This window comes from Artibeus jamaicensis, unplaced genomic scaffold (genome assembly GCF_021234435.1).
Source record: "Artibeus jamaicensis isolate MK-2021 breed Jamaican fruit bat unplaced genomic scaffold, CSHL_Jam_final contig_233, whole genome shotgun sequence".
NCBI classification, from domain to species: domain Eukaryota; kingdom Metazoa; phylum Chordata; class Mammalia; order Chiroptera; family Phyllostomidae; genus Artibeus; species Artibeus jamaicensis.
This window is the reverse complement of record NW_026521486.1, coordinates 27,152,445-27,296,623: the sequence shown is the minus strand read 5'-3', so window position 1 is coordinate 27,296,623 and position 144,179 is coordinate 27,152,445. Positions and strand designations below refer to the sequence as shown.

The following is a 144,179-nucleotide window of genomic DNA, read 5'->3' as shown; positions in this document are numbered from 1 at the left end:
CTTTGTTCTCTGCCCATCTGAACCGTCTCCATGTGACTACTCTGGGAAATTCTTGGTTGTAATACCTCTGTTTAGCTAGTCTCCAGTTGTTTATCAAGGTCAATGGCTCTGTAATTTAGTTGTAATTCTGGTTTGGTCCTTGGAGAAGGTGATGTAATTTCCATCTACTCCACCATCTTTGTCCAACGCCCTACTCTTTCAAAACTATTGCAGGGAGAGTCGCTTCTCCAGAGTAAAGAAATGGATTGCCCAAAAGATGGTAAAGAGATAATGGAGACAGAGTAACCTGTGTTCAGCACAGTGAAGGCAAACGCATAGGACTCTGAACAGTGATCTGTTCAGAGCCAGGGAAGTCAAAGTCCTGAACGGATCACTGAATCTCCACACCCATTCCCACTCACGAGTTGGCGAACAGCAGGGAGGAACTTAGCATCCACCTTCTCTGAATGCAGAGGATCACTGACCAGTTGGAAAACATTTCCTTCACCATCCACAGCACACATATTGATGCTGATGTGTGTAATCTAATCTTATGTGTTGACGGTAGCCCATGGAAGTGTTTCAAATGGTGAAGTACAGGAAAAGGCTTTGCATGTAAAGGGGCAACTTAAGACCCTGCACACATGGTGGGGGGGGACATCAAAAAGCTCCCCACCATGTGAAAGCCGACGTGAAGCTTCTACTCATGACCTGACATTACCTCGAAGGATTTAACTTGGCTCTCTGAACTTCATCATGGGCGCTCATGGATACAGGACTCAGCAGGAAGAGCAGGACTCAGCACGGAGGTGACGCACAGAGAGAGATGAAAGCAAAGTCATTCCGAGATCATAGGCACCGCACGAGGTTCGCATTCTCCAGAGCCTGTTGGAGGAAGCAGAGCCTTATAAAGCTACTGATGTTAAGGTCTGAGAACAATTAAAATTTTACATACTGAGAATCTTTCATGGATGGCGATGAAGTTTCTGGTACATGAAAATGGTATTGCAACACAGACCAGATGAAGACCATTGGGAATCTGGAGGAGATTCAGTATCAGTTAGAAAGCAAAGAAAAGGCAAATGCAGATTGGTAAATAACTAACAGAGATCTTTTCTCTGCTGCATAATATATTTATTAATTTCTGATATCAGGGTTGAACAATTTGTTTCATAATATATGTCATTTATTTCAAAACCTCTCTCTCTCTCTCTCTCTCTATCTATCTATCTATATATATGCAATTAAATAGGTGTGCAGAAAACAATGTTGAGCAATAATGCTCAACATTGTTTTCTGCACACCTATTTAATTACATATGCATTTTTAAATACTGACTCTGTAAAACCTTGTAGTAATTAAGCACTTTGGAGTAATCTAAGCTCAAGGCAGTAGAAGAAGTGAAATATATAAATGATTCCATTATGAACCAGCTGTGATACATACAATGGCGGAAATAAGAATTCCATTATAATCCCAGTTTTTTTAAGACAGAAACTTTCCTAACTCCCCAAAGACAGATATATGTTCCGTAATATGAATGAATGTGATATGAGAATATATAAAAGGAAAGACAAAATTTCATAAAACATCAGGGAGGAACCTTATGATTTCCAAAATGTCAAGATTTAAGCATTTAGATGCTATTGATAATGGCATCATTGAAATGGATTTCATGTCTCACCCTTGACTTATAAAAGTGTTATTATCCTTCTTTAACACTAGGTGGCACTACAAATACAGGCATCGGCATTGACATCCTTTAGATTTGTGCCTATCTACTTAGCACAGGATTCACTTTTGGCCTGAGTCAGCCTGAGCTGGAGGAAGAAAAATACTGGAGTAATATGGAAGAGGATTTTGTGTGAGAACAGAAATTCTATCTAATATCTGGGGTTTGCTCAATATTTCATTGATTAAACTTAGCATTATATTTTCTGAAGACTTTGTTTGCCATATAGATCTTATTTTGCTTTTAATATGTAGTAATTTGGGGGAGGTGTGCTTTCAGCTCAAATTCTTCTTCAAACATGTAACATAATTAAATATTTAATCAGATTGCCTTGGACATGCTAAACCACAATGACAATTTTAATGCAGCTGGATTATCTCAAATGTTTAATTGCTTAAGTATACAGATTTTATTTGAAATACCCAAACAAGACCTAACAGCATTTATTAACTTATAAAATGAAATAAATCAAACTTACAAATACAGTAGTTCAATTTTTATAAGTATTTCAAACAGTTTGAGACCCAGACCACACACAGAGCTCCCTACTGACTCCCTATTGACCAGACTACACCTGTGATGCTGCTGAGGCCTCTTCTGCATGATCACACTTTTGACTGTCACAAAAACACAAACTTTCTAAACCTCGTCTTTTCCTCTGAAATTAACTGGCTATTTAAATTTATGTAATTGCACCCCAGTGTCTCCCCACCACCCAGGTAATCAATCCCCTAAATTCCAAGGGGAATTTAAATCCTCGGGTTTATAATTCCTTTTCTGTAATTATACCCTCATATCACCCACAAGGTCAGGGTATGCTGATGGGATTCAGAACCTCTTTCTTGGGCTGAGGTTGCATCTCTTTTCTCTCTCATAATTTATGTGTCTCAGTGACCCCTCCTTTATCATCATTTCATTGACACCAACCTGGAACTTCCTCTTTGTCCCAAAGCAAGGGAAGTAACTTTGTCTGAAATCCAGTTCCCGACATGAGACACTGGAGTCACGATATGTAGGTTGGAGCCTTTGATCAAAATTGTGTCAGACATTATCTTAGCATTTGGTTGTGGAATATGATGACAGCCACATGAATTCCTCTGACTTCCAACTCACTTCTGCTATTATTTTCATGTTGTCTGTTGACCCGCCATGACCAGAAGAATCAGATGCTGTCAGAGATCACAATCAGCCAATGGCTCAGTTCGCACAGAAGACATTTTGCAGTTCCCACATCAACTTGCCTGAGGTCAAATAACTGGCCAAGGGCAGAATTGAGACTATAACCCAGGGATCATTCTCTCTCTCTGCAGCCCTGGTGATGTGAGTTCATGACAGCAACAACCTTGACGTACACAGTTGTAGAACATAGGGACTTATTTTGTAAAAATATAAAAGAAAGAGAAGGTCCCTTTGTATCAGGAAAGCAAAGTTTTCCAAGGAGCCCCATGTAACCGACTTCCCCTCTGTCTCTCTCCACTCTCCTGCCACCACCGTTAGACAGAATGCTACCAGGGAGAAGAGGGTTGTGGGTAAGTGCTGGTCTAGACGACCCACTGCAGGTGGGTTAGCAAAAATCTTTGCGGCTTAGAAAAAGAGTGAGTGGGCAAGGGATAAAAATTCAATAACAAATCCCAAAAAGTATAAACCCATTATATCCTCCAGATTCCAGAGCCAGAAAATACTTCAGGAGCAGCCACGCTCCGGAGCACTGCGCCAAGTTGGCAAAAAAGCTAAATCCACAACGTGGGACAGTCTGTGTCCGTCTGCGTCACAGGGTCCGTTGTGAAGTAGGCACACTTTGTCCTGAAGACACTTTGTCCTGAAGACCCTTCAGGATTGAGATCAACCACTGACATTTTCATTCTCAGTAAGCTCCATGTAGTAAATTTCTACTTCAAGTTTTGGGAGAAATCTGTAGTTTTTGTTGACCACCGGATGCGATAGTTGTGTTTCATTCATGTCCACCTTTGTATGAAAGCAATACACACGTGTGAAAGTGTCAGTGCTCTCACGTGTTTGCAGTGCTGACCAGACACGGCTCGCTCCCTACCTGCTTTCTTCCTTCTCCTTAAACTGAACCTCATTGACACTGAGGTCATGAGGTCATTACCCTCTCAGACTCAATTTGGGGTGGGCAAGTGACTCGTTTTTGACTAAAGACTGAACCATTGAATGAAACCCCTCAAATGAAAAAAAAGATTTTTTAATTGTGAAATGTAATTGAGTAAGATAAAAACACATAATTTGTACACCCAGTTAATAAATAATTATGAAGCAAGCACCTGGGTAACCCTCCCTGACAGATTTTTAAAATTTTGTTTAGAATCTATGTTCTTTTATGTAGCTTTAATTTATATCTTTCCATCATTGCAAGATGTTTTGTTGTATAAATATATCCCGATTTATTTGCCTACTTTGTCAATGTCTACTTGTTTCTTATTTTCTTATAAATTTCATTTGCCTATTGGTTTACTTATTTATTTTTAGAGAGGGGAGGGAGGGAGAGAAATACCAATTTATGGGTGCCTCTCGTGTGCCCCCTACTGGAGACATGGTCTGCAACCCAGGCATGTGCCCTAAACTGGGAATTGAACCAGTGACCCTTTGGTTCACAGGCCCTCACTCAGTCCACTGAGCCACACCAGCCAGGACTCTCATTTTGTTTTTTATTACATATTCCTATGTTTATATCTTGCTGCATAGAAATCATGTGTACTGATTAACTCCTCTGTTATATACCCAAGAGTGGAATTATTGGATTACTCTTTAATGTGCAATTGCTGGATCCTTAATTAAATGGGACCAACTTCCGTACTGTTTTAAAGTGGTTGTCAGAAGCATTGACGATGGTTCCTATTGCTCTGATCCTCACCATTAATTGGTGGTAGGTATTGTGCTATTGCTGATCTAGCTGGTGTGTAGAAATAGATTGTTATTATTTTACTTTTCTTAAGTACTTGTTTGATCACAGTTTCCTAGGTTTACTGGCCACATATTAGTTTACTAGGGCTGTCGTAACACAGTTCCACCCACTGGACAATTTAAAGAGAAATCGACCGTCTCACTGTGCTGGAGACTGGGAGTCAGTTCAAGGATCAGTGAGGGAGGCGAGGGAGGGTTCCTGTGGGGGACAATCTGTCCCAAGACTCTCTTCTCTATGGTGGTTCCCTGGCAAATCTTTGTCTGATTTCTTGCTACTTTAAGAGGAAGTTTAAAACCAAAATTAAGAAGTTATCCATGGAGCTCCAAAGAGCAAAATAATTTACATGAAAATGGCACTGAAGATTCCTAGAAACAGCGTTTGCATTATTTAAACATTATGATATTAATACATTTACTGAAGAATGCAAGGATCTCTTCCTGTGCCAGGAATGAAAGGGTTTTCTATCAGTTTCAGAGCCTTAGATTTTTTGCCTCATCAGAGAGAAGATTCCAGAAAGGTGGTGGATGATTTGTGCCTAATTCCCAAAGCAACCAGTCACCTGCTGAATGACTGCACCATGAAGCAGGAGAGTTTGCTCCAATTTTTCCTCTTTAATCTTCCACATGAGCTGCTAGCAGAGAGCCATGGAAAAGAACTCACAAACATGTATTAATTTTCCCTTTGTCTGAGTCCTCCAGTTACTTCCAACTGATATGCTAGCTGAGTTCAGCTTAATGAATAAGTATAGGCACCAATAATCAAAATTGACTTCCCAGTCGGTGTAGAATCATCTCTGATAGGAGTCACTTTTCTTAAAATGTACTTTCTCCCCTAAAATGGGGAATGATTAGGCCTATTTTTTCTATTTTATTGAATATATTGGGGTGACATTGGTTAATAAAATTATGTAGGTTTCAGGTACATAATTCTATAATTCATCATCTGTATATTGTACTGTGTGTTCACCATCTCAAGTTATCTCCTTCCAAGGGCTAATTTTATATGCAGGCTTAGTAATAACAAAATTTATTTATCTGTTCATTCATTTAAAAATTCATTCTCTGCCTACTTTCTGCCAGGCCTTGTTCTCAGTGCTTTGGATACTATTTCTTAATATAGAGGTGACTCACTTCAGCTATTTCGAGTACCTACTCAAATTTCACTCTCCCAGTGAGACATTCCCTAAATCTTCATACATTGCAGGCTACCTTGTTTCTGATTCCCTGCTCCTCATTTTATTTTTTAAATGTCACCTATTGCTTAATACATTTGGTTATTACTTTTTTGAAATAGAGTGTTTGTTCCTCGAAGAGATACATGCTTGTATGTTTTGGTATTGCTGTATCCCAAAAGTGTGTGTGTGGGTGTGTGTAATAGATCCTATAAAATGCTGCAGTTTACTGTAAGGGTCTTAGATTTACCCTACTGAGAAGAGCCACTGGAGAGGTTTGACAAAGCAGTGATGTGATCTGAGGTATGTTTTAAGGGCATTGCTATGACCACCATACTGAGAATAACATGTGCAGAGTCAAAGGCTAGAAGACTAGGAAAGTACTTTAAGGAGAGAGATGATGGTGGTTTACACCAGAGTGATGACGATCAACCTGGTCATCAGTAGACAGGTTCTGAAGGAAGTACCAACAGGATTGGCTGTGGGGTGTGGGACAGAAGAGCTGGCAATGGGGCCTAAGGTAGAGGAGTCAAGGATGACTAGAATTTTTGTAGTGCAAGTGGAAATATGGAGTTGCTGTTAACTGAGATAGGAAAAGGTTCTAGAACTCAAGCCCTTGGTTGCTCTAAGGATAAAAATGGGGGAGAAGAAGATCCTCCAGAGAAAATATGCCCAGTGGTTTAGGGAGAGAAACAAGAATGTATGTTCTGCAAGCCAAATGAAGAAAGTGTTTCAAGGAAGATGGCGTAGTCTGAATGGTGTCATTTGCTTCTGGTAGGCTACGTAGGCTGAGAACTGGCCATTGATTTAGCGATGGTTGTTGGAGGTTGTTGAGAGAGGATTTAGAAGAGGAAATAGATTCCAAGAGAAAAAAGAATGCCTTGGGAAGCCTTGAGAAAAAAATGAAGCAGAAATATTTTATGTGTAGAGCATTTAAAATCTTCAAAGTAATTTCTCACTTCTTTTTTTTTCCTTTGAAACTCTGCATAAGATTTTCCACTTCATAATTAAAAAATTAACCCTCAGGAAGGTGAAGTATCTCACATATTATTATGCAGCCTGCAGGAGACAAGAGCTGGGGACAAAGTCCAGCTTAGATTCCCAGTCCAGACTGTCACAGAATGTACACTGCAGATTCTATCCTCAGTGAAAATAAATTCTGCCTCCCTGATAGATCTGCTTGGGGCCGTCTTCAGCTGGGTTCATTGTGCAGCTCAGTCCACTATCAGATGTTCTGCAGACTGATGAAGTAATTTGTTTGTTCAGCTCCAGGAAACTTGTGGGTGTTCAATATATATTAATTCATTGATTGAGTCTCAGAGGAGAGTGATACATCCCAGCATGGTTTCTTTATTGAAGAAGATAATCACAAATTCACACATAATCATTATAATCACATATTTACTCCTCAAACTAAGATCCTTTTGATTTTATCAGTGACAACTAGGGACCTCATTTCCGCTGATGCTTGTGGTATAGAATCATCCAAAGGGCTATTATTGCCATAACTAGCATACAAATTAATTTAATGTTTATGGCAGGCAGAGGAAGTTATTCAAACACATAATATTCTTCCTTGGCCCCATGCAATTTATTTTTACAGGAAACTAGTTAAGTCCAAATGAATGGCCACAAGATATGGAAGGGATGTGTGCCAGAGATATGTGCAAACACGCATTTATGTTCTTATGCTGCAGATGAGGCACTTCTGAGAGTTTACCAGACCAAGTGCAGTTGCTGACCAGGTTTTTGTGCTGCTCTACTCCAGCACAGATGGAGGAAGCAATAAACCCCTGGAACAATGGGGTCAGTAACACGGGAACAATGTTTAAAAATGTTAAATGATAATGCTATAGAAAAAATGAATGGAATTATCCCCCAATCTCACACACACACACACACACACACACACACACACACACACACACACACAACTAAATAAGGAGAATAAAGAATTAGAGAGAAATACGTGCTAAGGGCCTGCTATGGACCTATATGTTCACAGGTGCTAAGATGTGAGGTTGATCTCACAACATCACATGGAGTTTTGTAGTCTACCCAGAGAACCAAGACAGAAATATTTCAATGGAATTGCACTAGGAATGGTATCAGTGAGCTGAAATCAAAGAGCTCTCCTCAGCTTGTAAATAGTTGGAGAGCTAGACAAGCGGGTATTAGAAACCTGGCACACAAGTTCAGGAAGAATCCCTGACCACGAGTGATGTTCATGACAATTCAAAGGGAGACACATTTGTTTGAAAAGGCTCCTCTCTCCACCCTGGGGAGACACTGGGCTCTTTCTTCTCATCTTTGCTTTCTTCTTGAGAAGAAACTTCTTCTTTCCTCCATATTTGGAAGCACATAATAATATCTTTAACAAGCCTAGGCTTTTATAAAGCACAAGATTGATTGTCCTTACACACTTTCCACTATCTACTAGTTCAGTTACAAACTCCCGGTGTGGAGGCCAGGGAAGATCAAATGCCACAAGGTAGAGAGAGAAAGAACATTGTGAGTCCATTATATTAGGTGTTCTAGAAATGCTTGGTGAGCTTTGGAGATGAAAGGGATATCCCATAAGCCAGTTCTGGGCTCTCTGTAGCACTAATATTTGACTCGAAGGTTGTTGATTTTGTTAATCCCCTCACAATAACCTTTATTATATCTTTTTAAAGTGTTTTTTCTTCTCCCTGTTCTCCTCTCTTCCTCCTCCTTTTGTCTTCTCCTTTTTAGAGGTTGCGGGGCATAGGGAAAATAAAAGGAAGGAGTCCAAGAAGATCAAGTGTGAGCATAGGGGAGGGAATGGGACGTCACAGGGAGTTTCTGTGTCCAGTAACTTGCCACTGAAATCCTCGGATGCTGCAGCTACAGCAATGGGGTTAGAAAACTTGCTCGTGTTTCTTCTTTCAGCAATGCTTTTTCAGGTGATAAATGATACGGGGGGAAAAGGGAAGTGGAGAAAATTAAAAAACATAAAATCAGAGGATGAAGAGAGAAAGAATGTCTCAACCTTTTAAAATCCTTTGAAAAAAAATTATTGTGACTCTCTCTCCGTAGCCTTCCTCTTCCCACTCCCATTCCTCTCCCTTTTCCTCCTGCTACACACATGCACACACACACAGTCTCTCAATCCCGTGTCCTCCCTTATGCACGGCTGTCTCTGTCTTCCCTGATTTCCCGAATCTTTCAACTGTATTAAGTATTTACAGTTTTATTGTAATATATCTCTGAACAGTAACCTGAATAACAGAATACAAAGTAAGTTCTGAACTTAAAGAATTTCAAATATATTCTCTATTTTCTATGCTTTAATTTTAACCAAACCTTTAATTAAGTGGATGAGAAATCCAAATATAAGAACCCAAATGTTTCTGGGTCTTGTCTTATTATTTTGTAGCCAGATAAATTAGCATACTTTCTCCACACGGATGAGAAAACTCTAAACACATTAACCCAAAGCCAATTCTGTTTAGGGAAAGGCAACCCTTCAGTTCATCCTTACTTAACAAAGCATTTTCTTGTTGGTACGTATTGACCACTACTATCAAACTGAGATAAACCAGGCTGATTTTAATTTACTTCTCCTTATTTTTTAATTGGAAGGAGAGTTTCCAACAGATTGCACTTAGAAAAATGTGCTACACCATTATATAAACATTTTATTCCTTGTTTCTTTTAGTGCTTGCTTTTTCTAATGCAAGCTGATTCACTAATTTTTCAGAACAATTTTTTAAAGAAAGAAGTCTTATATAATCTGTAAAGTGCTCGGTGTAAAAAAGTGAAAATGCAATTTCATTGTAAACTGTAAAGAAATTTAGGCGCAAACAATAGTGCATGAAAGTTTTATTGAGGATCACATATTATAGTCTAGGAACTGTAATATGTGTTCATTGAAGTTTAAATTGCATTCCAAGCAGCACGGTTGAAGAAAGTAATGGTGGCTGGCAATATGGTGACGAGTAAATTGGCCAGGTGGGAGGGGAGAGGAGTAGGTGTTGCTCAGCAAAGAGAACATCAGTGGAAGGGAAAACGAACTATCAGCTAAGAGAATCAAAGTTGTAGAGTTGAGTATTTATGTACTTATGTCATCATCTACCACTTTATATAATAAGTTTCAGGCAGTTTACAGAGAATATCTAATATATACTTATATAGAATTCTTGAACTGTTTCTGTAAGAAGACAAATTTCTTTCTCTTTCTTCCTCTATTCCTCTCCTATTTCCTCCCCTGCTGCTCCCATCCTCACTTCTCTCCCTCCCGTCTCTTTCCCTCACCACCACAGACCTCTACTTTGGGAGGAAAAATAATAGATTACTGGAAAAATGAAATATAAAGAAAACACCAAAGCAAACCTCTTCCTTTTTAAGCAAGGTAAGTTCACTGATTACTTGTCAAATTGCTCTCAATTCTAAACACCTACAATCAGTGTCTGTACTTTTCCTGTCATGGCCCATGCTCTAGTAGCACTGCACTATTCAAACCCTTATTAAACAAGCAGAACAAAGCAAGCAAAACACAATGAGTGCACCACCCACAAAGCTGCATATAGACTAGGAAGCCCTCCTGTTGAGTTTGTGCTTGTATTTGGTCCTGGGCTCCGTTTACATTTATTTAGATTCCTGCACATGAAACGTAGTAGGGTCACTATTTTCTGGTTTCTAAGGGATAGAACCATAACTAAACTGGCTTCAGTTGGAAAGGTATTAATTTACATAAATCCTAGGAAGACTGATAGTAGAACTGAATCCAGAGATTCTTGGAACCTGGTGATGCGGGCATCACACAACCTCCATATTCCTGTCTTCATCCTGCCTATGCTCGCATCAGGATGTATTAGGGGTGAGGAGCAGGTGCAAGAAGAGCCTGGCAATTCAGAGGCAGTTAAATGAGGGCTTTGCCGGTGTTTGGCCCTGTGCTATGAAATAAGGGTATAATAAATCAGAGGAAAGGGCGTATGAGAGGCTCCACACCCCCTGTCATTTCCAGTTTCTGAGACGTGAGGACTTTGGACCTCACAGCCCCCTGTAGAAGTCCTAGAGGTTTGGAGAAAGGATGACATTATAGGCCAGGAGTTGGGTGCGGAACAAGAGTTGTGTGTGTCACACCCGTACAGTGTGGGACTACTGCAGCAGGGTGTCGGCGGGCAGACGTGGCTGAATGTGACAAGGGACTGCCGGTGTCCAGGAGAGGGCTACCACCTGTCCCCCGCAGGTCGAGAACAATGAGCTAGGACATCAATTACCAAGCAAACAAGGACGTGGCTGTGGCCCTGCAGAGGCAGTCATAGAGGGAAGCACTCTGTCACCCTTGTCTTTTCCTTAGTGCAGATCCAGAGAGGAAAGAGTCGAGAAAAGCAGGAGGCCCTCTATTCAGAGCCACCTGAACCTCAAGGGCCGTGTGGGATCATGGAGTGGGGAGGACAGCCTAACTGGGTAAGAGTATTCAAATGAACAGGACTGAGTCTGAGAAACTGAATGAGATGACGTGGTTACTCACAGACTGAAAACTTTGGGAATCGGGCCGAGATATTGCCCAACAAGATGCTACCTGACGGGAAACAGCAGCTCTGCAACTTCTCAGCAACTGGGAGAAGCAAAACCTGCTTTATGTTTAGACCACAGGAGTTGAGACACCTTAATAAAATGGTTACATAACTAATGACCGTGGCTGCTATGTTGAAAGATTGAGAAAGGGCCCCCAAAGATGTGGAGAGGCCCAGCAGGGCCATGTTATTGTGTGTTCTGGGTGAAATCTGATTATATCCTGGACAAGAGTTGTAACAATAGTTGTGGGCACATGAGAATGAATGTGCCGGGTATTTTGCAGACAGAATCAGCAAGACTTGCTAACGTATTAGATGGGCATGATGGCAGTAGGGGGTATCCTTTTTGGTTGTCTGGTGTGAGGGGCACAAGGGTGGGAAAGCCCTGTAAAGAGGTGGGTGTAATAGCCATTAGTAGTAGAAACATACAAACAGCCGTTAGGCATCTGCAGTTCCTGAGACTGGGTAATAAATAAATGTCAGGGAACGGCTGGGTTAAAATTCCTAGCCAAATAAGGTAACTGACCAAGGCCCGCCAGATGACACCCCCAGCTCCCACCCACCAATTAGAGACTTTCGCCGTTTTTTTAACTTAGCAACCTGGCTAATAGCTAACTGCCACATCTGCTTCTGTAACCCCGCATTCGCTTGCTCTGCCCTATAAGAACCCCGTAGTCTGTGAGCCACGCGCGACTTCCATCTGTAGCTTTAAAAGCTGATGTGACTCCGATCACATCTGGGGAAGTTCGCCCCTGCGCAGGTAAAGCTTGGCCACCAAATTTATAATTAGACTATTATTTTGTAATCAATAAAATTAGAGATCTTTGAAACCTATCTTCGTCTCCGAGAGCGTGCATTGACTCATCTGTTGCCTACAACAGTGGGGACTCCCGGAGGGAGAGTCTGATCGGTGCTGAGGTGCCACAGTCAGGTTCCAGGCCTGCTGCGAGAGACGCCCTCCAGCATCTGAATACAGGTGTCGAGTGTTCACTTACACACTGAATTCTGGAGCTCGGGCATCTTCACCTCTGAGTGTATCATGAATCTGCAACCATTATTTGGAAGGCTCTGTACCCACTTGGATAAAAGTAGAAAGCAGCTTTATACTTTCTTCAGCCTGCGTTTATTAACTCCCTTCTGTTGAATTGTTCTTTCCCTCCACCTTGGTATGGGAAAATACTAAGTTTTTTCAGGCCAATATCAGGCAACATAAAAATCCATTATAGTTTTCAAACTATTAAAATTCTAGATACTCATCCAATTTAATATCTCTGCTCTCCCCCATCTGTCCCACATTTGGACTCTGAGCCTCATAGTGGGGCTGCCCTCAACTCTTCCAGTAGTTTATAGATTGCTCTGGGTCTCTGAAGGATTCCAAGGGTCTCAGGGAGCAGAGGAGACATAACTGGTATTATTGAAATGAGGTTTCAGTGCTCTCTGGGTGGGACAAAACTGAACAGCGAGTATACTCTGAGTCAGTTCCTACAGAGGTCAGCCCACGCATGGCAGAAAGTCTTCCTGAGAAGGACTTGTTTCAAGACAGCCTGTGAGTCCCCATTTGACACCTAGAAAGCGTACATCTTTAGTCCAATGTACATTTCCTAGGAGTCAAATGTGGATTTCATGAACTATCTTCTCTCACATTCATCTTGCCGTGACATCTAAGGAGCCTTCTCCTGTTATTGCAGACTTCTTGGAGCCTGTGTTCTTTCCTTCATGTTAGTTCTAAATGTAGCCAGTTTCCTGATCTACAAAACAACTTGCAACTCACCCTACCACACCCTGTTTTTCCCACCATCTCTAGAGTTCTTCATGTGCCTTTCAAGGGGGTTTTATACTAGTCCTTGTTTGTTTCAAAGGCCCTCTAGCTAAACACTAAATGGTTGTCACAGATCCTCACTCAAATGGTTTACAATGACAGGGCAATGTCCCAGACTCTAATGGGTGAGTGGAGAACAGGGGAGAAATCTATTACACCCTGACAATTTCCTTCAAAGAAACCCGTAATTTTGGCTACTGCAAACTCCCATAGACCTGCTTCCTTCCTGTATTGTGTCTGAAGGCAGGTGATGGGCTAATGCCTGGCATTACAGTCCCCCAGCGTGACTGCCCAGGTAGTTCAGCCTTTGTGGAGCTCCTTGCAACATATTGTGTTGTTCTCAGCCTCTGGAGCCTGGCAACTTCACAGTGCTCATAGTGTTGTGTAGATGTAGGCATTATCTGCACTGACAAAGCCTGTGAACCGTAGGACTGCCTGAGAACATTTCAGAAGAGAGAGAGAAAAAAGAGAGGCCCGACTCCAAGCAGTGCCAATATTCCGAGATGAGGTAGAGGAGGAATCTGCTGAGTGTCGCAGGGACTGAAGAGAGAGATGAGACAAAAATGGCATCTCATCCTTTTGAAGAGCAAAAGGCAGAGTTACCATCTAGGTCCTTCTCTGCCTGAGATGAAGTTTGCTTCTGCAAACTTTTATGTTGCTTCTCAACAGACACAAACACATTAGGCAATGTTAGGATGTACTGTCATTTATAGTAAGATTAAAAGCCTGGGTAAACCCAAATATCATGAAACAACCTTTTAAATAGAAGTAAGCTGCTTTCAGAACTAAAAGTTATAAGTTGCTTTGTTACTTTGATCAGTAACAAAGTCTAACCAATGGAAAGCACCAACACATTTTAATTTTAAAGTTTTGTAGGGCAAGAAGAATTTAAATAGAAAAGCAAAAATGAAATGGAAATAAAAACAGACAAACAAAAAAATCAACCAACCAAACAAAAAACCATTAGGAAAGCAGCCAGTATTCATTTTCACTCTCATATCTAAACACTGAACATACATAATGGCTGACTCTTTTATTTGGTTTTAAGAAGTTGACATTTGAGTTGAGACATCCATTTCTAGGCAGAAGTGGAATAAGCATATTGTATACATTTTTTACTGTTCAAGTGCATTTAAAAGGAATGATCTTTAAGATGTTTGTCTGGCATGAGTGAATACAAATGAGTGAAAGAACATATGTAATATGTACTGTTGATGTAAGAATATCCAAACTTGTAGAAGCTTTTTAAAAGTATATTTTATTGATTATGCTCTTACAGTTATCCCAATTTTTCCCCTTTGCACCCCTCCACCCAGTAGCCCCCAGCAATTTCCCCGTTTAGTCCATATAAGTTCTTAACCTCCCCTTGTTTATTTTGTACCTACCATTTATGCTTCTTAATCCCTGTACCTTTTGCCCTTCTCTCCCCTTCCCCACTGTTACCCTCCACCTGATGTCCATTTCAGTGATTCTGTTCTTGTTCTAGTTGTTTGCTTAGTTTTTGTTTTTGTTTTTTTAGATTCAGTTGTGGATAGTTGTGAGTTTGTTGCCATTTCACTGTTCATATTTTTTATCTTCTTTTTCTTAAGTAAGTTCCATTACATATATTTAGGGCTTGGTGATGATGAACTCCTTTAGCTTTGCCTTGTCTAGGAAGCACTTTATCTGCCCTTCCATTCTAAATGATAGCTTTGCTGGATAGAGTAATTTTGGTTGTAGGTCCCTGCTTTTCATCACTTTGAATACTTCTTGCAAGTCCCTTCTTACCTGCAAAGTTTCTTTTGAGAAATCAACTGATAGTCTTATGGAAACTCCTTTGTAGGTAACTCCCTCCTTTTCTCTTGCTGCTTTTAAGATTCTCTTTTTATCTTTAAACTTTGGCATATTAATTATGATGTGTCTTGGTGTTGTCCTCTTTCGGTCCAAGTTGTTTGGGATTCTCTGTGCTTCCTGGACTTGTGTATCTATTTCCTTTGTCAAATTAGGGAAGTTTTCTTTCATTATTTTTTCAAGTAAGTTTTTCAATTACTTGCTCTTCCTGTTCTCTTTCTGGCATCCTTATGATTTAGATGTTGGCAGGTTTGAAGATGTCCCCAAATCTTCTTATTCTCTCCTCGTTTTTTTTATTCTTATTTCTTCATTCTGTACTGATTGGCTGTCTATTTCTTCCTTCCCTCCACTGGTCGTTCCCTGTGAGTTTTTCTTTTCTTCATTTCTTCCCTCATGCATTTGCCCTGGCTGCCTGTCTCCACCCTCCTGTACGACTGCATGAATATTTCTTCTCTAAATCCTTGGTCATCAGTCTTCAATACAGTTCAGTTTTCTCACAGTTCTGGTTGTTTTTTGTTTTGAGGTTAGTTATGATCCTTCGTAGGGTTGTTCAAGGAGGTGAAGCATGTATACCTGTACCCCCATCTGGGCCGGGAACTTTTTGTAAGAGTTTATTTGAACCAAAGATAGGATAAACCTGGAAGCAAGATCACAACAGAAGGAGAAAAATGCTTCCCAGAATAACAGTTTGCAGTTTCTTTCATGCATTGGGAATTAAGGAAGGAACATAAGGAAGATTACATGAGGGTGGGAGAGAGCAAGCTAGGAATCGGCTATAGGATAGTTAAGATTATGTTCTTTCTCGAGGGTGGTTACTGCTTCCAAGGAGTGTGAAAAGGAGAAATTTCAAAGGTGTGTTAACCTAGATGCACAGAAACAATGAACAAAGTTTCTTTAAGGCAAAGATAAACCTTTTACTAAAGAAGTTATATCCCTAGGGCATGACTACCCTACCTGACCTGCCCAGGTGTGAGCTGATCACCCTGTGAGGTTACTTTCAGTTAGATTTATCACAGCATCCCCCTTTTTGTCCATGGTACCATACCCTAAACAACACGGAAAATTTGAAAATGTGTCAAAAGACCAATTAATATTTCTCCATCTGCATTCCAAACAGGGCATCACATTCTAGTTAAGAAATGTGCTATAACTTATCCTAATACACTCTTTGCTCTGAAAAGCTTTTAATTATAAATTTTGTTTTTACTTTGTAGTTCAAATTATTTTAACTTTTGATGGGGACAACAATTGTGTATATAATTTTAAAGAGAGATTTAGGGGTTAGGATTAGATTTGTTTAGTTGAAGACTCTCCCTAAAAAAAAATAAGACTCAAAAGTAAGGCAGAGGGACTTGAACAATATGTTATGTATCACTTGAACAAACATTATTGTCTGTGAAGCAGTTTTGAACTAAAATAAAGTTTTCAGCATTTTCTAAACTCTAGTAAACAATTTTAAACATTGGAATCTAGAAATTTCAACTAATGCATCAACTCTCTTTCTCAGCAGTGAAAGTAATAAGAGCTTCACCAAGTAGAAAAGGGGCTTTTTGACACAGAGAAATGCCTTCTTGATCATATAAAGTAGTAATTATTTCCACTCAAGACTATTTTTAAGTTGTTTGCACCTGCTTTCATGTTTGTGAAAATCAGTTCTGGCCATAGTAAAGCTGGACCTAACTAGATAGCTGGTATAAAAATCATTAACGAGTTGCTCTGATAAACATAAACAGAAAAAAGCAATTCCTGTTTTCTTTGAAATTCTTAATTGTAGGAATTCACATTTGCGACATCACTATCCTTTGTTCTCAAGTTACTCATTTGCCAGTCATTCATCTCAGTTTACTTCGGCAGATTTCCTGCATGTGCCCTGCACTGCAGCCAGTCACCCAGAAAGCCTGGCGAGACTTCGAGTCTCGAGAGGGTGGATCTGGGCACAAGCTGTACGTCTGAGAGGTTTTGGTTGGTGCTTAGTCCACCTGGAGAGTTCAATTGCCAGGAAACAGGAAAGCGGATGCATGCCAAAGAGTTGTTTATTGGCAATGGGACCAGGGTCAGTGTCCCCTCAGCTTGCCAGGAGTCACTGCAGCTCAAGTCAAAGGGGGTCAGGAATGGCCTACTTGCAGGCTACACAACAGCCAAGAGTGTGGGCAGGAGGTCAGCACTGAGGAGCTCTCTCTGACTTGGAGAAAGACCACCAATTCTCAATAGGTTACTCTCATCACCTTTTGTAGCTTTACTTAAATTAAAAAATTTTAATAGGTGCAAAATAAAATACATTAAAGGTGTAAATGGGTAGATGATGAGAGGTAAGTACCTCTCAAAGCCTTCAGTTCCCTTCCCCAGAAGAAACAGTGGTACCAGCAGATTATATATCCCCCTTCCAGAGAGAGTCTATGCATGCATGAGTATGTGCGTGCATAAAGATATTAAAATGTACAAATTTTATTGTATTGGTTTGTTCTTTTTCTTCTATTCAATGCTTGGAGTTTATTTCTCATTGGTATATAATAAGGTTATTTATTCCCTTTAAGGACTTCTGCTGTCTTTTAATTTTGTTACTTGGGGCTGCAGCTTAACTTGATTTTATCTAACCCATTTCACTTAAATAATCTTTGCCTTATATTTAAATTAAATCAAATGCATTAAGCATGGACCAGGTGCTGCTGTTTCTAGTTGTGTGACATTGAGGAAGTTATCCAATTTCTCTACACTGCAGTTTTCTCATCTGTATAATGGGGACACTACCTGGTTTACACGTATATGGCCAGTGTGGCTGGCTGGCTCTCAAATGTGTGTTCTGTCTTTCAAAGTACAGAGGTAGTTTTGGGAAGAGGCTATCCAGCTAGAGACTACATTTCCAAGCTCCTTTTATTTCTAGTTTTACCATGGAACAAAATTTTGCCAATGGAAGATGAAAAGAAATAATAATACACGTCAATTCAAGGCCAAGGCATTAAAATTGTAACTATATATACTATACATATCGTTGGAGTAAAGATTAAATTCAGTAAGATAACATGAAGAAAACATTAAGTTATGGTAGTGCTAAGTGGCATCTATGTTTAATATTGAAACCCACATGTGGCTTTCCATATAATAACCTATAGTTTTTCCCGTACCAGCTTTAATTATGACTCAATACTCGGTCATATGCTCCACAGTCAAAGGCATTTCATAGAAGCATTAACAGGCAATGCAGATTTTAACTGATAAAATAAAGGAGTGAATTTATATTGCACACCTACCTCATAGCAAAGAACTTAATAATAATCTCCATTAGACTTTTTTCTCCAGGAGTGATTCTTCCACCAATAGCTATACCAGCCAACAGTCTTGCTTTCTAGATTTTTTTTTCTGTAAGTTTGTATATTATTCACTAGTGTCTCCAAAAATTCAGTTTCTACCTCATTTAGGGAACTGCTCAGGGTACCTAGACCCATTCTCCTAAAGAAGTTTATCAGCAATCCATTGTCACTCAATTTGCCTTTTGAGAACATCTCAGAACTTTTCTAATTATATTATTAAAATATTCACCCAACAAAAGCAAGTCTTTACCTAGAAAGATTTTCTGCTAAAAAGAAAAAAGATCCATTTCTCCTCCTCTCTATTCCATTGAAATTATCAAGAAGTTTCTCATTTGACTAGTTGCAGTCAGGAGATTGAAAAGAATGAAAATGCTCTCCCCTTTTAGGCTAGAACAGACAGCCCCAACACGGCTCTCAAGGGAAGCTGCGTTACCCCATTAAGGCAGCATCTGTCAGTCAGTCCCCTTCTGCACCACGAGTATCCTTTTGAGATTCACTGTAGCCTGTGTGAATGACCATTTCTTGGCTGCCGATCACCCTCTTCTACTGAATGTAGTTTATGGACTCTGACCCTGCATATGTAGAATTTGGTCCCAACAACATGCTCCTTCCTCCTTTCCTGCCTTGGACAACTCTGATGTGCATTTTTGCTCAGGTGTACCTCTTGGCCTCTGTATTGGGTTTCAGCCTCAGAGTCTACCCATTGCCCTGAACTTCTGGATATCCATTTCAATCCCTGTCCCCTGAACATCACCAGCATTCTTGTGTAGTTGAGGAGTTGGTTCTTTCACAAGTCACCACCTTCCTAATGTTCAATGTATCTGGGTCTCTCAGTATACTGTAGGGCACAAGAGCTGGGTGGAAAGACACACACTATATCTGTGACTAACCAGGGTGAGTGCCTGGCTGCTGTACCAGGAGAATGGGAGTGTTGTGCAGAGAGTGGTAGGGATGAATAAGCTGGTATTCTAGAAATTAGCAAGGGCCGAATTCCTTTTTTTTTTCTTGCTTGATCTGTCAGAAGATACGATTTCAAATGAGGACTACTGTTTTTCTCTTGTAGCTAGATTTGCAGTGGGCAGCTGTCTTGGCCTGTCCTGGTCTGCTTTGGGCCCTTAGCTCACAAGTTACTGCCCTAAAGATCGTATCTGGGACTTCACTAGAGATGTTTTGTTGCCAGAGTTGAGTAGGTCACCTGTAGGGCGCAGGCTTCTTCCAGAAGAACTTTCATGTCCATTTGGCCAGGGGCAAAGATTATTTTTGTGTTCAATTTGGCCAGCAAGTCTTGTTCCAGGGGCAGGTAGGGAATTTGGACACATACAGAAAGCTGCATTTCAGGTAAGTTTTTTCCCATTTTACAGTCCAAAGTTTGGAGGAATGGTTTTTGTTGGAGTTTCCCTGAAACACACATTATTAACATGTTTTGTCAGTCTGGTACTTGACACAGAGTAAGTGGCTGCTGTGTTGATTAAGAAGTCAATCAATCTGTTTCCTACTGCTAACATGACCTGGAGATCCACGTGCATGATGTTGAAGGGGCCATTTAATTGAAATGGAGCCCCCAGGTACCTTCATTCTTGATTGCGCTCTGTAATCTGGGGCATTTGTAGTGTATTCTGGCTAGATCTTGAGTATCCCAGATCCTGACTTAGGAGTAGGAGGTTCATTTTACAATGCCTTTGGTTGCAATAGGCATGTTGGTTGGGGCCTACTTTGGGTTATCCTTTGAAGATGGACCATTTAGGTGGGGAGGTGTGGTGCTCTACCTTGTCTGCTGTCTTTTCATGTCCTCCTGGCTTCCGAGTGATAGCCAGCATTTGGGTGTGTGGTTTTATTTATTTTCTCTTTTCCTTCTTGGAAGTCTGGTTATTGAAGACTGTGAAAGCAATCTCTATTAGTTGTGATGTGGACATCCTATAAGCCCCTTCAACCATTTGGAGTTCCCTCCGGACATCTGAAGCACTCTGAGTTATAAAGGTCATGTTACTGACCTTTGAGTTTTTGGAAGTGTCGGGATCTAGGTCAGTGCACTGATAGTAGCCTTCGCAAATCCGTGCCAAGAATTCGGATGCATTTTCCTTGGCTCCTTGTTGTAGCATTTGAACTTTCTAGAAATTCTTTTGTTTAGGTACTCCCTTCCTTATCCCAGCAAGGATACACTCGATAACGTTTAAGTTTCAGTAAATCCTAGTCATTAACATTCCAACTGGGGTCAGTTGTGGGGATGAGCACTGAATCTTCAGCTTTTGGGGGGTTTTGAGGGTTCTCATTGTGTAGGTCATTAGCCTCTTTTCTAGCTCTTTCTAAAATGATTCTCCACTCTTTGGCAAGAGAAAGAGTATTCAGCATTTGCTGAGACTCTATCCAAGCTGAGTTATGGGAGGTGAAGATAGAGACGAAGAGACTTTCTATCCTGAAAGGATCCTCTCTATATGCCCATACGATGCTCCTCCAGGTCAGGAGGTCTGAAGTGGAAAAAGGAGTGTACATCCACACCATTCCTGTTGGCTAGCCATTTGCACCCAGCCCTCACACTGGCACCTGTCTTAAAGGGCACTGCCTGTCTGGGTTGGAGCAGTTCCCTGACCTAATTGGGTGCTCCTTCAGGTATGAGAAGGGGAGGCCGGTCCTATACCAATAGTCTTGGGGTCCCCTCCTAGAGGGTCTGGCACCCGCACTGCACTGAATCTACTTATCCCTGTGTGGGGTGGGGCGTGGGCACCAGGAGCATGGGAACCTTTGCTAAATTTCATTGCATCATCCTCTTCAGCTAAGGGGATTTCTGGCTAAATAGCCTCAGTCAGTGTTCCCACCTTTTGTACCAGAATTTTACATAGTCTTTGAACAGGTCTCTTTTGATGTAGTAAATGGACACCTGGACGCAGGGGACCTCATTCTATTTTTCTTCTCTTCTACAAAATAACTCTGTCTGTGAGATGGAAGTGTAGTTTAGAGATCCATCCTCCGGCCACTGTCTCCCTGAATCTAAGGCACACTGTGGCCATGCCACTCTGCATAGGAAAATCATTCCTTTTCTTTTCATGGGTTTATAGGTAAATGTTCCCCGAGTCTATAAAATACAGCCCAAAGGACCACATTGGGCTATGAAGGTGCAATTACTCATGTATTAAGGCCTAAACCAACCAAATTCATTACTTATTTTAGCAGCTGGAGCAGTTAAATAAGTCCTAGGATTAGACAGTTTTTAATAAAGACAATATCAAAAAAATAATAGCAAACAGTTACAAGACTTAACAATTCAGCAACTGTTAAATCTTTCTGAAGTTTGGCAAACAACAAGTCAGACAAAGCAGTGGGAGGGGTGGGTGACCGAAATTTTCCCTTATGCCTCAGACCCTGAGCATTATGCCTTCATGGGGGAGAACACAAGGTCGTCTCGGGACGGTTGAGATGAGACAAACAGCTGCCTTGAGTTAGGCGGGTTGAGCTTCTGCTGCCCACTCCTTCAAGGCATGCTAAAATGCAGTCAGAATCAGCCCCCTTCCCACAGAATGAGACGCAGGCTCAACAAATAACAAACAGAGTTTTAAACAAACTAGCAAACAAGTTTTCTCTCTGAGTGTCCCCTAGTCATAATATAACAGCGGAAAATTGTGATGGTGGCAAATTGTAACCAATCCCACAGAGTTAGTTGACTCTGACTAATATGTAACCTGTCAATGAACAGTATGTTTGTATAAGAATCCTAGGAACTAACTTCAAAAGATACAGACACCACTTTTTAAGCACCCCAGCCGTGGAAGATTTGCTGACCTTGGACTGTGGAGTGAGGATGATCTAAAGTCAGGATGACGTGAATCCAGGGTGACTAACCCAGGATGATGCACACCAGACCATCACTTGCCTTTATCAGAATGGACTGTGCTCCTCTGCACGCAGAGAACTTTTCAGCCCCCTTCCTCGACCTTTTTGTTCTGTTCCCCTCTCCCTCCTGGTAAAAACCTCTGCCTGCACTGAGATGTGGAGATGGGATTTGAGGCACGAGTCCCCCACCTATCAGGCTGTCAGCACCTGAAAATAAACCACTTTCCTTTACATCAGCACCTGCCTCTCCATGTTGGCTTTCGTAGTGGCAGGCAGCTGGACCTGCATCTGGTTATGAGACCAAACAAACTAGCAAGGTTACTAAGGAATCATCTACCTCTTATTTCCTGCTGAGTTTCCTCAAGTTCAGAGAGACTAGCAATATAAACTTAAAGCTTAGTAAGATTTTGCAGCAGTGGTCACCCTTTTCATCCCCACCAAGTTTCCCCCCAGTCCAGAAATGGTTCATTTCCAGGGGGCTATCACCATGAAACCTTACCAGAAGATCTCTTCAATCTTCCAAACCAGAAGATTCCAAATCCAGACCTTTTCCGAAACCCCTCACTTCCCATGCTGCAAACAAAAAAGCTATAGGTTGGAGCACAACCAGTCATAGACTGCTAATCAGCCTCTGCTTCTAGGTGGCAGGCGCAGTCCAGGGATCACTAATCCACAGGCAAAGGGTCCTGTGTTGGGTGTCAAGTTGTTACCAAGCTAAAGGGCTTCATTTGCCTCCACACATCAAATCCCAATCACACGGGAAAAGTAGTTCACAACAAAGAAAGTAAAGGCCTGTTTAAGGAAATGGTGCCAAATCCAGAAACACAGGCGAGTGGTGTGCTAAGACCTGGCTCCCTGAGGCCTTTTTGGAGATGGGTTGGTTACTTAGGGGAAAAAAAATCATCATTACTCATGGTGACTAAGGGAGGTTGGATTAGATTTCTCTTTGGCTTTGCAAGGCTGTGGTCTTGCTCCGCTTCTCTGGGTCTGGAGCTGAAACGCTATTGAAGCCCAGATGTTACCTTTAGTTTGACCCAAAACTCTGTTGCTGTGGTCAACAGACCCGAGGCTTTGTTCTTAAGACTGTATGATGTTGACCAGAATCTGATGTCCTAAGGGCTTCATGGTTAAGGGAATTGTAAGGAGAGAGGGAGGCAGGTGAGTCATGATACTGTTAGACTGGAAGAGGCCAGTTTGAATCAAGAGGAAAGAAAGGAGAAAAGAGCATGTTGAAGAAAGTTTCTGCACAGTTACTAGCATTTTATAACAATCAAAACATGCTCAGTAACTGTCTGTCCCCAATATGCTGTAAAATCCAGGCGAATGACCTGTGTCTGAATTACTCCCTGAAGTACCCTCAGAATCTAGCACAATACTGTGGGTATATTAGGGTCTCAATAAAGTTTGTTAAGTAAATAAATGATAAAGATAGCCTACAACTAAAAGATTAAATAGTCAAATACATATTTTATAAACCAAAATCCATTTTTCATATTTAAGAAAATATGATTAGGTGGTATTCAACTAAACAAAATTCGACTGAGGAAACTAGAAGATCTCATTGGCTTTATGAAGCAATTCAGGAACCCAGCAGCATCCCATCTGGAAACCAGGGAAAATCTCCAATGGGTGGTATAAAATGGAAGGTTTTTAGGAGCTGAAGGGTGTGGCGGGGGAGTTGTTAGCCAAAGAAAATAAAGGATTATTTTTAGGTCAGGTCATCTTTCGGGGGGAAGAGAATGCCAGGTGGGCTTTTGCTGTTGTTGTTTTGTTTTTTGTTTTTTCATGCAGATGTGCCTCACCAGTACTGATCAGGTTCTAAACTGATAGGTTTAAAAGTCCATTCCTGGGTCCCATGGTGTAATGCTTAGCACTCTGGACTTTGAAAGTCCACTCCTGGGAAAGGCTAAATCTGCAGTTTAAAGATGCATTAATTATTCAGTTTGGGTTTAGTAACTGACTTAGGTAAACTGACTTCATTTTGGCCTGTTGTTTCTTTCCTCTCTCTTTTTTAACATTATTAACTTTGCATGTTTAGACAAGATACTCTTTGGGCCTCTGCTTCTTCACCTCGTAATGAAGCTGATCGTAGAGTGGAAGAAATTACGGCATCATTAAAGTGTTGTCTGACGGTTAGAGATTATTGCTTTTACTCATAGTGACAAATTGAAGTTGATAATTTGGTTGTTAGTCTGAGGTTATCAATCACCTGGAAGCTTATTGCATTACAATAAAAGTAACATATCTCAGTAACAACTTTATAAGAACTCATTTCCTGGCTTTCTCGCTCTGATATGCTAGGCACATAAGGCAAATCACTTATTTTTATTCCTTACCTTTATAATGAGAGTAATGCATAGCTTCCTCCCAGTTAGGTTGTATATATTAATTCAAGCATGTGTATCAGTTCATTAGTCCTAAGATTGTTCTTCTCTGTGGAGCAAAAAAGTGTCCATGGTTAAAAGAAATAGAAAATTATTTTTAATTTCATTTTATCTGTAGTTTGTATTTGAAGTCTGCTGTTTTATATCAAAACATAGAAACAACTGTTAAAAAACTTTATGAAGTTTATCTAATGCAGAAATGAAAACTCAAAATTAATTGTTTTCTATTCTTGCTGTTAATGAATTCTTGTTATTGAAGTCACAAAAAGATACAACCTGAAGTAAAGCCACATAAGTGTATTGCCACACATATTAATAGTAAAATTTTGTCATGGTTTTTATCCATATAGGCTAAGCCTGAGGATACTTCCATAACTTAGTAAGTAACTTAATAAGGTCACTTCACTGTAAAGTGATGGTGTAGACTAGTAAAGGGCAGTGTCTTCAGAAAGCACCCAAACCCCAAACTCTTATTATTCCAGCAAAATTGCTAGAGAATTTTCCACCTTGAATAGCCTTCCACACCACAGCTGTGAAGGGCATGGTGGGAAACCGCCCTCCTCACCACTGTGAAAGCTTCATGGACAAGAAGCACCTTAATCTCCTTAGACTAAAGGTCATTTCCTACAGAATGTTTCAAGGTCATGGATGATGATGAAAGTCAAATTTCAAAAGTGCTTCTTCAAAGTTTGGGTTAAAAAAATTCAACTGAGTAAATTTTAAAGATATTATTTGCTTTATCCAGTGACTCATGATTAAGACAGCACTGCATTTAGCGAATAGAAAGGAGCTCCAAGGAGCTGTACAAAGTAGAAGACTTTAACAGGCAGAAGGGAGCAGGATGAGGGAGTTGTACCAGCAGACTGGTTGTGTCAAAGTCACCTTCCTTCCGGGGGTGTCCAACCCACGGCCCGCGGAACGCATGCAGCACAGGATGGCCATGAATGCAGCCCAACACAAAATTGTAAATTTACTTTAAACGTTATGACATTTTTTTACGATTATGTGTTGTGATGTATTTAATGTGTGGCCCAAGACAACTCTTCTTCCAATGTGGCCCAGAGATGCCAAAAGGTTGGACCCCCCTGCTGGGAGAGCAGGGGTCTGTCAGGCAGGTTACCTCACTGGTGCTGACCGGGTAAGTTCAGATGGGCTGGTTTATGACTTCATTCCTTGGGGAGGCTGAAACTGCCACTGAGTTAGGTGCTAAGTCTTGGTTCGGTGGTGTCGGTCCTGTTGTTCCTTTTTCGACCCTAGAGATCAGGCACATAGTGATGGGTGGACCGCAGGAAACCAGCCAGGCCGAGGGTCCGACCAGGCCGTCCCTGACTCCAGTGCGGGGAGAGGGTGGGCTCTCTAAACACTCTGTCTGCAGGATACACAACTCTAATACGATGTTATAGATTTAATAATTATTTAATGTGTGTGGGCATTTTCTTAAATAAGTCAATCTACGTCAGTACTGTCTCTGCCTAATAAAAGGCATATTTTGTGACAAATATGCCACAAAAAGGGAACAATGTTAAAATTGGTATCTCAACCTTCATGTCGTAGAGTGACCTTAACAAGGCTCCTAGGTGGGCAAGCAGCACTGAGGTGTCCCATGGGAAACTTGGGAATAAGGGAAATAAATTAATCATCTGCAAGCTAAACTAGTAATATCCGCAATAACAAATATTGGACAATAACCAATACATTGTCCATAACTGGATGTTGATAGGAGTTTGCAAAGTATCTTAGCTCCCAGCTGGGTATAGAATTTTATTGTAACAAAATCAAGCTGCCTGATCAAATTTATTGCATCCTCTCCAGGGAAAGAGAATAGAAGAGAGTAAAGGAGAGGAGAAAGAAGCTGGGTTCTCTGACCTGGGTACACGGTGTGTGTTACAGAGAAACCCCTCTCATTGCATATGTACAACTTGTTCACACTTCTCAATTTAATAAGAAAAGTAATATAAAAACATAACTAAAAATGAAAAGTTTTCCATGGTCTATTCCTGCTGAAATATCTCTGCCAATTTTACATTATTTAGAATCCTGGTGAATGCTATTTTGCTCTCCAGATGTACAAGAAAGAGAGTAACCTGAACGGGAAACTCAAACTTTCTGGTCACAAGAAATTGATGCATGCCATTAACATTTAAGAGCCTGATGTGTGCACTTCAACATCTTCTGGATGTGAGTAATGTGAGTGAACTGGGCACAGTCAATTCTGAGAAGTGAAGCCTGAGAATCAGACCAGGGTTCACTACATAGTCTGAAGATAATGCTACCCTTTGAGGGCTTTTCCTAAGCTGGTAACTAGAGTTCTTTCGATAACACCCCAACCTCATTGCCCTCTGGTCGTTTTTGTTTTTTTTTTAGCTTCACAAACACGTGAGCGGTATTCAGCTTCTGCTACATGCACCGGGTACCTGCCACAAATGATCCGAGGCATGGAGAATTCACCAAACTGAACTAAAACTGCAGCTTTACTCTCTCTCTAGAGTAAACCCAAATGGGGAAATACTCCAACTTCTCTATGGTCTATAAGAGCTAGATGACAAAAAATGGCTTCCAGTTTACATTCAAAATCTGCACGTGGAATTTCAGATCATGTAAAGCCAGCTCTTACGAGCCCTGCCTACAGCCACTGCTCTGACAGCCTACGACCAGCTCCCCAAGGTCAGATACACGGATCTCACCATTTGAGATGTCTCAGTTCTTGCCCTGTTTCTAGTCTATTGAAACTTAGCACACAGTGTGCCTGAAGCACCGCTGTCTCATAACTGAGGTGCTGGTTTTGAGGCCAGGAAGTCAGGTCGGACTTGCTCATTCCTTATGGTGTTTCCTTTCAAAAGTCTGATGATACTTACTTGCTTTCGCAGCTTATGGCCTCTATGAGGTCATCCCAATTCATCAGTCAGGTTCAATACCTTTCATCTTCAAACGGACTGAGGTCTAGTTCGTAATGCCATGTTCCCCTGAAGGCTCCATTTACTTCTGTTTTGAATACATGGATGCAAAGAGGGCTGTAGGGAGATAACCTTTATATTCCTTAGGACAGTAACTAAACCTCGGGCCCTTGACAAGAAAAAACAAAACAAAACATAACACACTCCTTCCTTTTTATTCTTTTCCCAAAACAATGGCTTGGTTTCTCATAATCCAAAGGGCCTCCCAAGTCATTCTTCCTAGAACAGAAGGAATCTGCCCACTGATGTTTCAAGAAACAGAAAACGATTAGCCACTTTAAATGTCAGCTCTGGCTTCTCTAACCCCTCTGAAAATAATTAAATTTTGATCACCACCCAGAAATCCATATCATACCTTATCTAATGCTATCCTCACAAGAATTTTATAAAACAAGCATTTTCATCCTCATCTTACAGACATTGCAGCCCACGGCCCAGGCACACAGCTAGTGAGTGGCCAGGTCTGGAGATTTCAGCTAATGCTGCTCTTCGTCGTATCCATGATGCCATTATCCCAGTTAACAACGGGCAGGAATTAATTTACCCAAATGCCGTGTCCCTGAGCCAGGAGCTAAGAAATTGAGACACCCGGCAGGTACATTTGATGGAGGTATAAGTAAGGAAAGGAAGACAAATGGAGATGAGCCATGGAAGCTTTCTGTTCCGAAAACACAGACTTCAGATATACTGTAGCTGAGATCACGGGGGCCTTGGGCATCTGGGAGAAGGTATAAAAGAGGATGGGACTCCTGAAATGAACAACTGTCCAAAGGATGGACTCAGCTCTAGCAGCTGTTGCTTTAGGTTGTGCCTGGGTCCTGGATTCTTGCCTCTGTGTTTTAACTTTAAGAAAACCTGCATGTCTGTCCCTCTCTCTTTTGAAATCAACCCCTCCCCACCCCAGGCCTCAATACCTGCATATTTTCACATTGTCTTATAACCCCAATCCTTACAAAGTTTCTCTGTTCGGAAGGGAAAGCAGTTGATATTAGGCAACTGTTTCCCCAGGCTTTGTACAATGCTGCGAGAAGAAATGCCTGCTACAATGTAAGGGCTTCTCTTCAGGTACTCATCCCCCCTCGCTCCCACCAGCCAGGATCAGCCGCTTCAAAGCCTCTGAATAGCCAGTCGGTCCTCTCTTGCTGTGCACTCATCAGACTATATGTTCCCCAAACAACACGGGCAGTTTTTTTTTTTTAACAAATTAAAAAAACAGTTTACTTAGGAGGTCTGCTTCCTTGATTTTTAGATCTTAACCTGGTGGGTTTTACCTCAGCTACATTTTCTGAGGAGGTTCTTTCAGTGGAGACTTTGTGACAAAATTAGGTCATCTGAGAGTGATGTTTATGTTGTGAACTCAGGAATGACGACACACATTTACATATATCGCACAAGACCTTTTAACATAACTTTGCAATTTATTCCTGTTGGAGGACGAGTAAAGGTCTCTGTGGCGGTGTGGTTAGGAGAAGAAGCTCTTTGCTCCCTGGTTCCAGATTTATTACATAATCCAGATTCTTCTGCTGGTATTAGGTTATTCTCGGGCCATCCTTGGCTGTGGCAACTGCTTCTTTGTATCAGAATTAAAGAATTCTCAGTTCTTGTATTAGTTAAAAGATCGCTTTACTTACAAACTTAAAAGGTAGTAAAAGGTAAAGGAAATGGCCTTCTTCCAAGGTATTTGGTAAACACCTAGGAATAGCTTTTTAGGTATTTGTTTTCCCACCTCTGACACTGTGAACAACGTGCATGTTAAAAAGTAAATTGTAAATTTTGGTGCTTGCTTTTCAATAAGCTCCAGCAGTATTATCGCCTGCTAGTACCATCTAGCTAAAGGGAAAAAAAGGCACAAAGGCAAACTACCTGTGAAATGTAGAAAGGGGTACTGTCAGCAAAGCAGCTAAAGGTGAGGCCCTGGAACTGAGCTCTTTTTATAAAAGCGAGCCCTTTGTGCCGAGGGCCCTGGGGTAGCACACTGTGCCGGAGCAGCGGGCGGATGCAGCAGGTGGATGCAGCGGGCGGACGCAGCAGGGCTCTTCTCGGGTCCCAGCGTCTGACATGAATGACAGCTGCTTTCAGTGCACTTTCCTGCCTTCCCATCAGCACCCCTCATGAGCAAGCTGGCTCAATTATTATTCGCAACCACCAGAGAAGAGTGTACAAGTCATGTTGGCAGCGTTAAAACGGGACATAAAACTCTGCAGAATCCAAAATGTCTATTCATTTTTGCATTCACGCTGCTGCTGGAGATGGACCCATTTTTCTCAACAAGCTTTTCCCAACTATCTCCAGGGTGTATGTATTCACTTTAAATTATTTTTAAAGGACAATATATTTTTTATTTTGACCATGTTCTATATTTGTCATGCTCTTTCTGTCTTCTCATTTTTTTCCTCTCTGCAATTCATTTTGGACATTTTGTAAAGGCCTATCTTTGAATTTCCTATCCTGTCTGCTGATCTTCCCATCTTCTGTTGACCCCAGCAAATGTTCTTCATTTCAGGTAATACATTGTATAACTCTAATTTTTTAAAAAAATCATTTTCATGGGTTCTATTTATTTGTCTAAATACTCAAAAAGATGAAAATATATAAATACTTTATAGTTTTATCTACTTTTGTCTATAATTTATTCTACTGGCTTGAGCACCACAATCCTAGCAATGAAGTCCTCAACTACTTTCTCCAATGTCTAGAGTGTCCATTGGTTTACTTCGATTAACTTTTATTTTATTATGAATCCAATAGAAAGCCTCTCTGGACCACTGGGTGCGGGCTGAGGGTGGGGAACACATGGGGCAGATGACACCAACAGTAGAACAGCCGGGGCCACCACAAAGCAACACCAAGTTCCACCAGCAAGCCTTGCTGCCCAGGAAACCAAGCACATGCTTGCCCACCCCGGGGCAAGATGACTGCAGGAAAAAGCCGTTACACTGAGAAATGCAGCGCTAGCAAGATAATTGGACAACAGCAGAAAAGCCCTCCTGCCCCGCTGCAGCACCAGACTGGGGTGGGAGCAGGGGAGGCAGGCACTCCCCTGTAGAAGCTGGAATGGTGGCAGGGGAGGTGCTGGACCAAAAAGGCCTGCCACTCTAGCCAGGGGAAAGAAGGGATTGGGTGGGAGGTGGACCCACCCAAGGCACACAGAAGTTTAGGAAGATTAATTGGTCATTCTGAGAAAACACCTGGTCTGGGCCACATTCGAAACTAATACAAACCCAGGGGAACAAAGAAATCTCTCTCTCATCGTTCGCAGCTCAGGACCTGCACTCAGACGGCACTCTGGCCTGTCCTCTCCGTGGACCGCGGGACTGCTAAGGTCACGTGACCTGTGCCTTGAGGATGCAGTCTCTACGTCTCTTGCCAACCCGGCGGAGCATTTGTCAGCACACGTCTGTGTTCTCTGGCCCGGGAATATGGGACCTTGTGGCCTTAGAATCCACATGGCCAGTGGTAGCACAGGCTCCGCATGCAGCTTCCAGGAGGGAGCCCGAAGTTGGACAGCGGCTGGGAATGAGCGAAGCCACCTGGATGACCACTCTGTAGCCACATTGGGCTCCAAAGGAGGGCACTTCCAAATGGGGCTGGAGTCCTGGGCACTGCTTTTTGTTTTGGTCTTGCCGAGAATGGCTGCATTTTGTCTGGGTCTTGGGCAGCTTTGAGACGGAGAGTCCCCCACCTTCTCCCAGTTTGTTCCGAATTTAAATAAAACCTTTTTACTTTTCTCACCAGTCTCTGCCTCTAGAGTTTGCCTTTTTCTGGCAGTGAGGAGCCAATGCCCACTTTTGTTCAGTAACAACTGTTACAGGTAATTTCGTTTCATGCTTCTTGCCTACCTAGTGACTTTTATTGTATGTGTTATATGTTGAATCTTTGTGTCCTTCCAAAATTCAGACGTAGAAGACCTAACCCCTAATGTGATTACATAAGGAGATAAAAACACTACAGAAGTAGTTAAGGGTAGATGAGGTTATGAGGGATGGGCCCTGCTGTGATAGGATTAGTGTCTTCAGCAGCAGAGACACAGGAAAGTTTGCTGTATCTCTCCAAATGCACAGATATGAGGGCACCCGAGCACCCAGCAGAGTGGCAGCCCCCTGCCAGCCAAGAGAGGAAGCCTCAGAATGAAACCTACTTTGCCAGAATTTCATCTTGGAATTCCAAGACTGTGAGAAATAGATTTCTATCATTTAAGTTACCCAGTCTTGTACCACAGCTCAGCTCAACTAATGCTTGACACTACAGATGATAGGTACAGAAGCTGATGCAGTTCGGAATGAGCCGCACCAAGATGAGCCTCGGTGTATGCAGACTACTTTGAGCTTAAAGCAATTTTAGCTTCAGGCTCAGGAGAAATGCCCACCCCTTCCTTTAACTTTTGGAAGAACTTGAATCAGAGGCTTTGCCCATAATAAGTGATTATCAGAGACCACCTATCTTCTTTTGACCTATCTACAAGGCAGGCCAAGCTTATGTCTGGTAAACGTCTGTTCTTCTTACCATCCTGCAATCACCTTTTGAAACCCCCAAAGGTGCATTACCCCATCCCCAGTGTAGGATGTCTTGTATGCCTCAGTTTCCCTTTCTATTCTCAAACCTCTCATGCCTGTGGAGTCTCTGACTCTCTCATGTATGCAGGGTTCCCAAACATACATATGTGTTACATTTGGTTAATTTCTCTTCCTCATCTGTCTCATATCTATTTAATTATTAGATTAGCCAGAAGGACTTTGAGGGTAGAGAAAAATTTGTTCCTCCCCCACAAGGCTCTGAATTATATATTTTTTCAGGATAGTTGAGTTTTGTGTTGGCAGGCAGTTAAATTACCTGTGGATTAACTCGTTCCTGTATTTAAGATTCAAGTTACTCCTAGATTGAAGTGGTTATTCCTCAAGCATGGCCCTCACTTCCAGAACGTTCAGGCTGTTCACAAAGTTCTGTCAAGTCTGGCTAGGCTCCCCTCCAGGGCCTTCCCAGGTCTCAGACCTCTGAAATCGGCCCCTAGCAGTCACACCCTAGGCATCTGCTCTTTGACTAGGCTTCCCAGAGACTCACCAGGCAATGTGCAGCCCAGGAAATGGCCAAGGTGCCAGGGGCACTCTTAAGCAAACGTCTGGGGTTCTCTGTCTGTGGCTATTCGCTGTGGCACTTTAACCATTGGAACTCAGCTGTACTAGCAGCCCTGGACTGTAACTCTTCCTGTTGTCTGGGCTCCACTTTCACGGACAAGAGGTCCTTCAAATGCTCCCAACAAGAAAACGTGGTGAATGTGGGACAACACACAAGTGCACCCTCTCTGTCAAGGGCGGCAAGCCTGCTCTGGGTGTTTCCTTGTGCTTCCAAATAGCTATTTTGTATATTTTGGGTAGCTTTTATCATTGTGTCCTGTCGGAGGAAGTCCAATCATGGCCCCTATCAGATTTGTTTTCACCTAACACTGAACTCACTAAACAATAACATTGTTTAATGTTACTTGAAAACATTACTAAATGAAAAAATGAATGGAATAATCAACCCATGGTTATTTCAGGACAGGGTGATTTGGGGGGTGCCTTTCGACTTCTTTGTATTTTTTCTACTACTTGAATTATTTACAATGAGCATGATTAGCACCTATAAACACACACACACACACACACACACACACACTCTCTAGCTTTTAATGTTTTGAGGTTATACTGAGTCTTCAGCTACTAGTTTTGTATTCAAAGTTTAGGTGTAAGCCTGAAGCCTGTCTAAGAGACTAAAGGATGACAAGACCTCTCCCCAGGGAAGTTCCTGCCCAGCAAACACGTTTGTGAAGCCATAAGTGCAGTCTTCTCTGTCCTTACCAATCCACGAAGCAGGCAGGATTAAGGGAGACCGGCTCCTCGTTGCTGCTTCTGAGACCAAGGAAACAGTCCCATTGAGTATAGGGTACCTACTGAAGCTACAGCACTGGGGTTCCGGCTCAGAAACAGCTATTCATCTCTCTTGACATTGTACATCCCAGGAACTGTGGGTTGTGCTTGCAAATAAGTGCTTCCCTAGTAGAGAGAGGAGTGCTGGCCTGTATGGGCTAAGAAGGAAAATAGAGAGAAACAGGTTCCGTAGACAACAAAGCACTGCTACAAAAGAGGACTGGCTTGAGCGCCAATAATTCCAACTAGATGAACATGGCAAGGTGGGACCTTCAACTTAAGTCTCTGTAAATAGGAGGTGTATATACCTATTTATCTAGCTACATCTATTTACTCATGGATATTTTGTATTAAATCCTCCCATGATTGCATGGTTGGCTAAGGAAAGAAGGTAACATGTGAAACCTAAACGTCTTAATCCCACAGAATTCTATGTAATTGGATTTCTATAACATTCTACATAACCAACCTGGGCAAGGCTTTCAATACACTTGGCTTCAAAGACTTCCTGCATGCTGAGACATGAAATTTCTTTTCTAGATCTTTTCCTGAACTTTAGACCCACATGGGAAATGTCTTACTGGTTATTCTATCCTAAATTCAGCTTGCAAAGAAAAATCAAATATCCCCCATCACAACTTGTTATTTCTTTTCATTCATTTAACAACCGTGTTGTGAATGCCCACTATATGTCAGGCATGATGGTAAGGGCTAGAAGTAGAGATACATATGATCTATCCCTACATTCAGGAAGTTCGGTTTAGTGAAGACTGAGAAATAAAAGTGAGTATAATGTAAACACGATGATGGAGAAGAGGGTGCTGCTTAACAGAGATCAGGTCATCTGATCCACAGGTATGTTGGGGAGCACAGCATAGCTTAATGATCAGAAAAATCATACAGGGTAAAATCTGAGCTTTTTCAAAGAATTAACAGGACAACTTCTGCCCGGGGAGGCGGGGGGGGGGGTAACAATTCCACCATCTGACACACACCTAACTGCTCTACTCAGCCTGGCCCACACGAGGGGCTGCAGTGAGTCTCCAGGTCAGAACTGGCCCTGGAAATTGCCCCCACCCCCATCCCATTACACGTTTGCCATCAAGGACACAATTCAGATGGTTCATTTAGCCCTCACCCCTGTCTGCTTTATAAGGCAGTGGTTTCCTGGAGGCCTCCTGATATCGTGGTAAGAATGCCCAGATTCTGAAGTTTAACCTGGGAATGCCCAAGTTTAACCTGTCTAAAACTCACTTCCTCATCTGAGAAAGACTGATAATTATGAACCTAGTGCTTACCTCAGGGGAGGGTACAAATAGCAAATGAGATGACGGGTGCCGGCAGGCCCAGAACAACACAAAAATTAACTGTCTTTGTTAGGTTTTGAGCGTGATGGAGTATGACTTCGATTAAAATACAAATGCTGATTTTGAAAGGAGGACGTGAAGCTTTTGGAACTTTCTCAAATATGTAACAATACGTTTTAATTGAATTCAGTACTTATGTCCTTCCTAGCAGACCAGAGTTTCCAATCCGGCCTGGACTTCGTTCCAAGGAGATACTGGCCTTGGACAAGTTATTGATCCTCTTTCAGCATCCTCTTGGGTTTCACGGGGATAATTAAACGGACCTCAAAGGGATGTTGTGAACATCATTTAAAGTCAGGAACAGAAAACACCAGGTAGCGATGCTTTCTCACGCAACATTTTAACTAAAGAAAGAGGTCTTTGTGCAAGAACCTAGAGGCCGGGAACTGAGCAGGGGAATGAGGGAAATCTGACTCCGGTGCAGCCAGGAGAAGGCGGATAGTAGTAGTCCACGCTCTCCAGGGCGGGAGGCGGCACCGCGGCGGGAACGGCCCCCGGCCCCGGTAGGGGGCGCCGAAGCGCCGCACTGCAGCATCCAGGCGCTCGGCGCCGCGGCCCCGCAGAGCAGGGCTCGCGCGTCCTGCCGCAGTCGGGGCGAGCGCCAGCCCGGAGACTCACGCCGGTCCGGCCGCACTTGCTGCTGCTGCTGCCGCTCGCCACGGGGATCAGTCCAGCAACTCAGAAACGCAGCCTGCACCCTGGGCCACGCAGCGTGGGAGGGCTTCACGGTCTCCGGGGACCGATTCCGAACTTGCAAGGGGCCGCCGTTCTCCCGGGCCTGGAGATTGTGAACAGGTGAGTGTCACGCACGTGCCCAGGTGGCTCTTTCGGGGCAACTTCCTGCAGCCCTTCCGTGTCCCTGATCGCTGGGCTTCTGGGTGGGTCCTCCTGGTTACTGGGTCCCCTCGGGAAGGCTCTGGGGCTCGCCGAGAGGGAGATGTGAGCCCTGGCGCCCAGAGTTTGACAGCGCCCTCGGAGCTGGGACAGAGACTACCCTGTTGACTTGGGCTGCCTTTGATCTGCCAAGTAACCTGCAGTCGCCCGTGGGCTTATTTGTTTATCATTCCTGATACCTGTTGCTTTCAGAGCAGCGCCATAGCCAGAGGTCTTGGACAATTGTTCTCACCGTTGTGGGTGCTGCGTCGTAAGATGAGGGAAAATTCCCAGTGATGAGATCAGGAAAACTTGGTTCCAAAGCGGGAGAAGACACAGCCCCAACAGTGTCTCATTCCCACGACCAGACTAGATTCTTTGCTTCCATGAACAGTTGTACTTTATTTTGATGATAAATACAGAAGTTAGAAAAACTATTACCTTATAAAGATGCTTGCTTCCCCCCCCCCCCACGGGAAGTGGAAAGCATGGGCCTTGACAAGTAGTCTTGGGAATGATTTATTATGAATGAAACCTTTCTTTAAATATATTTTTAAATGAGGTCATTAGTGGCCTAAATGGCATGGGTCTAACAGATTGTAAGCTGCCCGAGGCAGCTACTCTGTTTGTATATGCTTAGCGTAAGTGTAGAATGAATCAATCAATGCATTAATAAAAACAGGATTTGGAGGCTAGCTTCCTTTTTTCTTCTTTCTAAGCTTTCTTTTAGGTCTTTTATTTTAGAGAAAAAAATCACCATTTATCTCTCAAATATCTAGGTGTGATTTTACTTTAGAAGTGATAGGAACTCAGAAGTTTTTGCCCTAATAAAGCACTGTCTACATAGAAAGTGAATGGCAGCTTCTACACTCAGCCAGAATATTTCCACGCAACATTAAAACAAATGTTTTGTTAGATCCAAGTTATGGAAGGTCTTGGTTTATTCATTATTTTCAACATCATAAACTTGGCAACAGGTCACTTGTTACAATAATTTACACATTTATCTTTGGTTTTTATCTTTGTCGAAAGTAACTTTTCACATTTTCATGTGAGAAATAGGATACTGAAGGATACAGGTTAACTTGTGTCTTCTGTTAAGTCATTTTTCTAAACATCACATAAGACTGACAATAACCAGCTGTATCTTTATTCAATTATAAATGAAAAAATTAATCCAAACAGTTTTTCTTTCTTATGTGTAATTCCTATTCCTCTGAGGCCATTTGGGAGTTACTGAAATATTTGACTTACCAAATGTTTTTAAAACATTTGATGACTATTTTCATGAAACATCAATCAGATGGGTCATTACATTGATTTTATGTGCATGGGAATTAACAGTTTTGCATTGTTGTTTATATAAGCTCCACACACTTGCATGGTCTATACTTCAAGAAAATGCTTGACATTCTCATATAGAATTTATATAGTTAATGTATCTTTATATGTTATGCTTCTGTGAAACTTCTGTAATAAAGCATGAAGCATAGAGACTTCTTCTTAATGGGTGTATATAAAATTAAAATAATGAAATCCTTTTATCTTTAGCCAAAATATGGAACTGGACAAATTGCAGATGTTAAAGCGTCTGGGTTTTGTACTATTAATGATTACTAGGAAGTTTTTTCATTACTGGGGATGAAGTAAACAATTGCTAATGTTAATGTTGACCTTTTCATCTTTCAGAGGAGGCTCTGACACTTTGGAAATTAGCAGACTCAAAATTTGTTAGGTGCAGGTTGATGGCTCAGAGTCATAATGAAGAAAATAATTATGTGCTAACGTCTTTGTAGAAATACCTTTTCAGAAGGATTCTTACTCTTATCTTTCACTGGAGGAGCTGTTTTTGGAAGTCCGTAGATGACCAAAGCTGGCAGGAACACTTAGATAACAAATTCGTGTTTCAAAATTCTCTTTACAGACTGGAAAAATGGATGAACTGAAGACTGATGTGATTATGTTTAGCAAGGATAAAAGTGAAATCTTGTATCTAGTTTAGAACATTGATGGCAGACGTTCAGAATGGGCAAGTCCGCAGCTCATGTGGGGGATGTGAGCCTTCATATATGGGTGGTTGTGTGGCAGCAGAACCACAGTGCCCAGATACTCAACTACAAAAATCTCAGCGAACTTGTGCTGGGTCACTTTGTCAGGTCACATATCACATGGTGACTGCAATGGATGCCACATGTTTAGAATGATTAAAATGGCAAGTGCCAGAGGAGAGAGCTACATAAGGTGAAAAGGGAATGTGAGGGCCCAAAAATACACAACACCACCACCATACATCCCATCACGAGCAAGAGAAGATGCCAGCCCTCATTTCCCTAGAAAGTAGAGGCTAGGATTATAGCAAAGGGTCCTCGTAGCTGCTAGGCTACTTGAAATGTTCTGAGCAAAAGAAGAAAAAGCCGACAGTGCTCCCTCTTCCCCTCCGTACCTGAAAGTGTAAATTAGACAATGGATGGTCATGGGATGATCGATCATAAGGAAGGGTGCCTGCGATGTCCAGAGGGTGCTTTGGTTGACCCCAAGGCTCTTTTCAACTTTACATGGTACTAAGACCTCAGGCGTCATTCCTAACACATCCACCTACATAAAACGTGCTCACATTGTATGTAATGTAGCTTCCCAAGGGTTAGAACAGTACCATAAACCAATATACTTGACATTGTTGTAGAAAAGGAATCCGAAGTCAGGGCATGGCATTTTCTCTTGCGTACCAGGACATTGTGCCTAGAAAAATATAAAAATATGATCTAAATATTGTATATCAATTCCTGGAACACGTGTATCTGTCATATGACTTGATCATGTGATCTAGTATGAACCAAGATAAACTTTAAACCTTGAAATGCAAGTTCAACTATGTTACATTGGGTTGACTGATATGAATGTATATGATTTGGCCCAAAGGGAAATAAAGAGTCCCAAATGTGACTCCTTCACCACATGTTTGCATCTTGGATGTTTACAGACACATGGTAAATGCATGTAGTTACATACTTTGAATTACTGACAAAAACCAATGCCTTCATAAAAATATTCTTTGAGGAAGTACTTTAGAAAATGCAATGGTGAGTGAAAATGCATGTGTTTTAAAACCAAAACAGATAGAAGTTCAAGTCCTGGGTCTGTCATTTGATAGTTGAGTGCCAGGAGTTTACAGTCAATTACTACAGCCCTCTCACAGTATTGTGGCAAAGGTCAAAATGTTGATAAAGTTCAATGGTGGCTGGCAGAGAGGCCATGCTTAATAAATATTAATTCCTTTCTACAGTCACTTAGGAACTGCTAAATCTCTTTCTTTTAAGGGTTGCAGATTTACAATGACATGGTGAACCCAAAGGCCGGAACCAAAACGATTTTCTCAGCTCTTTAGTGTAAACGACAGTGAGTTGAGTTGTCTACCAACATCCAGAATGGCTAAAAGTGCAGAGGTCAAACTGGCAATATTTGGAAGAGCAGGCGTGGGCAAGTCAGGTAAGTTCTGTTGTGTTTGTTTGAGTGTGCATGTGTGTATGTCTTTGTTACTGCCTCCCGGGACTGGGTGGGGGGGTGGCATTTCTCATATTCTCAGGTGTCGTTCTTTTAGACGAAGTCTCTTTTTCTTTATCTAGAACTTTTATTTTGCATAGTCAGGTTTTATGTATTCTTTTGCATATTCATGAAAAAGTAGCTTCATTAATAATACACAAGGCAATGGACATATCACATGTCTTGGTATTCTGAGGAAGGATATGAAACAAACCTCTAGAGAAATCAGATTGTGGAAATTAAAACTGTATTTGCTCTTTTTTCTCTATATGCAATCCTGAGGGGCCTCAGCAACCAGTGCAACACCAAGCATGTGTTGGGTGCTTCATAAGTACTTGCTGAGTAAATACGTCGTTACAAGAAATAGAATTGCATGGTTGTCCATCACCTCTGAAACTGGGGAGGGCTGGGGAAAACTGAGAGTGGCCATGCAGACAGCTAGTGCCAGTGCTTCCGGGGTGGGTTTAATGACCAAATTCTGGCTCACATCAGTAATTCTCACAGAGTCATAAAGCCATCTCAGGAGACAGGGGCTTGCAGACCTTTGAAATTAAGGGTAAAATGGCAAAAGTGAGGAAGTATCTAATCTAATTCAAAAAATATATCTCGGATTTTATCATTCAAAAATGCTAAAGTAGGTGTCGCTCAAATGTCAGGGCAGCCTGACTTTTCAGATAATGTTGCCTTGACCTCATACTGGAGAAAAGACCCATAAATGACCTTGCACATGGAGCTTTTGGTTCTTAGGAGGAGAGGACTCTTAGCGGCTGTTTGGGAGAAGTGTCTGTGTAGAGGCAACCCTGTTTGCATCATCCAGTATAACAGGTAATCCACATAATCTTAAGCAAACACCCATGAGCAGCTTTTAATTCTGTGACCAGCCTTTCTTTTCTAACCTGCTCTCTGATTTAATTTCAGTGGTAAATCTTCCCTAGTCTATTGTCTTTCTTTTTTTGCTTTTACCCCTTCTTGCTGTCGCCCTTTTCTTCCACTTGGTGCTTGCTCTTGCCTCTGGCAGAAGCCAAGCAAAGAAAATAGATAGTTGGCAAGACTGGAAAACTGCCGTCCCCCACGAGATTATAGTTTAAATCCTCCCCATTAATCGCAGTGTTTCCTGATGGCGTGAGAACCTCATTTCTGTCGCTGGTGAAAGGATCTGGGGAATGAGGAAACTGTCCCAGTGAGCGGAGGACAAAGGCGAGGGCGCGAGTGGGAAGGCCTGTGCCCCAGTCGTGGCTCAGCTGAGTCCTTTGTCAGTGAAGGGTCCAGGGATGAGGCTGACTGTTTATTCTTCACTCATTCAAAATTTATCATGGGCGATAAAGCAAGGGGGTCTATTAACCTTATATTATTTATCGAAATGAATTTCACAGAATTTGAAAAGTTCAAAGTAAAGTATCTGTTGTGAAAACCACTTAGCTGTATGCACATGCATCTCAGAGTAAGCTGCGCACCTCCTGTCAAGGCCGATCCATCAGCCTCCGCCTAGACCCCAGCTTTCTTCCTCTGCCCCACATTGTTTGTTCTCATTCTCTGCCGGTCGTTTTTCCTTAATCATTTCTGTGTCCACGTCTCTATCTTTTTCCTTTCTCTAATCTTATTGAAGGTAGGCTCTGCCCTTACTGTCTACTTAGTTTTTTTAACTCCCATTCATTGATGGCAAGCTTCCGTTGCGACCATGCTGCAGGAACTGCTTTTGCTAAGTTGTCCACTGATCAACCACCAACAAACCTGATGAACATTGTTCAGTGCTGGTCTTCTGTGGCTTCTTATCATCATCCAACACAGTCGCTTCTTCTCTCTAAAACTCCTTTCTTCCCAGGCTCCCAGGACATCACACTTCTTGACCTCCCTGCTCCCTCTGCATTGCCCCTGACCAGCTGCCTTCACGGGCTGCTCTTCATGGGTCAGCCTGCCAAGCACAGGGGCTCCCAGGGCTCTACGTACCGTCCCCTTGTGTCCTCCTTCCATACACTCTTCCACTGCTGACGCCAACACCTGCACACAGACTACAGATTCTGATGACCTTGAAAACTGCAGAAGGGGAACTTGCTCACTAAAATCCTATGGTTCTGTAAGAATGAATCTTCTGTAGACTCTGTACATTCTAGCACTTGCATTTATTTTCATTTAGGTAAAAATGACAATGACAGACTACCTGCCTTTAAACAGTTGTCCTTTGTTCATCATTCATACACAGTGCTTTCCTATTTCCACCTCACACTGTTTTTTGAGACCTTGAGACCACACCTTACATTTAGAATTACTACTGGTTTGACTTAAGCATGGGAGACAATTCTGAAACCTTTACCCATAATTGAGTCAAAAAAACCCCACAGAGTACTGGGGTTCATATCTATTTGCCTGGAAACCAGGCTGTAGCAAAGTGGAATCCATGTATATTCTATAAGTCTTTATAAATTTGGATACATGTCTTAGTCGTTGTACCACATGTTCACCTTCCCTGTCATACAGACTGTATCAGTCACATTAGTAACTTGTGTTTTTCTGAGTCTACAAGAATGCAACTGCCGCTCCTCCTCCCTCACGAAAGGGACATGATCTCTGCATAGGCTCAATCTGTCTGTTTCTCTCCAGACAGCCTTCGCAGGAAGTATTCCTGGGGGTGGGGGCAGTTTGAGGTCCTGGAACGATCGAAGCTGAGCTCTGATCTGACTTGGGTCTGTGCATGAATTGCTTCAGAGCCTCAGGTCGTTCCTGTCCCATGCACTTCCCCCACGCTCAATACCAAACTGAATTTGAGTTATGTAAGGCCACATTGTCCATTTGCTAACAGAGAGTAGCACAGCCTAGAAAACACGCACTGTTGGATTTGACTCCCAAATCTGCACTTTATTAACTGTGGAGCTTGGCAAGTTTGTCAAGTGACTCAACTTTTCAATTTCCTCAACTATAAAAAGGATATAATAGTGCCTATCTCAAAGGATTGTCGTTAGGATTGAATAAGTTATTACATGCAAGTTTATTACAACAGCACCCGACATGTAGTAAGTACTCAAGAATTAGGTATAATTTTTTGAGTTATGATCATTTTAATTTGTAAGTTACTTAGTGAAACATACAATTAAAGATATATTTACATTCAAGTGGTTTTCATATGTCAGAAAACTTGTAAGACAAAAATTCTGTATTGCTGCTCAGCACCCTGCCCCCCACCCCGCTCAGACACACATTCCCTCTCTCTCTTTTTCTCTTAAATTGAGAGTCTGGTTAATGTCAATTATAGCGTGATAACTGATGATCATGACAATACTTCTTATGGCTTATACCTTGGAAATCTTGGAAAAATAGCCAGAGATATGTTAATGTCATCAGTAAATTACCACCCTTAAATTTGAAAGTACTTCTGGTATGTTGTGGATAGCTTCTTAAGCCCAGGTAATATATAGGCCATTTGTGTCTAAAACAGAATTTAACGTTAACCAGAACTTTTTGGTTGGCAGGTTGTTACTGTAGTAGAAGTATCACTATAGGCAAAATTTAATAATGTCTCAGTTGCTCAGAAACACTGATGAAACACGTGAAGCATGTGTGTGTCCATATGGCGGTATCACACACATGTGGCTACAGTTCCATAGTCTTTTGTGTTGGGGAACTCTTCTTCCTTCTGTCTAATTTTACCTTGCCGTTCTCTCTTCTGGTTGTTGGCCCAGGAAGCCTGCTCGTTGGCTCAGGGAGCTTGAGCCTGGCTCAGTATGGCGTGTGCTGAGGGTCTGCTGCAAAGCCTGGAGCCATGGCTTCCCAGTCCACGTCATCTTCTCTTGTCCCAGTAAGGCACACATCTGCTTTCACTGGCTAAGGGCAAAGCCCTAATGACGTGACATGTAAGACAAAGATTTCCTTACTTGGGTGTGTCAGGCTGTACTTTCACAGGCTCCAAGTAACTAAAGTGGTAAGACCTACCATACAACCTAGAATGTGCATTATACTTATTTAAGTGCTTTTTGGATTCATAGTATTCAAATTTGTAGTAAGTGTGGAAGAGGCTGAGAGAAAAACAACTAAAATTTTAAATTTAGTTTTATAGTTAACATTCTCATTTTATTTTTTTTAATTAACTAGTTTATTTATTTTTGGAGAGAGGGGAATGGAGAAAGAAAGAGGGAGAAACATCAGTATGTGGTTGCCTCTCACACACCCTCCACTGAGGATCCAGCCTGGAGCCTAGGCATGTGCCCTGACTGGGAATCAAACTGGTGACCTTTTGGTTCACGGGCCGGCACTCAATCCACTGAGCCACACCAGCCAGGGCAGCATTCTCATTTTAGAATTGAAATATGTGCCCTAGCTAAATATATTTCTTGAAAGGGCTAGTCTCGAAGTTAATTGAGTAATGTTATCCTCTAATTCAAAAGCACTCATCCGAGAAGACTTAAGTTCATAGATTCAGATAGCTAAGCTGGAAATTGGGTGCCGAACACAAATGAGCTTGTGAAATTCTTTTTCCTTGACACAAAAAGAGGTGATTTATTTTTTCCTCCTTTTCCTTGTTCTTGCTTGCTTTTCCTCTCTCTCTGAAATCTAAAATACTTTGAAAGCTATTTTCTCTTATTTTCAAGGGGAAGAGGAACAATTTTGATTTTAAACATGACTTCCAAGTGCTGCTTTAACATGTATATATATATGTACTCTTTTGGCTGGAGTATGTTTATGAGATCTTATATATTCTCCTGTACATTAAATATAAACAATATCAATACCATCTTGGATAGATCCATTTCCTTATGCTAGGGACCTAACCTGTTTTAGGATTATAGCTATTTTTAGGATTATAGCTATTTTCAGTAGCTATAAACCATTTTGCTCCCTTCATTCTGACTTAGTGGTGTAGAATGATGGTTCTTGAATGTGGTTTTCAAAGTACTTCTAAAAGAAGAAGAGGAAAAATCTAGCGTGTTGGGGGTATGTAAGCATCTCATTAAAATCGTGTAATTATTTTGCAAGCCTTATTAATGATATAAAATGTATACAAAACTTAATATTAACCATAAAAATATCTATGTTTGTATGTAAAAGTGATTTCCCCCCCAAACCAGTGGCCAAAATGTACACTTCAGGGAGTATAGCAAGCAGGTTGATCTGTGGCTTCGGTAAGACCAGTTTGAGGCTCACAGTTCAGGAAATCGCCTCTGGCTGGCTCCTCACATAAGTGGGAGCACCAGCAACAGTTTTGTGCTTTTCCTGCTGATGGTCGGTCCCAAATGGCTCATCACTCATCAAGTTCTTGGTCATTCTTGTTCTAAGCTTGCATAAGTAATCCTCATGCTAAATTTTATTTAAAATTCTGTCTAGATGAAATGAGGGACAGATTATTTTTCAAGTGGGTGCAGAACTTCCACAGCTTCTAGAGGCGTGTGTGTGTGTGTGTGAGAGAGAGAGAGGGACAGAGAGAGAGAGAGAGAGAAAGCTTTCCTAGATGGTTGTGGAAACTGAAGCGTTAGCAGAAATGAGGTCCATCAGTTCCTGGTGTAGTTGGTGGTGAGAGGAATAATTGTTTCTTCAAAGGACTGGGCCAAAGGGAGGAAGGTGGCACTCAGACAAGATTGGATGGGGCCAGAAAAGCAGCCATGCCGTCGTCACAAAATATAGTGACACAGTTGGTTATCTGAGGTGTTCAAGTGTTTACAGCTTTCTTCACGTGCAAAGGCAGAAAAGCAAAAAGAGACAAACAGCCTGGGTGAGTTGGTTTTCATGTGTTTCTTCCACCCCCAAGAAGAATAAAAGCATTTTCAAATTATAGGTGTATCCTTTGGATGTGCGAAATTTAGACTTCTGTGTAAGTCATAAGTCACACTGACCTCTTCCACGTGCCCAGGAAGTAGAGCAAATGGGAAGAATGGTGCTTATGCAGGCCTAGAAAAAAGTAAACAAAAGGGAGAAAATGAAAGGAAAATGAACATCATCGGAGTCAGTTGTTTATTGGTGGGTTGTTGTACATTTTGTAGGTTGGCAATGAACAATTCTTAGGCTGTTCTGTTAAGAAAAGTATAATTATGGAGGAAACAATCCTGGAGAACAAAACAAAACAAAATCAAGAACCATTTTTCAACACTAAAAGGACGTAGCTCTGTCTCCACTTTTCTTCTGTTGGAACAATTATTACCATTCATTGTCCTTTATTTGTAACCGATGACTAATTTATTCATTGAAACATTTTCCTGTAGTTAATTATCAGTCCTCATTCGGTTCCATTTTGATCTTGACTTGTTTTCTTGGCAACCGACAAGGACTAATTTTGAGGGAAGGGAGTGAAGAGAACTGTAAATCATCCTTGTAATTCCCCTTTTTATTCCTGGTATTTTTCCAATTTATGGGTTTGGGGAAATGAGCCAAATTTTCAAGGTGGTACTGGCCTGGAAGCCAACATTCCAGCGCAAACGCACCTCTGTTGCTACAGCTGCCTTTGAAAATTGATGTGGTTTCAGAAAAACAGCCATAATTTCTTCCATTTCATTAAGAAGGAAAGTAGTTGCATTACAAAGGAAAGGTAGCCTGAAATGTGTATATTTGAAGTATAAATATGTGTACAACATGACAGAAACATATCTGCGTGTGTATGTGTGTGTGTGAGAAGAGACATCTTTACCTAAATCACTCAGCTTCTGGAATCCTTGTTTATGCCTCTGTGAACACTTGCAACTTTGCCACTAAATGTTTTCATTTTGTATCACTCCATTCTTCTCCACATCCCTTCAGACACCTTGTGTTACCAAATGAGATGATCATTAGAACTTTGTAATATGAACTTTATAAAACTGATGAGTTTTGTTTTTATTTAAAAATTTTCCAGTAATCAATAAATGAACCAAGGCGTGGCAAAGCTTCTTGGGAGTACTGGGTATGTCGCCCGTCAGGACTGCCAAGGCTCTCAGCAACCTGTTTAACTAAGAGCGTTCCCCTGCAGTGCAATATTCCATTTCTTACGGCTTTGAACCAGGTGTAAGGAAACTGATGAATCATGTTCTTCAGAATAACTGCCTCATTATCAAAAAAAGAATGCGTTGCGTATGTCCTGTCAATATTATGTGACCATTTTTTTAAAGAAGTACCCACTGTTCTGACTGGGAAAATTAGGGTTAAAACTTTAGCTTCATCTCAATCATGTCTCTTTCCATTCATCTATCAACTGATACATGCATTTGCTTATTCATTTGTTTATTTACACTGATGCAGGTAGGATAGGCTTTGAGGGGACTTTGAAAAATTACAAGCGTGATACAAATTCCATCTTCATACTCTGATGTCCTTGTTATTGAAATTCATACTGTTCTCCTGCTATGTTTCTTAACATTTCTGTCTAGAAAAGCAGTGTGGGGGGTTCTCTCGCCGTTTATCGCTGGAGGCCAGAGGAACATGCTCTGTCCTTCCGCTGAGAACAGAACATTACAGATTGTCCAGGGGTTGTAGTTTTTGTGCTTTGTAATTTGACCTTTCAAGTATGTAAAATGAATAGGTATTGAGTCGGAGTCAGTAGATAAGAGTTTAAAGTAGGAGAAGGGAGTATGGGATGTTATAGAATTGTTTGATAAGCAAATGTTAACTATCCTTATTAAAAAATTAAAGCTTTAAACTGTAAATATTTTGACAGAAAGATTTCTCAAATAACATGTAAGTCTTTATCTGTGTATTTCCCTATAATCTTAAAAATATACGTTTATTTATTTACTTATTCAGCCATTCAACAAGTGTCTGCCAAGCACCAACTTTGTGTTCTCAAATATGTTGCAATAGTACAAATTTCATGTACATCCCCAAAAGGCAGAGCAGTAGCTATTTCTGTTCATCATTATAAACCCAGTAACTGACACAGACCAGATCCTCAGTAAAATAAATAAATTGAGTTAGACTATGCAGTCTATCCATGCTTTATGATTTTATTAACATATATAGACTCCCTATTATAACCAAAATGGTCTTCTTGCCTTCATTTGAATATCTCCAGTGACTGGAACTCACCATGACTGGGGGTAGACCCTTCGACCCTTAGACAACTCTCTCAGTCACAGTCCTCTAGAGAAACACAACCAATAGGACATACTCTATTTATCTATCTATGTATCTATCATCTATCTATCTATCTAATTATCTATCCATCGTCTATCTGTCAGGGCTGACTAGACTGAACTGCAGAGAAGCTGGCAGGCTGGAAACTCAGGCAGCAGTTCATGTTACAATCTTAAGGCAAAATTGCTTTTACTCCGAGAAACCTCAGGTTTTTCACTAAAGGCCTTCCAGTAATTGGATGAGTCCTGCCCACGTTATTAAGACTAATCTCCTTTACTGAATGTCAACTGATTATAGGTGTTACCACATCTACAAAATACCTGCACACTAACCCCTGCATTAATGTTTGATTAACTAACTGGGTATGAGAGCCCAGCCAGACTGGCATGGAAAACAGTCACAACTCTTCCTGTTTGTTACTTTACCTCCTTTGGAATCGTTCATTAGTTTCTACTTACTGACTTTAGTTTAACGCCTTAGAGTTAACATGGAGCACTTTTCACTTCTCTTCCTTATGACGGCCCTTAGTATATTTGGAGATAGCGAGCACACCTCAACCCATGCTTGTGTTTTCTCTCCCACAGTCGGGTGTGATCACGGTCACCTAAGTTGTCCGACAGAGGTCATGGTTTCTAGTCACAGCCCCATCCTCACCGCCCCCCACCCCCTGCCCTGCACTCCGTGAAGTGTGGAGTCTCGACACCAATGCAGACATTTCAGATGTGGGGTGCCCAGGCCAGCCAGGGCACAACTGTGGTTTTGCTTTTCGATCCTTGGCTGCTGCTGAGACATCCTGGTCACTGTTGCTTACAGAGTGACAGTGGAGGCGGTGTTGGTGCTGGGAGTTTACTGCAGATGAGTCTTCACAAAAAAAGAAAAAAAAGGTTGTTGCTGAGTCATGTCTTTTCAAACCTATACCTGAGTATGTGTATTTTAATCCAGGGGTAGAAGTGTATTTGCACCCTTGTAACCACTGTTTTGTTTGATTTAATATATCCTCTGGCTTGTCAGGGGACTTTTGGATCCAACATAGGTATCATCCTTCCCCACTTTTTGCCATGCAGAAATATGTTGGTTTTGCAACATTATAGGCCCTTGATGCTTTTAGTGAAACAGAATTTTCCACTTTGCTATTATTTAGCGCATTGAAATGATGAAGAATCCCAGTGAGGTTTTGGGATAATAGAGCTAGTAAAGAAAAACAAAGGTCTTTGGCTCTTGATGTGGGAGCATTAACATCATATCGTATTACTTCTATATTCATTAAGTAAGTCCTGTTTAGATTTCCCATAAAAAGGATGATCTGGGAGGAAACCTTACCATTATAATCCCTTGTTTAATATTTATTTAACATTTGCCATTTGTCTCACATTCTTGTCTTAGGACTCAAGGTACATTGCTATGTAAAGTACATAAGAGTGATTACATTTGGTTGGTTTAAATATCTGTTCCATACATAAATTCATCTCCCAGAGATTTGTTCCGGGATGCAGATGTACACTGTTGAACTAGAATGGCCGTCTGTCTGTGATTTGGGACTGCTGGTGTACCAGAGCTGAGTGCAGAAAAAGGGCTTTTTCTCCACTGGGTTCTTTTGGTAGATATCGAACTTTAGCCTGCCTCAGAAGCACACAGAAAGCTTATTAAAGTATATGCTTGAAGACCTCACTCCCAGAGGTTTTGATTCAGTAGGCCTGCAGCAGGGCCAGAAAACGTGTATTTCTAACAAGTTCCCAGATGACGTTCTTGCTGTTAGCCTGGGGACCCCATTTTGGGGACCATCGTTCAGTTTTCTAAATCCTCAGTCTCCACTTGAAATAGGTGTTTTCAGCTTTGAGCATGCACATAGCTTTGTGTGAGCTGCGTGTAATGAACATGGAGTGCCAGGCGCTGCCATGGATACCGGTGTAAACAAAACAGAGAAGCACTCTGCCTCCATGAAGCTAATATTCTAATGGCAGTAGACTAAATAAACCAAAAAATACTCTCTGAGGCCGAGACAATGCTAGGCCTTTCTGTGGTCCCTAGAATTTTTCATTCACATCTTGGTATGGTAAGTTTTATTTTAAAAAAAAGTGTAAGCCTCAATGACTCGACAGGCTGAGCTTTGGTTTTAAGGTGACACTTTGAGCTGTTCGGCAGTAGTGGGGGTGGGTTGGCCTAAACTGCAGTATTAAGTGTCTGGGAGTTAAGCTCTAGTCTAAGACTATGGTACCAAACTTCCTGCTGAGAGAAGAAGCTAAGCAGATCATATGGAAATTGAACCCATAACTTTAAGTTGACTAACACCAAGCCCCACTGAGTCAAGATAAAGCTACTGTGGGAACCAAATTAAAGGAGGAGAGTTGTTTCTTCCGCAGCATTTGGAAAAAGTGATTTTAAATTGCTCTTTGACAGTGGCATTTGTAAAACTTACGCAATGACTTTGTAGAAAGAACTGCAGCATTAAGGAGAGTTCATAAATTTCCACTATTTTGGGTAGAAAGATAACATCTCTTTCTCGATGATGTACTTCCTGTTTTTTTTAAGTATTTCTTAAAAGTTCTCTTTTGTTTTATGCCATTGGGCAGCAACTTAAGAGGTGAAGCCAAAAAAAAAAAAAAAGAGTAAGAGTGAAATATTGTATTTGTCTGTCTGAAAAGTATTTGACTCTTTTTGTACCAAGAACCTCATAAATTACAACTGAACCCAACAGCGGAGCCAGCTTTGCAGCCATTTGGCAACGCATGTTGAGTTGGATGTTTTAAAGGAAGAGTCAGCCACACATGGTAGTATGAGTAATGGTTATCTGTGCCAGTGCCTGGGACTGCATTTCCATTCAAATATTTTATATCTTGAATCTGATTTCCTAGCAGTGTTCCAGAAGAGGTGAAATCAGGAGCACAGTAAATGTGCATTCAAGTTCTCAAATCCCAACATTTAACCCATTATTCCTTATGTCTCCCACTTACTAATAGGCAAATATGTGTGAACTTTCTCTTGTATTCCCAAGTCTTCCACCCTTTCTATACTCCCACCAAATGCCCAATACAAATGTCTATATTTGTGGAAGAAGCCATTGGGCATATATGACTTAGAATTAGACATCAGACAGTGATAGATTTTGTTTCAGCAGAATGCTTGATTTTTCTAAATTGGTATCTTGAAATATTTTTAGAAAATTGTCAGAGTTGCAAGAACAGTACAGAAAGTACTTTTGTGCCCTTCACCTAGCTTCCCCCAACAATAGCATCTTTGTTACATAATCATAAAACATCTTTAAGACCAGGAAATTGATTTGGACACAATGTCAGCTGTACAGCATGGATACAATTCAGGGTCGGGTCAATTTGAAAAGACAGCTGGGGAGGGTAGGGAAGGAGAACCTTTGAGTAAGCATAGAGCTCATCATGAGTTTTCAAAAGCCGAAATCTGATATACTACTTACCAGAAATATATATGTTGAGGTATGTGCAGCTTAGCATTTTCGATCATACATAAGACCACTTTCTGGTGCTTAGTTCAGGCCATAGATGCTACAGGAAGCTGTGAGAGGAAGAAAACTCAGTGGGAACCACTTGGGGAGACCTTGCAGGAGGCAGGGAAAATAAAATGCTGTATTTTAGTGGGACTATTATGGTGAGAAGTGGAGCAACTTTCCCTCTTATGTTTTTTTATTCCTCAGAATGTCCTTAGTGTTGGAATTAGAAGGGGAAAGGGACAACAGCTGCTGGAGGAGGGGGGTAGTAAGTGAGCGATGGTTAGCAAGGGCGGAGAACCCTCGGGGTCTTGTTAATTCAGCCGCAGGGAAGGCCCTGTGGAAGCTTCCCAGAGCTAGCCCCTCAGTCCTCACTTCCCTCAGTGGTTTTTGGAGTCCAGTCCGACTCACTGTTTATGAACTGTGTGCATGGTGAGCTTACTTCACTTTGGTGTGCTCCAGTTTCCTCTGCTGTAAGATGCTGGTGATACCCATCTTACAGGAGGGCTGTTGTGCACCCAAACCAAATGATATATAATAATAAAATTAGCAATTAAAGTAATTACCTGATGCTTATATCATTGAGTAGAAGCCAACCACTGTTACAGGACTTGACACCTATTAACTCATAATCATCATAACTGCTCTATAAACTTGGCCCTATCATATCCCTTCTTTACAGATGAGAAGCTTGAGGTCCAGAGCAGCAAGTGAGTAACTCGCCCAGGGTCATACAGGTGGTGGTAGGATTCTGGCAGAGCTAGGATCAAATCCAGACGGTTTGCCTCTGGTATGTCTTTTCATCCACAACACTCCCAAAAGTTCCAACTGAATAGTATGTACGATTAAAGGTGCTCAGCAGATGTTTCCTTCCCCTCTCCATCTCTTGATTCCCCCCCACCTTGTTACTTGGGAACATTCATTTAGATTAATCGGTACCTATGAAAAGTACTTTACTTCACTCGAACCATTACCAGAGAAAGTAAGGAACCAGAACAGAGGAAACTGATTAAAGTACTAAGAGATCTTAGAGCCTTATATTACATTTTAATTCAGCTCAATTTGTCATAATATTTCCATTCCAAACTCTGCCTGTGATTTCATGCTAAAACCTCTTACTTGGCGTTTGAAGCCCAGCAGTAGGTTAAGGAGATGGTAACAGAGAAGGAAAGAATTTCTAAAGAAAGATTGAAGAACTTAACATTTAATATATGAAAAAATGTGAAGTTTGTTAAACACCCTCAGTGGAAGTTTGTTAAACACCCTCAAATTATTAATGTACCCTCAGGGAGGGTACATTAATAATTTGACCTGGAAGAGTCCCAAAAGCAAAACTCAGAAGCTTTTAAAAATGTGAAAGTCCTTGCATGTCAACATGAAGGACAATATATAATCAAGTCAAACATTTTAAATAATGATACGTGTTAAAAATATTGGATTGCAGAGGTTTTCTTCATTACTTATCACAATAGGAGGGTGTTCTTTTTCCTTTATTGAAATACAAGATGTTCTTGTGAACCAGAGAATCCAGCTTCTACACAGGGCAAAATGCCAGAAGTCTTCAAACATTTTATGAGGGCAGATTGGGTAGGATGGGGTCCCATCAGATAACCAGAGATCTTTTATCTGCCATGAATAATTCATGATTAATTATTGCTGGAGACTTGTAGGTCAGTAAATATTGTGAAAGACTGTGATACGTCTTATAAATGCAAGGGACCACAAACATCACAGTTGAAAATTGCTTTTGATTCCATAATTCATTATTCAAAATTATACTATGGTAGTACGATTTTGGATGAATGATTGGCATAAGCAGACCTGATGGCAAAACGGAAGCTTTCAATATAGTTTTCCCAGCTCTCTTTTTTTAGAGTCAGTGAAAAGAAGGTTTTGTTCAGCACAAATTAAGAAATTCTTCAAATCAACCCTCATGGGAAAATGTGAGCTTTTTGTTAAAAGACACACCTCTTGTAAATGTGTTTTATTTAAGATATCATGAAACATAGGTTTTTAAATTATCTCTTAGTTATGAAATGTAGCATTGCCATAGTTAGTAAGTAAACACTTATATCTTACATGGTCACCTACAGAATATTCATTATAGTCTACCATATGGCCGTGTCTGTCTGCTCAGTTAAGTCGATGGTAAGTCCTGTGTACTTTGCGCTGAGTTCTAAAACCATCCACAGTATTACTAACTTTTATTTCTGACATGTTCTGATTCGCATGACCTAGAATTTATTATAGAGTAATTAATTTTATTATGGTGAGAGGGTTTTGTTTTATTGGGGAACAAAGGCATACAAAAATGAAGAAATTTCCAAGAAACACCAAGTTTATTTTAATCTCAGAATGCTTTTTATATGAAGATAAAGATAGAAACAAACTGAATTCTCCAAGCTCCACATTTTAAAGGTACTGGGCTAGCCATTAAGTTAAATTATGTAATTTTTAACTATCCACTATAATTTCATGAATGTGTGTGTGTATATGTGTGTGTATTGTCCAAGAGTGCTGCTCCAGAAAACCAGACCCTAAGCCAACTATGAATGGTAGTGTTTTCTATGTTTTTAACACATGAAAAAATTTAAGATACTAATCTGATAAATTACTTGTTCTCAGAAATGTATATGTTGAGGTATGTGCAGCTTAGCATTTTAGATCACACATAAGACCACTTTCTGGTGCTTAGTTCAGGCCATAGATGCTACAGGAAGCTGTGAGAGGAAGAAAACTCAGTGGGAACCACTTGGGGAGACCTTGCAGGAGGCAGGGAAAATAAAATGCTGTACTTTAGTGGGACTATTATGTTGAGAAGGGGAGCGACTTTCCCTCTTATTTTTTTTTTTATTTTTCAAAATGTCCTTTGAAAAATAGTCTCCATTTAGTCTCATGTTTAGCTTTTTATTCCAAACAGCATTTTAGAATAGGGGAATATAAGAAATACATGTGACTAGTTCTACGCTAGGAGTAAGAGTCACATTCAGATCGAGAGGACCGAAATGGTGCATAGTAGGTCTCCGGGGGCAGGCAGGAATAAAATCACACACGGTCTTTTCAGTAAAACATTCCTCCCAGCGCCCTTAGCAAAAGGAAGCCCTTGATAAAATGTGTAGACCATAGAAACGACAACAATTGAATTATTTCAAAACACTCGCATTAGAAAAAGTCTACCTTATGTTGCTCCCTGCCCTGCCACCGGAGCCTCACCCATCCCTGACTTACGTGAGGTGGAGAGTGAGGTTTGGGACGTTAGAGCCAATGAGGTTTAGATGGGACGTTGACCTTTGAGTAGACCCTGGAATGGGTTGAGAATAGTGAGGATTTATGATAACATGAGTGTGTCTGCATGTGGATCCCCTCTGGAGGCCAGAGAGAGGAACGTGATGGGCAGAATAAATTATTCCAAAGATGCTCATGCTCTAGGTCTTGGAACCTTTGAATATGTTACCTTACATGGCAAAAAACAAACAAACAAACAAACAAACAAACAAAACTTTGCAGATATGATTGAAGTTACAAACCTTGAGATGGGAGATTATCCTAGATTATCCAGAGGAGTTCAATCTAATCACATGATTCCCTAACTCTGAAGAAACCTTTCCAGGCGAGGTCAGAGACTGAGGTCAGATTTGACTAAGAAGGAATGGTTGCAGAGATACAATGTTGCTGGCTTTGAGGACAGAGGAGGAGACCGGGAGCCAGGAACTGTGAGTCTGCTCTGGAAGGTGAGGAAGCAGGGAAATAGATGCTCTTCTTGAGCCTCCAGAAAGGCCCTGCTGGCCTGTGTCAGATTTCTAACCTGTAGAGGTGTAAGGTGGTAAATTTGTGTTGTTTCAGGGCATTCAATTTGTGGCAATTTGGACTCTTATGCATAAAAATTGAGTGTGGCTCCAAGACGCTTTGATTTCATGGAGTAAGAGCCTGATGAGAATCAAAAGAATAAGGTCTCTGAGTCTGGTCATACATTTGCCTCCTTCCCATGAATTTCATCCTGGGGAAACTCTGAATCAGACTCGGGGAAGTCCAAGTGGATAGGGCTGACCAACATCCTGAAGAATCAGAGCTATGCAATTTCCAAGTCCAGTTGATCATACTGAATAATCCCTTGAGTGAGGCAGGGCCTGAATGGACTTGAATCCTGTATTCACTCTCTTAGCAGAGAAGGAGGTGCCTTTGAGAACCGAACACATAGGAGAGGCGCCTACTAACAGCAGGTCAAACCATGTGGATTTATCAGTGGGCACATCCTCACTCAGAGAGAGGTCAGGAAAATGGAGAGCAAAGAAATAGACCCAGACTTTGTGAAGTAAAGAGAACTGAGCCAGCAGATGTGGGGAGGCCAGGCTAAGTGGTGTCCTCTCAGAAAAAGCAGTTTGTGATCTTTGCCTCTTTGCTTTTTATGGGCCCTGGATAAGCTGGCCATTGCAAGGGCAGAGACTAAAGGAAGCAAAGCTGATGACACAGGATGAAAGACTCAGGTTCCTTGATAAAGGGAGCAGGTTTCTGAGGCAGACTGCACGGTGCCCCTCGGGGAGGCGGGGCTGCCTGCCCTTGCTGCTCTGCCCTGCCTGGTGTGTGCACACACTGGAGATGGGCTACCGGCCTCTGATCTGCTGCAGACCGTGCAGAGATGTATGATGCACAGGGCCCACATTCCCCAGAAAACTTAAATTAGCTTCTCACACTGTGGTGTCCAGGTCTGAGGGCCCATAAACAGCGAATAGTAAAAGTAGTTTACTCTACAGAACAAAAGGCACTTTGCAAAGTATTTTATTTGTAATAGCTCATTTAAATAGCTCACCAAAACATGACATAGTAGGTTTTATTACACTTTTTCTCTTACAGACAAGGAATTGGGGCTCAGACAGGTTTAACAATCTGGTCAAAGCATATGGGTAGTAAATGGCAGAACCAGAACTTGAACCCAGCTGTGCTGACTCCGACGATAGTAGCTGTTTTCAGTTTAAGGCTCTGCTCGTGCTATTTCAGTCACAAAGAGCTCAGTCTCAGCACTCTGGGTCCATAAATTACAGAATACAAATATCTCCCAATTGTTTCACGTTTAAATATTTGTGATTTATGAGATTCTCACTGGTCTCTAAAAGAGGCTGTATTTCATAATACCTGCTAATAGCTATGATAATTTTACAGCCCAGCCAGACTTCTTGGATTCAAACCCTGGCTGCACTAGACGTAAGTTACAGAATGCAGGCATTTTTGTGTGTGTTGATCAGTGCAGACTAGTGTTTGACACACTGTAGGTGCTCAATAAATATTTGGAGAATCAGTTGTCATTATAAGTAGTAAGTGGGATAATCCATGAACATACTTAGAACAGTGCCTGGCAACTAACAAATGTTCGATCAGTGCTAACAATTGTTACTGTACATGAGCTTAAAGCCCTGGATCTCTGAGTGAAGAGGCCTCTGGACCCTGGACATGCCAGCTGTGACACCTGGTTATTTTAGGACTGAACCCTTCTCCCTCATTCCTGGCCTTTCTTGCTTTTCTTCTCATTCTCACCTAGGACATTTGGTTTCAATGGCAGCAATTAAGAAGGATTAAATGGCATTTGTAAAATATAAATGGTACTATGAATGCTTAAGAATAGCCTTTCCGCTCCAGCATAATTATGTACAAAACACCTTCCTCTGAATGAATTACTGACAGTAATCGGGGAATCACCATCTCTGAAGGTCTCTAACAATTTCTCACCCTAGAGAGGTGGCCTGGGTTTTGTTTTCAGTTTAAACTAAATGCTCGCCAATCGTCAAAATCTTTCCCTTCATTGACGCCTTTACTTCAGTTGACTTTCAGCATATTTTCCATGCAAGGTCTGCAGTCTGGGAAGCAGGAGTCCTGACTGACCTTCATACCGCCACTTTAAACTTGAGCACAATTGCTAATATGAAGCCCGTTGCATCTGTTTGAGAAATACTTCCTCAGGGGAAAAATGATTAAGACAAGGTATCATTTTCTAGCATGTTTATACCAACCTTGTTATGAGCTGGTAATGTTCCTTGTCTCGGTCCAAGGACCCAAGTTCATCTCTTCAGTCAGAAAAGCCACACCTGGGTGGAATGAAACGGTCTTTCTTCCCGTAAAGAAGTAACAGCTCCGCATCCACACCACGTCACCCGGGTGGGCAACGTGCTCGTCCCCAGGTATCTCTGCCCCTAGGCTGCTTTCTCGTTTGATTTCTGGTGAATCCTGTTGGACAAATTGTTGACTAGAGAGGGCTCACTCATGTAAACTTGTGAAGGCATAACTAGTCCTTTCTCATATATTTTAAATGTCCTGAAAGAAGAAGGAAGTCATTGAATCGTGTTCCTCGGGTCATTCAAAGTCACACACACAATTTTGGGGACGTCCCTTTGGATGGGGCCTGTGTGCAGCTCATTGAGCATTAGGGTGGGTGGCTATGTCCCTTCCACATGCTTGTCTCTCCAGCTTGTAAAGCATCTCAAGATACATAAAACACAAAAGAAGCATCTGACTGGGTAGCTCTTCACCTTAGGTTTTCACACATCCAACTTAAACCATGATTCAGGGACAGGCACGTAGAAAGGGAAATGGAGCTGTGAGCCATCTGGGGAGGAGGATGAGCTATTAACAGTGTATTTATCATTAGTGATGCAACTTCCAGGGGTCTGTCTCCATTTGGTGCCATATGGCAGCCAACACTGTTTTCCTTTCACCTTCCTGAACTGATTTTTCTCTTGACCTCAGTTCTATTTGAGACAAATACATGCTAATGGATTTAGGTAATTAACTAAATCAACAGAAGAAATTAACAAGACAAAACAAAAAATACAGAGCAAAACAAACAGAGCCAAGCTTGCTGTGCATCAACAGGGGAAGTGAAGATTTTCCACAGTGGTTTTTATGGGACGGAAAACACAATCAATCATTGGAACAGGGTGAAGGCCACCTACATAGCGGGAAGAAATGAGTGGGCTGAGAAGACTGAAAGATGAACAATGATCTCTGTCTGTTGATTCAGCCCTTCATTTCTTAATTAAGCACCCTTGGCATTCACAGTAGTGCCACTTGCGGTTGAGGCAGGAGGTGAAGAAAGGGTCCTCTCTCCATTTCTGCCACCTGAAGCTCATCCTCAGCCCCAATGGACCTTACCCAAAGCAGTATGGAATATCTTCCATTCTGCCAAGATCTCTAGGTGGCTAATTAAAATCTTTCCATTCCAACAGTTATTTGTTCATTAGCCATGACTATAATGATATTCAGAAGAGTCATATTCAAGTCATTTTGCAAACTTTTATCTGATAACCTCTTTAACTGTCTGGGTCATATATTAAACTTCCCCACAAAGTGTATGCTGAAATGCAGTTCACGTAGATGTTTTCAAAATGAAACAACTCTCAATTTCTAATGGGTGTGAAGGGGTGAATCCTTGACATAAGCTTCCACGTGCCATCTGGAAACCCAGGAATTGGTCCTACAGGGAGGGGATATTGAGCTGCTTGTGGAAATCGTACCTCAAGAACCTAATGCTGCCACTAAGATTTTCTCAGTGGATTTTCTCAAATTCTCAGTGGTCAGTTATCCCACGGCAAGCAAAGGGTGAAAATGGACATAGCAGAGATCCTGCTGTGGTGAACAGAATTGCATTCAAGCAATAAAGCAAAAGAGAACATCGTTCTTGGCAGCTGTGCACTGGACATCATGTTAAACATTCTTGGAAGAGATGGGCTCCAGGCTTTAAACAACACCAAGACTGTGTATATAGTGCGTGAATGTGAGATAATGGAATGTTGTAAAAGAGCAAACCATGCCTAGTACAGATTTCACTCAACACCTACCTTTTTGGGGAGCTCAGCCTTTTAGAAACAGTTTAACGAATCCTATTTTCAAAAGCATAGGTGCTGATGGGGAAGAACATGTGTATTTGGGAAACTGGGAAGCTGCTGACAGTATGTGAGAGAAAGGAAAAGAGGGGATCGGGGCATCAGTTTCTAGTGACTTCTGAATGATCGTTTATCAGCATACTGAAGTGTCTTTTGCCTTTGCTCCCTAACACACGCCTGGAATGTGCTGTGGAAGGAAGTCACTGTTTGTTACTGAGAGTCCAGCCTGGATGCTGTGAACATGTGTCAGGCAAGGGTGGAGGTCCTCCAGCTGCCACTCTTTCTCACCCTTCATTGTGGGATTTTGCATAATCCCCTGGAGGTTCTGGAAACAGAGAAATCATCTTAAATCTCTGCAGAGTTCATGAGTCATTGTTTTGATTGTTCTTGTAAAGGTACTTACTTTTTTTTCTTCCTGGCAAAGTGAAATCTCAGATTCAAATCCTTGTGGGGGAGGGGTGGGAAAGTAGAAAATAAAAAGGAAACAAGCCTCCTTTTTATAGTATAATAACCTGAATCATTTGCCTGCCACTGGTATTTGGGAACACAAAAATGCATGCAGGGGAAATAATAGTGAAGTGTTCTGAGGCATAGTTCTCTCATTTGCAATGATATTTATAATTTATCATGCTTACAATATCCTGTCTATCCAAACCCAGACTCAGAGTCACAATGCCAGATGATCAGATTGTCGCTCCGCTGTAAATTCAACGCTCTTTCTGCTGTACTGTGTTGCCTCGTGTCCATCAGTATGTCATGGACACAGAGGTTTCTAAAACTGTTGTTTTAAGTTTGTCTTTCTTTGAGGGGAACAGAGGAGAGGACAGCAGTGTGGAGAGCGTGGGAATGGGTGCAGAATGAAGACTGTCACAGTGTTCAGAGAGGCAGGCATAATTCTCCAACAAAATGAACCGGCGTTCCTTGGAGAAAGGGTTGGTTTCAGGGCTGGGACAGGCAAATGAAAGATGAGCATGAAACACCTTGTGGTGCAGAAAGTGAGGAAGCTTTGACAAATGAGACAAGACAGAGGCACGTCTACCAACTGGAAGGGGCTGCCATTGGCCAGAGTGAGAACAACGTGAGCAAAATAAATAACACAAATCCAATAATTGTATTGAATATAACACAAAGGACAAAACGGATCCCCTTGAGTCATGCTGATAGAAGCAAATAGCCAAATAAAAAAATAAAAGAAGAAATGACAAGCAATCCTTATAAAACCATTTAAATTAGGAAATACAAGATGAAGGAGAGAAAGAGAACGTCAGCACCATAGTAATAATTGCTGCACACAAGTCTCGATGGGGTTAGTGGGTAAAAGTTTAGCAAAAACAAGATATTTGCATAATTTCCAAATAACTCCCCTTAAAATAAACAGTTATTAATTACAAAAGGAAGCATACTAATTTCACAGGGAAGAAGCCTGTCAGACACCACCTTAACCAAATACCAAAAGAGAACATTACTAGGAATGAGGCATATTGACATGGTGACATGAGGCACTTAGAAGGGCACCTAACCTCTGTGACATTCTTTCCAATAATGCAAAGCCTCAGTCTAGTTATTCATTAATAAACCCAAATCACAGGATATCCCACAAAGCAGCTGGACAATGCTCTTTACAAGTGTCCAGGTCAAGAAAGACCAGGAAGACTAAGGAGAGTGGGAGACATGACAACCAAAGACAACGTGGGATCCTGGATCGTCCTGGAAGAGAAAAAAAGGGAGACATTATTGGAAGAGCTAGTGAATAGTGTTGTACCAATATTAGTTTATTAGTTGTGATCATTGCACTATGGTTATATAAGATATTAACATTACATGAATGTAAGTGAAGGGTAACAGAACTTTCTGTACTATTTTTACAAGTCATTGGTCAGTCTAGAATTATCTCAAAATCAAACGTTATTGCATAGGTGATAGTTATCTCTCACTAGTTCTCAACAATGGGAAATAAATGAAGCGTAAGCCATCTGAGACAGTGGCAAAATAACTGCTCACAATAAAACTTGGAATTTATTAATTCTGTGGCTACTCAGCAGCCACTGGGTCAAATCACTGTGTTAGTCTCAGGGATTTAGCAGCTAAGCAGCCAGACAAATCCTGACAAAACAATTAGTGTCAGGAAAGGGAAGTACATGGTTCTATGGGAAAACACAGAAGCAACATTTAACTGGGTTGAGGGCATCAGAGATCACAGAGCTGGAGATGCGTATGAATTAGCCAAGTAGGGATTGGCTGGGGAGAGAGATAGGGTGTGGGGGTGGGGTGAAGCACAGAGATGTGTTTGAGGCAGGAGAAATCACATCACAAGAGTGGAGGCAACAGAAAACACAAACTTTTGAAAACCATAGTTAACTTGGCTGGAACACGATGGTCAAGGGGAGCTAGAAAGGTATGCAGAAACCACGTCATGTTAGGTTGTAACTTAATTGAAATGTGAGGGGCAGCCAATAGAGAGCTCCAATCAGGTAGTGATGTCATCACATTTCTATTTTAGAAAAATGATCCTGGCTTTCCTGTGAGGAGTAGATTAGACAGGGGGGTGGGGCAGAGGCAGAGGGGTGGGGAGATAATTAGAAGGCTAATTGCAGTAATCCCCTCCAAGGAATGAAAATGGCCTTGACTCCGTGGCCAGTGCCTTAAGTAGAAAGTTGACAGATTTAAGAGGTTTTAAGAAGGTATAGTCCACAGAAATTAATGTTTGATTGTATAAGGATGGTGAGGGAGAAGGGGGATTTACTGTTTAGAATGTTTAATTTCAAATCCAAAATCAGTGAGTCATTTCTTAGCTTACACATAGATCTGCACTGTCATGCATGGCAGTAGGCTGTGACTCAAGTAATTGTCTGGAGAGCTATGATGAGGCTGATGTGCATGAGACAGACACCGTGATGGGATCCCTAGTGAGTCACATCCCTTCCTCTGGAGTTTAGGCAGAAACTATAGATTCCTTCTAACCAATAGAAAATGGTGAGAGTGATGGGGTGTCACTTCTATGATTAAATTACATTAGATATGACTGTCTTAGCAGACTAGAGTGAGAGAGAGCCCATTACTGGCTTTAAGAAGTTAGGTGCCATGTTGGGAGAAGGTTGCCTGACAAGGAATTGTGGCTAACTGCTCGGAGCTGAGAGTGGTCACTGGCTGACAGCCAGGAAAAAAGAAAAAAGGTAGTCCTACAACCTTGAGGAGTTGAATTCCCCCAATGACCTCAAGAGGCTTCAAAGTTGATCTTTCCTAAGTCAAGCCTCTGATGACACCTTGACTACAGCCTGATAGACTCTTGAGCCAACAAACAATGAAACAATAAAGCTTATGCAGCCACAGAAAATGAATATACTTATTCCAGACGCCTTTGTTCCCCCTTCTGTATTTCCTTCCTTTAGTTTTGTCCATTATCAGAACTAAACCGGGGATTGTACTTCTTGCTTTTATCTAGTCTGTGTGTTCAGCTATTTAGCCTGGGGTGTTCCAAAAGTCAAAAACTCTCTTTGGCTCTAGTACCAGAACTGAGTAATTTACAAATTAAGGAATATCTGTCGTATCACCTTTGGAATTATGATGTGCCCATGACTTATTACCAGTAACATTTGCTTTCAGATGCTGCAGCATCCTATGGTCTTCCTCCTGTTTAAACTCTGAGGACCCACTGTAGACTCAAGCTGGCTTCCGAAGGTCTCCTGTGTTCCTTACCATAGGCCTTCTGGACCTAAGGTGCTTTCAGACAGTTCTTGGAACACCCTCTAATCTCATCCCTAAGATGGACTTTATATAGTGTCTCCTCAACTCCTTCCTGTCTTACTGTTAGTAAGAAGAATATCATCTTAAATTACTATAAGAAATGGATAGATAATTATGAACATAGCATATTTGAATATGTACAGTCTGAAAATTTATACATATTTCTTGATATTAAACTCCCTGATTGGTATCTTTGCTAAAATATGTGGTAATTAGGAGGCCATGGCTTTCTGCCCTTTTTATGAATTTTTGAGCATGTAATTTGTACCCCTTAGTGAAAGTCTTGCAAATTTCTTCCCCACAGGCCCTTTCCTAATACTCTAGCTGTAGAACTATTTATTCAGTCAGTATTTGTTTCCCACCTACAATATGCTAGCCACTGTCTGAAGCTCTGAGAATATAGCAATGAGCAAAATAGTCAAAAACAATAGAATTTGCATTCTTAATGGAAGAGATATAAAAAGAAAACGAGTATTTACAATCCACAATATGTCAGATGATGATAGCAGTAATGAAAAAAAATAAAAAAGGGAATAGAAAAAGTGTTGAGGGCTACAATTGTAGACAGAGTAGTCAGAGAAGATCTCAATGAGAAGACTGCATGTAAGCAAAGATCTGAAGAAAGTGAGGGAGGGAGTCACGTGGTTATCTGAATACAGAGCATTCCAGGCAAAAGGAACAGTGAGTGCAAAGGTCCTGGGTTAGCCAGGACACCAAGGAGGAAACCCATGGTAGCTGGAGAGAGGAGGAGTGGAGTGAAGGAAGGGAAAGAGTTCAGAGGAATTCCTGGGGGTGGTGAAACCACGTGGCTTCTTATAGGTCACTGTAAAAACTTTGACTCTTATGCAATAAGATGAAAAGCTATTGGAATATTTTAAGCAAAAGAGTGACATATGACATGTTTTAACAGTACTACCCTAATTTCTTTGCTAAGAAAGTATAGTGTGTGTTTGGAGATAAGGGATTGAAAACAAGGGTAAGAGCAGGTAGTCAAGTTAGGAGGATATTTCAGTCCAGGTTTTACAGTCCAGGTGGGACCATATAGCTATAGGGCATTTCCATCATCACAGAAAGTTCTATTTGACTTACTAGGAAAAGGGACAATGTCGGATACCTCAGCTTCCGTCCTTTGGCAACTGAAATCAAAAGATCAAGATTTCTCTCTCTTTACTCTGAGAGGTTATGGGGGAGTCTGGGGGTTCTCTTAACTCTTGCCAATGAAGAATGAAAAGCTGAAGAAGGAAGTAATAGATTCCTCCTTCTCTCAAGTAGGACATTTGCTTTTCTGAGAATTATAATTTGCCTGAAAAATTCCTTTTAAGGAATAGCAAATACAATCTTATTATTGAGCACCTATATGTACTAAATACAATTTTAATATGATATTAGTATAAGCGCACATATGTATACCCATTATGTGCTAAATACAATTTGAGTGTTATTTCATTTTTGTCTTCACACGAAGTATGTAAAATATGTCATATCTCCATTCATTGGAAAAGGTAAAGTTCAGGGAAGGTAAAGACATGGTAGGAGTTAGTTTTGGGGCAAGAGGGATCCCAAAGACCCTTCCCTTTTTGTTGATAAACTGTATACTGTCTTCATTCTGGGCATTTCTTCATGCATGATGATCAAAGAAAATGTTATTAGGCTAGAAATCTTTGTATATATGTTTGTGTAACTTCTCTAATGTATCTGTAGAGACATTAGGAACTTCTCTAAGGAACAGTGGTTACCCAAGCTTGGATCTTTGAGCAGAGTGTGCTTTCTTGTCCTTTGTCAAAGTCTATTCTATGAAAGCATGAAAGATAAACATCTCTTCACCAAGGAGGCATTAAAGCTGGCCATGTAAGAAAAAGAAAACACTGGGAGGAATATATCAACATTGCATTGGGTAGGAGTTGGGGCCAGAAGTTATGGTCTTGACTTTGCCACTAATTAGCCTTGTGACCTGGGCAAGTAGGTAATCCATCTCTCTGGATGTCTATTCCTCATCTTTAAAATAAGATTGCTGACTGTTTGAGAACCCATTCTAGCTCTGGAACGCCACAACCCAGCTTGGCATTCTTTTACTTACTCTGGTGGAAAAACATTTCCTAGGATTTTGGTGGTTTTTTTTTAAATCTGTTTGTTTATTTTCTAATAATACAGAGGAAAACAATATGTATTTGTACAAAATTATAATCAAGACTTATTTCAATATTATTCTCCTAACACAATTCAAAAAGAAAAGGTCTCAGAGTATCTGGGTTTGCTACTGCAAATAACCAAATGACTGAGCAGCAGTAAACAGGTATGGCCTTACTTCACATTTGCACTTAGGCTGAAGAGCTGACATTGCTATGGCTGGTCGCTGAACTGTGCGCAAATTAATACTAGTCCTGGGCCTCCGGACCTAAAAAACTTGCTGGCTGCCAGTCAAATCATATTTAAATATTACCTTAATGTACTAATATTGAGCATTTGGTTTTGCTAAATACTGCCTTTATTTTCAGGTATGTTGTAAGGTTTGCTCTCCAAAAAGAGTAATTGTCTTTCACTTGGATTTCATCACTGCACCTTAATCTACTTGTTGACTTGTATGCCGGTTCTACTACTTCTTCAAAGCTCCAATTTTATAAAGTCTGTTCTTCCCCCATTCCCACCTCCATAAAAATTATCTCAGTCATAATCCCCAGTTTAGCCTGGGGTACAAGAGTTTTATCCACCGTTAAGGGATTTGAAGATATGAGCTAGATAGTGTGTCTCTGTAGGAATCTTACTTGAAACCGATCTATCCCTGTGTTAATTTTTTTTAATGGGAAGAAAAATAAGAAAACAAACCAAACACCCAAGTCCTCCTCCATTTTCTGCTTAATAGTGAAATTAACAAGAGGCTTTCCCTGGGAATTATTCATTGACTGGGATCATTTTGGCTGTCCCCAGGGCCACCGAGTCTTCCAGATGCTCTGTTAATCTCTGGGAAATCCTCAGCCCTGCAACTGTCACTGTATAATTAAATGCTCTGTTATTTTCTGCACAACCCTGAACTTTGGCAGCTTATTTTCACTAGTAGCAGGGTCTGTTCTTTGTCACTTACCCCATATGGCTGTGAAGAAGTAGCCTTCAAATCTCTCCTCCCTTTTATTCTTCTTTTCCTTCTAAACCAAGCCGTTTCTTCCTTCTCCTTTCCTTTCTCCTCCTTCTTTCTCATCTCTTTGACTCAAAGCCAGATTTTCTAAATAATATATCAGAGGGATAGCAACTGTTTTTATATCCATTCTAACCTCTTCCCACTCAGAAGAAGATTTAAGATTTTAGAATTAAATGTGCATTGATTTTTTATTTTTCCCCCCATAAAGGTTAATCTTTGGCTTGACTGTACATCCAGCCAATACCCACACAACATGTATTGCTATAAAAGCTGACCAGGAAAAAAATTTTTTAATTCACTTCTTGATGTTGTTATTGTGCTAGTAATTACCACATCCTGATAATACAGGAAGATATTTTAAAATCATTGTTTTTCCCCAGGGAGTCTGACCTCAGCATTTTCCCTTAACATATCCCATTTGTGCTATTAGAAAATGATGCCTCTTGACACTAAATGAGGCATCTTCCCCTACTGGATGGACAGTAGTGTCATCCCAGATCTAGGGTAGTGAGGAGTTCTGGGAGCAGGTAGTCACCAAATCGAATTACAAACTCCCTAAGGAATTTCCCTGCCCATTTTTGCATCCCCCTGTCCATTGATTCTCAGTCTTTGGGTGCACATTGGAATTGGGGAAGCTTTGAAAATCCCACTCGCTAAGTGACATGCAAGACCAATATGAGAAGGGATTAATATGGGGAGAAAAAGCATTCGTTTAATAATTCCAAAGAAAAAAATCAGTAAGAAGTGGCTCAGGGTTCCCACTGGAGGCCAGGTTATTACACAGTTAGAAGTCTGGCACCCCCTGGATATCTCGTCTTCTTCCTTAAAGGAGGGCAGTGCAGTGGAGCCGGCAATCCTTGCGCCCTGGAGTCAAACCCAGATAACACCAGGCACTTCGGCCTGCGACCCTGGAGCCCACTTCGGGCCTTCCCGAGCCTCAGTGCTCTCATCTGTGAATGGGAATCGCTGTACCTAGCCTGTGCGTTTGCCATGAAGTTTAAACGGGAAAACACTTATAAAGTGTGCAATGGGGGCACTTCCTAAGAATCCAGTAAATCATTGAGGTGTTTAGCATGGTGAATGACTGCTCCACACCCCATTTCTGCTCCATGCTTCCTCCGCCCCCACAAACTCACAGTGTATGGTCCATTACTCACAATTCTCTTTCATGCATCCATAGTTTTGTACACATTTTTCATTCTAATCACAAGAATCCATCCCCTCTGATAGTTTACTTGTCAAAGTAATATTTATCCCTCAAGGCTTAGCTCAGTTTCTGCCTACAGCATTCTTCAACTTACCTAATACAGACTTAGTGCTCCTGTGGTGACGTTCCCTCTGCACTCTGTACCGACCTGGAAAAGGCGCAACACATGTCAGTAGTTTGAAACCCCATCTATTTTTCTCATTAGATTCTAGTTATTGAAGTCAGGAACTAACTTCCTTTGTTAGGTAGCCCAGTGCCTAGCACAACACTAAATGACAGTAGGTGTTTAATACATGTTTTACAAATGAGTTCTTATAATGTCACAGAAAGGTGGGCATTGTCCAGAATACTATGAGTCAGAAAAAAGAGGACCCTGAGAACTGGTGTTGGAGATGACATAGTCACTCCAAGTCAGAGAAAGGCTTGGAAGATGAAAAGAGGATGGTCAAATGCCTTTAGCCTGTCAAGGAAAAGCATTGTGATTGTTACTGAGGGTTCAAGTTTAATTCATTGAGCTGAACTGAATTGCAGGCATTTTTGAGGAGCTTTCATTCCCAGATTGCCTCCCTTATCCATGAATTCTCACCCTGTGGGTGCACATTGGAATTAGGTGGAAGCTTTTTAAAAATCCTAAGAGATTTCTTAGACCAGGCCTCAACATTTTTAAAGTCTAGTAATTTCAGTGAGAGGCCAAGGTTGAGAGCCATTGCCCCAGCACAGAACTGTACTTAGTTCTTTGCCCACAACAGAGGCTGAAAAGTCTGTTATCTAATTGCATAAATGAACCTTTTACTCATTACCTGACTCCCTCATCATAGCTGAGAATGAGAGCAAATAGCTGTGTTTTCCAAATACTGAATTAATCCGCCTTGCAAGTCTTTAAAAACAAACAGGAGCAACTAATTTGTATCTTTAGGGAATGAGTCTTTGTTATTACTGGGTTGTTGGTTTTTTGTATGCTCTTTTTTGTTTTGCTGTCAAACAAATATATTATCTTCTCACTAGTAAGACAAATCTGAAAATATTGTGGCAGAAAATGCTGTTTCGGGGGGCAGGGAGGGAAATAGAGTGATCGGACTTTTGTTTCTGCCAATTGACCATTCAGGCATCTTGTCATCAAAGCAAATAGATGATTCTCCTGTGTAGACGTCTGTCTGTTCAGCATGCAAGGGCCGTTAGGCATTCCCCAAAACTGTTGTCCTGGACTTAATAGTTGGCACCAGTGTAGAATCGCACAGCACATAAAATAAGGGGAAGAATCCATGAGGATCAAGGCAACCTTCACTCCTAGAAGTGAAGGAATGTTTATTGCACGTTTGAGGACAGAAGGTAAAGGAAGAGAGATGAGGGAGATTCCATTTTAAAATCTGACTTGCCTTACCATTTTGGAAGTCAAAAAATACTGATTTCCAACCAATCTTTAGAGTCTATGGACTCATGTTGAAACATGCAGTGCCAATATGCTGCAGATTGCTTCTAAAACACTTGCCTGCCATGTAGAGAACCTTTTAAAAGCTCATCTTTCATCAGCATTCCTTAAGGAGGTAGACAGGATGTTTCTTATAGATGGGCGCAGATGAATATCATTGACTGCTCATTGTTCAGTAGTGCATAACCACAGAAGAAGCAGTTTAACTATTTAATCTTCACAGATATTTCATGTAGTACCTTGTATGCTTAAGACCCATTTATTATTATGATAGATGATCTTCATGTTAGCTTTCTATCGCGTCACACTTTACCACCCATTTAGCGACTTAATACGACAGTTACTTATTATGTCTCCATTTCCATGGGCCAGGAGTCCAGCATCATCTTAGGTTCTTCACTGAGGGTCTCAACCAAAGTATTGGGTGAGTGTGTTCTGCTTTAGAGGCTTGACTAAGGAAAAGTCTGCTTCCAAGGTCATTTGGAATTTTGGCAGAATTCGCTCATTTGCAGCTGTATGCCTGAGGTCTGCATTTTCTTGACCACTGTCAGCCAGGGACCCCTCTCGACTCTAGAGGTCTGTTCTATTCTAAAGGTCTATTCTAGAACAGACCTTTAGAATTTATTCTTTAGAATAAATAGACCTCTATTCTAACCAACAGCTCCTTCCCACGTGGCCTTCTCACGGTGTGGCAGCTCACTTCTTCAAAGCTGGCAAGGGCACCTTTCTCATCCCATAATTTTGGAAGCAATATCTCATCACGGTTTCCATATTCTGTTGGTTAGAATAACAGATCTATGGGTGTGAGCGATCCCCTCACCTTTGCCGTAGTCTTCGGTTAGAAGCTGGTCACAGGTTCCACAGTGAAGAAGTGGTGTGAGAAGAGGGAATACACGCAGTTGTATGTTCACTACAACAACTAGGGTGTTGTGTTCACTACAATATTCTAAGCAGGCATTTTACTTAGATTGTTAATTTAATAGAACCAATTCAATAAAAGAGGCATAGTGTGGAATAAAAGGGAAAGCAATGGGATTAGTGTGCTCTGCAATTGTGTCATTCCGTGGTCTTAGACCAGCTTGTTACTTAAACTCTGAGACTCAGTTTTAATTTCAGTAAAATGGGAGCAACTACCATCTACCATATAGAGCTGTAAATATAAAATTGCACATGTATTTGAGTGTTCCTATAAATTGTTCAATAAATCTTAGTTTCCATTAAAAAGAGTAATCAACAGAGATTATTTTAGTAAGTTTGTGTCCTTTAAACCCAAGATCAAGTCACCAAGATTAAATCCTTCTTCATTTAACTCAGTTTCTGGAATTTTTGCAACTTATTTAGAAACAGTACTTTATAACTTATTTTTTCTAGCAAGTATGCATTTCTATATGCAGGGTCAACTCTGGTTGAATCCTTAATTACCATAGACCTTTCCCATCCTAATGAAAAAGACAGAAGATGCTCATTTTTAAGTATAAATAGATAGCCCTGGCTGGAGTGGCTCAGTGGATTGAGTTCAGGCCTGAGGACCAAAGGGTCGATGGTTCAGTTCCCATCAGGGCACATGCCTGGGATGCAGGCCAAGTGCCCCAGTGTGGGCCATGTGAAAGGCAACCACGCACTGATGTTTCTCTCCCTCTGTTTCTCCCTGCCTTCTCCTCTCTCTAAAAATAAATAAATAAAACCTTAAAATATGAATAGAGAGAATGAATATCTCAAAATATCAAGCTGCAGGTCGAAGAATTTCATTCCAGCCTGTACTGTTTAGGAATATAGACCACATCTCAGGAGCAAAGAAACTGAGTATTTTGTCTTCTATATTCTAGTTGTTGAAACAGTGTTTGGGTTCCACCAAAGTACATTCTGGCAGTTAGAGCAATCATCATAAGATCTACCTGTTTGGGGGGGATGAATATTATGTAAAGGTGGCTCTCAGAAAAAGGTAGACATGGAGGGGTTGGCAAAAATAGGTTTACAGTGTGAATAGGCGAAATACAAGGCTTATTCTTGCACTATATATATATTTATTCATTACTCTATTATTTATTTTTTTATTATTAACCTACTTTTGCCCACTCCTGTGCACCCTTCCCTGAGACCTTGTCTGCTTAGGAGTGAAGTAAATGTTGGGGAAATCGCAGGGAAGTCTCTTTATCTCTGGCAAAGTACTAGAGCTGATTTTCTGTCACTTGCCATCAGGGTGCATATTAAGTTAAGGGAAATGAAATTACTGGCAAAACAGAATGCCTTTCTTTATGCCTGCTCCCACTCCTCCTTGTGATATTTCAAATCATGCCATCTGAGTGGGACTTTGTAAGGGCCTCAGTTCATACTCTGAAAGGACTCCTGAGGCTTGGCCCTCTTAAGAAGCAAAAAGTACAAGAAAATCACATATTTGCTACAGAGGTGACTTGGTGATGTGCATTTTTCACAGTTCACCTCTGAATGCATGTTTGACATGCCCTGTGTCATTACAGTTTTCTGTTGTTGCATGCTATTAAATTCACCAGTCCTAACACACTCTGTTCCCAGCTTTACTGCTTGTGATTGTGATTGTGATTGGGATCTCAGTGCATTCCTGATAAATTAGGCCCGTATGATCACGTAGCATGCATGGGGAAGAAGGTGTGCTAGATTCAAAAATTTCAGACATTCTTGGTTTCTTGTTCTTCTCCAGAAAACATTTTTCATAGGTCATATTTCTTTCTTTTTTAAGAAGCAAGCCATAAGTTTAGAAAAGCAAATGACCTACTTTTGAGGATAAACAAGACGTTCTTCCCTGCAGAACAAGTCCTGTGTACAAAGAAACATCTTTCCTTTTTGCTTGGACTAGGCCCATTTGGAGTAGCTACCTGTCACTACTCTACTAATATTTTGTTCGTATTATTAAAACTATAAAATATAGACAGTTTTTTAAAATGAGATTAAAATGAATGGAGACTGAAGTTTACGTTTGCATACAGCACCCCTTTGGAGATGACTGATGGTGGATGAGGCGACATCCTAAGGCATGAAGTAGTCCCCCAATTCTTCCCTTCCGCATTTTGTCCTTACCATTGCATTCCAACTCAGAGTGTCATCAGGTTTGGCACGTCTGTCTGTTGTTGGCAGAAACTGGACAGTAACATCGGTGTAGAGTGGGTTTCCATAAATTCACATTGCACATTTGACTTTTAGGAAAGCTACTTTCAAGTATCTCCTATCAGAGATACTGTTTGTTTACAGGCTCCTCATTATAGTCTCCACAGAAGATGAAGAGACACATAGTCCTGATAAACTTGGGATAAAATTGGGCATTGTTCCCAGGTGGATTCATGGCAGGCCACCCCTGAAATGTGTGCGTTTGGTGTTAATCACAATGAGTCTTTGCCTCCGAACTACTCATGGGCTTGTGCAGGAGCTGTGCTTTTTATGAATTTTGGATAAACTATAATGAAATAGTTTTTATTTCTATTATTTAAAGAGAATAAAATATTCTGATAGCTTTCTACTTCTTGGACATCCTAGAGTGTCAGATGGTAAAATAAACATGCAGTAGGCATGAAACTTTATATAACATTAGGAAGATATTCTTCTGCAGTTAGAAACTATATATGTGAACTAGAAGTTTGGATCAAATACCACATTTTACGCTTTCACTGGTTTTCTTTCACTGACAGTTGAGATAGATGGCTATATTGCCCCCCAAAAAGAGACCTTTCTTCATCAGTATATATTTCAGGAAGAAGACATACATTTGAGTGTCCCAAGATTGGTGTAGAATGAGTATGCCATTACACATTTACATTTATTAACAAAATTATTTTTATTTGGCATTTATTTTTTATTGTAACATTCTGAACTGGATGATCACTCAATTTTAATATTCTTGTGCTTTCTTTTTTATTGTTTTAATTTATTTTTTAGAGAGGAAGGGAGAAAGGGAGATAAGCGTCAATGTGGGAGTGAAACATAGTTTGGTTGCCTCTCTCACACCCCCAGCTGAGGATCTGGTTCACTATCCAAGCATGTGCCCTGATTGGAATCGAACTGGTGACTTGCACTTTCAGGCTACACTAGCCAGGGCTACTATAGTACTTTCTTGATCACAATTATATGTTCTCCTGCCTGTCTCAGAGGAATAAACCAAACCGAGGATATAAAAGACATGTACTTGGAAAATCATGAGACACTGAAGAAATAAAATATACAAATAAGTGGAAGCACATACTATGTTTACAGATAGGAAAAATTAGCATCATTAAAATGTCCATACTATCCAAAGTAATCTATAGATTCAAAGCAATTTCTATCTAGGCTCCAGTGATGTGTTTCACAGAACTACAACTAATATTTCAAAAATTTATATGGAACCAAAAAAGGCCACACATAGGAACAGCGATCCAGAGAAAGAAGAACGAAGTTGGAAGAATCACTCTACCTAATATCAAACTATACTATTAGGCCACAGTAATCAAAACAGCCTGGTATTGGTATTAAGAACACACATATGGGACAGAATAGAGAATGCAGAAATAAACTGACACCTTCATAATCAATTAATATTTGACAGAGGAAGCAAACACAAGAGGCTAAAGATAGTTTATTCGATAAATGGTTTGGGAAAATTGGACAGATATGTGCAGAAAAATGAAACTAGACCACCTTCTTACACCACACCTAATAATAAATTCAAAATGGATCAAAGATTTAAATGTTAGACTGAAAACCATAAAAATTACAGAAGAAGACATAGGCAGCAAAATCTCAGACATTGCTCATAGCATTGTTTTATCAGATATATCTCCCCAGGCAAGGGAAACAAAAAATAAATGGGACTTCATCAAACTAAAAAGTTTTTGAAAAGCAAAGGAAATAATCAACAAAATCAAAAGACAACCCACAGAATGGGAGAATATATTTGCTGATACCTCTGATAAAGGGTTAATATCCAAAATTTATAAAGAACTTGCAAAAAAACCCTCAACACCAAAAAAACCCCCAAACAACCCATTGAAAATATGGACAGAAAACCTGAATAGACACTTTTTCAAAGAATACTTATAGGTGGCCAATAGACAGATGAAAAGATGCTTGACATCACAAATTATCAGAGAGATGCAAACTAAAACTGCAGTGAGATATCACCTCACACCTATCAGGATGGCTACCATCAATAAATCAACAAACAAGTGCTGACAAGGATGTAGAGAAAGGAGAACACTTTTGTACTATTGCTGGGAATGCAGTATGGAGATAGATCAAAAAATTAAAAGTGATCAACCTTTTAATCAGTGATCCCACTTCTGAGAATGTATCTTAAGGAACCCAAAACACTAATTTGAAAGAGTATAAGCACCCCTATGTCTAATGCAGCCTTATTTACAATCGCCAAGATATGGAAGCAGCCCAAGTGTCCATCAGTAGAGTGGATAAAACAACTTTGGGACATTTACCTAAAGGAATACTACTCAGCCATAAAAAAGAAGAAAATTTTACCCTTTGCAACATTATGGATATACCTGGAGAACATTATGCTAAGTCATTATGCTAAGAAATGTCAGTCAGAGAAAGAAAAATACCATATAACTTCACTTGCATCTAGAATTTAATGAACAAACTACACTAACAAGGAAAAGGGGGGCAGACTCAGGACAGGATGACAGCTGGGTGGGGCTGGGGATGGAGAAATTGAGCAAAAAGGAAAAGGACTCACGGACTTGGACAACAGTGTGGTGACTGCTGAGGGCAGGGGGCTATACGGGAACTAAATGTTGATGGGAAAAAAAAACCAAAAAAAAAGAGCAAGGACATTTTCTAAACTATTAAAGATGATAGATGATTAGTTATTATTACATTATTATTATTACATATAAAGTTATTACTTTTACATTTATTACAATTTAGGCCTTCCATCCCATCCCACTTTTTTGTAATGTTTGGACAGGAGTTTCTTGTTAATACCTTCTCTGTGAGATAATGTCTGTACAGTGTTTCGAGGTCATCAGGAAGTGAAAGATCATTTTGTTGAGGCAGACTGTGAAGATGAGCTGTTTGTATCGCTTGCAGTCGATGTCATGCTGAGGTCAACACGTATATGTAGAAAGCACATTTTGCAATTTAAAAATTGGCTCATCTTTCCTAGGATTATATATGTTTATATATATTTAAATGTATATATATATTTAATGGCTTTAGATGAGGAGAGAAGAAAGAAGACATGAACCAATGATGCGCTCTTTCATCTATGAGTCAATATTTGATTATTTTTAACCTCTGAGACTTAATAGCCAACAGTTGTCTTTTGGTCCTGTTATGTTTAAGACTTGGAAGGAATTACCCCACGTGGATGGATAATTCTTTTAGCAAGAAGCTAAGCCTGTCAAGCTTAACCTGTCAGTTGCTTTCTTCTTCTGAGATAAAATTGTTTCATGACCTGTCATTAATTCTTCAGAGTATAAAAGAGACAATGGCTGAATTTCCAGATGGCTCCTGCCAGTGGTCACAATGACATTCCTCCAGAGATTACTCTGTGAATAGCAAAGCCATCTGGCCACACCTTTTTTGCAATGACCTCACAGTATTTTCCCCCTCCCTGTGTGTGTGACATCATTCACTTCTTTTTCTCCATTTCCCACTCCCTCCCATTGATGCAAACTTCCAGCGAGGGCCACCTCAGCAGGCTTTAGTTGTTTTCTTTCTTCCTATGTGGATACAATGGAGAATAGGTTCACCCAGACCTAATAATAAAATCTAACATTTACTGAGCTCTTCTGGTGTTCTAGGAACTGTTCTAAACATTTTATGTACACTGATTCATTTCTTAAGAACCCTATGAAATAACTAACATTACTCCTGCTTATAGTTGAGGAAATTGAGGAGAAGGGATTAAGTTAGTGACACAGGCAGGATTTGAAATTCAGCAATCCTGGCTGCCATCACCCTACCCTGTCTCTGACCATAGCTCCCTGCTCTGTCTCTCGTCTGCCCAGCCCCACTCTTAGTGATCTTGATGAATGGGGTATCTATGAACACAAACAAGGAAACAAACCCCATGCCAGCCTTTGAATTGAATGTGGAATTTCATAAAAGTGTGTTCCAGCTAAATATTTCACATATTGTTTGGATTAGGATTTTTCAGGATGAAGAAGACTTGCTTGCTGGCTTTTGGGTTTCTGGATGAAATCCACATGACTCAGTCACTGTGGGGACAAACTCAGGGCCTCCACTGTCCTGGGAGGGTTAAGGGCTTTATCTGAACTGCTTCAAAGTCCAAATGAAGACTGCTATTAAAGTCTTCTAAGTGAAACCAGAGTCTCATATGCAAAAGGTGAACCAAATCCAGATTTTTAAGCTATTGATGTTCATATGCAGTTTCTTCCTGGCTAAAAGATGTTTCCCAAGGAAAAAAAAAGTTAGTGGAAAACCTGAATGTCTGGATACAATAAAATTGTCACTATTAATCATTTGTACATGTAAGAAGAATTGAGGCTGAGAACATATGAAATATCTTTATATCTCAGGGTCTGCCTAACATCCAGAAGCAACCTGGGTGTGTGGTCTTATTCCCCAGTTTGGATAAGGAATCCTGGAAAATTCTGCTCTCTGTGCACTGAGCTGGAAGCCCCTCCTCTCTCTCCTTACCACATCAGAAGGGGACAATAAATCCATGGAGCAGAATCCATGGAGCACTTTTATCCCTTGAGTGAGGCTCACCAACCCACCTCAGAGATTTCTTTATCAGTCATGCCCTGTATAGATGGGGATCAGAATAATCTAGCTTCTTGCAGCCAGAATGTGCTTCTTGCACATCATCCCTATTGACTCCAACCAGTGTGACTTCAGTCGCAAAGCCTGCACCTCCAGTTGCAGGGTGCTGAGGGTGATGAATGTGATTTTTCCTTAAGGGCCTGGGGTTTTGCATTTGAACATTCTTGGCCACAATCTTCAGAGCTACTGCGTGCAGGAAGCTTGGCCGTCGGGACTGTGCAGAGAGGCAGGCCTCCTCAGGCCAGAGCCGCTGCCAGCAGCTCAGGCATAAGGGCTGCAGCTCTCTCACCTCTTACTCCACAAGGACACGTCTGAGAAAGGCTTGTTGGTGATTGAATGGCCCAGGGCAGGGACTCCCCCGACCCACAGTGGATGTGCCTCATGGGTTTGTTTCACACTGGAAGTAGGACAACACATTTAATTTATTTTATACTTCAAACCTTGCTCCTTTTCTATCCTTTTGCAATAAAATTCCAAGCTCTCAATTGCTGGTGGAATAAATTTATTTGAAAGGACAGTATTACACTGTATTTCTTGACTTTCCAGTTTAGGGGGAAAAAAAGGTAAATTCCTAGCTAAGAAATAATGTAGTCCATTTTTTTTTTTAATTTCGATTTCCCCCATTGGAAACCTCCCAAAATAAATTCTTGTATGTGAATTTCATCTCTCTTCTTCCTCATTCTTCTCAAAAGTGCTAAACTCAACCCGCCTGCTTTTCATTACAACTCTGGCCTGGCCACTGACCCCGATGATGTGTGTGCAAGCTTGAGAAGTGTCGTTCCATGCACTCATGCAAGGTCCAGACGCTATCCTCTGAAGCTCCCGCTGCGCAGTGAGATAGGCCGCTGTAAAGCATGACCATAACCGGAGCTGCCCACGCTGTATCCCTCAGGGTCTCGTTTTGCTTTCTCTGTTGATTGGTAATTATTCTCTTTGACAAGCAGTGAATCACTCTGTTGTGGCTTTCTGGGATGGCGATTGGAATACGAAAACCCGTAGGCATTTTCTCACACATCTCTTAATGTCTTGATATTTTTGGATGTTACATAGCAGCCAGCAAATGTTTCCTAACAATTTTTTTTGGAGAAAGATGCAACCTAAATAGGGAAGATAATACATTCAGGGGAATAAGTGAGATACTTCAAAAAAAAAACTTTGGTGGAAATTCGGAAAATATATACAATTAACTACAGCACCATGGGGCAGGAGATGGCGTTCAAGCAGGTACAGAGCTCCCGTCCTGGACCCAGAACAGGGACGGATGGCAGAGATATTAATGCAGTTCTGCAGCTCAGTTTACACAGATGAAAGCAGTGCAGTGATCTAGGTTTCAGACTGTCCTCAAACTGCATTGGCTTTTGAGACACTGTTGTTCCAAACTACCCTGAGGTTGCAAAAAATTATGGCTGATCACGTAAGGAGAAAATCCCTGGTGTATTTAGAAGCAATAGTATATTAATTAAAGGACAACAGAGGAATTTACCTTGGTCCCAGGATAGCTAAGAAGTATAGACACCTTCACTCCTGACCCTTACACACACACACACACACACACACACACACACACACACACAGATTCCTCCTACCCACTCTTCCTCACCCCACATAAACATGTTTTCTCCTACTCCCCACTTATCTTCCATTTTTCTTTTATTTCTACATTTTCTGATGTCCAAAATTTTTTTGTTTAACTGGGACATGAGAAAATAATTGTGTTTTAGGTAACACATCAGCTATAGAAAGTAGTAAGTTATCATCTCAATACAAACTCAGCAAACAATTAAGAAACTTTTACTGTAGGCAATTACTTCATGTAACTGAGATAAAAGTTATAGCTGAGTTTTAACATGGCTATGACTCCAGGAAAGAATTAAATGCTAAGAGGGGAAACCTCTCCAGGGAAGCAGATTTTTCCACATTTCCATTGGGATTTATGAATCTCCACATAAATCAAGGAGCCTGGAAAATGTTCTGTGTCTGTGTCCCAAATGGATGTCTTGGAGGTTTATAGGAGTCAAACTTTCCTTTCAATGCAGTCATTTAATTCATATTTATGATTCGGTCCTCACAAAAGGTTTCTTTTATATTTTCTACTGATAAGGACATTGAGGTTCAAACATAGTAAGTAATTTGCATAAGGTCACATAGGAAGAGATAATCCTGGAATGCAAATGTAGGACTCCATGAATTAGAAGCATAGTCCCTTCCCAAATAAAACAGAGGTCTATAAAATTAATGAGAAAAAAACACATATGTGATCTTGGGTGCCTTCCTTGAGAGTATATTAATCATTTCTGATCCTTCAGTTTTGCAGAGGATGAAGTCCATTCAGTAATGCCAAGGTCCCAGTATTTACATTTTTACTAGACATCCAAGGAAATATAGAATAGTAAACATTGCAGGAAATGCAATGATATCGTTGTAAGTAGGGTGGGAAGAATGGTTGAAAGGAATGAGAAGAATACAGTGGCCATTTCTAGAAAGCTTAGAGCTATTCTTGAATTTATTTCATTATAGAATCATGTTCTTAATATACATAGTCAAGATGAGAGAATTGCCAAGTATTCCTCCATCATAGCCAATATCTTTCCCCTGTCCTGCTCCAGTGCAGCAATAACAATATGAAATGTGCTCCTTTAGCCATACAGGAAGGGTTTCGACATATTTGGGGAAAAAAGCCAAAAAGGAGAGATCTGGAAATTAGAGCTTTTAAATGTCTAAATGTAGGCTTGCAATTCTCTTTGTTCCATGTGCTGTATGCTTCTGGTTAATACCACAAATAGTAAAGTGTAATATCATGGTCACAAAGAGCAAAAACAATGTAATAGATGAAGCAAGTCGAAAAGAAAGAAGAATCACAGAGATCACAATTTTCGTCTCTCATTTCATCCCTCTTTTCTTCGTTCCTCATATCCTTCATAGGCTCTATCTTTTAAATAATGTCTTTGTCTTTTATCGTTACAAAGAGAAGGTTGATAACAAACGTTTTTCATTAAAGTAACAGCTTAGGTGTCTTCAATTTTAAAATACACCGTGATTATTTTTACTGCTTTTCATGTTAAAACATGGAGCCATTGAACTTAATAGAAAGAAATAATATTTTGAGGTGTTCTAATAGCAATGGTATGAATTTCAGAAGACACCTATAAATTAGCCAGCTAAATTGTGCAGGGAGAATTTTTATATGAGTTTTAAGGTTTTTAAGAAATTAAAATCTATCGTGCCAAAATATGTTCTTAAATTTATTGGAAAGAAAACACAGGCTTATGAATACCTATGTATCATTTAGATATAGAAAAAGTGGGTGAGGAAATTTTTAATAAAATCAGTGGTTTTCATACATTATGATAACACTTTAATAAAATATCAGGAAGGCTTACTGGCTGAATAAATTTGTTTACCTTTTTTATATTTTCTTTTTGAAGGTATGTGTATGTGCGAGTGGTTAATGAGAGTGAGTTATTTATTGAAAGATCAAATATTAAAAAGGTACTATAGGGTAATGCATTTTCCAAGAAGAAATCTTACATTATTCTAGTTTTTTATACATTTAAAATATATTTAAGGCACAACAAAATGAAATACTAACTAAAATTTGTGTGCTCTGGTGTTTTAGATTCTTATAATCATGAAAGATGGATGGATTTTTTCTTTTCATTCTTTTCTAAAGTATTTACAGTTGTAAAGATGTGTTTTAGCAGACTAGCCTTCTAGCCATTTTCAAATTCCAATGTTTGCAAGTACCTTCTCTCCAACAGCAAAAAAAATAACCTACTCCACACCTGCTGTACAATTTTAACTATCCAGTGTCCTACTTCAAGCTGATAAGAATCTTTGCAGGTTCACATACTCAAGCAGGTATGTACACTGGTAAACCATAGCAAATAAGCATAATACCTATTTTAAGACACCAACTATTCAGAGTGCCAATTGCAAGAAAGTCATAACCAAAATAGGGAAGACAGAAAAGAAGGAAACTGAATCTTCTATCTAATATGAGGAGCTACATGATATGAAGTGGGAAAATTGAGGTTTTGCCATGTCATAATTCATGCATTTTGAACTGAAATATGCAATCACTTAAACAAAGTAGATGAAAATAAAGGTGAAGAATCACTTGTAATATATACAAAGTTTCAATCAAATTCCATTTCCTTTTAATAATAAATAGTGGTTGGAGACATCTGGAATGGCAGAATGAGGACCTCTGTAAATTTACGCTTTCATAAAAGCAATGAAAACACTGGCAAAATCATCAAAGTCAACTCTAGACTTCTGGAATCTGAAACCTTGAAACAACCTAAAAAGCATTCACTCACAGAAAACTGATGAACCTCATTAAGAACTATAGGATTTCGGGCACTTTAACTTGATCTACTACGATCACTCTTTTCCCAGCTCTGCAGTAGCCTGGAAATCCAGCAGCCTCACAACCCGGGCGGCCGTGAAAACGGTGGCCCTGCAGGCACTGGGGCGGCAGGCAGATGGGATTGAGAGCTCCCTGTAAGGTTCTACCTTCAGAACATTGTCACTGTCTGACTTACCTCACAGCCTCTGGAAAAGCCCATTGAGGGTGTTGTTGTTATTTGTTCTGACTCAGAACACTTGATGAGAAAGAGCCCTGTCCCTGGGGTAATTTGTAAAAAGAAAAAAATCAGTAGTAATTTTTTAATATCACAGACAAACAAGAACCTGGCCAGAAACTGAGAAGGAAAATAAGGGAAATACGATGTCCATAGGATGTTTTTGAAAAGCTCAAACATATTCCTGGGGATCTAGAAGGCTGTGCTCCTGAGCAAAGCTGTATGCAGGCCCAGGAAAGACATGGGACATTGCCAGTCTCTCACCTCTGGATGACCCTGAATCTCTGTGCAGGCCAGAAACAAAGTTTAAGGGAGAACAGTAAACTCACTTATTGAGCATTGAAATTAGGCCACAACATGTACACAGAGGCTGTCAATGAAGTTTGGAAGACTTGATTTTCCAAGACATTTGAAGTTGTCTTTAGCTCATTAATCATTAACTCATTATTAGCTCATTAATTACTTAACTGAACAGAGACTTAGGCAGTTATACACAACAGAGAGTACAGACTTTACAGGGTTGGTTCAGGAAAGTTGGACCAACTTTAACTTTCCTTTAACTTTGTTAAAACAAACACACAGTGACAGCAGCAATAAGAAAATAATAGTAACAACAACATAAACTCAGGATGGGATGATCTAGTTTCCAAAGTTTTCATGTTATATTATTTAATGTGTCTAATTTTCAGCATAAATGATGAGACACACAAAAGAATAATAAAATACTATCCATACCCAGGAAAATAAGGGGTCAATGGAAACTGTCCCAGTGAGATACCAGATTTTGGACTTACTAGACCAAGACTTTAAATAAGCTTATAAAATTTGTTCAAAGAACTAAAGGAAAATATGACAAAACAATTAAAGGGAAGTATGACATAAAAGTTATCAAAGAGAGAATATCACTAGATGGGAATTGTAAGTAAAGGATCAAATAGAATTCTGGTTTTGAAGTTATAAGAACTAACATAAAAAATTCACAGGTGAACCTAATAGCAAATTTTAGCTGGCAGAAGAAACAGTCAGTAAACTTGAATACAAATAAGTTGATATAATCTAGTATGAAGAACAGGAAAAAAAAGTGAGAAATATAGAACCTTGGAGAATTTTGGGACACCATAAGAATACCCAACATTGTATAATAGGGATCTAGAGTTGAAGAGATAAATAATATTCAGAAAGATTCTTGAAAGAAATAATGGCCTCCAAACTCCTTAAAATTGATTTTAAAGAAACATTAATCTTCATATTCAGGAAGATCAAAAACTTCTACTAGGAGAAACTTAAGGAGATCTACACCTGTACACACCACAGTCAAACTTTCAAAAGACAAAGAGATAATGTTGAAAGCAGCAGGAGAAACATTACCCATATACATAATAAGTCTTACTTAAGAGTAGTAACTGACATCTCCTCAGAAACCATGGAGAATAGAAGACAATGGGAAACATATCCAAAGTGCTGAAGGAAAAACACTGTCAGCTGAGAACTCAGTATCCAGCAAACCTATGCTTCAAAAATGAGGAAGAAATTAAGACTCTTCCCTGAAAACAAATAAAAAAGAACAACTTTTACTGAGAGCTGAGATTTTCTAAAGCTTCTTTAAATTGTCTGCAGAGCTTTGTACTGACAGGTACTAAAAAAGAAACAATAATATAAAGATACAGTTCTACACCCTGGCTGGTGTAGCTCAGTGGATTGAGCTCAGGCCTGTGAACCAGAGGATCGTGGTTCGATTCCCAGTCAGGGCACATGCCTGGGTTGCAGGCCAGTTCCCAGCAGGGGACACACTAGAGGCAACCATACATTGATACTTCTCTCCCTTTCTCCTTCTCTTACCCTCTAAAGATAAATGAATAAAATCTTTTTTAAAAGATACAATTATATTTAAATATATTTTTTTCTCCTTCTTTTGGTTGTTAGAAAAGTGATTTATATTTTTAAAAACTGGTTGTTTAGGCTCATTTTATCTTTTGAGCCCTAATGCAGTTAGGAGGCAGAATGCATGGGAAAGCTATAAAATGGAAATCTCAGTTTAACCCAGGGTGCCTTAGCTCAACACTGCAGGATTTTGCTGTCTTCCTTTTGACATGGCTGCCCATTATATGTGCTAAAAAAACACGCTCATTCAGAGCAAAGATCTGTGACAATCAGTTAAACTAGACTGTGGCTTCCAAACCAACATATTGTTTCAGAGATGGGAAGCCATTGGCGTCTTCGTGTCTGTAAAATTCACTTGATAGCAATGATCTGGAAGACTACAACTCCAGAAAGTGTGTCTTTGAAAAAATTATGAACGTAATTTTTAAGTTGACAGCTGAAGTAAGTGGAAAGTACAGAAAGTTCCCAGATAATCTCCTGCCCCCATCCAAGCCTCCCTGACCACCAATATCACACACCAGAAAGATAACATTTGTCACAATCAATGAACCTGCACTGACACATCATTGTCACCCAAGTCTACAGTGTACATTAGGGTTCACTCTTCTAATTTTTATCTTAAAATAATTTAGAGCATTCATTTTATGTAAATACATTGTATCTTTATATTAAAATAATACTAAGTCTTATGAGTAATTGAATTCAGTTGTAAGTGCCATTTATATGTGTGTGTGTGTGTATTACTAACCTCCTTTAAATTTGGTGGGGTTTACAACAATTAAAAATACAAAACACTGGGTCTTGCAAAGACCTCCCCAGAATTCTTGCATTGAATATTACTCTCTCTCTCTCTCTCACTCACACACACACACACACACACGCACACACACACACACTTTTAAGTGGATAAGGTATTGCTGTGGTCCCTCCTTGTTTCATTGCTTATGTGGTATCTGGTTCTGTTAATTTTCCCACCTCCTGTCCTCTGTGGAAGTATGAGTCAACAATCATCAAAAGGGGAAGTTTAGCACGGGCCAAAGATTGCTGTCACATGGATGCCTGGCTAAGGCACATGAAAATAAAATTCTAAGCACATTTGAGATGGAGCCCTGTACAGCTAGAAGGAACACTTCAGACCTGTCATTATAGGCTGCCTCAAATAGAACCTGTCATGAGCTGAAACCATTTAAACCTCAGCACTTCAAACCTTACAGGGCTGTCTTTTGGGAGGGGAGTTGTGCTTCATTTCACTAGCAAACCAGAGGGAACTCCCATTGTCTTGTTTTAGTCCTCCGCATTGGTATTCCTTTGATTTGTAAATCAATTCAAACCTTTTCTTCCCAAGAGTTGTTAAAAAAATATTCTCATATGATAAAGAAACCTTTAGTGTATCAGCAGAACACCCTTTTTTGGCTGTCTGTCTGTCCATCTATCCATCATCCACCGATCATCCATCTACCTACCTACCTACTAACCCACCCACCCACCTGTCTGTTCATTTAAATTTGGTTTCCTAGAAGAGAAGCATATTAAAGATGGAAAAAGATTGTGTACTTTTTCAGAAGGCTGAGTTCAGCCCTTTATTATGAACTTAGAAATACAATAAGAATCTGCATCTTTGTTTTCTCATCTGTAAATTGAGGGAAAGAATATTAAGTGTGCAGGGTTTTAAAAGTTAAGAGAGGCCATGTATACGGCAGTGCCTTTACTGCTATCCTACAGTGGAGAAACGTTAGTGTTGTGGTGGTGAGTGCGTGTGGAACCGTCATCATCCCTGGTCGGTCTCCAAGTGGGAACCAGCAGCACACGTTTGAGAAACTGCCCACTGTGAGGAGGAGTGCATCCTGTGAGCACCAGTCAGGGCCAGTGGACAGTCATCACTGAGAAAACTGTGCCCCTAACATGACACCAAGAAGAAGGGGACCTTGCTGTTCTGAAGTTGTAACAGTTTCCAAAGTCTTCTCACTAATATTTCATTCTTATTTTGATCATCGAGACAGCCCTCTAAAGTAGTTCAGGCACAGATTACTGGCCCCATTTCACAACTGAAAGAGTCTGGGGAGTCTTCGGCTTCCTGGAGGTCCTAGAACCAGTGGGCGGGCTTTAAAGCTGGATGAGGCCGAGTCTTCCAACTCAAAACAGGGCACTCTCATGGCCGGGTTCCTTGGCCACTAACGAGGCAAACAGAGTGAGGAGGGAGGCTGGATGGACCACGCTGACACTTCATCTCTGGTTTGTGGTGGATGAGTGAAGCTACAGGGAAAGCAGGCACCTCATTAATATTCAACATGAACAGCACATAAGTCTCACGCAGTGTAATATTTTTAGGAAAGTAGGGAATTGCACATGTTTCTGTTACAAAGGAATGTCCTGCTGAAGTGGAGCCTTGGAATTCTGAGTGTAACAACAAAAGACTAAGAGCTTAATTGGTTAATTAGTTAAGCAATCACCAACTGGACTTGCAGGTATAATGAAGGGGAAAACTGAGGTCTAAAATATACCTTACCTTCTCATGGGGCATAATTTCTAACTATTATTCAACTTTCAAAGGATAAATTATAAATTCGTGTTGCCAGTCATTTTGCCCTGATTGGGCAAAGAACCAATTACAACTTTATTTACTTTTATAGCCAGAGGAGGGAAGAAGAATTAACAGACAAGCAAAAAAGATACCAAATGATTTTGTGCCTTTATAAAATGTTTACAAGAGAACTCTAACATGAAAAAAAGAATATTTATTTAAAAGTAATTTATAGAACTAGATTATTTTTGTATTTTATTTAATCTTCATTGTACTTTGTTACATTACTTTTAAAGTTTATACATATCATCCAACTTTTATAAGCACGTTTTTCTAAACCAGCTTCCCTCCGAACCAACTCACAAGACTGCCAGTTTCTGAGGTGTGTTCACAGAGTGATTTCAGGTATCAGCATATGTAATATCTGCTCCAGAACAGTGATGCTGAACATGTGGTCTTCAGATCACCAGCATCAGCATCGTGTTGGAGATGCAAGTCCTCAGGCCCCACCCCAACCCAGCCTAGTCAGTGGCTCTGAAGTTGGGGTTCAGCAGTCTCTGTTACAAGCCCTCAAGACGATTCTGTACTTTCAAAACCGCTGCTCTGGAAGAGTCAGGGATTGTTCTGAGAGTGACATGAGGTCCTTTCAATGCAGATCCTAAATCTTCTCCAATTTCACTGTAGAACAAACAGGGAGGGAGGGACAATCTGGAAGGTGGACTTGTTCCACAGCAGCCTGGCAGACAGTCAGTACAATCCAGGCCAGTCTAGTCTCTGCAAAATTCTGGTGTGCTTGGGTCTCCAGATGGGCTCAGCTGGAAAATTCCAGTTGGGGTACCTCTTAGGAATCTTTACATATGCCCTATACATGGTAAGAAAATTATCCTCTGCACTTGGGCACAGGGGATATCCAAGGCTTGCTTATGCATTGTTTCCGGATAAGACTTGTCTTACTTATAAGACAGTCTATCCTCATTGATGTTTGACCTTAGACAATGAGATGGACCATGAGCACTTAGGATAACAGAATCTTTCTTAGGGTCATGAGCATTCTTAGAAGCCATCTAGTCCAGCCCTTTGTCCAGCAGTGTAGCAGTTGATTACAACATGCTCAATAATTATAGCCTTAATATTAATAATAATACTTGCCAACTACTATATCTTCTCTAATTTCATAACTTCATGTGATTTTCAAGTCACATGAATATTAGGGAATGTGAGTATCACCATCATCATTATCATAATAAGGAACCTGAAGCTCGAAGAGGCTGAGTGACTTTTCCAGAATCCCAAAGTTAAATGGGAGAGCTGAGACTGAAAGTCACATTTTCCCATCTTTGCATCACGCCACCATAGGCTCCAGGAATTAAATTGAATTGGATGAATATGATGTTTTATTTCTAAAAATTCTCCTTGCAAGCCCATGATAATGAAGATTCCCTTTCCCTATTTTTCAGACTCTAAGAATCTCTGGGGTCACCAGCTTTGTTTCCTTGTTCCTCTGCTCTTGGCAGCCACATCCTGTCACCGCCTCCACCACACAGCCTTGCCCTGGCAGACAGCAGTTTTCCTGTCATGCTTTTCAGAGGTCGAGAACCATAGAAATGTATTGGGAATTCTTGCCCAGATTAGAAATGGTGGCTTCACATGAGCTGAGTCCTTCTTCACCCTGCTACAGAAATGAGTGTTTTTAATGGTCTCCAGGAGTTGATGATGCTTACACACCATGTACGCATCCTCTTCCACTTCTCTTGTAACTATGATCAGGGGAACTCAGGATCGTCATGGAGCAGACTGGTGTCCAATCACCTCCTTGCCTTTGTCTCTCTTCTATCCCTAAAGATCAAGCCAGAGGATGGAGAAGATGAGGTTTTAAGATTAGCAAATTGCAGAGTGGTCCTAGAGGTTTGGAATGAGGGGATAGGTGATCCCTGAGCAGAGTTAACTTTCAGGGAAGCCTAAAAATGTCCTGTGCTGGGAGTCTTATGGTTACGGTTATTATTTTTCAACCTTCTTGGAACCTCCCTGGTACCAACCCTAGGGCACTTTGACCCCAGTTTTTAAAAATCATTCTGCTCATGAATGCCTGCCCAGTGCATATTGGAAGGCTGTTTAGAGCCATTCTAGCCACTCACTGCCTGCTGCAAATGGAGGTAACTTGTGCACGGGAGTTCTTCCCACCACCTAGGACAACGAAATGATTTGCCCAGGGGCAGGCAGTGCATGAAAGGAGGAAAGAACACCACAGCACCCAATCTGTGAGGTCCCGTAGGGAAGGACAGACTGTATATTTTCAGGAAGTACAGTTTATTATGTTGTTTGAAAATGTTACTCTGAGCAACAGATGTTATTTTTGGAGCCCGAGCAACTTTATTTTAGTGAAAAAAGCCTTGGCAGAAGTTAAAAGATTGTTGGCTAGAAGAAGCGGTTGGTATGTGGGGTTCCGATCTAGTCTCCTTAGCTGGACCGTGACAGTTTACATGCCAAGACAGAAGTCCGTAATTTGCAGCCTCAAGTGGCTGCCGCCCTGTGATGACCAGTGCCGCCAGGGCTCAGCAGGGGGACAGGCAGAGGGAAAACCGCTAAGCATCTGACTTTGTCCTTGGAATCCATTTGGGTTTTGGTTACACTTCATGCACCCTCTCCATTTAGCTCAGAATCTGCTTAAAGGAACAATTTGGAACCTTGAAGAGAGAACTCAGTCCTCAGTGCTGAGAGGATTATTTTTAATTTGTTCCTCCATGTAAATTTTCAGAACGTCACACTGTCTTAATGAAGAGAGCACTTCACTGGAAAATTTCAGTAACACACTTTTTGGGATTCTCTCCAGGGACAAAAGGTCAAGTCTGCACAGGAAATTTGGTTTCATTTCTATTTAACTCTCATACACCTTTCACAATTTTGTGTTAATTTACATCTCTCCTGGGTTGGAAGTTACTGAGGGAAAAATAGAGAAGGAAAACTCAGTGTGATCGCTTAGTGGACCAGGAGCGATCCGAGTGCCAGGCACAAACCACTGGTTCTGCTGTTCCTGAGATTCATAGCCTGCAGATGAAGACGTGGGGCCTCATGGGAAATTCCTGTTGACTGTATCAGGGTTGTCCAGTCTGGTGAGTAGGGACACTCACTGGTGGTGATGGGGGGCATCTCATATAGGTAGGTAGCTGTTCTGAGGTGCCTGATGACTGATCCATTTTGGATCAGCACCTGACTCAGAGTTGAGGGTTCAGGTATTGCTCCTGTCCTTTGGAAGAGAGAATTAATAAGAGCTACTTGAGCTACTTAAGCTATCACATCTCACGAAAATTCAGCAGGTCCAGACTAGGCTTTTGTGGTGAGCTAGAGGTTAACTTTTTGTTGGCCCAAACACTTTGGTTGTTTAGGAAAACTCCAAAGTTTAGCAAATAGAGAATGAGTTCGGAGCTTACTTCAGTATCAATAAATCACTAAAGGGGAGGAGGGAAAAATCCTGGCTCCCTGGTAATGGAGGTGCTAACGTCAAGCTTGCTCACTTGCTTGCTTGCTCAGTCAGCACTTGCTCAGAGGTCCGCGGAGCAGGACCTGCTGGTATCCGACCTCTTGAACCGTGGTGCGTGCTGGTCAGCTAGATAACTGAGTAGTTTCTGATTGATCACTGCCCCCGTTCTGCTCTTCTCTGCTTCAGATGGAACTACGTTTTCTACCTTTGTCTTCCCAATATGTTTGGCAAGGCAGAAGATGAAAAGACAGGAAAGAGGAAAAACCACAGGATTTCTTCCTCCCTTTCTCTCTTTCCTTTGGTTTCTCCTATAGTAGCTGCCCTCCTCCAGAGTTCTAATTCCTTCAGAAAAGGCTCTCCCTCAGGGCTGCCCTCTTCCACAAGGAGGTCCCCCCTGACTCCGGCTCCTTCTGGCAGGCTCCAGATGCTGTGCTCTGGTTACTGACTTGTTCCTGTTGTCCCTTCAGTTCTAGCTGCAGCTACGGCTTTGTGCTGCTGCTTCCCCATCTCCTCACTGGCTTCTCAGTTCTTCCATCCTTTTGGATCACAGTTTTCCTCTATTAAATGCCCTCTGTTTCAAAGACCTAGAGTGGTCTAAGTTCGTGGCTAGCCCCTGTGATGCACAACCACTGAGCAGATCTGGAATTGCATCCAAGGCCATCTGACCATTTAGGTGACTTCCTTTCCCTCATTCCAGATTTATGTCCTCACCTCTACCTGAAACATTTTTTCCTTTTCAGCCCAGTTCTTTACACATATATATGGAGCTTTTGTTCTTTTGGATCACCATCCCTTTGTCTCAAATTTATATAGTCATCTTAAAATTCACTAGTACTGTCTGAAATACAATTTAGGGAAAGAAGGCTCTATGAATCCCCAAACGAAATTACAAATGTTAATTCTCATCCCTTCTTCTTCCCTCCAGACTGAGTTATCCACTTTTCCTAGTATATTATTCATTTCTTGTTTTCACATGCAAATATATATGTATTTCTTCATCACCATTTATTTCCCCATACTTTCTTTCACCTCCACCTACCCACCTCTCCCCACTTTTTGAATGTCAGGCCACCCAACAGAAGTAGTGTCTGCTCAGGTTCACATGGTGCTTCCAGCATTGTTGGCTCACAGCGAAGGAAAGTGCTAATCATCTCCACCTACGTCTGACATATTTCAACAAAAGGCAGAAATGCCACGTCACCGTGCAGCAGAGGATCCTCATTAACACAGCCAGGGGCTCAAGAGCTTGTATGGCTTCAGCAAAGTTTGTCAAAATTCTTAGCAAAAGTTTAGGCTTGATAAGCAAATAACTCTAAAAATTATTTCTAATGGTAGCAATTTAAACTGTTGACTATACAAATGGGTATTATAGGATGCCAAGGTCTGGTGCTGCATTGCAAGGGGGCCTGTAATCACTTGTGTGACCGTGAACAAGACTTTTCTTTCTGGGTCCACTTTCACATTTGCAAAACAAGGGAGTTGGACTAGAAAATCTCCAGGAGACCAAAACATAAAGTTACATTTATATAAAGAAATATAAAGTTATAACCATACAGTAAATTTGGTTGTGGTTATTTTTATTCTCCCTGCCAATTTTTCCTACTTGAGAACAAAAGAGATCCTCACAGGCAGAAAAAAACACCCTTCTCTTGTTCCTTTTCCCGTTGCAGTACTAATTGGATGCCTGATCGTTCTTATGTTTTAAAAGCAGTGTGCTAGCAATTGGCTCTAAGAATGGGAGAAAAGACTCATGGGGTTTTAGGTTCTGGATTCTCATTTGTGTACTTAATGTTCATATTTCCAAGGTCTCCACCTCTCTTAGCCAGAGGATGAACTTGAAGGACTTGATATCCTGGTTTTTCTTTCCTTTATTCTGATTGACTCACCCCGTGCTTTTCTCCTGGTGGCAGCACCCTGCCACGGCTCTGCACGGGCCTGGGTGCCTCCGCGCCTAACCAAAGCAGGCCACCGTTTCAACAGTCAGATTTGGGTTCTCTGTCCTTGAATGTTTCTGGTCTCATTCTCCGACCATTGCCCTGTGTAAGAACCCTGAAAACTTCGTAAGAGATTCACTGTTTTTCCTGTTTATTCAATTTATTAGGGTTTATGACGCTGTTAATATGATTACATGGGGTTTTGAGTGTAAGGCAGTTTCTCATTTGTCACGTCTCAGCCTGGACAAAACTCCATCAGGAAAGCTGTTCATTTCTACCCCGAGTGTGTGTTAGAATGTTTCCATAATGCCCTCTATTTCCTTACTAGAGAGTACAGATACCAGAGCCAGCCTGGGTTTAAATGCTGCCTCTGCCAGGTAGTAACTATGTAAAAGTCACTTAAGTGTCATAAGACTTAATTTTTGAAATTGTGAAATGGGAATAATGAGCATAGATATGTGCATCCATATTTTGGAGGATGGGTTTTCCATGTACAACACTTAGAACAGTGCCTGACAATCTGTAAGTGCTCAACAATAAGTTTGTTGTTATTCTCATGCTAGTTATTAATATTGTTGATTGTTTACTTATTTGTCTCTGTCATCAGACAATAATGACACAAAGTAGAGACTGTATGTCCCTGATGCATGACCAGAGTCCAAATTCCTAACACAGGGCTTGCCACAGAATAGTGCTTCATAAATATCTTTCAAGAGAAAGAACAAACAAATGAATGAATGAATCTGTAAAGTTTCTTCCTAAACTGCAGGTACTTCTAAGGGAAGCAATTGAGTATATAGGCCATTCACACTGAGTGAAGGGAATCTGAGTAGCTCCTGAACAGGCAAATAGAAGTGGGAAGGAGGAAGGAAGGCTCAGAGTCTATGGGGCGCATGTCTGGGCACTGTGCAAAAGGCGGTCAGAAGCCAGCCAACCCCTGAGCCAGGAGAGAGCTTGAAGGAGGGTGAGCAGGCTCCACAGAACACACTTCCATCAACGCTGAGGTTTTCTGCCCATGGAAGTTTGGCCGTGTGATAGTTTATTCATACCAGGTAGACCCGAACATGCAATCATGCCTCTGTTTGTAAGAAACAATTCCCCCTAAAGCTTTACTGTGTGTTGAGTGTTCTAAGATAGATCTTTCCAACTCAGTTTTTAAATTTCCATCTCTATTCTACTATAATCCATGTGTTGAGGTAATGAATTCTTAATTTCCAAGACTTTTGCCATGTCTTCAAACATCTTTGGATACAGTGTGATCATAATTGCATGACTCTTGGTTACCTGCAAAGTATTTTACTGTTCAGTATCCCATTCAATTATTATAGCCCCCTCTAGGATAGGTAGGGTATTATCAAGGTTTTTAGAGGTGATGAAATTTCAATTAAAAGGTTAAAGAACATATCTAAGGTCATTTATAGATGGAGCCCTTAAAATTTTCCAAAAATGTGGGCTTAAAAGAGCACATTTTAGTGGCTGGTTCTAGCTTATGAAGTGGCCTGGGCCAGACAGGGTTACTGTGCTACCCAGCAAGGGTCAGACGGCTTCGTCCTGAGCGTCAATGAGATCAACATGGTCTAACCCTGTTTCTTCAGTAAAATATCAAGAAAAGTATTTAAAGAAAAAGCTGTGTAAATTTAGTACACTATATGTAGAACTCCACAAATTAAAACTGCTCAACTACAGAGAAAGTATATCAGCCATGAGAATGAAATGTGTGCACCGTTTTATTAGAAAAAAATAGTCAGAAACGCTAAGTAGCGGTGGTCATTTTCCTCCCTGTTCATTTTCCGAAGTGTCAGGTCATCTCCAGTGCTCTCTTCCTTATATGAACCATGGTATATCAGAATTTTCCTCCATCATCTTAGGCAAGCACTCACTGAGTCTCCTCCTTTTCATTCTCAGGGAGATAAATGTGGTTATATTTTGTTGTTGTTTGTTTTCATTTGGGTCTGACTTTTTCTTGTATTCAGTAAATGTAAGGGAATGTCTGAAGTCAATAACAAAGAGAAAACTAAAAGTCCTGAAAAGCCAAATACAAATTTAAAATGTGTACATAATTAAACCAAAAATTATTCTCTTTCCTGTAAAAGTAAAATGAATCATCTTAATGCAAGAATGATTTATATCTGTACTAGTAAGGCAGCAAATTATGCAAAGGAATGAAATATTGTCCTAGTTCTGTTCAACCGACTGTGGGGCCTATCAAAAGGACCCAGAAGCCAACTTGAAAGGGTTCTCACTGGCCAGTTCTGAGACAAAATGAGTATCGATAGTGATGGATTACAACTTCTTGAATAAGAGTTTACGAGTCCATGTCTACATAAACAATAAATTATAGCAGAATACCAACCATTAAATGTAGAAAGCATGATGGGCATAGAAAATTACCACTTAGGGGAACCATCATACTACTAATTGATTTAGATGAGAGTCATCAGTGGACACTGAATGAGGATCAGGATACTTAAGTAGTTTCAGAGAATATCCTTAAAAGTCATTTATTAACTACCAATGGAAAAATAGCAACTTTGCATTGGAAAAACTTGAAAAATGCCACCACACTTAATCGAGTGAATAAAGTCAACATCACCAAGGAAGAAACCAACAACCTCTGCCTCCTGGTACAATTTATAGAGAAAGAAGCAATTTCTGTGATGTTTCTGTTCCCAAATGCATGAGCTACATGTAGTCACAAGAAACCATCAGACAAATCTCAATGAGGGACATTTCAGTCTGCCCTTCTTCAAAAACTGTATATCTTCAAGATGCCTGTATTCTTCAAAAATGCCATAGACTTGAAGTATTTGGTTTAAAAAAAAAAAGACTGAAGAATTATTTTAATTTAAAAGAGATCAAAGAGATAGAACAACTAAATACAACATTTGCTCCTAGATGAGATCTCAACCAAAGGGGGGAAAGTAACATGAAAGACGTGGGGACAATTGAAGAAATGTCAATACGAACCATGGATTAGCTAATATTACATCAACATTAAAAATTTTGACATCGATAATTTTACAGTTATTATATTCCAAACCCTTATTATTAAGAGTACCTGTGGAAATATTTAGAGGTAAGGATGCACAATATCTCCAACCTACCTGTAATGGTACAGAAAAATGGGAAGCATGCATATGCAGAGAGAGAATGATAAAACCAGTGGGACAAATGTAAATAGTGGGTGACTGGATAAAGAGTATATGACTCATTTATTCGACTTTCATAGCCTTTTCTGCTTAATGTACTTTCCAAAAAAGTGATGAAAAACTATTGGAAAACAAAATTTCCCCAATCATTTGCATTTCACTGGGATAAGACAGAAGAACCTAGCTTCCTGTAATATGCAGCCGAAGCTCTCATTTCCTTGTGGTAAGTTATCTTTGTGTCTTTGTGTGTCTTGGAATTAAGAGTTGTTTTCATTTTAGGGGGGTTTGTTTTTATTTTTTGCATTCTTAAGTGTCAGGTAGGAACTAAAAAAAGAGTAAAAATGATAAATTCAGCCCTACCATTTAGGGGCAGGAAGCAGTTGATCAATTTTAGCACCATATTTTCATGAAACAGGAATATGTTTGTTTCCCAACAGTGGCCTGTAAATCACATCCTTCAAGCCAGAACCAACTAGTGGGAATTCATATGACAAATCACTTGCTAGTTCTCAAGCTTCTTGCACGGCTCTCGTGACATTTTGGCAAAGCAAAACCGGGGGTGGCTGGATTGTAAAATATTTTACCAAATTATGAAATATTTTAGAGATGATACCAGACCAGCACTGTTATCTGCCAACTGCAGATAGTTTTAAGCTTTTCCAGGATGCCTGAGCATCGCCTTATATGTCACCTAGGTGGCCTCTCCCATGTCCTCTTGCCTCCTTCAAAGCACGGACCCAGAGTCCAGAATGAAAAACAGCCTCCCCACTAACAGGGGAGGCCCGTCTACAACAGGTCGATGAGAAGAAGCTGGAAGAGAAGACAGACTAGGAGGTGACTGACAGATCAGTAGCCTGTCCTCATTTTTCTCATTTTCTAACAGACAATGGTTGAGTATTTTATTGTGCATTATCTCTTTTTGTCCCCTAATATTTCTGAGATGGGCATTATTTGTATCCCCATCTGGCAGCTCGGGTAACTAAATTGTAGAGAACTAATATATATGACTTGACAACTGTGAGTGGTACGGTTGAGGTTTCAACAAAATTCCGCCCAACATCAGAGTCTCACGAAGCTTTGCTTCTCCTGTTTTAGTAACTGTATTAGCCAACCCACTCTAATTCTTTCTCCTGAGGCCTCATGGTACAACGATAATGCCATCCCACACTCGTGTATAATTTGTTGCAAATCCTGGTTTAAAAAGAAAATACCAACAGCGATTACAGGTTTTCTGAACCCAGCAATTTCATTAACAAGCATTCATTTAATCTACAGGACAATAGTATTTGCTACTCACAATGTTACCTCTTGGCATTCTGTAAGATTCTGAGGTGACTTCTGAATCATCAAAGAAAGAGAGATTAACTTCTTGTTTTATTTTTATTTATTTATTTTTAGAGAGGGGGAAGGGAGAAAGAGAGAGGGAAACATCAATGTGTGGTTGCCCCTTATGCGACCCTTACTGGAGACCTGGCCTGCAACCCAGGCATGTGAGAATCTAACCGGCCACCCTTTGCTTGGATTGTAGTCTGGTGCTCAATTCACTGAGCTACACCAGCCAGGGCAAGATTAACGTTTTGGAAGCTGGTAATCATAATAAAATTGCTAAAAAAAGGGATGTGGTACTTGTGATAAACTGTTGCACCAGGATGGAAAAATCTCTATAGCAGAGTTCTTAACCTCAGGTCCAGGCCTATCAAGGAGTGTATGGATCAGTTTCAGGGGACTATGAAATTGGATGGGAACACATTTAATCTTCATTGTTACTAACCTTTAAATTGTACTTTAAGTGACATTTACTTCTGCCTTCCATGAAGAATGTACATACAAATAGTATTGAAAGTCACACCTGGAACTTCCTCACCGATAGAAGTGGCAGATTTTTCAGCTTTTGCTGATATTTCAAAATGTCATTTATATTCATAATTAATTTAAGATTATGATAACTATTAGGTAATTATTAATCTTGTGACTTAATCTCATTTAATATGTTAACATAGAAGCCTATAATTGCTATATCACAAATTTGGTTTTTAACATTTTTATAACAGTATGCCAATATTTTAAAATACTTTAACAGTGCTATATTCAACCAAGTTGGTTTTATTTGGGATTATATGTTCTTATATATGTTTAATATATAGGTTAAGATATTATTCTGAGAATTGGTTTGTGGGTTATGCCCAAGTGCCTACAGCACAGAAATGGTTAAGAATTCTGCTCTGAAGCACAAACCTGGCACAGCTAAGCAGGGAATACCCTGGCTCAACAACTGGCTGCTTTCAGTGTCCCGTGGGGTATTGCAGTGACCCCAGAAACATGGACAGGCTCTAAATGCTGGAACGAAATAACTGTGAGAGACACTACCAGCACCTCTAAGCCAGCGCTTCTCAATCTGAAGAGGGGAGCCATCCTCCCCTACCCAGCCCCCACCTCTTCCAGGCCCCAGAAGGCTGGGCAGTCCTTCTGCCCAACCTTCCTGCCCATTTTCCTCCCGCCTCAATTTAAATGAAAGCATCTCTTCTGGCAGCAACTCCAGGGCGACCCCAGTGCTCTGGGGAGTTGGGCCTGTGTTAGCAGGCCACAGGGGTGGATTGGAGCCAAGACTTTAGTGATTCTCTCCACCCTCATTTTCTTGTGAAAACACAGCCCAGGATGACTAGGCTGGAGGGTTGATCAACTTAGCTATATATTTGCTTTGCTGGAAACTTAAGTTGTCTTTTTATGTGTCATTTTCTCTAATTTCTCTCTTTTTTTTAATCCTTTGTTTTCCAACAGGCAGATCCTGGTCACACCTATACAGGTGGCACCAGGTGTGTGCATATTTTTCTGATTGTTACAATGCATCGTAGATCCTGACTGAAAAATGAAAGATGAAAAAAAAAACTTACTGGTGTTGGATTACTTTCTATATTCTAATACCATGCCTGCTATTTTTCCTTTATTTTTCATTGCTTGCATTGTATACTCCATCTTGTCTGCTCTTTTTTTCAGTCCAAATATCTCTTAGCTGAGTTTATCATAACTGATCATTTTATACATATTCTCAGTGTCTCTTTCAAGTCTCTTTGTGGAGTGGGGATAAACATCACGTCTAAATGGCAAAGCATGTGCAACTTACATTTCAAAAAAAGAGTGCCTGTGATACTACCATCTCCTTTAAATTAGCTTCTCTAAAGCTCCTTCATCAAATATCAGGACACGTTCATTCTGAAGTTCAGTATATTTAAAACATTTTAATTGTAAAAATTCTGTGTGAGCCCTGGATGATGTAGCTCAGTGGATATAGTGCAGGCCTGTGAACCAAGGAGTTGCTGGTTCAATTCCCAGTCAGGGCACGTGCCTGAGTCCCGGGGCCAGATCCCCAATTTGGGGCATGTGAGAGGCAACCACACACTGATGTTTCTCTCCCTCTCTTTTTCCTGCCCTTCCCCTCTCTTTAAGAACAAATAAATAAAATCTTTAAAAAACACTTAAAAATTCTGTTTGCATGGTCATTTTTAAGTCTTTCTTTTACCCATGTAAAACACAGAGGTCAGTTTACAGATGTGCTTGCTGAGTGTGACTGAGGCGAGTTTTGACACTGATTGCCCTGCTGGGCAAGGGACCAATGGGCTGCCACATAATGGAAGCAACAGAAGACTAGTTGTGTTCTTTGGCGGTCAAGGGTTGTCCATGGTCGCTTCTCGTAATTCCAGTGTTTTTCACATTCTGCAAAATTCTCATTAATCAGATGACTCCAGCTATTAGGCCAAATTTTCCTGGAAGGAAATGAAATGAAATCCGCCCTCGATTCTGTTGGGATGGTCGGGGTCACTGCTCCCTTCATGAGGAGCAATAACCAAAATAGAATTTGTTTGGCTTCCTAATGCGATATGTGGGTGTTTAGGACAGATTCGCCCTCCTAATTGCTTGGCTCTGGCAACCTTTAAAAGGATCTCGCCCTGTGTGAGATGGTCCAGAACCGGATCAGGTAGTTGACTGGGAGAGCAGCCTGGACGCGACTGGCCGGGAGGCTCCGTGGCTGAAGGGGAGGCCAGAAGACAGGAATTAGGACTAAGTATCTGTCTGCGTCTCCTGCGGCTGCCATAACAAAATGCCGCAAAGCCGGGTGGCTCGCACAACAGAAACTCATTCTCTGATGGACCCGGAGGCCGGGAGTCTGAAGTCGAGGTGTCGGCAGCACAGTTTGTTCCCTCTGAGAGCCGTGGGGCGGGACCCGTTCCAGGCCTTTCTCCTAACTTCTGGGGGTCTCAGGCACGTCTTGGCTTGCGGGTGCGTTCCCTGTGTCTTCACATCATTTTCCTGCTGTGCACCTCCGTTTTCCCTGTGTCCTAATTTCCCCTCTTTGTAAGGACGCACTCACATTGGATTAGGGCCCACCGGATGGTCTCATCTGCACTCGGTCATCTGCAGAGCCCCTATTTCCAAATAAGGCAACGTTCTAGTTACTGAAGGGTGGGCTTTCGGTATCAATATCAGTTTAATCCAGAACAATATCTATCTTGAAAAATCACTAGCGGGGATAATTTGTAACTCTTAGTGAAACTTATATAGATCATATAATATGTCTTCGGCACATTTATTTATTCTAGATGTCTTATTTAGATGATAGGATGCCAAAAGTAATGTGCCATGGACATTCTTTTTCAATGAATTACAAAGGCTATTCAATTAGCCCCACACTTTCCGGGGACCATGTCTCTCTATTATTTCCTCATAGCCCTTGTTGGCATTTTTCCAAATTTCATTGTTTCTCCTTCATTTATAAACACTAGATCTTTCCTCTTTTATGTTGGATAAACAACATAAAAGATTGGCATAAAGGATCTCTTTTATAAGAATTGTGTTTTTCTGGGGTTGTGTTATTAGGTCAATTGAACTCAATTTCTTTCATTCAAAGTCTGTACTGCCAGTTCATAGTCTGTGCTACCCGGAACAGTAACCTTCACAGTGGTCAGCTGTGTTCTCTTAAAGTGGCAGACGATCGTTACCCACTTTAAAACTTCACACCCGTCACCTCCCCCAGTTCTTTCTTTCAAGAAAACCTACAGAAGCCGTGGGCGACACAAGGGCTCTGTGACGTGGCTGGAAAAACACTGACCTGGAAAGTAAATGTGCAACAGGTCACATTTTTTCCCATTGCTTCGAGGAAATTGTGGTGTTAATTTTTTTCTTAATCTCTGGACTAAGTGTAAATAGGTGACTCACCCAAACTACCTCATTTTTAGACCCTAAACATTAGGAGTGATGGGTGGTAAGTAATGCTTTTCTGCACATATTAATTTAACAAGAAAGTAGAATTTTGTTGAGTAGCATATCATAAAAAAAATAGAGAATTCAGTATAAGTAAAAAGCAGTGTTATTTCTGAAGAAAAGTTATTATGACAGGAATATCTTTTTGTGTCAAATAATAATGTAATTGTATTAGGCTTTAATACCTAAGAGCATGTGCGCCAGATCTGGTTTCAATCAAAAAGGTTCTATTAAATTTCAGGCGCTGTGTGAAAATTAACTTTAAAACAGTACATTTGTTCATCACTACTTTCTGTTCATAGTACATCGGAAGCCACAAGGAGGTCTTCCAGCCGGGAGGGTTTCCTCACTTCAAGTTGTCAGTGTTCGGCTTCACTCCTGGGGCCCTGCTACACCACGTGAGCTTTCTAGGGCACAAATGGGGTGGTGCCCCGAGTTCTCTGTTCTTAGAACAAACCCTTGGTATGTCTAGGATGAGGCAGGACAAGGTGAGGACCTCAGTCTCTAAGAGGCGCTTGCTTTAGAGTTTTCTCTGTTAGAGAAAAAAACGATGGGTAACGGCTTCAGAAAATACGACAACCCACCTATTACACTAGGTGGGACAGAAACATTATTTGATTTCTAAAGGAGATGAACTGGTGCATTTAGAAGTTTCCCATGTCAGTGTGGGGCAGCCAGAAATATTAAATTAAAAGCACTGGTTTTCCTTAATCACTAAGTTTCTACCTCTAAGACTTTGCTAGCGCTGGTTTCTTTTTCCTTCTGTGCCTTCCTCAGATGGCTTCCTGCAGTGACCGTGGCAAATATTCACATCACTGAACAACAGTTTTTAACAGCAAGAAACAAAATAGCATTGACTTTCTGTATTTTATAGTTCCTGGATTGTTTCACGTGCCTTTTAGTTATTACAGAGCCTTTTATGTATCTTACCTTACAGGCAAGAAGGTTGGTCTTGTCATTAATTTATACCATCATGGTAACAAGGTCAGTTCTTAGCACATGGGAAACACTCAACATTGTAAAATAACATTTTTACAATCAAATGGTGACAGTACTTTAAGGAAATCATAACAGTAATTGTAACACATTGATCCCTTCAGAGGAGGAGAAACTTATCTGATTTCTGCCGGAAAAGCCTGCACTATGAAAATGGAATTCAGTTGACCTCATCTCATTAAACTTTCTCTGCTTGGAAGGTGGGGGGAGGGGCAAAAAGGGATGTGGAACTTCTCCTGAGAAAGTTTTGTATGTAGTGCTGGTAGCGCCCTCTGGTGGATGGTCACAATTCACTTGCACCACTCAAATCCTGGACATTTCCATTTCACCGGAAAGATTTGTACCTTTTGTAACCGCTTAGTACATTTTTCCCCATCTCAGAATAAATATGATTTTTCCTTCAAAGTTGTATTTGGTATGCTAAAGTCTACAGAAATCACTGTCGTGTGAATTGTAAGAAACATATAAAGTAACTTCAATCGAAGTGATTATCAGTTTTTGCCATTGCCTTTCAAAATCTTGAAGCTGCCAATGTGGGTGCAATTTAACTGTTGCGTGCAAACACTTGGCTTGGGTGTGTTTATGTAAATGGTTCAAAGCTGTAGACTGTGTCTGGCAAGCTACTTCTAAGAAACAAAGGAGAAATAAGCATGTTTTCCATTTAAAAGACATGTGGTTCTTATTGCTGTACAGAGATTGATTTTTGTTTTCACTTGATTTTATTTTTAAAGTCAGCTTTCCACTGTGAAATAAAGCATGTTCATCATAGAAAATGCTGGAAGTACAGAGGGAAAAAATCACCCACAGTTCCACCAAGGCCAAGACCAGTTTCAGGTACAGCCTAACAAGGTAGACTGTTTTCCCAGAGTATATCCTAAAAAAGCAGGCTCTGACTGGACTGAGGCTGAGTGCATCACTTACCTTCTGTGCAGCTCTTTTCTCCATTTATGAAGTGCAAAGATAATAGTGCATTCATGTTCTTTCATTGCACTTTCTGTCTCAATTTAGGTATGTTAATTGTATAATAATTGTAGCAGCCATTTAGCAGAGAATTTCAAAACCTCCTCCTAGAGTTGCCATTTGCCTCCTGCAGAAGGGTAATTTAGCCCACACTCAATTCTTCCCTATAACCACCTACACCTCTGGCAGCATGTGTTCCTGTAATAGTAATGCCTGTCATTCATTAGGTCCTTATTACCCAAGATAATACAGTGGTTAAGAATGTAGCCTGAGTTACCATATAGTGTTCTATTGATTGGCACATCAGTGTATTCATTCCACTCTTGGACATTTGTGAGATTTCCAGTTTGGGGCTATTATGGTTGCTACTATGATCAAGCTTGACTTTTGGTGAACACATGTATGCCTTTCTGGATAAATATAAGCAAAATTGCCAGGTCACAGGTAAGAACATTTTCTAACTTTAGTAGGTATTGCCATATAATTTTCCAAAGTGGTTATATCAAATTACACTTCACAGCAGGTTAACATTTAAACTATATGTAAGACAATTGGAAGCCACTTTTTATTTTTAAAACATATACAATAAAATAATTCTTCATTCTTTCTTTAAAAAGACTGAATTTTTTATTTTTTAAGATTTTATTTATTTATCTTTAGAGGAGAAGGGAAGGAGAGAGGGAGAGAAATATCAGTGTATGGTTGCTTCTGGTGTGTCCCCTGCTGGGGACTGGCCTGCAACCCAGGCATGTGCCCTGACTGGGAATCAAATTGCGTTCCTTTGGTTCACAGGCCCACGCTCAATCCACTGAGCTACACCAGCCAGGGCTTAATTCCTCACTTTTTACCACAGTTAATTACTATAATATGAGTGAAATATCATGAAATTTAAATTTAAAAGGATAAAATCGAGAGTGAGCAAGGATGTGGTATTTATGGCAAAGTAGTTTGTGAAGAGAATAGTTTGCTTGCTGTGTGCTTGGAAGTGTATCATATAGTCATTATTTTATAGTCATCAATGATCTGTATGTGTTCACCTAGAACAAGCTGTTCAATATCAGAGATCTTGTCCTTATCAATTTTGGAGATTAAAGAAAGGCAGAGAGGGCCCACTGTAGAAAGTCTTAATAGTTTTTCAAATTCTCAGTAGCAAGTCCATTGCCCCAAAGAAATCTTATGCTGAAATGCAGTGTTAGCCCGATGAGTTACTGTGGCCGAAGCAAAAGTGAGAAACCTCATAAGTCCACCTGGTCTGCCTTCCTTCCCCTCACTGTTCCCGGCGGACCCCAAAGACACCTACAGATCCAAGGAGCGTGGGATGAGAAGGAGGAGGGCCTGCATCCTGGATAATACAGTGCGCTCATCTCGGTCACTTCAGTCGGGGTGGCACCTCTCAGCGCCATACGTCAAGAATGAAGGATTCTAAGGAAAATATGCCATCCTCAGTCAGTAATGTCTGCCACAGGCACTAAAGGAGGATAGTGAGAGTCTGTGGGCTGGCCCTAGATATCATATACATAATACATATGACATCATATCTAGGAATATATATATGTATATGTATATCCAGCAGAAGTAACGTCTGAAGAGTGTGGCTGGTATAGTTTTAATTTGAACACTTCACCTAAAGTGTTGTATGGGGTGCTTGGGTGTGATATTGTTATGTTACCGAATTACATGCTTAGGAGTTTGTAATAAAAGATTTTGTAATAAAAAGGGGCATTATTGGTGCTAGACTACCTATCTATCAATGATTGATATAGATATACTTCCTTTTAAATGCTTACTTTCTATTACTCCAAATCTTGTGTCAGAGTAATTGACATGTTGGCATAAGCAAGCACAGGTTAAATACTGACACTAGAGTCACTGCATGTGTATTTCTGCACTAGTCCAGTGGATGTTTTGGGATAAATGACTGAAGGTGGGATTCCCTGCAGTAGAATTAAAGCTCCTATACTTTCCTGTAGAGGGGCACTCTGCCCCTTCAGTAGGTGACACAGGCCATGTCCTGCCATGTTCCATTGTTATCTGTGAACATCGCTCTCCCCATCTGGACCCCAAAGACAGAGAATTCATTCTTTCTTGTGCTTCTGTGTTTTGTCTCCCTCCCCGTCCAACAGTACCTGGCATGGTATTTCCCTTTTAATCACAGAAAATATGTGGATACATATTTTTTTTTGCTTGAAGTCTAAGATACATTTTAATATTTTACATGCTTAGAATGAATCCAGCTTATAAAAAGGTATCAGAATCCAGCTTATAAAAAGGAATCCTGAGATGAAGTCATAGAAAAACATGAGAAAATTTTCCTGATTTTAAGAAAGAATGAACCCAGTCCTGTTTTTCCCATTCACTGTTAGAGACAACATTTGCAGTCGATAGACTACTAATGAATTTGACAGGATCATTGTCCAAAGGATATATGCTCATGTAGAGACCACAACTCCAGTGCTAAATAAACACATTAATATTGGAGTTGGAACATACGAGTTTTGTTTTTTTTTTAATATTTTATTTATTTATCTTTAGAGGGGAAGGGAAGGAGAGAGGGAGAGAAACATCAATGTGTGGTTGCCTTTCGTGCGTCCCCTGCTGGGAACTGGCCTGCAGGGAACTGGTCTGCAACCCAGGTATGTGCCCTGACTGGGAATCGAACCTCGATTGTCTGGTTCGCAGGCCCGCGCTCAATCCACTGAGCTACACCAGCCAGGGCATACGAGTTGTTTTTTTTTTTAAATCTCTAAATGCCTGTGGAGTAAGTAGCTTAATAAAAGAGACTTTCTCTGATGCTCTCCCTGGCCCCCCTCAATGCCTCTGCCCTGGGCACCAGCGCTGATTCCTGATAACAGATATGCTTAAATGCTCCCTAACCAAGTTTTCTGGGCTGACATGGATGGAAGTATCCTTGCAGTGTCTTTAATTTTCATTCTCGCAGCTCTCAGCCCCACCCCCTTTCAGAAACAGGAGGCTCACTGGAGCAGATCATTACCAGCATTCTCCTTCATTTGTTGCTTCTTAGGTCATTTTTTTCCAGGTCTGCATTCTTTAGTTACACCTTCTTGTTTTATTCCAGTTAGCATTTTCAGGAGTCCATTCAGACATGCCCAGAGTCCCCGTGGCGGCCAGTCTGCCTGGATTTCTGGGTGTCCTTTACCACTGTTACCCACAATTCACTTATAAAGTGCTTTGAACATACCTCTAACCTTGTCTTCTGGAAAACTTCTCCCTCTGGTGTTTTTTCCCCCTCTCAGTTCACATTATCTAAGACTATATCGCACTCACTCCCTGGGCTCTAAGTCTGCTTTTATCTTTTGCGTTGTTTCCTTGGACCTAGGAGAACTCTCTCTGTGAGCCGATACCAGATCAGCCCCTCCGCGTGCCTCTGGGGGAACATTTGATGTATTTCATTACTATTCTTCATTGAAACTGGTAGACATGCTGTTCAATCCCTGAAACACATTTTTGTTGTAAATAAATTGTAGAAGGATTGGCCCCAATTTTATAAACATACATTTTCCTAAGTAGAAAACAATTCAGTGTCTCTCTTTTCTTTTTCAGCATCTAAATACCTGCATTTCTCACAGTCTACTTTCTTCCTTTTTTTTTAAATATCAACATTTAAAATTTTTTATTTATCTTTAGAGGGGAAGGGAAGGTGAAGGGGAGAGAAATATCAATGTATGGTTGCCTCTCGCACGTCCCTTGCTGGGAATTGACCTGCAACCCAGGCATGTGCCCTGACTGGGAATCAAACCACAATCCTTTGGTTTGCAGGCCCGCGCTCAATCCACTGAGCTACACCAGCCAGGGCACAGTCTACTTTCTAATGGATTCAAATATTGTCTTCTGTTAGCCATTCTGGGGTGACGTTTTGTTTGGTGTTGCATGTTCATCACATTTTGATAGCAGACTGTGGGTCAATGGGGGTAATTTCAACACAGGGTCTACATGTACATGTATTTTAAAACAAAGTTGCAGTTTTCTCATTTTTATCAGTATCAGGGGATAAGGAATTTATGTCCTGTCTATTCTAATGGCGAATACATCTGCATAATTACAGTTATATGATGATTCTTCTTTCCCTCCATCTTTGTTAGAGTATTTCAGTCTGAATTAACTGAAGATCAGTCCCTCGAATACCCATCACATTTGACTGTAAAGACCCAGCTTTAGTTCAACAATGTCGCAAAATGCTTTTTTGTTTGAGGAAATTTTTACAATAAGAATAATGTTCATTTTCAGACCCAGATTTCAATCATTTTGATTTGTAATATTAACTTAAGATCATGTAATTTTATAAACCAAAGCCAGAGAGTCTTTCTGGTCACCAGGATAATATAATTACAACTTTCATCTGATGTTTGCCAGTGGGTAGTGAATTCATTCTGTTAAAATGAGATCTGGCATAAACCTTTACTCCAGGCTTAACTGAAGCAAACAGAACTTTTTTTTTGAGAGTTCACTAAACTAGATTTATAAGCTGGATACAATTAAAAGCTTTAAAATGCCAAGAAAAAGGCAGATTTGAGGGAGATGTAGATTTTTCTCTCAAGAATATTTGAATAAAACCCAAACAAAAATAAAACTGAAGAGCTGGGTTGTTCATGTAAAATTTTTTAGTCGATTTGCTTAAAGCTAATCTGCATGCCTTTGTACTGCTTTCCAAGCCCAGGCCAAGGCCAAATCTCTGAAGGTAAACAGAACTGGGGAGGCTGCCTGCTCAGGAATTCAAGGATAAGTCTTGGCTCTGCTGTTGACTTGCGGCTGTCAGTCTAAATGGGCCCCACGCTCTGTGCTTCAGGGAATGTGCTCCAGTTCACTCACACGCAATACCACGCTGCTGCAAATCCAAAAAGTAACATTATACCTTATACAATAGGGCAGTAGATAGAACAGACCTTTCAAAGCTGATGGACCCAGATTCGATTTTCAGTAAAGCAGCATGAATAGCCGTGAGAACATAGGTAAACTACTAAAGCCACTTAAGCTTTAGAAACCTCACCTATGATGAAAATAAAAGTATTCACTTTACCTTGCAAGGAGATTGTATGAAAAGTATATATAGGGTGACCATGTAATTTATCATCCAAACCAAAATGCTTTTGAGAATGAAAGGGACATAGTTAAAATGTATACCAAGACAATAAGCAGTATAATAAGACTATCTCAGGAAAGCCAAGAATATAATATAATATAATATAATATAATATAATATAATATCCATATACTATAATATAATAACCATATATTGTGCAGGGTAGGGCCAAAGTAGGTTAGAGTTGTGAGTACATGAAACAGTTTATATTTGTATTATTATTTATTAGTTATTATATCATTTTTTACACAAACAACTGTAAACCTACGTTTGTCCCACCCTGCATATTAAATATAAAAATATAATATGAAATACACAGAAATCACAGCAGTCCAGTGAACTGCACTGCGTGGCCTCCTTTTCTCAGGGAGGGCACTTGAGCTCAGGGAGCACGGTCGCCTTGCTCGAGATTCCAGGGAAAGTGGCAGAACCAGGGTTCGAATTCATTTCTTGCCGTTCCAAGTGCAGTGTGTTGTGCTTCCCTGCACCACCATTTCTCCCAAAGAGTCTGTGAACACGTTTTCTATGCAAATGTGGTCTCGTGTGGTTGGTAAATTTCTCTACAGCAAACCCACTTCTAATGTTAAGTCTTGTTTTGTGTTCTGACATAAACTTAAAATAGTCAACTTTTATGTGAGTTTGGTTTGTAATTTCAGGGGTTTTGTACTGGACAGATGGTCCATTCAGCCACTGTAGGGTTTTGCTTCTTCCTCGTCCACTCTGTGTAGTGAGACATAACGAATGAGGGCTTATGTCGAGCACTGGAAGCTCTTCCCCATTTGTCCCTCCCGGTGTCTGCCAGCATCGGTATGCAGGTGGCTTTTCCTCTGTGCAACCATCCACTGATGAACTTGAGCACGTCTGCTGTCGAGAAACCCCATCAGACCACAGGATGTGCCCAGGCCCCTGACTCTTAGTGGCACGCCCCTGGCACTTTCTGATCCATGGAGCAGGCATTTGGATATACCTTGGGCTCTCTTTGGACAGTAGCTCCCTAGCCTGTTGGTGATGTATCTGCCTGGGCCTGTCCCTCCTTAGCCTGAGGTATTTCATGAGGGCTCTCAAGGCCAAGACAGGCTGTGGAGGAGATGCCCCCTAACTCCCACCTTGTTCTAAATGCCCTAAACCTCCTTAGGGATTCCTCTGCCCTTTTCTTCTCTGATCCCACATCCCTCTTCCTAGGCCAGAGAGAGTATTTATCTGCGGCCTCTGAGGATGGGGTATTCCAGGGGTGGGTGAGAAGGGAGTTCTGGCTATAATCTAATTTTAAAGCCAAGCTCTTGGCCTCTGGAATGCTAAAACGCATGAATAAATATCTGGTTTCTCTTTGTGTTTGTGCTCTGACCTACCTTCCCTTGGGGGAGTGGAGGTCAAGGTCTAGTTTATAGGGGAAAAAAACGGGGGAAAAAATCCAAGAAATTTCCTGCCTAAAAAAATACATTTAAGTAAATGCTTCACCACATTGTCCCTCGCTCTCATTTTGTTCTAGTCTTGGTGCTGTAGCATTGCACGTTTGAGCTGTATTTGGTGCACTGCTAAATAGTCACTGAATATGCATCCCACTAAATTTGTGTGATTCACAGTATTGTCGTCAAACAAAATGATAACTCCTGGCGACCTCATCCAGTCTTGTGTTTTTAAATATCATTTTTATACTGACATATTTGCAAATCTACGTCTCTAGCCTGGATCTCTGCCCTCAACTCTAGGCTCTTGCGTCCTGCTGTCTCTTAACATCTCCGCGGCTTGTCTAAAAGATAGCAGAAACTTATCTTGTTCAAAACTGACTCCTGACCTTTCCTCTAAAATGCTCTGGACCCACAGCCTCTCCTCATCCCAGGAAATGGTGCTTCCCCCTCCCAGGTCGTTCTTTCCCTGTCGCAGTCCACAGCCTATCCGGAAGCAAATCTGTTTCCTACCACCTCCACTGCCACTCCCTGGCCCAGGCTGCCGTGATCTCAGCTACCACAATACGGTCCTCCTTGATCTCCCCACTACTTCCCTTGCCGTAACCCCGATAATCTATCATCCACACAACAATCAGATTACATCACCTCTTCCCTCACGATGGTCTGATGTTTCTCTGCCTTCAATCAGCATCCTTAGACCCATCCGCTGGGCTCTGCATCACCTCCTGCCCCCACTTCACTTCTTCCACTGTGTCCTTTGCTATCTCTACTGCAGACACAATAGCTACTCCTTCTACTTAAATGTGCAGAGTATATTTCCGCCCCCAGGCCTTTGCATTTGCTCTCCCCCAGATATTTAGGTGGCCCACTTTGGGTTTCTGCCAAGATGACATCTTATCAGTGAAGCATTCCTTGATCACTCTTTTTAAATGTACACCGTTCCAACCCCTCCACTCCTTTGTTTTTTCTCTGCTTTACTTTTCTCCATAGCACTTATCACCACATAGGACGCTACTTACTTGTTTTTTAATATAATAGCTGTCTTTCCAAAGATTATAAAGCAACAGGGAAGAAACTTTGGTCTGTTTGGTTACCCCTCTAGGTCCTAAAGGAGTCTGGTGCACTGTAGTTTCTCAATCCATATTGAATGAATGAATCAGCAACAACACATTCTCGGGACTGGCACTGTTACCCAGCAACCAGCTCACTCAGTGTCATGCCATGATAGTGATTAATAAAGACTTGTACGAGTGAATTGAAATGAGTTAAACCTATGAGCATTTGTCTCAAATTCTAAAACTCATGGAAAAAATATATGTCTTTGGTTTATTTTTTTCTCTAGTTATTCTATGGAAGAAATCATTAATTGCTGTTGAATTCGTTTTTAGTGCATTTAAGTATTACACTGGCCAAAATCTAACAAAACTGATCCAAAATAAAAAGGTATACATTTGGTTTTTTTCTGCAAGATGACTCTAGTAGTGCTTAGCTATCTTTAACTTCATTCGAAACAATTTTGTTAGATTGCGTAAGAACTTACCAAAATTAGTGAATATTTGTGTAACCATTTTAATATTGAAGAGAGAAAAAATATGTAACATGTTTGGCATATTATGCTTTGTTATTTCAAAAAGGAAAAAATGCAACTGAAACACACAAAAAAGATCTGTGCAGAGTATGGAGGAGGTGCTCTGACTGATCAGATGTGTCAAAAGTGGTTTGCAAAGTTTCATGCTGGAGATTTCTCGCTGGACGATGCTCCACAATTGGGTAGAAAAGTTGAAGTTGATAGTGATCAAATCGAGACTTAAATGAGAACAATCAATGTTATACCATGTACACATGGTATAGCTGACATACTCAAAATATTCAAATCAATAAGTCAATAAAGTTATGGGTAAAAATGGAAAATGGGTCTTTTATTTTACAAAGAAGAACTAAGTGGACATTTTGGCCAACCCAGTACAAGCCTGGCATCATATCATTGTGTGTGTATGTTTATGTACATATGTACACACACACATACATATATATGTATATACATGGCATTTGGTAATAGCCACCAACATGACCTACATGACTTAACACTTTAATAGTCCATCTATCCCCCTGTGTCCCCAGAAGAGCATGTGCCAATGAAGAGCCAAATCCCTTGTGTTTAAAATCAGGGTTCTTTGAGGTCACTCGGTTTGTGTATTCAAATGTACTACCTGCTGTGGTGCCGATTGCTTTTATATCCCACACTGTGAAGAATGAGTGAGTTTGGAACAGCTAGAAGAGAGCTGGTTAAGCTGTGTAAGTTTGTCAACGAATGCATCAAGATCTGTGCCAATCACTTCAGAAGCAGAGCGTAACAGATGACAGGATGGTTTCAGAGTGTGTGTACAAACATGTGCCAGGGACTCTTTAAAGTGGTTTAGCGACAGAGGCTGGGATTACACTTTTTACTTCTCCTACACCACCCTTTCCTTTCATCTCTCCCCTTGTGACCCAAATAGTTATTCTTCCCCAGAGAAATGCTAGAAAAAGCAAAACAGAAGAGACTAATTGATAAATTATCACCAATAACCTATCATTGATATTCAAGTCACACCACATAACCCTTAGCAACATACATCCATATAAGGATCAGGTACACAGTAAACAAATAAACATGACAATGATTTGGTGAGCTTTTAAAATCAATTTCAGAACAAAAGGAATAAAACAGATGAACTATAAAGTGAAATCTTGTTATAAAATACTCCAGTCATTGTTCTGTGTCCATAAATGTGTAGCTGTTCAATTTTGGTTTTGTCTGACAATTTACTCTTAAATAAATTGCTAGCAGGAGAATATACTTGTGTCATTTGAGGTGAAAAGAAAAGATTAATGAAGATAATCTGAAGTGCAGCCTTCTAATTTGAACAAAGCAGTATCTCTGAGGCTAAAGATAAAACAAAAGTTGATGAGTATGTGAAAAAATTAACATATTATTTATTAATACAGCATAATAAAAAGTTTGTGATTATGTATACATAGTATATATGCTACATATTCTTATAAAGTCTGTCAAGTTAAATGAATATGAGTAACTTGAAAAAGTTAGAAATAAACTAAAACTAACTGGGAGATGTTAAATACTTGTCCTTTAATTCTGTTTCAAGCCCTATGGTGAAACCCAGTGAATACCAGTGATATTCATCTTAGTGTTATTACCCATTTAAAAAACCCTAGACTACATATAATACATGGCAGGGATGAAAGAAAGGGGATAGAATATTGAAGAGGCAGTGACAATATGGTAAGGAAGCTCTGGAACCTACTTACAAAAAGAAAAACGTTGAACAAACAAAACCATTGCTTGTCTTGGACCATTAAAAATTTAAGGTTGCTGGACAAGCCACCATATCCTCAAATCTTGAGAGAGACAAGGAAATACAGAAAAGCATTGCCAAGATTAGTTTACCTGGACAGAAGCTGATGGAACTATGAAGTGATCTCCAGTTGAAAAAGTAGTTAGGAACTTCTGGCCAAGATGGAGGCATAGGTAGATACACTTTGCCTCCTTGAACAACCAAAAGGACAACAACAAATTTAAGAACAAAAAAATAACCAGAACTGCCAGAAAATTGAACTGTATAGAAGTCCAACAATCAAGGAGCTGGAGAAGAAACATTCATTCAGACTGGTAAGAGGGATGAAGATGGGGATCCAGGTCAGAGAAGATGCACAGCAAGGGGGTAGCTGGCTGACTGGGCAGTTCCACATTTTCATACGGATAACAGGGAAGAACAACTGGGGACTGAGATGAGCCATGCAACCCACGGTTCCAGTGTGGGGAAATAAAGCCTCAAAACCTCTGGCAGTAAAAACCTGTGGGGCTTGAGGCGGCGGGAGAAACTCGCAGCCTCATAGGAGAGTTCATTGGAGAGACCCACAGGGTCCTAGAATGTACACAAACCCACCCACCCAGGAATCAGCACCAGAAGAGCCCAATTTGCTTGTGTAGTGGAGGAAGTGACTGAAAGCCATTGAGAGCTGAGCAAGCAGCATTGTTCCCTCTTGGACCCTTCCCCCACATACAGCACCACAACTGATCAGCCATGTGGGTTGCCCCACCCTGGCCGATACCTAAGGCTCCACCCCTTACATCATAATAGCTGGGTCTGAGCAAAAAAGTATGGCCCTAATGAAAGAACAAATCAAAGCTCCAAAAATAGAACTAAGCAATGAAGAGAGAGACATAGTTCATTTTAGAACTGCTCTAAAAATAGTCTGTTTCTAAGTAATGGGCAAAATATCTGAACAGACACCTCACTAAAGAAGACAGATGGATGACACACAGCCAAATGCAAATATCCCCAACATCATTTTTTCATTAGAGAATTGCAAGGAAATGAGACAATAATGCATACCTATTAGAATGGTAAAAATGCCTCCCACCCCAAATCACAGCACAACTGACAATGTGGAATGCTGGAAGGATGTGAAGCAAGCGAGACTCACTCATCTCACGTGGGAATGCAAACTGCTACAGCCACTTTGGGAAACAGTTTGGCAATTTCTTATAGAGCTAAACATGATCTTACCATAACCCCGCAATTATGCTTCTAAATATTTACCCAAGTGGTCTGATAACTTATGTCTATGTAAATACCTTCATGCAAATGTTTGTAGCCAAAACATAATTGCCAAAAATGGGGAGCAATCAAGATGTTTTTCATCTGGTGACTGGACAAACTGTCATCCATACATTAGAATATTCAGAAGTAAATGGAAATAAGCTCTCAAATCAGGACGTGATGTGGAAGAACCTTAAATGTATGTTGCTAAGTGAAAGATGTCAGACTGAATCAACCACATACTGCATAATTCTAATTGTGACTTGACACATTTATTAATGGATATGCATGAAGAAGGAGTCACTTTGTATTCCTTTGTTAGTTTGTTTTCCTAATGCAGTTTTGGGATCGCTCCTTAATAGCTGCTCCTGTCTCCAGCCTTAACTGCATCTCACCAGTTCATCTTGGCCCTGAAACAGCAGTGACCTTTAGAAAAGAAAAAGATGATCATGTCATCTTTGTATTTATCACACTCTAATAGATATAAAAACACTTGAATGGTTTCTCATCATTTTGAGCATGTTTATACATTTCTTAGCTTGGTTGATAAACTCTTCATAATGTGGGTACTTTTCCAGCCCCACCTCACCCAATCCCTCTCACACTCATTTTGCCAGGCTCAAGCTCTCCACACACACAACGAGTTTTGAAGTGTCTGTGTTTTTCTTCTAAGAGGTTATGGAGGTAGCAGGAGAAGTGTGATGGGGCTGCCAGTGGAGACGCCCTATGGTTAGCAGTAACCCCATCCACCCCCAGGCTGCAGTCAAAGGCACAGACTGTAAATCTACCTGGGCCCGTACAGGCAGGAAGCAAAATGAGCCTGGAGCAGACAGGATGTGTAAGCAGCATAACGTGTATGATCCTTGGTTCTTTAACAAAGAAGGCATCCACTGGGACTATGGGGGATATTGCTCTGCTTCTCTGGGATACTTAGCCCCTTGCATCACTTTTACTCCTCAACAAACTCCAAATATTACATGACCAATTTTTATGTGCTCTGTTAATATAAGCATTAAAAAATGTGGACATTAACATATGTTTTCTCTTCCAGAAAAACTGAAAATTAAAAATACAAATTTTACAATCGAATCTCTTAAAAATTTATAAAATACTTAATGGAATACAAATAATTTTATTTAAATATGACGCCTTGTGTAAAATATTATTTATAATTTAAATGATAACAAGTTATAAATCACTAAATTTAAACTCTCATTTCAGAAATTAATTTACCTCTTAATCATTGCTCATAATAAAATAAATAACAACTTTCAATTTACATAAAACTGGTTTAAATTCTTGGGCACAGAACCCATAGGTTTTGATTTATTAAATGTGAAGATACAAATGAAAAGAGAAAACCAAAGCAGTTGATTACCATATTCCAAATTTAATTTCTGTTGTTTCTACTTTCACTTTAAACCCACAAATAATTTGTTTTTATTTAATCATACAAGTTAATTTTTTAATTAAAAAGTACAGGTTTTTCTTCATACTGCATCCTTTATAAGCATCCCCATCACTCTGCTTCCTCTCAAAAACAGGGCAGATTGCAGTCATGGTCCTGCCACTTTTCCCGTTCTCACTTGTCATTTCAACAGTTGTCTCTATCAAATTGCACTCCTTACCTAAAAAAAATGAAAAATAAAAAGGAAACGAAAAAATATATACATATACACACATTAACCTTTACTTCCCATTCCACAGCAAAAAAGTCCATTTTGGGATTTGAAATGCCCTGAAACTAGACCACCAGGCTAAGTTTGGGGAGAGCAGAGTGCTTCCCTAATAATTATTAGAAATTATATCATTTATCTGTAGGAAAATCTTTGCACAGAACAATGACAATTTATTCTGTAACTCTTTCTCAGGGTGATATTTCTGTCAGATGCAGGATAAGTCAAAATTTCTGGCTTAAGCAAACACAATAATTTAAAAGCAATCCCTAGACCTCCATCTGGAACTGATTTGCTTCTCATTTTAACTTCTGGCATTATAAAGCATCCACTTTTATATTATATTAATTTTAAATTTCCATTAAATTGCTTAATGTCTGTGTTTTATGGGGCTTAAGGGTTTTTTATGCCAATTTATTTTGACTGGTACAGGAATAGAGCAAGAGCGCTGGCAAGGTCGGGCGTGGGGACAGGGCTACTTCAGAAACTACAGCTATATGAACAAAATTTTGTCTCTTGGCTGCACTGGCCATTTGTTTTAGTTCAGCTAGTAACCTGGAGGAGTTAAGGTGGGGAGGACATAGGAAGCAATGGAGATCACCATGAGATGGGACTGAAAATACAATCTTGTGCTAAATCTGCTCCTCAACTTTAAACTACCCATGTATGACATCTTACACATTCCCAATGCATGTACCACATTTTACTGGAAAGTGTCACTCTGACAATTGTCACTTCCTGCAGCTTCAGGCTGTGATGTCAGCTGCCTGTGGGACAGTGTCAAGCAGTGCCTGGGACATAATAGACATTCAATAAATATATTGTTGAATGTGTGAATGGAAGGATAGAGGATAGATGGATGGATGAGTGGGTGGGTGGATGGTATTTCTCTACCTGAATATTTTCATTAATGTCTGAGGTTTGAGTCCAACCTTAGTTGACTTGAACTCATTTTCCTACTATATGCTACCCCAGACTTTCATTCCATTTGGACTAATCTGTCTTCCTAACTCTCTACATCTAAACAATGAACAATTTTTATAAGTCACCAGGTCAAATTAAGCCATCCTACCCAGAACTCCTGTGTGCCCATATACTTCAGAATAAAATCCCAGCTCCTCAATGTGACATATGAACTCCTTCACAGTCTACTCACCACCTGGCTCCCCCCAACATCACTCAGCCCACCCTGCACACCACGTGATTTCTCGCTGACCCAGCCTCTCCCATGTCTAGGCCTTGGAATGCAATACTCTTTGCTTGGAATGCTTTTTCTAAATTAGCAGGTTTTTACTCACTCAAGACTCAGCTCACAGTAAAGCTCTAATAGGAAGTCATTTCTAGTATCTTATATAGGGAATTCACTGTCTTACTTGTTTCTGGTGCCTAACACAATGTTGAATACATAATTATTGGTTAAATGAGTGTGTGTGAAACTCACGTGTGGTCATAGGATTGACACTTTGTACCTATCACTCTGATTTTGCCCATTACATTTTCTCTTCCAGAAAACACATGCTGGTTTGATTCTTGTCTTCCTCCCCCCCCTGCCAACTGAGGCACTAAAATCAATTAGATTCACCTCAGTCTGGTCTTCCTCCCTTCCTTCCTTCCTTTTTTTTAGCTAGACATGTTTCCAAGACTTAAATAGGATAATATTCTAAATTACCCATATATCGTTTTATATTTCTCCCAGGACATGAAAAGATGCAGACTCTCAACTCCTGAAGAATAGGAATTGTATCTTATTTTCCTTGCTGTCTTCATTGCCTATTTTTTGTTGTTGACAGAATAAACTTGTTAGTGACTGAGGAAACGAGTAAGGAAACAGTTGCTCCTCCCATATTACTCTATGTCTATATCATTATATTCTTATTTTCCTCCTTTGCTGCATATTTAAAGACCTCTTCAAGAGAAAAACAAAAAATCTTATTTATGTAAGTTTCCTTCCTGCTCTTTGAAACTCATACTCTCTTTCTGTGTTGCCATGGTTTCTGATCCTCCACTAAGAAGAAATCTAGTCATGAACAAAAATGCATTTTTCAAAGTATGCCTCTCCATAAGGTTAGTGTTTGTATGGAAAATCATTTCAGCCAGCCAGAATCAAATCATATTCATAGAAATGTTAAAATACAGTGGTAAGTATTCAAAAAAATGTGTGAGTTGCAAAGTAAAAGAAAGATCCTGGCTGGTGTGGCTCAGTGGATTGAGTGATGGCCTGTGAACCAAAGGGTGGCCAGTTCGACTTCTAGTCAGGGCGCGTGCCTGGGTTGTGGACCAGGTCCCCAGTTGGGGGTGTGCGAGAAAAAACCACACCTTGATGTTTGTTTCCCTCTCTCCCTCCCTTCCCCTCCTCTAAAAATAAATTAATTCAATCTTTAAAAAACAAACTAACTAACTAACCCTGGGTTCAATCTCAGTTTGTCACTTGACTGCTCTCTGTAAAATAGACAAATTTATTTACTTTTAAGTTCAAGTTTCTTAATGTATAAAATGGAAAAATTAATTTCTACTTTTAAGAGTGTTTGTGAGAAGTAAATAAGCTTGTAGTTAGTATTCAATACAAACTCCCCTTTTGATATTTAGCATTCCAGAAGTCCCATCAGTGTTCTTATTAAAACATGACTAAAACCTACCTAGTAATGTTTTTAAGCATATATTTACTTTAACCCGACAGATAATATGATTAATAAATGGTTGTTTAGTTCCATAAAATTCATTTAATCAAAAATAAGCTATCTCCAAAAATCTAAACTAGAATTCCCTTATATAGGTTGAGGCAAATGCAGGTTTACAGTTGTGAGTATAGAGAGTTTATTGTTATATTATTATTTGTTAATTATTGCATTATTTTCCAAATGAATAACTGTAAACTTCCTTCTGTCCCACCCTGTGTTTGTAAGATGCTTATTTGTGCTTCTCTGAAGCTTTCTGACCACTGAAGTGTTAGAGCGAAACTTAGGGCTCATAGTGGTATGAGGTCAAATAGAGTGGTTCCCCCCTGGCCTGAGAAAAGGGGCGTGGTGGGTCCTGCCAATCAAGTCTGCAATGCGGGTGACCAATCAGGTTGTCGGTGGACATCTGAACTAGGCAATGAGCCTGAGAAGTGATGATATGTACTCAATAGAAGTTTTACTTTAAAGAAATTTTTTTCAAATAATAAAAACCCACTACAGTATAGACCTGACTACAACATAGTAATATAGGAATCAAATGAGTTTACAAATTTAAATTTTTTCCTCCATTCATTTCTCAAATATTTTTGAGCACCTATTACATATAATGGACAAGAATTGATTTTTAAGACATACAAGGATACACTGAGTTGGCAAAAAAATTCATTTTTTCCCCATAGGATGGCTCTAGTAGTGCCTAGTTGTCTTTAACTTTATTCCAAAAAATTTTGTTAGACTGTAATGTGATAGATGTCATATAAGCGCACATTTAAAAAAAAACAAAATTGGTGAATTTTTGTGTAGCCATTTTAATATTGAAGATGGAAGAAAATATGCATTTTATGCTTTATTATTTCAAGAAAGGTAAAAATGCAACTGAAATACAAAAATATTTGTGCAGTGTCTAGAGAAGGTGCTGTGATTGATCAAATGTGTCAAAGTGGTTTGAAAAGTTTTATACTGGAGATTTCTCACTGGATGATACTCTGTGATTGGCAGACCAGTTGAAGTTGACAGTAATCAAATTGAGATGTTAATTGAGATTTGTCAACATTATACCATGTGGAATATAGCAGACATGCTCAAAATATCCAGATCAATAAAGTTATTGGTGAAAATAAAAAATGTATTTTTTATTTTATGGAAAAAAATCATACAGAATTTTTGGCAGTAAGTGCATACACTGTTAATCAGGTCGTGCATTAATTGTCTAAATGAAAAATAATGAAATAAGTTGTTTAGAACACTAGTTTAAAAAGTAACATTTGGAAGTCATTTTGAATTTCTCTTGAGTATATCTCATGTTTTTTAGAGCATAAGAATAGCATGTGTGTTTGTTTTTATTTAACTTGAAAATTTCATGTTTTTCTAAAAAATTTGTTGTACAGATCATACCAATCAATTTTTATTTTAAAATATTACTTTGACCATTAAAGTTGGTAGTTCTAGTGTTTGCCTCTTTTTGATAATGACGTATGTTTTGAATAATTAGCCCAGACTTGTTAACCTTTAGAAATTGCATGACTATTTTAAGGAAGAAATTTTGCTTTTTAGATCTTGCTTATAAATAGAATATTATCTTATTGAATTATTACATTGATGTCACTTGAAATAATATTTAAATGGATTAAATTTCACCTAGTGAATTTTTCAATTTTTAAAGAAACTGGCTTTTATTGATAGTAATGAAATTCAGTGCCAGTAATACCAAAAATTAACCACAAATGAGGAAGAATTATCCAAGTATGTTATAAATTAAGCAAAATGAGGAAAATATTCTTCTCTAGGTTAACCATGAGACATGTTTGGCTTGCATGGTGAAAAGGTATGGGTTTGCAAGGCAATGGAAAGAAAATGAACTATTTCAGAATGCAGAGACTTCACTCTAACCAACTAAACATGTGAAGTCTAAAACTTCTGGAGAAACAAGACCTTACATTAGACTCTTAGGAAGAGTAAAGATTATCAATACCATCATTTTACTTTTAAAGAAAACTTTGCTCAGAATAGTGGGAATGAAGAGGACAGGGTATTAAAAAATAGATGAAGTTTACAATACCTATTTTAAAAAACTTTAGAGGCATAATATGTATACAAATAATGAAACAGCTCAAACATTTCAAATTATACATTCTTGTAATCTTTTGAAAAAGTTGTAGATTAATGACATAGTTCTGCTTTAAGTTTTGTCGTGTTAATTTTTCTGCTGATTCTCTTAATGCCTGGCTATCATTTAACAGTTAAGGAAAACAAGCTGTGACTTGGATTTATGCATCTTTTTCATCTAGTTAGCAAGAATTTTTTTAGTCTACTGTGTGCCAGACAGACATTCTTCTAGACACTAGAACACAGTGATGAATAAAACAAATTTCATGCTCCCTGTGGAATATACACTCAAAAGAAGGAATCGAGTAAAATAATAATGAAAAGCATTGCAGTTGTTGTTGTTGTTGGTGGTGGTGGTGGTGGTAGGAGTAGTAGTGTATTTACAGAATGCCTGACTGGGAAAGGGGTAGGAAATGACGTCATCTCCTACTACACTGGCTATCGCTCATTCTGCCTTAGCCACGCTGGCCTGCTTGCTATTCCTTGAGCATATCATTCACATATCCTTGCCTTAAGGCCTTTGCACTGGCTGTTCCCTCTTCCTGGAAAACTATTTCCCCAGATGTCTTCCTGCATCTCGTTTTTACATCACCTTTGTAGTGAGGTCTGCCCTGGTCACTCAGTCTTAACAACTCACATCTTCATCCCCCAGTGCTGAATCCCCCTTACCCTGCTCTATACTTTAACCCCACAGCACATTTCTCCTCTGATCTATTGTACTATACAAGTTACCATTTTTGTTTGGTTGTCTTCTCCTAGTAGGATATAAACTCTGTAAAGTCAGGGATCCTAATCTGAATTGTTTGCTGGGTTAGTCTGATCACCTAGAACAGAACAGAGCAGATACTCAATAAATATTTATCCAGTGAGATAAGGTGAGGGAGAACTTGGGACAAAGATGTGACATGAGATGGTTTAGTTTAGCAGTCATTGGATGCCGTGTGGAGAGGAGTTTAAGGGGATTCTGGGGTGCAGTTGAAGTAGGGACACCGCTGAAGGACTGAGTGCATTACTGTTAACAGGGGGGTGTGGTGAGAGTGGAAATGGGGGGGTGAGGAGTGGTAGGGTATATCACGTATGAAAATAGTATGCCATAATAAAATTATAATAAAATCGGGGGCTAGAAAATACTGGTGACATTTTATAATTACATCAGTAGATGGTGAAATGTCACCCATGTACCTCAGTCACCATTTATGTAACAACAGAGCCTTTAACAGATATCACATCCCCAGATGGAAAATTATTTGCAATCCTTAGAGTAATAATTTAAAATAAAATATTGAAAAACTAAAAATAGAAAACATGTTTGTCTTCTCCATGAGTAATCTATGAGAGAGATGAAAACACATTTTCAAAGAAAACACATGTGACGTGTTGATTTTTCAAAGTAGTTTTTATGTTTTTTAATGCGCTTGAAAGAGACTGGGTTTTTAAACAAGTGTATGATTCTATTGTTAAAGCAACCATCAGAGAATAATGTGGCTCTCTCTACAAAGAACATAAAAAATGTTTATATTGCCTCCACTGGTTACGCCCACCAACACTGCCCCGCCAAAAGGGGGCCGCATAAGCTGAGCCAAAACCCAAGGAGACAGCAGGAACCACTTGTCAACAACAAATGTTCTGTCTCAAAGGTACAGCAGAATCAGGTTCATATCAACAGAACAGGTTCCTTAAAATGAAACCCCAGAACTAATTTAATTTACTCCATTATTAGACAAAACTCTAACAAGCTTCTTGATATGGCTTATCAGTCTTCAGAATAATTAAAGTAATGAAGTAGATGAATAGATAGGTTATTAGAGATAGTCTCAGTGACTGTGGCAAAAAAGAGAAAGCCATAGTATTTGAGGGAGGCAAAGATCACATTTATGTGTGTGTTAAATATATATATTCAAAATCTAAAAATACTCAGAGCCCTAGCACTCTAGAGTCATTTTGCTTCAACCGCTCTACAGCTCCGGATGCACTGCCACAGACTGCACCGGGCACCCCCTCACTGCTTGAGGCTCCTCACCGAGATCCAGACATTTTAAAAGGGTTCAATCACGTGCAGCATTTTTAGTTGTGAAAGGCAATGGAGTGTCCAATACATTTTAGAAACTTTCCTTTGAGAAATGATTCAAGGTTTAATGGTCTTGCAACTGGAGTACTTCCAATATTAGTTATGTAGAAACCTTTGTTAATTTTAATAGTGCATTTCTGAAAGATGCCAGATAAATGCACTTTTCTAGGTTGTAACCTGTAGAGTTAGCACTATGTTTTCTTTTTTTTCATTTTAAAAAAAAATATTTTATTGATTATGCCATTACAGTCGTTCTATTTTCGCCTTCATTTCCCTCAACCCTGCACACCCCCTCCCCCACCATTCCCCCCCCCTTTAGTTTATGACCACGTGTCTCAAGTTCTTTAGACAACCAAGATTGATCTATCCAGCAAAACTCTCATTTAGAATGGAAGGACAGATAAAGTGCTTCTCAGATAAGATCAAATTCAAGAAGTTCATCATCACCAAGCCCTCATTATATGAAATGTTAAAGGGACTTACCTAAGAAAAAGAAGATAAAAAAGATGAACAGTGAAAGGACAGCAAACTCACAGTTATTAAGAACCACACCTAAAACAAAAGCAAACTAAGAGGACAGCTAGATCAGGAGCAAACCATAGAAATGAAGATCACATGGAGGACTAGCAACAGGGGAGTGGGAGAAGGAGAAGGGGGGAGAAGGTACAGAAAACACTACGTTTTCTAAAAAAAGATGAAACTCTTTGAATCCTGCAGGCAGTTATGTTTCCTGATGCTGCTGATTTAAAAACAGAAGAAGGACCCTTGTGGAGATGCCAGGGAATGCACCCTGGGCTTCCTACATGCAAAGCAAGTGCTCTACCACCAAGCTACATAAAGCATATACACATAACCCATAGACACAGGCAACAGTGTGGGCTTAGCCAGAGGGACGGGGGTGAGGGTAGTGGAGGTGGACAAAGGGCAGGGAATAGGGAGAAGAAGATGGGGGCACGACGCAGTGTGCAGATGATGTTTTATTGAATTGTACACTTGAAATCTAGATGTTTTTGAAAACCAGCGTCACCCCACTCAATTCGACTTAAAAAAAAATTAGTAATAGGGCTAGTTAATCAGTCTTTATTTTATTTTTTTGCTTGCATATTTCCTAAAAACATTTTGCAAACCTATGTGACCTCTTGCATATTTTTTAATTTATATCTAATTTTTTCCTTGTGAATTTAACTACAAGGAGAGTAAAATTTTTGATATCTCATAAATACTGACATTTTTAAATAAGACTGTTTATTTCACTCTCTTAGACCTATCCAATAAGCTATAAATGAGATCTCTGTTTGACATTCAAACCATCCTTTAAAAAACATAAACACTTCTTCAACAGTTGGGAAAAATTAAAAAGATAAAAACACAAGAATATTTGTCTGGTGCTTACTATTTTTTAAGGCAAAAAAACAAAGAAGGCTCAGTCTCAAAAAAGCCAGCAGTGATAGACTCCAAAAACTGAAGATAAAACCACAGGGCTCACTGTGGGAAGCATCGTGGGGTCAGTGGCCTGCTACTTCAGGCACTGCAAAAATTTTGGCTCCAATCCAGCCTTACACTCTGTAATTAGAAACAACATTGCTGCTTTTAGTCTCTGGCCAAGCCGCCATATGCTTGTGGTCTGTCTTACCAGGTTCCGACTGCAAGTTCCACTGGGACCTCTCATCTAAGGCACTATGATAGTCGGTATGTAGACCTCTGGTGACTCTAACACAGGCAACAGGTAAAGGCTGACAGGAGCTTTCAACTAACTAGTCTCATTTCTTTAAGGAGAATCTTTAGACTGCTACATACAGGGCATTTCCGTAAAAATAAAAATACCCAAGTGACAAGTATATTTTATAGTATAAAATACGACAGACATGGATTCTCTAGTCAGGGTCAGTGGGACCCCAGGAAGACCACCCAGAGTTTTCAGAGGGCTCACAAGCCCACTGAAATTGTGTGCCAAACTGCGTGTGTACCGGTTTCTCCTGAGAAAGGGCCTAAAGCTTTCATTGCATTTTTAAAGTGTTTATGACATTCCCTTCCAAAAAAAATTTCTTAAAGACACCACTGTTTTCAACTACAATACAAATATTTTCTTCAAATGTCCAGCATGTTTCCCATCCACTTTCAAGGACAATAGAGTCCATATACCTCGGTGCTTCTCTTTCCTTGACCCATCTTCTAGTTAAATGTTATCCAGACGGTCTAGGCCTTCCATTCAGTTGAGCACAAAGGATAAATTACAGGCTTTGGAAAGAGACTTCGTGGATGAAAATCCTGACTCAGCCACTAACTAGGTGACCTCAAGTAAATTAGTTAACCTCTCAAAGCCTCGGTTTTCTTATCCAAAAATGGGACCAATCCTAGCACCTGCCTCCCAGGGAGCTAGTGAGGGTTGAGGGGATCATGCAAGTGAAGTGCTTAGCATGGTTCCAGACCTTGAGCCTGACTTCGAGTATTTCAGCAGCATTACTTTTGATGAGCTTTAATGAATCACTAATACAATCCTTAATTTGGAAAATTTTTATACTATTATTAACCAGTTAGTGCTCTTTTCATTACAGGAAAAATTACATCGCATTTTAAACTTACCTTTATCAATCATTATTAATATTCAAATCTTAGACACGTGTATTGGATGATTCATGATTCATGAATTCTTGTTTGGCTAAAATTTTTGTATCTGAGAGTTTTCACATTGTGATGTTTTTTATTTGTTTATTTTTACCTTTGTGACTAAAGGAACAAATCTAAGCTGTTGATTAATGCACAATAAACCCTGTAAAATGTTACACTGGTTTTTTAAGCCACTGTATAAAATTGAAAACATGTATCTGAATAAATATAAATAAATGTACTGGGTTCCTATTTCAAGGAAATATAAAACACATGTAGTTTGATGGGCTATTTCTCCTTCCTTACAAGGATAAAAACTATAAGAAAATGAACAAATTTGTTTGAAATATTGCTCTTTTTTCCCACAGCTCTTGTAGTGAGATTTCTGACCAAACGGTTCATCTGGGAATATGATCCCACTCTCGGTAGGTCAAATTTTTTTTCCTCCTACTATCCAATCAAAGTTTATGGATCAAAAGAGAGAATGACATTTTCTGTTGCAAGATTTTTAAGTGCCTTTCAAATGTCTTGGAAGTGCTTTACTGAATCATGCAAAGATGTCCCCTAAGAAGCTAGACGTGTGTTACATGGATTTTAATGCAGAGGGGAAGAAATCGGGCCCAACCAGAGATAAGAAGAAAGTAGCTATAAATGATGGTTTTCCACTGACAAAGGTAGCAACATTCCAGTGGTAGACAGACGATACAGTGGCCATGGCCAGTCCTATGTGGGATAAAACGGTATGCTGGGGAGAGTGGAACAGTAAATAAAACTTGTGAATACTGATTTGGGGGAAATGTATAAATAAATTGAGTTCCTTCCCCTCTTATCTCCAATGAATCTGTCTTAAGCTTATTTTTTTAGATTTTATTTATTTATTTTTAGAGAGGGTGTACGATGGGAGAAAGAGAGAAAGAGAAACATCAATGTGTTAGAGACATTTTGATCACGGGCCTGTTGCACGCCCCCAGGGGCCCTGGCCTGTAACCCAGGCTGTGCCCTGACTGGGAATCCAACCTGTGATTTCTTAGTTCGCAGGCCAGCACTGAGGCACACCAGACAGGGCTGTCTTCAGCCTACTTAAAAAGTACAAAAGGAGCAGCCAAAATTGATATATGTATTTTGAAAATAGTAATAATGTTCATATAGAAAGTGTTTATCACATGTATTTTTCATAGTTCAAGGCAGAGTATTTATTAGAAATATTTTTAGTTCTCTTCAAAGTAATGCTAAAACTTCATGGGCTCTAAGTTAAGCTTCAGACTTTACTATGAGTGAAGTTTTTGAGCTTTTGTTTGCTACGCTCCAGACCACAGTTGGTATCCTAAAGGGCGGCAACTTTGACATCCAGAAGAGGAGGGAACGATGTATATTAGTTCCCTCCCAGGCGCGGTGTCCCCGGACGAGCTGGCCTTCCTCAGAGTGCTGAAGTGGGCAGAGATGATCCCTGGATGTTTTTGTTTGGGGACTGGGTTTTCTGGTGGGTTATTTTTTGGTTGTTGTTGTTATGTATGGTCAGTTTAAAAGGAAAGTTTTTTCTCTTTTGCCTTCTTTCATTGCTTTACTCATTCATTCAACAAGATGTTTGTTAAATGACCCTATGTGGCAAATTTTTCTAGGTGCTGAAGATAAATCAATAGACAGAAAGAGAAAGCCCCTGGGTTTTGGCTTTTTTTTTGTTTGGGTTTTTAGCTATTGTCTGGTAAACAAAGAAGAGTCAATAAACAAATAAATGTATGTCAATATGGATAAGTAATAGGGCACAATGGGGGGAAAGGGTGAAGGGTTTACAGGAACAATTATAAAGGACACAAGGACAATAACAGTGACGGTTTGAAACAGGAAGAAAGTGGGGAGAACTAGGGTGGCGGGGAGTTGTGAGGGGAAAAGGCAAAAAAGTGTATTTGAACAACAATAAAAGTGTTTAAAAATAAATAAAAATGTTAAAATGAAAAAATAGTGATAAATACTATGAAGAAAAATTCAACAGTTAAGGGAATAGAGTGATTTTATTGTTTATTTAATTTTAATATTTTAGTCTGTCTGGCATATATTTTAGTGAGAAGAATAAGGTGAAGACCTAACATTTCTCCCAAATAGTTGACCAATTATTTCCTATTATTTACTACATAGTCCCCACCTTCCCCACTACTTCCAACATACAATCTGCCTTTTACACAATCAGTCCTCCTTGGTGTCCACGAGGGGTTGGTTCTCTTCTATAAAATAATGGAGCATTTGCATACAACCTACAGACATCCTCCCATATACTCTATCTCTGGGTTACTTATAATACTAATACAGTGTTAATTCTTGTTACACTGTATTGTATAGAGAATAATGACAAGGAAAAAACTGTGCATGTTCAGTACACACACAACCATCATAGGCCTAACCACCCCGTCACGTTAGCAACACATACTACTTAAAAAAATACTTTTTTCCCAAGTGTTTGTGATCGAATCTTGGGTTGGTTGAACCCATGGGTATAGGATCTGTAGATACAGGTGTATTGGATGCCCCCAAACCAGCAGCACGTGCTTGATAATGCTGTGCTCTTTAAAATACATTAACACCAGTAGAGAAAGTCTTCCTTCTTCACTTTTTTACAAAGTGATCTCCGCTACTTCACCAGTTCATTCTTGTGGGTCAATTTTTTAAACTAAGTCATAACATGATATAATTTTGATTGAAATTGCATTAATACTATACATTGAGAAAATTCACATCTTTATGATACTCAATCTTTTAAGAGATCTTCACCTCTTTGTTTTCGCTTTTAAGTAAATTGTTTTTCAACATCTATTGCTTTTAACATGTTCTTAATATAGCCAGAATCTAATCTTAAGATGATGTATTTGGATCTAAAAATGTATTAGATTTAAAAAAATCAATCATTATCTATTGCTTGTTCCACCTAAGTAAACATTTACTCTCCTCTTATATTTTTATTACCTATACACCCTTTACAAAGTTCCTGAGACTCTTAATGATTTAGGGGAGTTCAGTAGAAAAATACTAATTTTGTTTAGTTCTACAAGTACACCTGAACAAAAGAGGAAACTTATAAAAATGATCTCATAACATTTTAAACTCTTTCTGAATATATTCCAGTAACGAGTGTTATTATTTTGAATGTCTTAGGTGAACCATTTTCCCTTTTGTTTTTGTTTTATTCATTCTGAGAAACCACTGCTATTAATAGGATTCTGCCTGCGTCAGTATCTGTAACGCAGGCTTCCTTGACTAAGCGTAATGAAACTCTATTGAGTGACCTTGTACTGCTCTGAAAGGATTGCAGCTGCTAAGCAACAAGAGCGCTGATCAGACTTCGGGAATATCAGGGCTATGACTCACTCCCAGGTGAGGGTTTCATTAACTCCTGCTGGAAAGTGGCTTTGTTTGCGCCCGTGTGTGAGTCACTGATGTTCTAGCCCAGAGGCGTTCCCTGTCCATTTGACCCAAGAGTAGTAGGCATTTCCTGGACTCAACTTTGTACTGTCTTAGAGTTTCGAACCCACCACCAAAAGGGAAGGTTACATTAAAAAGAAAAGGTGGGTACTTGAATTATCAGGGGGATCATTTCTAAATTATATAATTGTCTAACCACTGTGTTGTATGCCTGAAACTGATATAAAACAATATGAAATGTCAACTGTAACTGAAAAATAAAATTTTAAAAGAGCAATGTGGAATATTTGCAAAAAAAAAAAAAACAACCCATAGTCTTGAATTCTCAATTCAGTGCCTTCCTTAGAAATACAGGTCAGTTTTTCAGCCTGTAACACAATTATTTAATGCTCCATGAGAAGCTGAAGACCATGAACACCATTCAACATATTAACAAAAACTTGAATATTAACTGCTCTGAAATAATTCTATGAAGGAAATATTTGCTATTATAGTAGCAAGTGATTTCCAAGCTTTTAGGTTTCAGGATCCAATGATTTTGTTTTTGTTTTTGCTTTTATATTGGTGTTTGTTTTTTTATTTTTAATGGAGTGGGAATATCATAGGCATTACAATTAGAGATGTAAGCAAAGGGCAGAGGGTAAAGAAGAACTAAACTTACTCCCTTTAGAGGTGTTTGTATTTCATAAAAGAAGGAAGTATTTGTAACATTTGAGTTTTGAAGGATATAATGATCTGGGGGAAATGTTTGGTCACTTATTTACATTGAACAGTTATAGTTTGCCTTGAACTTTTCTCTCTCACTGTGGGTCAGTGGAAGCTTTGTCAGAGCCCAGCCCTTGTGCATGTGCGTAGCATCTGAAAATCTCCACTGCAGCCTACCAGGATCATCCAACCAGGAAAACCTAGATCATCCAACCAGGAAAACCCCTTGATGGTGGTAGCAACAATGTTCTAGTTGTAAAACAATAGGATCCGTGTTCTGCTTAGGTCCCAGAAGAGAAATGAATCTCTCCAAGAGTCATATTACCCTTGGAAAATGCTGAATATGGCAGAGAATACAGACAAAAGCTTGGATCATGTGCAATTTTGTGTGTGTGTTGGGAGCATTTAGAGGGAGAGATTGCATTTCTTCGCTGACCATTACTTCTATCCCATGGTGCACCCTGCTCTGTATTTGAATGGGTCATGGCATCCACTCAAATCTTCTTAGTAAAGATTGAGACAAGAATGAGGGTACGAACTGGGAGACATACGGGACACAACAGTGATTTTGTTTTGTGATTGGTTCTTCCTGCCTGCATTCCATACAGTTCCCTTTGCTTGGAAAGTTTCATTCAGGCAGACGCACACACCCAGAACAAATCTCTGAACAAAACACTAAAGCAGAAGTACTTAACCAATTCAAAGAACTATTGGATAGTTCTTTAATATTGGTACTTTTAATCTTGGCACAGAAAGGAACTTTGAGGTCGGCATTTGGCATAAGAAAACAAGTCTAACCAAGTAAATTTATCCACAGTTATGTGGCTAGTTTGTGGTTAGACCAGCAATAGAACTCAAGTCAGTACAATTTCCACTCTAGCACAAATCAACGTTATTAACTACCGCTGTTACTGTATTGGCCAACTGTCCATATTAATATGTTAAAACTTACCAAAAAAGCTAAATTATTGAAAAGATCAACCATATACAACATCCTTTTGAGCATCCATTTCTCTTAGAGCATACGAAATGTACTTCTATTTATAAAAATGTTACTGAATGCAGGTCTTCAACCGTGTCTCTCTCATATACAGTGTGATCCAGACATAATTTTAAAATGCTTAATTCCATATGAAAACTAATATTGTTCTTATACTATACATTTTGGTTTTATTTAGAAATACCTCTTTAATTAATCATCCTCCTACCCTTCATGAAAAGATTCGACATGACCATTTTCTGTTAGAATGAGCAAAGTGAAATGTTTCTACCCTGCAAGCACACACATATTTTCTTCAATGTTCTAAAATGAGTAGTAAAGGTTAGTTCCACAAAGTACCCAGTACAGTTTTTAGAATTATCTTTAGAACAGCTAGCACAGAGATGTGCGACCTTTGGCCTCTCTGGGCAACACTTGCCGGGTTCTACATGTAGGCAGGGGGCGAGTTCCCAATGCCGGAGAGAAGAGACTCAAAAAGTGCTCAAAATGCACGAAACCAGTCCTCGGCTCAGATGAAAGACCGCGGCCACCCGCGGCTATGTCGGTGGCAGACATTCCCTCATTTCCTGCATGTCATCGTTTTCATTGCAGCTAACAAGCAGCCAGAGAATCACACAACTTCACACAATTTTTATTGCATTCTATTTCCCCCTACTGTGGTCTTCTGTGGTTGAAATACATCTATTTATCGTGGAAGCAGCAGAGAAAAATGTCCCTGTCTGTCAGACTTTTGGGGCCCAGATGGAATAGAGCCCAGAACTCTGTTTCCCAGGCTTGGAGCTGATGCCAGACCTTTTAAAAGGAAAAGCGGCACAAAGATCACTGCAGACAGTAGAGGAAAAACCAGAAGGGCGTGGATTCTAGTGCGCGTGCTGCCCTTGGGACCGCTCCTCTGCAAGCTGAAACTCTGAAGATGAAAAAAGAAATAAATAGATGACTCATTGCTGTGAATGGTGTTTTAGAGCGTTAAGTTATACAAAAGAATAATCACCCATTTAACTTAGGGTAGAGGCATGGAATGTTCTAGAATTGAGAATCGGGCATGCCACGTATGGATCACCTATTCTAGGAGAATGACAGTAATGTAAAAAGCCCTTCTCAAAATATATTGAATGTACTCTCGTTTTTACATTTTAATTTTCAGGGAATACGTCAGCAATGCCCCATGCCTGGGACGGTAATCAGTGTGTGGGCTGAGGGCAGGTTATGCTGCTTATTAACCCTCCTTGCTGCCATGCGTGTTTGGAGTAGGTTATATTTCCAGCAAAGTAACATAACACTGTATTCAGAAAAGAACTGCAAGGTAGTTGATGATATGAAGAAATGAAGGTCAGAAACATGACATAAATAGGGAAAAACTGAAAAGCACTGGCTTCGACAGCTACCCCGGTGAGACAGAAACCTGTGGGTTTAGTTGGTTTGTTGATTGGTTAGTGATTTGGGTAGTTTAGACGCCAACCGTTGAGCATCTAAATTAACACTTAAGTTAACCATGCTGCTCTGGTCCTGTCACGGTGTCATATGTATGTGAAGCCTTTATTTCACTTTATTTTTCTCACATCCCCTATTCTGACACCGTTGCTCTCCTCCCAGTAGGTATATGGTCTAGTGTGTTTGAAACTTAGCATAGTGGCTAAAAGCCTAAATTTCCGAAACCAGTCTTCCTGGGTTCCAATCTCATTTCTACCACTTATCACTGTGTGACCTTCAGCAAGTTATTTAATGCCTTTGTGCCTCAGTTTCCTCTTTTAAAGTGGATTTAATGCTAATACGTATTTTATGCGGTATTTGTAAGAATTAAGTTAATCTGTACAAAGCATTTAGAACAATTCTTGTTCAAGTGGTAAGCAGTATGTGCTAACTTTTACTTTTGTAGGAAGTATTTTTTGTGTATGCATACATACACAAAATCCCATTTTAAGTCCCATTTTAAGTTTATGTGAATTTTATCTTGCTATAAGTCCATCTACAAAGGTCATTATGTAAGTTTTTCCCTTTCACCTTTAATGTGTTAAATTGCATTGATAGATGTTAAACACTGCATTTCTGAGATAAACTCTACTTGATCATAATGTACTTTTCTTATGATAACTGTTGGATTCAACTGAATAATATTTTATTTAGAATTTTTGAATCTATGTTTAAAAATGAAATGAACCTATGATTTTCTTTTTTGTCTCTTATAATATTTCTTATGAGAGTCAGCATAATGTCCCATGAAAGGAATTGAGTAGCTGTCCTTTTTATATTTTCCAGAGTGTGTTTAATGTTTAATAGAAACTTCTCTAAAGCCAATTGGAGGCAATCACTTTTTATGATTAGGAGAGATTCTACAATTAGTATTTAAATTGAATATGATTTAGTTAAATGTTCTCTTTCTTATTGCTACAATCTATGCATTTTTTTTCTTTCAGAATTTATCAGGTTTTGACATTTGTTGGTATACAGTTCACAATATTATTTTATTTCATCAGAATATTTAGCTATTTCCTCTTTCTGTACTAAATTTTGTGTGATGACAGCCTCTTTCTTAATTTACTGGATAGAAATGCCAGATTTTTACCTCTCTTCCCCTTTTATTTTTTAAATTTTTTAAGCACCATGCTTTGGTTTTGCTAAATTGATCTTCCCCCCTCTGTTTTCTCTTTTATTTCCTTACTTGAATTTATTCTGCTTTCCTTTTCCAATTAGTTAATACTTAGCTCTCTTTTTTTCTCTTCTTTCTTTTTATCATCTCGATCTCCCAAAATAAGATGAGTTCATTGAAACCTGCCTCTGGTTTCTTCTCCCACCCCCTAGAACTACCTAGAATTGTACTTCTGGACTGCTTTCGATGTCGTTTTACTCCATTGGAATCTTGAACTTGGTTTTGCTGGTGAAAAATCCAGTGTCAATCTGAATCGTGTCCTTTTGTAGATGATGTACTTTTTTTTCTCTACCTCCTTGTAAATTTTCCTCTTTGTCATTCATATCCTTACATTAGGGTTGTAATGGGTGGAGATATGGGACTTCTTTCCTTGTGTATCCTATTAGTCCTTTCGTTCTGAAGTTTTTCCGTACCTTGTTTTCTGGGAATCTCTCCATCATTACAACCTCGGCTGTTTTCATGCCTCTATGTACTTAATTCTCTCTTTGAGGCTTATATTATAAGAGAAAAAATAACATGTCTATTTCTTTTATCTATAGCTCTTTTATTTTACTTTTACATGTTTCTTCTTATCATTTCCTGATATCTTTTGGGAGAGTTCCTCAACCTGAACTTCATCAACTCAGTCAGTCATTTGCTGAGTTCTTCATTTCAACCGCTCCAGTTTTCATATGGAGGACCACCAGCTGGTGCCTATTTTAACCTCTTGTTTCCATTTCCTGTGCTGAGGGGCACATTCAGAGCTCTTGCACCTGCTAACTTCTTGCACCTGCTAACTTCTCCCCTAGTAGAGCTTGGGGTCACTCTCCAGCTGGTGCTGAGCTGCCATCATTTCTCTACCCTGAAGAGGCAGCATGAGCAAGAGAGCTCTGCTCCCTCCGTCTCCCTCCAGGCTGCCCGGCCCTCCTCTACTTTTCTCCCAGTTCCCAAACACCAGGGCCCAACCACCTTCCACTGTCACAGGGGATTCTCATAGGTTTACATGGATAATGATCACCTTTTTCTCGTGCCTATTACATTTCTAGGTTTGGGGTCTGGAAAGAAATTAGCAGCTCCTGCTTAGATGTCATCTTGTCAGGAATAGTAATTAGCAGTGATTTCCCAAAATTGGATTTTTAGTATCAAAGTAGGATGCATTTGGTAGGAAAAACTTTCTCATTTTAGAATGTGAAGGCCTCATTTTATTATTTTTTTTTAGAATTTTATTTATTTTTAGAGAGGGGAAGGTACAGAGAAAGGGAGAGAAACATCATTGTGTGGTTACCTCTTGCACACACCTTACTGGGGACCTGGCCCACAACCCAGGCATGTGCCCTAGACTGGGAATCGAACCAGTGAACCTTTGGTTTACAGGCTGGCACTCAGTCCACTGAGTAACATCAGCCAGGCTGGAGGCCTCAGTTTAGAAAGAAGAGAGCATCAGGAAGCTGACCTTATGGGAGACTAAAATGAGCAGGAGGCAAGGAGACTCTCAGATGCTATACCCTGGAAGTCCGTTACTTGTTACTTCCAGGAGCTCTGAGAATACAAGGATGGCACATTCTTGCACACCCACCCTTTCCTGCCTAGTGTGCACATTCCCTTAGGTTACAGGACAGACATACTCCTGTGACTAATTTGTAATTTTAAGAATCAACTCAAACTATGGTCTTAGTTACCTTTTTCTATTCTTTTTTTGCTCATTCCCTCAGAATCAACTTACCGCCACCAAGCAACCATCGATGATGAAGTTGTCACCATGGAGATCCTAGATACTGCTGGTCAGGTGATTAAGGAGTTCTGCTAAAATATTTTCTTCATCACATAAAAATGAGATGTGCATAATATGAACAAAAGACGCTTTCTTACAATTAACTCATATTGTGTAAAGACTTTTTGTTCATTGTCTAAGTATTTAGATGTTAATATCTTTCCCAAAGCCTGCGTATGCACCCTGTGTAAATTACCCAGTACTTCAGGGAGGTTTTGAAAATACCATAACATTCACATTGCTCACCTAGATTTTGGGGAGATTGTGAGAGAGTAGTATATTTTAATGGTTAAAAGTGTTTTGGAAATGCTCTGGTAAAGGTAAGCAGATATCTTTACTAGGGAAGTTCTCAGAGCCTTTATTATGCTTAAGTGTAAGGTGAATCCTTAAGGCATTTAGTGTATATTGTATTCCAAATTTATGTGACTTCAGAATTTTTTAAGAATATTTCACTTTAGGAATATTTCCTGTAGTATCCATTCTACATCTCAGCACACCCTATTGAAAATTTGGGCCATATCATTGAACAATAATGATCCATTTAAAAGGAAAGTGATATAAATGTACTTTGAGGTCAGTCAGTGCTGAGATGACAAACAGGTTCATAGATAGGTTTAGCTCCCAAAGACAGGAATGACCACTAGGAATGAGAATATAAAGGCTGACGAATTCTGTGGTGCTTGTCAGTGACTATGACCCCAAGAAGACATGAATTAAAGTATTTAATCCAAGAAATATTCTTGTAACTAATTATAGACTTTTCTTTCTCATCACCACCTCTTCCCTATACGTGCTCCCACCTTCTACGAGAACGATTCTAGAGATGGGCAGCAGGGAAACACATGCCCGCAGAAGGCACTGGAGCCTGTGAAGGCAATGCAGTTCCAAACCACACATGTGCCTTCCTAGGAAGGAGTGATCCCTGCCTTTGAAAATCACTTCAAATGAGTTTCTGTCATTACGGGGACTGCATAATATTTCGGGAACATTGAGATAGCAGGGGGCAAATGACCCTGGCTGTGAGTTTGACTCTGTGTACAATTATACAGCATTTCTGTCCCTGGTGGCTAATTGTCTATAATCTGAAGAACGAAGAAATAAAACAAAAAACAAACAAACAAAATCAAAACCAGGTCATTACGCCATGCCTCTAATTCTGATCTGTAGGGGGTAAGGTAAGGTCTACTCTGTTATCTGTTTGTTAGTCCGTCAATTGTGATGAAAAATCTCAGAGGCAATGTGCTCAACTAAGATGATATTTTCTGTGTGGTTCTTGCGATTAAAGATTTAATGATGTGGCATGCAAAATTAGAAACAGAAAGTTAAGGTCTATGCAGATAGAAAACTTTTAGTTCCCTGAAATACCTTGCTATGAGTCAGTAATGCTGCTCTTCCACAGTGACTGAGAGGGTAAGCTTGTCCAGACAGAATATCAAGAAAATTTAATGGCACTGAGTAGCAGGAACAGTAATTAAGGGATCACCATTAACAGCAGCAGCATCTACACACTGGGATTATCCAGGTCTCCTGACTGCTGTTTTTTTTCTTGCCACCAGGAAGACACTATCCAGAGGGAAGGACACATGCGATGGGGGGAAGGCTTTGTGCTGGTCTATGACATTACTGACCGAGGAAGTTTTGAGGAAATGCTGCCACTTAAAAACATTCTGGATGAGATCAAAAAGCCCAAGAATGTGACTTTCATCTTGGTTGGAAACAAAGCTGACTTGGACCACTCCAGACAGGTTAGTACAGAAGAAGGGGAGAAGTTGGCCACAGAATTGGCCTGTGCTTTTTACGAGTGTTCTGCCTGCACTGGAGAAGGGAACATCACAGAGATATTCTACGAGCTTTGTCGAGAGGTGCGTCGCCGGAGGATGGTCCAGGGCAAGACCAGGCGACGCAGCTCCACCACACACGTCAAGCAAGCCATTAACAAGATGCTCACCAAAATCAGTAGTTAGGCAGCTCTGTTCTTGTGAAGGCCCTACTGAGGTGGGTCAGGTGATTGGAAACACTTTCATGCCCTTCTCCCCTTTTGCTCCCCCCAAATAAAAGAAAATATACCATTCTTTGTTCTGACTCTGGGAAATGTCTGGGTTTCCCCTTTTTCCCAGCCTCTTGTATGTTGAGAAGTTACAGTGTTTTATGCAATACAGTGCTGGCAATTCCTCCCTTTTCTGCTTGAATAAAATGTGCTTTATTGCAGTGTGAACATGTAATCATCAGAGATTCTGAAATAGCTGGGTTCATATTAAGCTATTTTTAGGCATTTTCACTTTGCTTCAGTAGATTGAATTCTTTTCAAAGGCATTTTCAAATTTTATTTCTTGTCAAACACCTTAAAAGTCTAACATAATAGAAAATACAGTAAAAATGCAGGAACAGTAGCTGAAATATTGGAGCAGGGAATAGATTTTTCTGAATTATTGTAAATTATCTAGTTTTCCTTTACCCCTTATTTTGTCCTTAAATTCAAACCTCATTCTCACAAAGTTTCCCGGTATGAGTAAGAGTTCCATTTCTATTGGAGGTGGTTCTCTCAGTGATCTATGGACCATCACACCCTGGTTCTCCTCCTGCAGCTCCAACAATATTTCCTTATAAAGAGGCTGCAGAACCACTCAATTCAGACCCCGTGAGTCCCTATCTCGACAAGGCCCGGGTGATGTAAAGACACTAGAAATCTTTTCACCAAACTCTGACTTCATTAAAGCTAACAGAGAACCTAGAATGAGAGACGTCTGCTTCATTTCTCTCTCTGCGTACTACCTTAACAGAAAGACAACAATCCAGAAAGCAGGAAAACTAAGAATGAAGCTAAACGATTCTGTTGGGGAGCCAAGGCTCTATGCTAGATGCAGTAAGAAAAAATGGCCTCTGACTCATTAAGTTGGTTACATGACATCTAATACAGAGTAGGGCAAAAGTAAGTTTACAGCTGTTCATATGGAAAATAATACAATAATTAGGAAATAATACTACAAGAATAAACTCTGTTTCACATACTCATAACTGTTAACCTACTTTTGCCCCACCATGTACTTTGAATAAATTCTTTTATTTAGGAGAATTCAGAAAAAAATGGGTGATTAAATTTCACTATACCTGAATAAATGTGTATAAAACAGATTCTTATATTGTGAAAATACAGTCTGTAACTGATAAAACTTTGTGATTCTTTTTTCCTTATTATGCCCTTATGTATCAAGATTTGGGCACTTTATTTTAGAAGGAAATATATATCTTTTACATATGTGCGTATTTATAAATGCATAGATATATGTATAAAAATTTGTAAGAGTTGGAGTCTTAAATTCACCAATGCATTTGGACAACTTGGTGTAACTATTTTATGTGAATATAATAAAAAACATAATTTTCACATTCTTTCATGTTAGGGCAGTCTTTCTTGTGATAAAATAAAATGTTTAATATTTTAAGAGATGTGAGGGGACAATTGAATTGTAGAGTTAGAAATCAGTTAATGTGCTGTAAAAAAATAAGCTTCAGTTCATAATAATAGCTACTGTTTTGGAGTGCTTAGGTGTGTCTTAGGCACTTTATGTATTATTTTATCGATCCTTACAGTACTCTTATGGAAGAGATAGTACTATGATTATAGTTGCAGGGATAAAGATACTCAGCCACAAAAAAAAAAAAAAACAGAAAACAAATTTGCATAACTATTTAGAAGGTAGAGCCAGACTCTAATCCAGAGAGGCAAAGGCAGTCCCTGGAGCTCCTACTGATATTTGTGAAATATTAGTAACCTAAGATAGGGCTCTTGTTCTTGAGCTGTAATGAAGACACTGGAAGGAGAAAAATTAGGAAAGACTTGCTTCATTTATGCTTGTATTCAATCATTAACAAATATTTGTATATAAGTTGGACATACAGCTTGACACAAATTAGTTCATTTGATTGCATCAGAGCTGGACCTTGAAGAATATATACAAGTTATTCAGGAAAACTAGATAGTGAAAATTTTCTAGGCAAAAGGAAGAGCATGAAACTAAAATATGGAGATATAAAAGGTGATGGTAAGTATAGAATTTAAAGCAGTTTAGAGAGCCACATATATCTGTTTTCAGGATAAGCAGGAAGGAGTAACAGAGGAAAGGAATGAAGAGAAAAAAATAAATGATTTGGAAGTAAGAAAAAAAGGCAAAAAATAATAAAACCGTAAGTTTAGGTAAACTGTACGTTAAAGGCCCTAACATCTGAGGGAGCTGTGATTAACTTTCAGTAACGCCCATTCAGATGGGGTAGGGCAAATGAAAGCAGGGTAAAATTTTCTTCTAATGTTGCCATCTTCTAGAATTATAGTCTATTTCATACTCTCATAACTATACTTGGGGATGAAGCTTAGCCAGTTCTTAGTAAAAGCAAGCTTCTAAGGAAACATAATGAAATATCTGGGTGCCATCTTGGGCCAAACACTAAAGAAGTAAAATTCAGAGTTGCTAACACCGGCAGGGACAGGCAGAGTTGCTTCTCCAGACATGTGTGTGCAAACCCAGGCCTGTTAAAAGAGCAGGGACACACTCACTGACGTCCCAGCCATCAATTACACAAGAACATGAGATTACACAAATATAAATTACTTACTTCTCTTATGGCCCAGGCTTTTCTACAAATGAAGGCTATAAACAATTGTGGTTTTTGAAATAGTATTTTAATGATGGAAACCTGTGTGTTCTTGAATATAGTTTGTTATCACCACACTACCACTACCAGTGTTTGCTGTTTGTATTATTTTCCTTTTCTTTTAAGATTCTAAAGACTTTATTTCTAATTACTGTGTTTGTACTCAGATGCCTCACAGCAGTGAGGGAAGAAGCCTATCATTCAGGACCTTCCTTTTAAGTAACATGTAACACACATATGTAAATAAACACAGTATCTTTGATTCTAAGTATAATACCAGCCAAGCTTTCTTATTAAAATAGCCTATGCCCACTTAGGGGATAATAAAAAAAGTAGTCAGTTCACTGGGTCAAAATTAATCAGTCAAGTTGAATTCAATTGTCCCAAGTTAATAACCTATTGGAAGATTCTGAGAGGGGAAAAATGACATAAACATTTTTTCTCCATAGGTTTGAAATGCTACATTTAGCAAATTCTGTATCCCTATATATATGATTTCTATTTCAATGTTAAACTACCCTTTTAAATGCTTATTATAAAGCTACACTAATTAAGAAAGCATGTTGTTGTGTAGGAAAAGACATGGAGATCTGTGGAATAGAGTGTAAACACCAAAAGCAGAACCATGCTTATATGGTTGATTGATTTTTGACAAAAGCACCAAAAAAATTCAGTGGGAATAGAACATTCTTTTCAAAAGTTAATGCTGGAATGATTTCATATCCATCTACAAGATAAATAAATATCAACCCATACTTCCCATCATGTACAAAAATTAAATTCTACATGGATCATTGACCTAAATATAAGAGCCAAAATTAAAAAACTTCCATAGCAAGGGAAAATCTTTGTGACCTTGAGTTAGGCAAGGATCTCTTAGGATACAATAAGTATAAATAAAAGCAAAGTTAAAAATGTGTCATTTAAATAAATGTTTATCATTTAATTGAAATAAATTTAATTTACATATTTATAAGTTTAAATTATATATTTATAAAATATATATTTTTATAAATAAAATATTTGATTTATGAATGCATAATAAAATTTATAGATAAATTTAATAAATTTATTTGATTATTTATTGAATGTTTGCATTTAAGAAAATACAACAGCAAGCCAAACTGGGAGAAAAATATGTGGAAAATACTCATCTCACCAAGAATGTACATTCAGAATATATAAAGAACTCTTAGAACTCAACAACAAGATACATAATATGGTTAAGATATTGGACAAAAGTTATGAGTAGATAATTGACAAAAAAGGTATGTAAATGGCAAACGATCAGATGAAAAGATGCTCACAGTGACTAGATTAGAGAAATGCACATTGAAACCACAGTGTACACACCGAGTATAATAGCTAAGAATCAAGCACTGAAGACACATATGTCAGTGAGGATGTCTGCATCCTGGAACCCTTGGGTATGGCCAGTGGGGATACAAAAGGGTACAGTCATTTTGTGAAACAGTCGGGGAGTCCACTGTAAAGTTAAATATATATTTAACACACAACTCAGCCACCCTGTTCCTAAGTATGTCCTAGACAAATGGAAATCTATGTTCGCATAAGACCTATCTGCTAACATTTACATTAGCTTTCTTCATAATTGCAAAAAAAAAAAAAACCCAAAACCCCAAACTGGCAACAACTCAAGTTTCCGTTAATGGGTGAGTAAATAAGCAAATTATGGTGTATCTTCACATAAAATACTACTAAACAATGAAAAGGCATACTATTGGATGATTCTCAAGGCATTATGCTAAGTAAAAGAAGCCAGACACAAGCTGCTACATATGAGAATATTCCATCTATATAAAATCCCATAAAAGGAGAACAATAGTAAAAGCAGATCAGTGGTCACCATAGTCTGAAGTTAAGAACAGTGGCTCAGGGAACCTTCTAGCATGGGGTAAATTATGCCTCAAAAATGCTGATCAAAAAAAGAAACATCTGTCTTTTGGGAATTCAGCAAGGAGGGCAAATCAAAGAAAGCCATCCTGAAATCTATTTAAAAACAAATAAATGTTCGGCAGCTCAGAATAGATTTTTAATTTGCATTTTTTCTACTTTTAACCAAGTACCAATATTTTATTTTAAAATAATAGTGTCACTTAAATGCTCCATGCACCTGTACCATTTCAGGCACCCTGGATGAAGGACCCCCAGCCAATGGGGACTCAGCGCAAGCGAATGTGCCATGCTGTTCTCTTGCGCATCTGAGCCAGTCTATTTCTCCTTAGCAACCATGAACAAGTCTTTGGGCTCTTTGAATTTGGGAGTGTGTGTATGTGCACATGTCAGTCTGCTTCTTACATGTTTCGTGAGAGAAGAAAATAATTTGGTTTGTTCTAAGAAAGTATTTTTAAGAATAAAATCCTCACTGTTCAGTAACCTGGGGAAGTGTTTGATATTGCCTTCTTGTCATTCCTTTATGATTTATGAGACCCTATAAACATTGTTGTAAAAACTTTTACTTTGTCATCCTCTTCATCCCCTCATTGCTTGGGGAAGCACAGGGCTTATTTCGAAAAGCAAGGTAGGACATTGAAACGCATACAGGATATTGATTACTTCTATTTCCTGAGCTTCTGAGTCCATCTATATATATTGGTAATGTCCAACTATAATTTATGTTCCTAACATTTGCTTGTAAATTGGCTTTTGGGATTGCCGAATGCAATTTCACCAGAAAACAAAGTTATAAATCAGATTTAGTGTTCCCCAGCTAGTTTGTAGAAACCTGTCTAACCCATAACATAGCACTTTTCTTGGTGAGGACTGCCGTAAACATAACATTTCAAAAGGACAAATTTATTTTCAGCGTCCTGTCACTTCTCCTTTGGTATCTCTCCCGTGCATGCCGGTGGCCCTCCCCTCAGCCCTTCCACCCTCGACTCTATCTCTCCTTTGGGGAGAAAGGCAAATTTGAAATTTTTAAGAGGATGATTGATAACACAAACACATGTAACTGGTGATATATTTCAAGTAGCCTAGAAAAGTGAAAAAAATCTTTTACGTAGACTGGAGAATGGATTTTTTTTAGAAAAGAAGAGTGGATACACAGAAGTAAGTGCAGTTTGTAGATGAGTTTCTATAAACTGCCTGTCAATACACAACAGACAAAAGGGACTTAGTGATTATCTCACCCACCAACATTTCCCAGAGTAACCGTTTTGAGTCTATCAAATGCTACTAGTTATCACTTGTTGGGGGGTGGGGGGAAGGATTCTGTTTCAAATGAATGTGAGAAACAGTGGATTAACGCAAGAAAACAGGCTTTATTACGGACTTCCCGGAGCTTCACTACGTTAATGAGTGCTGTGCATCAGTAAGAGGGGTTGGCAGCAAGCACAGTGTTGCCTGGCCTCAGAGAATTTCATCTACACCGTCAAGGCTTAGCTTGAACAGCCCTTGTGATGAAGGCTTCCTACTCTTCAGGGGCTTCCTTGGTAGGACACGCTATTCCTTCACAGCAGAACTGCCCCCCAAAGTTCTGGTGTGAGTCAAGTGTGTGAGCCAAGTGTGGGAGTTGAAGTTTTCTATTTTAAATTTATTAGACTATGAATTCCCTAGATTTAAGTTATTGACATTAAAAAGGTTTATATTTATAATAAAAAAGAAACCCATGGAATTCATTTCAATGTTTTAGTTAACCCAACATATCTTAAGTATCATCATTGCAACATATAGACAACATGAAAATGATTAATTCGTAAGATACTTCACAATTTTTTTAATGTCTTTGAAATTTAATGTGTTCTTTATTTACATTAACAGTGGTTCTCAATTCGGAGCAGACATGTTCAAGAGCTCAATAGCCACATAAGGCTGGTGCTACTCCACTAAACGGCAGCTTTAGAATATTTTAACATTGTTTGAGTCTTAATTCTCTGTTATTTTGAAGAAACCCAGCCACTGAAAAATTGAAATTAGGATCCTGAATTTTAGATGTTAATGTGTTCTTAGAAATCACCTAATACATTTCTCTCAACTCTGTAAGCAATAAATGAAATGGCAATGGGATTGGAATGCAGGTTTCCGGACTGCTAAGGTCCATTCTCCTGGCCCCTGGTACACTATACTGTTTTAAAGTGAAAACATTCGGGGTCAAATTATAAAAAGAATCACTAGCTTTATCTTTAAAAACAATCATTACAGAATTTTCCTTAAAATTTTTCCACCTTGTGCTTATCTAAAGAAACCATAATTCAAAATAATTATGCTCTCCTATGTTTCCTGCAGTGTTATTTACAATAGGCAAGATATGGAAGTATCCCTAAGTATCAGTCATCCCTATTGATGCCCATCAATAGACAAGTGGATAAAAAAGTAGTGGTACATACATATAGTGGAATATTATTCAGCCATAAAAAATGAAATCTTATTTGTGGCAGCATGGAGGGACCTAGAGAGTATTACGCTAAATGAAATGTCAGAGAAAGACATATACTACATGATTTCACTTATATGTGGACTCTAAAGAACAAAATAAATGAACAAACAAAATTAAAACAGACTCATGGACACAGAGGGTGGATGCTGGTGGTTTCCAGAGGTGTTGGAGGTTAGAGGACTGAGTGAAAAATGTGAAGGGATTAAGAAGTACAAATTGGTAGGTATGTAATAGTCACAGGGATGTAAGTACAGCATAGGGAATATAGTCAATAATATTGTGATAACTATGTATGGTGCCAGTTAGATACTGGAAATGCTGAGAGGAACACTATATAAAGTGTATGATTGTGTAGCCACGAAGCTGTACACCTGAAACCAATAAAAAATAATATTGAAAATGAACTGCAATTGAAAATTTTTTAACGTCTACCTCCAGAAAATTTAATGTTATGTTTCAAATAAAACTTTAATTTGCAAACACATTTCCAGACTGCATCTACCACGTAAAGTGATGCCACCTGCTACTTTTTAGCGCCAAGCTAAAAACAGGGCTACTTGGTAGACTGAAGAGCAACATTTGTCTGTTGCTACATTTCATCTGCATGAAGTACTTAAGTCAGCAGTATAAAGATGTAATAAACAGCTACCACAGCCACATTAATAATGGGCTAGTCCTTCTCCACTTCTCTCAGGAGAAAGACATCCAGCTTCCATTTATCTCCTCAGCTTTTGTCCCTAAGCCAAGTAAATTACAGCTTGAATTTTAAAATTCACTTTGCTAGTTTTTCTAGCCAACACATTCTATTGGACCTTGGGAAAATAGAAATAGGCAGATTTGATGGTCTATACAACTTTTTCCAAACTATATTTTTATGGAAAATTGGTACATTTCACATCCATATTGATGTTTTGCAAAAAGTGAGTCTCTAGCTTAGCTTTATTGTTAATGGTAAATATTAGGCACCCAGTCAACTAGAGTGCCAAAAGAATGCTTTTGTAGGAGAAAAGGAGTATAATCAAAGACATGTGAGAACAAAGCAGGCAAAGCATTATCCATCCTACCTTCTCAGGGACAATGATAAAAAAAAAAACCCAGCAGACACGGCCGTGGTTGTCTTCCCACTTGAAATTAACAGTGAATAAACCTCCTGCACCTTGGCTGGAAACAATTCATTAAAACCACAACTCAGAGTGGTGAACAGAAATTATGCTGGACAAATATAGGATGCTGATAAATTATCCGATCATCACCATAAAACATTCTGAGCAATTAAAGTAGATTGGAACTCTCCTCACCAACAGTAGGTAATTACTGGGCACCAACCCACAAACTGTACTGCTGTATCTGAATTCTGCTTAGCCTGCAACTAACAATTCTCTGGACTTCCAACCCCCAAATGTTATTTCCATATTGCAAATCATGTTCTTTCTCAAGAGTCAAGAATAAATCATGAAGGGAAAATCTGAACCCACAAGTAAATAGCCCTTTCTCCTGGGATCATGCTGGTCAAAATCTGTCAGGAGCACACTGAACAGGGAAGCTGTATATCCCAACTCTGCACAGCTTGGGGAACTGTAGGGCTCCCCAGCTATGCTGGCAGCTGAGCACGCTATTCTCTGTATAAATGTTGCTCAAAATATGGCCCATGAAACACTTAGTGCAGTCATCTGGGACACTTGTTTAAAAGTTAAATCCTGGACCCACTCAGACCTACGAAACCGGAATATACAGTACAGCCCAGAAATCTGCATTTTAAACAAGCTCCCTAAGTAATGATTAAATACATCAAAGCATTACAACCTCTTTTGTAGGACCAAAAAGGCAAAACAAGAAACCCATATCAGAAGTATCTGTTTTCTGAGCAATTTATGAATCTTGCAGGACAGGAAGTATCTCCACATTGTTAGTTTTCTGCTACCCTCTGAATAGATACTCCAGATCGCCTGGGTTCTCCCATGCTCTTAGAGTTATAAGAACTTTGACTGAAGTCTCTGGCTCGTTTGCATAGCTCCTGGAGAAGGGATGAGACTGAGTTTCTAGTAAAGTGTTTCACCTTCAACTTTATAATAATGCCTAACTAAAATGGTATAAAGAACTCAGGTCAACATTGTGTACCTGAACACCAACGCCTCTGTAATCATTGTGTTTTATATCCAGAAAAGACGTTGTCTTTATTGGGCTCCTTAAATGGGCCATCCTCACTTAATTTGAGCAGAAATGCACCTAAGGTCCACGTGGGGAAGGAGGGAGATACAGTAATTTCTGACACCTAAGGCAGCATCCCAAGAGGTCACTCCTCCCAGAAACCTGTGCGTAAGGTACTAAACAACTTCAGTGATGTCAGAACAAGGATGGGGACTTCTGCAACTTGCCCTGTGGAGAGAAAAAAAGGAGCTTATGGGGAGGTGCCGAGACTGAACCCTGCCTGAAGAGGATGGGGATTTGTTTTGCAGCCTCAAGTTCTCAAGGGGAACAGTGAAAATGGTTTAACCTGAGTGTGGAAAAAGCCACTGGGAAATAACCACAACATTATCTGAAGCTCTCTCCACCTCAAGCATCTGATTATTCAACATCTTTGGAGGAGGAATCATGGATCTAGACATCAATGGCTCCACATCATAAAATCTGGAAGGTGTTGACCATTTGGAAAGAGGCTTAGACTTAACACTCCTCAGCATGCAATAGAGCAAAAACAAAGTTACAACCACTGTATCAGAATTGTACAGGAGGGAGAAATCGAAACATTTCCAGTAAGCAACCAACGGGTAGTACACAGAAATTAGTTAGAAGATACTGATCATGCTGAAGCTTAGTTGATTTTTTCCTTAGTTGAATCTTTTATTTTAA

At 39.9% G+C, this 144,179-nt stretch overlaps 1 protein-coding gene across 2 annotated transcripts; it reads left to right on the top strand.

Moving 5' to 3' along the window:
- The first annotated feature begins 35,291 nt into the window (after window positions 1-35,291).
- RERG (RAS like estrogen regulated growth inhibitor) lies at window positions 35,292-134,362 on the top strand. Of its 2 annotated transcripts, XM_037136626.2 has the most exons (5): window positions 35,295-35,533; window positions 38,929-39,097; window positions 123,136-123,192; window positions 132,222-132,295; window positions 133,837-134,362. In XM_037136626.2, exons 2-5 carry the CDS (start codon window positions 39,037-39,039, stop codon window positions 134,242-134,244), a joined length of 600 nt encoding a protein of 199 aa, XP_036992521.1. In that variant the 5' UTR covers window positions 35,295-35,533; window positions 38,929-39,036; the 3' UTR covers window positions 134,245-134,362. The 2 variants fall into 2 exon arrangements, with proteins under 2 accessions (XP_053518025.1, XP_036992521.1); XM_053662050.1 differs by lacking the exon at window positions 123,136-123,192 and having other exon boundaries at window positions 35,292-35,533.
- Window positions 134,363-144,179: the final 9,817 nt, after the last annotated feature.

Coding starts and splice junctions, on each gene's coding strand:
- RERG (XM_037136626.2), top strand. CDS start 39,037: ATGGCTAAAAGTGCAGAGGTCAAACTGGCAATATTTGGAAGAGCAGGC. Junction 123,193..132,221: donor GGAATATGATCCCACTCTCG/GTAGGTCAAATT, acceptor TCATTCCCTCAG/AATCAACTTACCGCCACCAA. Junction 132,296..133,836: donor TCCTAGATACTGCTGGTCAG/GTGATTAAGGAG, acceptor TCTTGCCACCAG/GAAGACACTATCCAGAGGGA.